The sequence below is a fragment of the Scatophagus argus genome, chromosome 20, assembly GCF_020382885.2.
Source record: "Scatophagus argus isolate fScaArg1 chromosome 20, fScaArg1.pri, whole genome shotgun sequence".
Lineage (NCBI taxonomy): Eukaryota > Metazoa > Chordata > Actinopteri > Scatophagidae > Scatophagus > Scatophagus argus.
The window spans coordinates 17436069-17580247 of record NC_058512.1 but is presented as its reverse complement, the minus strand read 5'-3'; the positions used below and the strand labels follow the sequence as shown (position 1 = coordinate 17580247).

Genomic DNA, 144179 nt, shown 5'->3' with positions numbered 1-144179 from the left:
ACAGAAACTAATGCGTGGCTGTATTGTATTGAATGTTGCTCTATATGGCAAAAAGGAGATTTAAGCTCCAAAGCCGGATTATAAGGAAACAGCTACGTGGCGAAAGGTATGGCACAGAGCTGCAACTTAATGTGTGGAGAGGGATTTAAGTCTACTACTTAGTGTTGTAGCAGCAGAATAGGTTGCTGGTACAGTAGCCTAATCTTCACCAATCCCATTAAAACTACCTGCTCCGGAAGAATTACCAGGTTTTAGCAGCTCAGACAGCTTTCAGCGTCTCAAGGACTCTTGGAAATGCTTTTGTTGAGGCCAGTTTGGAGAGTTTCGCCTTTGTGAAAGCATCAGCAGTGGTCTGCTTAGGGTTTTTTTTTCCTCAATCATATTAAGTCATCGGTTTCAAAAACAGCTAATTCAGATTTTTTGTGAATGATTTTTTCTTTCTTTTTTTTTTAAACTCTGGTCTGTGCCTGCATCTATGTGTCACAACAACAAAAACGTGTTTGTTTTTATTAACCTTTTAATAACCTAATGCATTCTTTCTTTTTTACTGTTTGGCAAAAAGAACATCATAGAGTTACCTGTGGTTTAATAGCTGACGTGGTAAAATAGGAAATCCACTTCCACAGCACCATCTCAATCAGTGCATCTACAGAGTTGTGTCATACACACTACTCGCATTCACTAATTAATTCTGACTGCTGACGTTATCCTCTACTACAGGTGAAATACTTTAAAAGCGTACTTGAAAATGGAGAGATTATGCTCTTTGAGCTGTAGAAAGGCTCAGTAAGTTTTGAGTTGGATTGGCAATATATTAACAGTGACTAAAAATAGCTTGAGTAGTAGCAACTGAGTTAATTAGTGAATGATGACAGTGTTTCTATCATAGAGAAACTCAAAGAAGCAGAATGGTGAGTTTTACTGCTGGAATTAGTGTTGTGTACAGTACATTGTACTGTATTAAGTACTGTGTGGAGTTAGTGTTGTGTTTACATGAACAGCAGACAGCATCAACAGTAAATGAAAACCAAAGCAGATCAGAAAATACAAATACTTACAAAAATGCGATAATGCTAACGTATAGGGTATATAGAAGGTCTGTCATGAATATAAGCCTGTTTTACAAGGGACTTTGAGGAAATGAAGACCTTTAAAAAAACTCTTTGTCCACCACGAAATACAAAAATCATGGCCTTCAACAAACTAATTAAGTAACTGAAACCATGAATCAATCATGTAATAACTGACTGAGTCATCAATCAGAAGCTTCACTGTGATTTATTCAGGGTTGAATTCAGGTGTTTCATCACCATCGTCACTTTCACTCCACATACTTTGCAAAGGTTTGAAGGTTCTTTTGATATTTAATTGTTCTCCTCACTTGTACTCAACAGCTACTGGAAAACCAAGCAGCTGTCGCCGAAGCGCCTGAGCACGGGCATCCTGATGTACACGCTGGCGTCCTCCATGTGTGACCAGATCCACCTGTATGGCTTCTGGCCCTTTGGCTGGGATCCAAATACGGGTAAGGAGTTGCCATACCACTACTATGACAAGAAGGGCACCAAGTTCACCACCAAGTGGCAGGAGTCCCATCAGCTGCCCGCCGAGTTCAAACTCCTATATAAGATGCATATGGAGGGACTGCTAAAGCTCACCCTTTCCCACTGTGCTTAGGCCTTAAACTGAAGCTGCTTCTTCAAACTCCTCTTCAATGCTTTCACAGTTCTGAGTTCTCAAGATGATGTGGCAGACAAGGGAAGGATTTATGTGGTTTTGCCAAAAACAAAATGTTGGTTCTCAGGAGTTGTTGCATCAAGTTCTCAGACTGTTTTCAGTCAAGATTCCTGAGCAAAAGCCCATAATGCCGTGCTCAAGATACACTAATCACAACAGCTCAAGAAACAAGGAGTCTATTCATTTCTTCAAGAATTTAAAGAGGAAGAGGACTGCAGCTTTTATTGGAAGAGGTAGCTGCATCTGGACTTGTAGGCAGCTTTGTTCTTCATGATAATATCAAAAAACCCTGAATTGCTTTATGGTGTTTTTATCAATCACCCCTCTTGGCACAACAGCTACAAATCAGCAGACTGACCTTTTAAAGCCAAGGCTGTGCTCAGAGTGACATCAACACTGCATTAGTACAGCAGATCCCTTGTTCATTTCCCTTGTTCAGTTTGGATCCCGATGCAGGGGACCGCAATAAAATAGTTGAAGCTGGCTTAACAAACAAACAAAACATAACAACACACACATACAGACACACACAACAACAACAACAACAAAAACATATGGCAAATGACCCCATAGAGCTCATTTGTTATAATCGTGCCAGTCTCTACAAGCCTGAGATTAAAAAAGCTTTTTTAAGCTGAAACCTTTATAATAGCCACAAAGCTAAAAGCATTAGCCCTCCCCCTTTATCTGAAGTTGGTGCAAAAGCTTGAATGTGAACACACTGCTAGACAAGGTGTGACACAAGATCCCAGGTACCAGGTAAACACTAAGGTATTTAGAGATTGTGAGTTCTTGTCGATTTCGTCTCGTGACCTTCCTTTAAGTTACATGCATAGTCTTTTGGTCACAATTATAGAATCTTGATTTGCAAACCACATTTCAGTGCATTTATTGATAGATCTGCATTCCTTGAATTTTTGGCCACTGGTCTCCTATTTACATTTAGATTCCTATTAAATCCAGAAAAGAGCAACATCATCATTTTTTGAGTTGTGTCCGTGTCCTCTTGATGAATATAAGACAAGATTTATACAGTGTATAGTTTGATACCTTTACAAGGCTGAGTGAGGTTATGTGTCCATGAGGCAATTTTAACAACCACAGAATATTGTCAGCTTGTTGGCTTGACACTCACTGACACATGTGGATGTCAATCCTGTAATATAGTTTAAAATTAGGTTATGTGGGTTGCATTCCAGTCATTGACATACATAAATTGAATGTTTCCATTTTCTCTTATTTTACAAAAATTAAGCCAACATATGCCAGGAACAAACGTGTTCTGGTGATCTGGTGGTGGAGCTGCAGTATCGCCTTTCCGCCTGACCCAGTCATGAGCAGCACTCAGCTTTCAGCCATAACATCAAACCCTTTTCATAGCATCAATGAATTAATTCAAACCAAACTTTTCAGAGAAAATCAGCTTTTGAGCATACATCAGCATGATGAGAACTACCTAAAAGGACAGAAACTTTGAGTTTTTAGCTTGGTCCATGTCCATGCTGATATAGAGAGGGAGGGTTTTTATGACCTTTACTGCAGCCTGTTTTGGCTGCACTTTTGGGGAGCTTTATGATCATTTTCATCATTCTTTATATACAGTTTATGGTTTGAATAAGGATGATTATAATAATTAATCAAGCAGTATGCTGCCATTTATTTCTTATATGTTTTGGTCATTTTATGCGTTTTGAAAAACGTCAGGGATCGAAAATTGGTAGCAACCAGGTAGCTCCAGTTTCACAGTTAATTTTATATGTTAGAGGCTTTTGCCAAAGGGTGAGTTAAAGAGGATTTCAAATGCTGGGAGGCAAATTGGTAATAACTGGAAAATAAATCCTAAAATTTGTCTTTCACGCTGAGGCTAGTCAGCAAAATAAAAATTAGAATCCTGATATTTTGATCTGTGTTATTGTTTGTGATTTAGAAGAAGGAATTTCTTTTGTCACGTTTCACATTTCATATCAGCATGTACTTTTAATCAAAAATTGTTTGGAAGGTCCAAGGATAAAGAGTGTAGATTCTTGCCGCTATTTTATGAATGTACAAGGAGGATATGATGTGCTATACCCCATCCACCCTGACCCTTACTTTCTGCCTTGCTTCATAAAGGACACTACTTCCTGCATTGGTACTGAATGTTGTCATTGGCCATAAATTGTACTTTGCAAATTTGTTCAACATGAACAGAATTCCTGGGGATGCCAGGATGGAATTTAAAACCCACAGAATCTTGGAGACTATAGTCTGCAACAGTAAGTCAAGTGATTTATATATGACTCTAATCACAAACATTTACCTGTAAACAAAAGAAGAAAAATGACAAATGTTTGTCACATACTGAAGCACACTACTTTTATGTTTAAGTAAGTAACCATATCTCTGCGAAAATGTGAGTATTAGATGTTTCATTTGTTAAGAAAGAAAATATCTTAAACTTGAGTTCCAATTCACACTTTGTTGGCGTGTTTATGCAATTTTATCCAATAGCAACAGCTCTATCATAACTGTACTGTTATTTTCAGCAAACAATGGAATGTAATTTTAGAGAGTTATAATTGTATTTAACTATTTTGGTCTGAGTAAGATTTGATCAGATTTTTATTGTTTTTTTAAAGGCAAAAACCCCCTGCTGAATTTGCATTTGTAAGTTTGGTGAGGGAAAATATTTGCCCTTCGTGGCATTTCATTTCATTTTGTATACTCAGGTTTTTGTGAATGAGTACACCTGTCCAAACTACATTCATGGTTGCTTTGGTCCGTGTGTGTTGAGGCATTTTTGTGTGTTTTGTGTTAAGTCCAACAAGTATGCGTCATCTGTAGTACTGCTGATTTGACATGCTCGGTGATCTTTGTTATATTTGCTGTGTGTGCTATATTTCTGTTTCGATCCTAACCTGTAGTGTCCAGATTCTTCCACACAATTTCACTCTAGCATATGCATCTGGACATTCTCCTCAAAGAAACATATACAGTATAAACTTTATGGTAGGTAAGGAGATTCTTCAATGAAGAATTGTTAAGAACAGTCTGTTAAATCCACCCCTCATAGACATATGGTTTTTAGACATGTCAGGTGTGAATTATCATACCATAAGGGTGTTTTTTTTCCATGTCTGTTCATTTTTGTGGCACAGTGTACAAAAATGAGTCAAACTGGGACTCTTTTCGTAAAATGCAGCTCAATTTATTCATTGATTTGCTTGTTGCATGTTTGCTTAATTTTTAGGCTTCTACACATCTATAGCAACTTGATATGTCTTCAACTGTGACATTTTCAGGACTTTGATGAAAAGATTGTTGGAGGGAAGTGGAAATGAAGGTTAAACTCATTATCCAATAATAGTATCAATAATGTTTGACTTGATTGTCATTTAATTTAGTTTTTCTTCTTTCGTCATGTCATAGTTTTTGTCATAATATCATAAAATATCAAATTTTTCTTGAATGTATTTTTTTGCCTTTTGAATGATGCTGGCTACATTCACATCAGTGTCACTGGAGATCACTCTATGAAGGGATATACACTAACACCACATGTAGATATCATACGCAATATGCTGTAGAATAACATGTTTTATTAATCCAATACTTGAAAGTAAATATCTACCCTGTATTTATTTAATTCGTCATTAAAATTAATGAAATTATCAGTTTGACAGATTCTTGTCTTCTTTTCAGTGTTGTCTGTTTTTTTAATTTATCAGTATGTCCTCACTTTACTAGAAAGTCTACAGTTAAATAAAATGTCCTCTCTTTGAAAAATGTCTTCATTTGTTAGGACACCCTCACTTTACTAAAATGCTTCACTAAAATCCTCACTTTTTAAAAATATACTTTACTGACAATGTCCTCAGTTTAGGACTCAAGGTCTAAGACTTAAACTGTGCCTGTGTGCATACAAACACATTTTCTGAAAAGCAGCCTACAGCTCCATACTGTGCTGCTGGTTTTTAGAGTGTGGTGAACCGCCCAGCCTCAGAACCACCGAGACCAAGAAGATTTGATCAGAAATGATGAAAAAATGTATTTTTGTTAAAAAGTAAAACGAGCATTAAAAAAATACGTTGACGAAAACTAAAAAATACAGTCTTTTTCATTGTCCTTATTATAAAGTTACAAACACATTATCAACACATCAGCAATAAATTTGGAGTTGCAGCAACACACAGTGAATAAGAACAAAAAGTTTTTCTTGTTATATAGTATTACAAGTTCCTGTCCTTTACAATGACCCTTACAGAAATGTAATGAAAATGAAAGCTTGTTTTGCTGAAAAAATGTTTATTATGATTTCACAAAATAGTATGTTTTCACGGATATCAAACTTGATATAACAAACAGTTCATTTTTTCATTAAGTTAATAAATATACGTACAAACTACTTTTTTTCCTCTTTTTTTCACAGAATAAATGAATACGAAATGTTCTTGTGATAATTGTTAGCAAATGTGAGGATGCATGATGCAATGGTATAAGTGATATAACACTACAACAGTTCATTTGAACTAAAGTCAAATATTAACTGAAACTGAGCAAAACCTCTCTTCTTTTAATAATTAAGTGTGTGTGTGTGTGTGTGTGTGTGTCTGCTGTTGCCAGATAAAAGCTATTTCCATTAGATGAATGATCAGTATATGTACGTATTTAATTATTTTTTCCAGCAGGTATACCTCATATTATAAATAATATTCATATTTTTAAAACATAAACCAAATAAAGTAGTCCACAACATAAAGATTAACAATTTGAATATATATAAAAATAAAACAAATATGTCCAGAAATACTTTTCTATACATTTTCTGATACACTGTATGTTTATTTTAAATTGCAGAAATGCCATAAACTGTTGTTCTTTTTAAGTGGGGCTATTTCAGGAACAAAAACACTAACAACTGTCACAAGAATGTAGGTCAGCGCGTATGGAAATGAGAGAGGTCAGATGGCGTGCGCCGGAGGTGGCTGAACTCTGACCTCTGACCCCTTTGGGCCCCACTGCTTCATGTCAGCAGCTGGTAACAAAAGAAAACCTGCAGGAGTCAACAGCTGGATAGACCCTGGTAATGTAACAAATTGAGATTATTTTTGATCTGAAGAAAACAATTTGTAAACCTTCAAATATACAGTTTTTAATAGATAAAATAATTAGCACATTACGCTGAAAAGATCTAAGTCAAATTCTTCACTGTAATTGTGTCATTTTTTAAAAAAATGTGTAATCAGTTTATATTGGAGTCTTATTAAAAAAAAGAATGCAAAAATAATATAACACAAGTGGCATATTAACTGGAAATAGAATCCTATTTAAGGTAAGATCAACTTTATTGATCCCACAGAGGGGAAATTCACTCGTCATGGCAGAACACAAAAACAGAATAGAGTGCAAAAAAGTGTGAGGAACAGTTTCCAACATATAAAGACAGTTTTAAAATAAACACTCAATTTAAAATAGACCTTGGTAATATCACAATGTTCAACATCGCATTGTTTTGATTGTTGGAGTTGAAAGCTAAAATGACAACCTATTGATTCCTGCAGTAAAAATAGACAACAGGGAAATAATTAACAGATAAACAATAAAAGATCGACGTGTGTAAAGCAAAGTAGAGAAACACTGAGTTTAAAATAAAAAGGCACAGAAATGTTGGTTCATTTAAAATTACAAATCAATATTTGCCTATTCATGTACTGCTAATCTGTTTTTACATGACTTGTTATCTTGTGGCAACTGAAGTGCTTTGGTGCTTCACTGCCTCCAGTCTCAAATGATCATCCACATGTGTATGTATGCATACAAGTGAATGAAATATAAATTCAGTATTAAAGGTCAAGCAAGTGTAAAATAGATTTTAGAAATGTATTCTTTACATAATGTGAAAAATAGAATTTTAAGACAATAAATGATAAGGGGAAGTTACAAGACAGAAAACTGTTTGGTTTATATATAATTAAGTCAAGAAGAAAATGTTTACAAAGGATAAAATAATACCTCCTGGTCATTATTACAGCAAATTAACTAAACTTAACTAAATTAACTGGACTCACAAAGACTTTTATCACATCCTAAAATTTTGAGGAAAGTTCTTTGACTGCGGGGAACTCCGTCAATCTGTTTTGACACAGAAAACAGCTCTGCTAATCTGCTGTCATCTCTAATTCAGCCATGTGGACATGTAAAATATTGATGGAACTCTTTTTCTTCTCCTTCTCCTCTTTGATCACGAGTGTGAAAACTCAGAAAGCCTTACTCTGCTGCTGTCCATCTGATCGTTGGCGCCGACTTCAGGCTGAGACGAAATCAATAAATCAAATGTTATGATTAAAAGAGCAACATGCCAGAGGACATTAAATAATCATGCAGGAGGAAGGAGGAGGAAGAGGAGGTGGAGAAAGACACCCCCTGCTTTAATCCTGTAGTTAACTGATGATTCTGTGCTGTGATTTGGGGCATGACTTTGTCACCAAGGAGGTTTATGATAAAACAGTGTTGTTTGTGGCTTTTTAATATATTTGATATATAAAATAATGTTCTAGAAAATGAATCGGGTCGACTGTGGAGAGCTCTGTTCAAAATTGCATATTAATGTGCTGTTCATACTAATCATGACATAAAACTGAGTATGTGGTTGTGGATTTTGTGCTCAGAGGTAGACTAGATTAACAAGAAGGCCTAACACATGGAGTGACTGTTACTAGACATGCCATCCCAAAATGCATTGCTTCTTTTCAGACAGCCCAATGAATGCCAGGCACTATATTGATTGTTAGGAGGCATATTTATATGTTGATAAAATAATTAATGTATAACGAATAATAATGAATAATGGCGAGTGAAGTAGGAGCTGCTCAGCATTTGGGCTGTAACAGTATGAAATTTTACGGTGCGATAGCAGTATCAGAAAATATTAGGGATTATTTATTAGGGTTACTTATTTTAATTCAACAAATTATTAAGTCCTGACAGACATCAAACTTGATATAAACTTGAATGTACATTGAGATATAGTTTAAAGCAAAAGCAATACTAAAACTATTTTATTGAGTTCAGTAAATTTAGTTAAAAATATTTTAATATTTTTAGTCATCTTATGCAAAAAGCACATATTGCTTGAGTATGCTTCAGCGCGAACAGTCTACTGGTAATGGCATACTTAACCATTCATTTATTAGGCAGTAAGGAGTACATGTTGATTGAGTACGCAGTACGTTAGTGTATGATTTCCAAACACAGCCAGTGTATGTTTTTATGCTGAGGTTGTCGTTTTGATGTTGTTCTTCGTGACAGTTGAGTTGGCAGCAAACTTATCTACCTGCCATGAATCGTTGAATTGAAATGGTTATTGTCATTTAGTCGGGCAAGTTTGTTTCATTCAGTCTTTTTGTTGTTAAAGGTGGTCTGGTGGTGTTGATGCAGTGATATTGAAAAAAGGACACAGAAATTATTGTGTAAATATTGTGTTATACCTGCAGCTTAAAGCTTTCAGTTTGAAGTTCAGACCTGTTTTTGACCATGTGTTTTTCTTAGAAAGGAAAACATGATTGAGTTCTGATCGAAATGTCAGAACATATCAAGGCCATTAAAAGACCACATTTCCTTAAACTACACAGTGAAACAGCTGCTTTCTTCAGTCTTTAAGGTGTCCACAACTTTCAGTCTCAGTCCACCTGTATCTACACATACGAGCTGTTATCATACTCCACTAACATATCTTAAAATTCTGAAAAAAGCACAACATCTTTCAACTTCAGCTCTTTAAACTCCATTTACTGTATAAGCCAAATGAAGCAGGGTGTCTTTAAAGCCCATCTCTGTAATTTAATAAATATTTATTTGTTTTCCCAAAAATGTATTCTATAATTTTTTTTTTATTTATTTAATTTCAGATTTGTAAATGGTAGCAATATTTATAGTCTTAGTTTAGTTGATGTGTTGTATAATTCGGTGTTAGTACAAAGCATCAAAGTATAATGATGGCTTGTATTCTGGCTGTCCAGACAGTCAGTATTAGACTTAGATTAGGGTGTTTTTATGTATTTCTAAAACAACGCAGGTTAAAGTTCACATGAAGACATACTAGATATAAAATAAATTTGTGATGGAAAAATGGAAAAGTATTGTATTTTGTCATCTAAGTATTTAGCTTGTTAGTATCTAATTTATTTTTGTATATATATGTGTGTGTGTGTGTGTGTGTGTGTGTTTGTACGTACTGTATTACACTCACACACAGTGTTTGGCAGTGTTGACCAATGTGAGATGAGGAGTAAAGCTGCCCTCAGATCACTGAGCTGCTTCCCTGAGAGGAAACTGAGCTCACATGGAAATTCATCACTAATATTGATCTGAATTAGCATGAGCTGCCTCTGCCTGTGGTCATGTTCTCTGATGTTTGCTAAAAAAAAATATACGTGTGTGTGTGTGTGTGAGAGAGAGAGAGTATGTGTGCGTTTTCTGTGTGTGTGTGTGTGTGCACTCAAATTGTCAGCTGCTGTGTGACTGAAGTGAGTTCATGAAGGAACACCATGGAGTCCTTTAATGATGTGAATCATAAAAAATATCCTAATTAAAAATATTATTTCAGTATATATTTTTTTCCACTCTGACTTTTATCTCGTCTAGTTCTTTTAAAAATTACCAAAACATCATGGTGGGTGTTCAGCGGAAATCGATTCATAATTATTTATACATATTATAATTAATTTTCCATTGTCTGCCGTGTTTATTTTAATTTCTGTGTCTCTTTCACAAAACTCTGTGACTGAGGTTTTAAAATGTGACATTAAAGGTTTGCTGTTTATCTGAGGTTTAAATACAGTAATGAAATTGTAAAATCCAAATTGTTTTGAATGACCTGCACTCATGTCATATCCTGTATCTTTTGGGGAAATTTGGGGATTATAGCAAAAAGGGGATTTACATTAAAAGTTTAAATTCCACAGTAATAACTTCTAAATGGTCAGTATATTATGGTCTCATAGTATTTTCAGAATCAATACATTTAATTTTGACTCCTTTAAAGCCAACAAATGATTTGTCAGGAATGAATTCCTTGTGTAGAATTTATAGAAAAATGGAACTGAAAAAAGGAAATATAATAATTTTTAAAAATTAAAACATTTTACCAATCTTAAACTGTATCTATGAACAATGTATTAAAATGAACCCTGTTGTATTTTTATATTTTTTACTATTTATGTCTTAGTGCTCTGCATTGTTAAAATGCTATAACAGCTATAACATGCTATAACATCTTTAGATGTGCATAGGCACTACATTATACTTGTTCCTATGACTTGTACTGAATAGTGGATATGGAACATTGTATTGTTGCATCAGTATTTTACTTCTTCCTGTCACTCTGCATAATGTACACACTGCGTCTGTTGATCTTGTTGCTTTTTTTGTCTTATCTTTGTATTCTTTACTTTAACTAACCACATGTTGACAAAGAACTGCAGCAGAAACAATGGCACATTTATAGAAATGTGCATCGTCCTAAGAAATAAGAAAATGGTGAAATATTGCATGTTCATTAACTCAGCATCATTCATTTTTGACGGCAGCATCAGTCACACATTGCAATTACTGTTCTTTCTTTCTTTTCAGGAATAGCTGAGGATAAATGTGTATACCTTTTAAAAGTCCTGCAACATAGCTGTAATTTCACCTGTAAAACTGTGAGGTGTTCTTGTTGTATTATATATGTGATTTAAGAATTTAATACTAAACCAATGTATTCAGTTATTTAAATATGTTCTGCTGCAATTGGCTGGAGTTTAGCAGCAGTTCATTACATATAGGTGATTCATAAAGGTGTGAGCTGAAAGACTGTTAAATTAGTGTTTATGTAGAGTTGGAAACGCAGTGATAATGGCGGGCAGTCGCATTTGAATACAGCGGGTCAGCTCTGCACGCGGCCATTGTGGTCCCATTAAAAGCCGATTTCACGGCCAACAGGACCGCAACAAAAGAGGCAGCAGGTCCGAAAAGTTTGAAAGGCCTTGAAGAGAATAAAGGAGGAAGAAAAAGAGAAGGAGGGAAGAATGAGAAGTAAAAGGGATGAGAAGACGACTAGAAGAAATAAGGAAGATAATGATAGTGTGTCTTACTTTTTCAGTCTCGGTCCAACTGTATCTACACATACGAGCTGTTATCATACTCCACAAACATATGTTAAAATTCTGAAAAAAGCACAACATCTTTCAACTTCAGCTCTTTAAACTCCATTTACTGTATAAGCCAAATGAAGCAGGGTGTCTTTAAAGCCCATCTCTGTAATTTAATAAATATTTATTTGTTTTCCCAAAAATGTATTCTACAAATAAATGAAAATATATTTTGCAATAATTTCAGAGTTGTAAATGGTAGCAATATTTATAGTCGTAGTTTAGTTGATGTGTTGTGTAATTTGGTGTTAGTTCAGAGACGACTAGAAGAATTAAGGAAGCTAACAGGAGTGTGTCTTACCTTTTTTAGGTTTTTCCCAAATGTGTTACAGTGCTATATTATTATATAACATTTACATGATATCTTTGTAAATCTTTATATCATGTGCATTATGTCACAATAGTAGCCTCTAAATACATAAATCTGTGTCCTATGTTTATATTAACATTGTATTTATAAAGCTCTTTTTTTATCTTATTATTATTATTATTTTATTATTATTTCTAAATCTATATATGATCTCTGTAATTTTATAAATGTTATATACATATCTCTCAATTAGAATCGTTATTACTCTGCATTATCACATTATCATATTATTATTAAAAATGATTACATGTATATGCATTTCTAAACTTCTAAATCTAAATCTAGATGCACAATTCTGTATATCATCTGCACATTTCTGTATAAAATTCACCGTAAGTATCTGCATTCACACTCATTAATTGTCAGTGTGCATCTCTCTCTCAGCTTATTAACATGCCATTTATATTTAACACCAAATATGGCTGCCCTGAAACAGCAAAACACACTGAATAGGACTCACCAGCAACCAACCACTGCAGGAGTAGGAGGAAGAGTTTATAGCCGGACAGATGGACCCTCATCCAAAAACTGCTGGGTCATTTAGACAGAGAGCGAGAGAGGGAGGGAGGATGACACTGGTTATATTGAGAGAAAAGAGAGAGAGAGAGAGAGAGAGAGAGAGAGAGTCAGTAGGACAGATGCGAGGCAAAGCGGAGCAGTGTTTGTCACTAACGCTATAGATTAGCATGTGGTCTCCAGCACAAAGCTGCAGATCAATACTGCTGCTCTGTACACAGCAGATGGCCCGGGACAGAGAGAGAGAGAGAGAGAGAGAGAGAGAGAGAGAGAGAGAGAGAGAGAGAGAGAGAGAGAGAAAAGAGGAAGCAGGAGGAGGAAACGTCCTGATCAACCTGCAGCTCTGCAGCTTTATTCACATTTAAAAAGCGGCCACTTGCTTCCATCCACAGAGAATACGACTTACTGGGAAACATAACAGAGGAACTTGCTCTCTGGCCTTTCCTTTTCTTTTCTTTTTTTACAAGCTGTGGCGTGTATTCTTGTGTTTAACAATTATTCATTACGTTTTGATCCACACAATGTAATTTATTATCTTGTCTGCATTGTTTTGTCACCTTGGTCTTTCATTTTACTCATTAATCATTAATTACAAACCCATCTGACCTGATGAAGACAGTTTTCGTTTACCAGGGTGTGAAAGTGAATGATGAGATCAGAAATAATGAAGACTTTACAATAACATTTAAAGGGTAATGCTGAAAAAAAAAAGCAAGTTGATGTTCACACAAATATGTAAATGAGTTTGCCTCAAAACAATAACAGGTAGCAAAATTTTAAAACCAATAGTTTAATGGTCAAGCCTTAAATGTTATATAAGAATATCTAAAAGCAAATTGGCAACAAAACAAAATAATAAAAAAATAATGCAGCTTAAAAGTAAATGTCCTTAAGTCATTTAGCAAATACACTTTATTCCTGACAGCTGTTTATAAAGCAGACTCAAAATGTATCTTAGACATTCAACTTAAACAGGAGCCAAGAAAGCATCCAGAAATGCAGCAAAAATAACCTGACAAACATATATGATGAGTGTAAATCAGTCAGAGGTGTGATTAGTGAAAATCACTAGCAGTGCCTGAAACGTAATAATTTACAGGGATTTGTGTTTGAAAGAGACTAGAGCCTCCCAATCAGAAACCAGCCCTGTGCAGACGTAAAGCTGCAGTGTGTGAAGTGAGTACACAAGGCCTTCTTCTTCCTCTCTCTCTCGTCAAAAACTACTGAAACCCATCACTGCTCACTGTGACATGTTCTCTCATTACCATGAACACACACACTGTAGTTTGTTTTGACTCACATGTGCACCACCCTGCTGCCTGAAGTGCTCACAGGAGCACCAAATATGGATTAATCCACCACCGAAAATAGTCCTCAACCGATTCGGTGTTCCCTCCTGTCTGAATAACATTTGATAAAAACAACAGTGACCACATGTCTGATTTTTTTTTTTTTTTTTAAATGAGCTTTATATTTGTGAGGTGTTTGAGGTGTGAAGATTTATGTCTTCACTAAAATGGAATGGGGTAAAGGCTGGGATCCACAGACAGGTTTCTTAGAGGCAGAATAACACATTTTAGGTTTTGGTCTTCACACGAGATTTATTAACAGTAAAGAAAACCGTAAAATTTAGGCTAACTATTACAGAGTATAAATATGTAATCATTTATGGTGGGTTTTTTTTCCAGTAAATTGAGATTTGGTACCAGTGTAATATTATTCCAGTTCCTATCTCTGTGAATGTGTGTTCATATACTCTGTGTGTGTGGTCTGTAAGACTCTCAGTATTTGCAGCTGTTTGACATTGGTGTTGATAGCAACGTAAGTAGCCACTGGATGCTAATGAAAATGACCTTGGATTTATCCTTGGTAAAAACCTTCTGTGAGGGGGCGGAGGTGTGGTCAGTGATGTCAGCTTTTTATTTACATCCCTATATTGACTCTAAACTCCATCACTTCCTCCTCTACTTCTTCTTCTTGCCCCTCCTCCAGCATGCAGCTGCTCCTTTACAGCCCCCTCCCCACCCCCGGCTTCCCAGACCTCCCTTTCCAAAATCCCTCCCTTCCACATCACTCATTTCAACCTTCATCCATTTCTCTACATTTCTCTCCTCCTCCTTCCAACTTTTCTTTCTTCATATCCTCTTTCCCCTCCAGTTCCTCGTCTTTCGTCATCTCTTCCTTCTCACCTTCTTCTTCTTCCTCCCTGCCTAGTTCCTGTCCTACTTTTGTTCTCCTTTTCCTTCTCTTCTTCCTCATCCTTCTTCACCTCCTCTTCTACACCCTGCCATACCGCCTACACCGCCTCTATATCACTTCTTTTTCTTCTTCTTCACTCCTCTCTTACCTCCCACCTCCTATTGCGCAATGTCAGGTGGAACATAAACCACCAACACCTTTGCAAATCAGTATCCTTCAGCAAGACAGCTTAAAGTTTTAGCAAGAAACAGACTGAATGACACACAGACAGACAGACAGATCAAGACCCCCTGCCATTCTCTCTGACAACTGATCAAAAGGAGAAAATGGGTCAGGCTTCTCTTCTTCTGTCCTTAATTACACAACAGTCTTTAAACAAAGCAACATCTGCCCAACTACCCATCCTGCTCCTCCTCTCTTCCTTTTCAATCTCGTCCACCTTCTTTTTTCCCTTTTTTACAACCCCTCACCCTCCCTCCCATCACCTCAGCTGAAACTGGAAATTTCCTTAAAAGAACTATAAAATGTGGTGCTAGTTACAGGAACAACATAGACAGTGTTAAACAGTTCAATTCCAATTATTTAATTATACGTTTTTGCTAGCCTTTAATCTGGCACTGAAACATTCACGGACAGATACCTCACTTGCTGCTGACTTTTTAGGACAAAGCAACACAAAATAAACTCTGCTCCCAGTCAGAAATAAGTCAATACACAGTGTCAGACTTAATGAATAATGTGATGTAAAATTATGTCTGGAGATCAGGTTATCAGTTGTGTAATGTTTGACTGCGTAACACAACTGAAGAAAATCTACTTGTATTGTCGTGTGGAATCAGAAAAGGATCTTTCACTTTAAATCAACCACTAATGGGATTGCTTTATTTGTTTGTTGTGTCCGTGCCATACTTTCCCATGATCAGTCATTTAATTCAAAATAAGATAATAAATAAGTTCTTTGTTGTCTTTACTCCTGTTATTTCATGATGATGGATCAGATTGAGAGAGGCAGACACAGTTATTTAGCAGCCATTTGTCCTTGGAAGTGTAATGAATTGTAAAGTGAACGGGCTACAGGCTATAATGCTCTTTCAGTGCAGCTCCCACGCTCATCACTCCACCCAGATACTGTCGATAACGTCCCAACACACACGACACATCATTTACACTGCAGCAGTCTGCACTCATCACTGTGAGCTGCACAGCTGCAAACATCTGTCCTGCACCGCACACCGCACAAAACTGTTCTCACTTTCTGATCTGTTGCTTACCTCATGTGATCTTAACACTATGATGCTTTGCGTTGTGTCATATCAGGTCATGCTACATAATCAGTCGTGACTTGTTACTTCATGTCAGTTCACAATATTGATGTTTTATGGTATGTCATACCATAACATTATGTAGTCTTATGTAACATATCATCTTGTGTCATTTTGTATCATATGTATTGTGTTCTATGGTAGTGTAATACCTTGTCAAATCATTTAATGTCATGTCATGTTTTGTTATGCCATGTTGTGTTACATCATGTCATATAATTATTAGATGATGTTTCGTCTCACAACAAATTATGAAACATTACTTCTCGTGCCATGAGTTATCATGTCACGTCAACCTGCTTTATGTCGTACTATATCTCATCACATTCTGAAATGCTGTCATGGCACTGCATACATATGACATTATAACGTAATATAATGTAAAGTAATATAATGTTGAGTCATGTAGTATCATCTCACAATGTCATGTCATGTCATGTCACTACATCTGAAGACGCCCAGTTGTGTTACACTGTGACACTCCACATAATTGTTGGATGGCAGTTCATTTAATGTCAGAAGTTGTGTCTTGTCTTGTCATTTAATACCACTGGTCATGTTATAGCCATACTATGACTATGTATTATCACATCAGATTTATTCACCATCCTCAGCCCCTGCCTCAGCCTCATCAATCCATTTGGCGTGAAGTGAGAAAAATTCCACCACTTAATCAGTTATTACATTCCAGGCAGCATGATCTTTAAAATAAACAGTGTTGTGCCATATGCATCCTTTTCTTTAAGACTGTTTTGTGATTTATATATTTTTTTTTGTTATTGGAAATTTGGCAGTCTGTTTCATTTTCTATCTTTCTAATTCTTTAACTCCAAGTTACATTTATCTGATGGGTGAAAATCACATTATCAGGATTTTCAAAATGAACCATTGTTGTGTTTGTGTCCTTAAAGACAAACAAACACCTTTGTGGAAATGGCCCCTTTGTAAAAAAAAAGAAAGAAAGAAAAGGAACATTTCTTCAGTGTTAGGGGAGGTCTCATTGTCTATCAAGTCACCGCTGGCTTTATCATGTGTTTATCATGTGTTATTTCCTGTCACCTTACTTTATCTCAAAAATCAGAGGCACCAGGTGATGAAAGCTGAGATGAAATCAAATTTTAATGACCCCTGTGGGCAAATTGCTTCTTTGCAGCAGCAGTAACAGCAGCAAAAGAGACAAACCAAGATCCTCAGCTTTTTACACAATTTCACAGGTTAAATCGTGTTGTGCAGAACAGCAAATGTGAATATCTGCAGGATGTAAAGGCATATTGCTGAGCTTCCACACAGTCACTGCTGGATACTTTCAGCCACATGGCCTTTCTGTACAAAACTAAATTTATTTTACACATTTATTTCCTCATGACCCCCTGGCAAGAATAGAAAATTGTCAAATGTCTTTTTGCTCAGCCTGACCATAACATATAGGCCTATGAAAAATTCCAACAGTGAGCTTATGGCCAAAATATGAGGATAGTGATTACTGTGAATTTCAGTGTGTGATTTCAATATAATGTTTACACTTGGTTTGAGTTTTTTATTGCCCCTCAATCAATAAAGAGCTCTATTCCATCTCTTAAAAACAACTGGGAAAACTCCATCTTGTGATGAAGATCACAGTATTGAAGGGAATATTCACATCAAGTAAAAGTGCTAATACCACATTGTGAAAATACTCTGTTACCAGTCATGTATTGAAAGTGTTAGTTAAGTGAAAGTATCAATTACATATTAGCTTAAAGTTAAATGCCCCTGTGACTGTTACTTTTATTATTAGATTATTGTTAACATAAGGAGTCCTAAGTGACACCTTCACGTTTTTTTTTTGCATGCAAACAGTCGCCAGTATTAAAATAGTTGTTGATTAATTTTCTATCAAATGACTAATCAGCTACTCAGGTTTAAGCTGCAAACCTACTTGTATATTATTTAATGTTTTGTGTGCAGAAATCTTAGTAAAGTAACTAGTAGATAACACTTCCAAATAGTTTTAGTGAATTATAAAGTGCATTATGTCCTGGAGTGGAGCAGAAGCGTGTTAATGAAATACTTCAAATTTATGTTTGGAACTTACATTTCGCACACACACACACACTTTAATGATTTTAGCCTTTTTTTTACATGTCTAATATCATGAGAATATTCAATCACGAGGAAAATAACACAGGAGAACAGGATGTCTTGCACTCACATTTAAATCCTACAGACGAGTCACTGTAGTAACCTAATATCATCATTTCTCAGGAATACTACACAGTAATGATTTTTCGCTCAAATCCTACTCAGAGCAGCTCTCCTCACCGCTGCATAGAGCAGGCACTCCGATTGGCCAGCCGGCCTCTGCGCCACGCCCCTTACATCCCTACCGCCCTCTCTGATTGATCCGCTACGCCGTCAGTCAGTCGGGTGACGCCCCTCTCTCTCGGCCCGCTTCTCCTCCGCCTCCCTCCCGAGCAGGTTGGGTTGAGCGGTCGGCTAGGGGACCGTGGACAGCTCCCGTCTGAAGAGCAGAGTAACGCAGGAGGAGGAGAGGGCTGGATATGGGGGAGCCACCGCACAGGCCCGTACGATCGAGATAGAAAAAAAAACAACACTTTTTAATGTGCACATTCCGGGGAAAACACAAAAAGACACCAAACTGGAGAGGCCTTAGGAGGAAGGGGAAAAATCCGAGGGAGTGAAGAAAAAAGGGGGAATACGGCTACTGACCCATCCCGGCGCATCAGGGGAGAAGCAGCGAGAAAAGGGGAGAAGAAGGAGAGATAATTCCGCTCGACCTGATGGACTGAGAGGACAGATGAATGAAGACTGCCTACACTAACGCCTATAGATGCCTGGCCAAGGACCTGGACGCTTACGCCATGAACACGGACATGACAATGGACGGCATTGGCAGCCTGCATGGCGGGGTGTCGGTGAGCTCCGTGGTCCCTGATGCGGAGCTGATCAGCGGCCACAGCCCGCACCACGGCCGCGGGAGCTCATCGGGGGGACACGGGGCGGCGGCGGCAGCGGCGGCCACCCTGCGGATACACCAGGACCTGGCCGCCGCCGCCGCGTCATCCCGCTCGGCCATGGTGACCGGCATGGCCACAATACTGGACGGCAGCGGGGAGTACCGGCCGGAGCTGTCCCTTCCGCTGCACCACGCCATGAGCGTGCCCTGCGACACGTCCTCTCCCGGGATGGGGATGAGCGGCACATACACCACCTTAACCCCGCTGCAGCCGCTGCCCCCCATCTCCACCGTGTCGGACAAGTTTCACCATCATCACCATCACCACCAGCGACTCTCCGGGAACGTGAGCGGGAGCTTCACCCTGATGCGGGACGAGCGGGGGCTACCGGGCATGAACAACCTGTACAGCCCCTACCACAAGGACCACATGTCCGGGATGGGTCAGAGTCTGTCCCCGGTGCTGGGCAACGGCCTGGGCTCCATACACAACACCCAGCAAGGTCTCCACAATTACGGCACCACGACGCACGGAGGCCACGACAAGATGCTGAACTTCGACGCACATCACACCGCCTCCATGCTGGCCAGAGGGGACCACCACCAGCACCGAGGCCTCGGTGGCCCGGCGGCCGGGATGATGCCGCACCTGAACGGGATGCATCACCCGGGACACCCGGCCGTGTCCTCGGCAGGCCACCACCCCCACTCCAACCCCCACCTCCAGTCTCCATCCCACGGGCCCGTGTTGGCTTCCACCAGGGAAAGACCGCCTTCCTCCTCGGGGGCACAGGGGGTGAACAGCTCGGGGCAGCTGGAGGAAATCAACACCAAGGAGGTTGCGCAGAGGATCACGGCGGAGCTGAAGAGGTACAGCATCCCCCAGGCCATCTTCGCCCAGAGGGTACTGTGTCGCTCCCAGGGGACCCTGTCGGACCTCCTGAGGAACCCCAAACCCTGGAGTAAACTAAAGTCAGGCCGGGAGACCTTCAGGAGGATGTGGAAGTGGTTGCAGGAGCCCGAGTTCCAGAGGATGTCGGCCCTCAGACTGGCAGGTAAGAGCAGGACAACAACAACAAACTGCGGCGCCACGCTGGTGTTTTGGTTTGCTTTGTGCGTCGGAAGAGCAATTGAAATCCTCCCCGTGAAACAAAACCAAAACGATTTCTTCACTGTCGCTGATGTTGTTTTGACTTTTTGATTTATTTTTTGCTGGCTTTGTTTTGGTTGTTTCCTCGTGTCTCATCTCCAGCGCAGCACTCCAGTGTAGATGAATGAATTTTATTTAGAATCACTACTGGCGTTGTGATTACCATTATTGATCAATAACAAAAAGGGATCGATGTGAAATGACAAGGTCACGGGATTTCCCTCCAACAGTCTCCTCTCTCCGCACTGTGCTCTAACCCAGATTTTACTTTCCTGTCCCTGCACGTTAAAAACTGCACTCTTACTAAATGTCAAACCAGCGTTCTGTTGTAAATTTTACGCATTTTTAGCTCTAAAAACAGAAACGCTCGTTAAGAAAAAATGGAAAACGAAACGGGCAGAATTCTTTGAAAAATATACAAAATATAGTAAAAATCTTAAAAGTGGACTTGTTTATTAAATCAAGGAGGTGAAAGGTTTGTTGGCAATGTTTTCCAGTGGCATCACGCTTTATTCATATTATTCAGCTTTGCTTGTTCCTGTCATTAATCTACAGGGTTATTGTGTTGTTAGGCCTGTGAGCAGGGCGGGAGGTGTGACAGTGAAGCGTTCAAAGCAGACACAGAGCGTCGGAAAACGATTTGTGTTTGATTGTGAGAAGCTTGAGGTGATCAGATGGCCGCGACATAAACATGAAGGTTTGCAGCATCGGTGGGTCTGGTGCCCCCTCTAGTGAGGAACCTGGTTTCTGTCCCTCTATTGTCTGCAGAGGACAGCAGCAGGGACAGGGCAAGGGAAAAGGATCAGGTGGCTTTTAGGGATCAGGTTCAGAGTGGATTATACCCAGTTTTTCAGAGTTTACTGTTGCTGCGGGGTTTTGTTTGTTTGTGGTTAGTTTCCAGTAAGATTTAATCATATATATTGTGTTTTTTGCTTCGTTTTTATGGCAATTGTGAAATGTGTAAGTTTAATATTGAATTAAGGGACAGAGTGTCCAAATTGCACACACAGTTTCACCACAGCAGCATGAAGTTAGTCTGTAAATAAATATGGAGATAAGGAGTTCACCTTAGTTTCACAATTTCACGTTTTTCAGTTAAAAACACCTAAAAGACCAGAAACCAAAAACAGAAAAATAGAAAGCAAATACAGTAACACAGATAAAAAATTAAAAGCTATTAAAGCCAGTGGACGTTCACAGGTGTCCTGTGAAGACAGGAATGTATGGGTTGTGAGTGGTTAAAGAAAGTAACGGATGTGGTAAAGGGTGTTGCTGCACAGGAGTCAAACTGTCAGCTGTTTATTTCCTGTGCAAATCATGTATTTCCAAAATCTTAACTTCCCAAGAGCCAAGAAAAATAGTTCAGATGTTTTTAAAAATCTGCCAGGTTTTTAGAAGCAGGGGAAGTTTCTCAACACATAAAGGAGCTCTTAACATTTGAATGTGCAGTATGTGGTTGAGTCGGGTTCCAAACATCAAACTGCAATACGCCTAAAGGTAACCAGCAGCAGGATTTGTAACAAATAGATTTCAGGCTTTCTGGCGTTACACCTAGCAGAGCTACACTGAGATACTTGGAAATCCCGGAATCAAAATTACTGTTCAGTTTTAAAGCAGCTTGGCCTCACTTCCCTATCAGCATGGTCAATTCGCTACAGTACATTTGACTGCTTCAAGACTTCAGTATTTAACGTTTTAGATTTTCACAACAGAGTTTAATTATGCAAAACTGTTTATTCTCCTTGTTTTGGTCCCAAAATCGCACGTGTCAAAATGGCAAAAATGGCAAAATGAAGTAAAACTGCATCAACAGTCATTTATTAAAGCATCACAACATTGTAGCTGTTTTTTTTTTTCAGAATTAACTTTATTTGACTGGTTGTTAGTGGAGCTCTCAAAATGCATATACAAATACAACCCAAGAGTCAACAAAGCTAAATAAATACAAGAACACACACTATCACACATCTCTGTACAGACCAAAGGTTTGAACGTAGATACATAGATGGCATATAAAAAACATACAGTAGGTTTGGAGGGATTCAGTTATTACTGAGTGTAGTGTCTATAGTATGCAGCTGTCATTTCAGCAAAGAATATATGAAGTGAACTTTGTTTCTATCCGGTGAAAATAAAATAGTGAATCTCTATATTTGGTCGTTTTGAAGCTTCCAGATGGAGGATTCATTGCTCCTTTATGGATTCATAAAATTCTTCTTTGTCTTTGGTTGAGCAAAATCCAATTATGAAATAATAAACCATAGTGAAACTTAAACCAATGCTGTTTTTCTAATTTCCTGAAAGGTTTACATTTCAAATTTTTGCTGGCCAGTGTTTTACTGTAAATATAGATAATGCAGTGTGGAGCTTGACCTCTCTTACTGTGACAGACTATTGAGAGCATTGTGGTATTTTTTAAATATTTTTTTAAGAGTCAGACACATTTTACAGCACTTGTGGGTTTATATTATCAGCATAAAAGTCTTTTGTCATCTCCAGTTGTTATTGATATGATCTATTTCCACTTCCTCCTGGAAGGCAGTCATGTGAATTATCCCAACGAAATGAAGTAAATTTTCCCGGGACACGACACGTTCTTTAAGTTTTTCACTTTTATCATATCTGTGTGTATTCTTTGGAATAAAACACAGTTGCGTTAGATTTTCAACTAAACATTCATTTCACAATGACAACATTTAGAAATGACAAACTGAACTGATATAAAAACATAATAAATATGTACTGTTAATTTACTGAACGCAGCCTGTGGGCAGTCTGCCGTGTACCATTTTTAAAATATTCCTAGACTTATTGTGCCTTATTTGTCTATATTACCAATTATTATTTTGTTGTAATAAGACAAAAATGTGTTGTGGAAAGTTCTTCTTCTTCTTTTAGTTTTATTTAACAAAGTTGTATTATGTATTCTAATAAGCTCTGAAAGCAAAATGTATTCCTAAGATATCTTTCTACAGGAACATTGAAAATATCATCCAAATGACTATTACTGTGAATATTATACACTTAATGAACTCCTAGTGTCTGTTTGTATTTAGTAAAATTATCAATAATTGTATTCTCTAAGATCATTTAATCCATAATGACATTTTAAATATATTATCTCTATATTCTTACATTCTAATTTTAAAGCCTCACTGTGTTGTGTGGTGTTTTAAAGCTGACTTCATGGAGATCGTATCATATTCTGAAGTCATATACCTGCCACGGTTTCATCTGACACATTGCGGTGTAGTTTCAGATATTCAGTGGCTGCATCATATTACAATGTTTGGTCATACTGGCTGTTCAGCATCCTTTAAATTTTGTTCTGAGGCCTTTTGTGGTTGTTTTTGCAACGAGGTGGACGTGGCATTACCGTTGTATCAATGCGACATGATTTGAAGTGGCTCAGCAATCTTTACTCGATAGACTCTTAACAACTGCAACTTTTGGTGTTTTCCTTTCTTTTTTGTCAGTCAGTGGTCGAAACATTCCAGCGTGGATAACTGATTCTCCAAAAGCTGATTTGATATTTGCATTTCAGCACTTGCTCTCATAGATGAGGATACATCTGCAGGACTTGACTGGTATTTCGTTAGTTTTTGATTTTCCCGGCTGCTATTTGACAGTATAGGTTAATGGGAAATGACATGAGTGATGGTGGATGAAGGGTGGAGCGGGACGAGAGCAGGGTGGTCATGTGGTCAGTGCCTCTGTGTATGCTGAATAGTGTTAGCGTGCAGATGCACACTGAACTGCTGTCTGATGGAGCTGCACTCACCTGCTTTCCCTCCAATAAAGAAAAACCTTTGGTGGCTGCATGGATGATAACATCCAGCATTTACACAGCAAACCTACAAACCTATGACCACAGGAAGATCTTAGAGGATTTGTTTTTTCTCTTTTGATGGAGCTAGGCTAGCAGTCAGCCTCAGCTTTTGGAGCTGGAGTTGAGTTATGGTGCCTCCATGTTAAAGATACAAGAACAGAACAGAAATATGAGTTGTTTTGTTTCTTCCAGTCAGGCTGTGGACCTATAATTGGCATCCTGTGGTTTCACAGAGAATGGGTCAATATTGTCCAGGTTTGTACGTCAGAAACATGCATACCCATGCTCATTTCATCGCTCTCTCTTCTCTCCGCTGTGACTTGAAAATGTCTGTGGAAACATAAGGAGCTTCAAATCCTGCATCAACAGCTCTTCATGCAACCAATAGAGCTGAGGTCAAAGGTCAGAGCTGCAACACTGAGACAATAGATGGAGCAAATATTCCCCTGACCCTGAGAGGAGCAGCATGCAAAGAAATGAGAGAGCTGGGAGTCTTGGGTTGCTTTTCATTTTTCTCTTGCTGTTACATTATCCACATTTATGTTCTGTACATTCTCAACAATGAAAATAATGATAACTAGAAAGACTCTCAGTTATGCAAATCTCTAAGGACAATCACTACATGTCAGAATATATTTCCAAGAGTATTAGAATTATGTCAAAACATGGTCTCGGTAATCACTTATATAGAGACATTTGCTGGTATCTGTTTGTGCCTGTATTTTTTCATTCTTAATTGTTATTATTTTGCTGTGTTGGGGACGGTTCTTGGTTTGTGGGCTTAAGGCCCCCTACTAATTAGAATGTGCAGCATGTGAGGTCGGACAATAGGCTAATAATGTTGCGACGAGGTTACATCGCCGTCCCTGCCTCTCTCCTCTGCTGTCTGTGATATGAAGGTTTAAAGAGCTGCAGGTCTGCATGGTCGCAGGTGTGTTTACTTGTGTTTTAGTACAACTATCACAAATCTAAACTTGCAACCAAATACTTTGTGTATCAGCCCTGTGATTGGGATCCAGGCCAAAATTTAAAGGGAAAATTGCGCCGGTTTTTCCCTACTCCTGCTGACCAAGAGACAAACATCACAAGAATACAATCTAAAGCATCCAATAGCACATCCACACAGTCCAACTGTCAGCCTCATATATTTGTTTTCTTGGTCTGCGGATGCTTTTAATGGTTTGAATTCGGGAGGAATGATGGCTCAGGTCCATAAAGAGTCCCAGTAACAGAGACAGTGAACCAGCATGCACAATAGCAAGACTTCCTATAAGTGAAATGCAGCAGTCAGTTGTCACCTGAGAGTTTTCTGCTATGATGTGAAAATGTCTTCTCTGTAGCTGACCCAAATTGGCTCTTCTCAGCTACAAAGACATCTGATTTGCAGCAATACCACCAAAATATAAGAATATACAAGACTAAACGATTCAGAATTTTTAAGATAAAGACAACAAATGGTATGCACATTACTAAATAATGTATTATCAGAGAAAAACAATTTTTTCTTTCCCCTCTGCTTCTACCTCATTTTTATCTTTTTCTTTCTCTTGCCATCTCCTCCCTTGGCCCTGCCTGTCTCTTTTGGGGGGAGGTATTATGTGATCGTCGGGGGAATTGAACACAGGAGCAGAGGCAGCAGCGGCCCGATGAATTATTGATGGGAATCTCGGCGTGACCCGCCTCGGTCTGCTCACTTCACTTCTTCTTCACCTCGCAGTCGGGTTAACCAGGCAAAATGGACGGGGAGAGAAAGAGAGAGAGAGAGAGAGAAAGAGGGAGAGAGAGGAGGAGGGGGAGGAAGAGGAGGAGGAGGAGCCCATTGTTTGGTTGGGGGCCAGCCTGTGACTCTAAGTGAATTATGGATGAAAAGACAACGATGCTCAAATCAGAGCTCGTATAAGAGATGGAGAACAAATAGGAGCTGTAGTCAGCACAAACAAATAAAGCCTTGCAAAAAAAAAAAAAAAAAAAACAGTTGAAGGGCGAAATTAGCTGCACATGGTTGGTTCAGTATAACACATATTTCCACATCATTTATTTCAGCAATAAAAAAGAACAGAGCCACATGATGTACTCAGTGTCTCTTTTTAACGCAAATTCTGTTCTCATTGAAACATTAATTCAGATTGCTTCTTTGGTTGCTGTTAAATTGCTGAAACACAACACTTCCTACAGATGCTTCACAACAAAAACCTACCAGAGAGGGATTATGCACTTGTAGCTGCTGTAACACTTGTCATGCTAATGAAGGGACATGGCTCAGTGATGTATTTTTAATAGTTTTTGTGTAATGAATGACTGAACCTAAATATTTTCCATTTTACTCATCCTGCTGCATGCAGACACAGTGCATTATTTATGAGCCGGACTCTGCTTTATGACATGGATTACCAGCAGTTACTGTGTGTGTGTGTGTGTGTGTGTGTGAGTGTGTGTGTGTGTGTGTGTGTGTGTGTGATCTTACTGTTTCAGAGAGCAGCAATGCAGTTTGTCTGTTTTCAGAGGTTCTGTTGTGGCCTCATGCGTAATTACAGACTGTGATCACTGACCAGTCCTGTTGATAGCAGCTTTGTAGGCTGGAAACCGAGATATGATGAAGTCTGTTTACGGGTTTTGTGGAGTGCTACTGCATTAGTGAAAAAAAACTTGTATAAAGCCTTGTGTGAAGTCTGATGAGTCGTGTGAAGCGATGTCACTTGAGTCAGTGTCAGTAGGGGCTCAAAATGAAATAAATCCAGGGGTGTGGCTTCGAGAAGTGAGCTTACAGGACCTCTGAAGCTTTTCATCTCAGCTTGAGGATACAATAGTCACAACTTTTTAAAAATGTGATTATTCGTTAACCTACTTACAGGTTAACTTATATCATCATTACGTGAACATAACCGCAATGACATGGTTCGGTTTTATGTACTGTTGTCCTTAAGTATTTTTCTAAGGATAGCTAAAGCAGATGTTAGACGCCTGGTTAAAATGTGTGAATCCAAAATGGTCAAAGCCGTAAACTGGCGTGTAACACTTGCTTGCTTGCTACAAAAAATCAGCTGAAATCTAATCTAATGGAACTATATCTATTGCCTCTACCACTTATACTGAAAACATTTTTACAATCATAAAAGATGCATTTTGGGGCTACAGCTCCATAAGCTCCCATTCATTTTGGAGTACCTTGTGAGTGCAACCTATATAACCAGAAGTTGGAGAGGGTGGGACTTCTTCCTATTAGAGTTTCTTTGTAACATTAGCCTAGTTAGCAAGGCTAACAAAAAGTAGCCTGCACTGCCCGGTGTAGTGGAGAGCACAGTGCAAACCAGAGTCGGTAGTTCCGAGGCTGTATTTCGCAACCTGTTTCAAAACACAAGCACTACACAAACTGAAAATTGATGCATCATACTACTGTGTGTTGTCCCACAGCTCATAGCAAGACCTGATCACATTGCAGGCATAATCAAGGTAAAAGGAACACTTTTGACTACCAGTTTTAAAGATGAATATGTAACCCCAGCAACATATCAGCATGTTTTTGCCTTTATGTGGCTCTGACTCTGCATCATATCCATTCAGCAAAGCACCGAGCTCTTTATCAAATCTGTAAACTCCCGACATCAGCCTTGTGTGTTCAGACCATCTACAACCTTCACTGTAGCTCCCAATAAGAAAATCAGAGCAATAGCATAGTGATTTTTTGTTAAAGCTGTCCACAACAATTATGGTGGCCTGCTGGTGTTGGAGCAGTAGAAGTGTTGCAGGGGCCAGCTGAGCGGTTGGGGTTCAGAGGAGAAAATGGTCCTGTCGCCGCTTTATTACGATGGTCAAATCAAACGTGACACCAGGACTCTGAGCTCATCGAGGCGGAGCGCTCAGAGAATACACACCGCACAATCATTCAGAGCTACTACACACACACACACGCACACACACACACACATAGGTGGTAAGCAGCAGGAGAACAAGCACACAACTCTGAATCACGCTTAAAGGTCTGAACGATTTTTTTTACACCATTTTGAAAGCAGTGCATTATTGGTAATATCATACAGTTGTTTTGTTTAAAATTCACACACTACCCATCAGCCCTGTTGTTTTGTGTGCCCCCTCCTTGAAGAGAAAAAATGTGATAGAAGAAAGTTTTCTTTCTTCTCTCCTTTCACCCTGAGCATCTACACACACTCTGAATGCTCTGGCTGCTGTTTTGTTATGTACAAACATTACATTATGACGTATATCTATCGACCAGGCCACAAGTTCACTTTACTCCTCATAGTTAGTGCCGCTCAGGCTGTGGAAACAGTTGCATATTTTCAGTGTCTGCAGAGGAGCTTTGTTAAATCTGACAAAGAAACCCCATTGATATCATAGTGATGTCATTAGATGTATCTCGTTTTTGGATTGCAGACCTTTTACAGAAAGGCTGCATTAATATGCCCTAAAATGTATATACATGTGTACAAATCAGTAATGACTGAAAGTCACTACATCTCAGTCTGGGTTGTTGAAATCTTGACCTTTCTTTTTGACATCTGAGTCCTTAGGAAAATGACATACTGGAATGTTTCTGCCCCATCCCCAACTTCAGTGTGTGTGTGGTAGCTGCACATGTAGAGCTCTGTAATCTGAAATCCAGGAGCCAACACGGGTGACAAACTGAAAATTGATGAATCATACTGCTGCGACATGCAATGTTTTTAAAGGCACAGACAGTGTCTGTCACAGAAAAGAGGCACATTATCTTGATTGGCTGACTAATGACTGGTTTTGGAATCCATCCATCCATTTTCTACAGCGCTTATCTGTCAGGGTCTGAGGGGGGCTGGAGCCTATCCCAGCTGACTACGGCCAAGAGATGGGTTATACTCTGGACTGGTCGCCAGGCAATCACAGGGGTGACACACAAAGAAAAATAACCATACACACACCTAGGGGCAACATAGAGTAGCCAATTAACCTAATGTGCATGTTTTTGGTATTGTGGGAGGAAGCCGGAGTACCCGGAGAAAACCCACGCAGGCACAGGGAGAACATGCAAACTCCACGCAGAAGGGCCCAGACCGGGATTCAAACCTGGGACCTTTTTGCGGTAAGGAAACAGTGCTAACCACTGCACCACCATGCCGCCACGTTTAAGCTTATGTTAGTCAACTAGTCAGAAAACACTCAGAAAACTGAGAGAAATGAGCAGAATTTAATCTATAAGGATAAATGACATGAAATGAAATAAATTTTTAACCTTTTTTCATGAAAAAATAATGTCTACATTACAAGAAACAGTTAATCCCATTCTTCAGCAGCAGTTAATCGGCTTTGTTTACATTAAACATGGATACTTATTTTTTAGAAAACCTGCAACCTCACTGCACATTATGTTAGCAAGAATCCATAAACATTGTCAATGAATCTCATACAACCAGGCATTTCACCAATATAGCAACACAGTGTTCACGTAGCATAGCACTTAAAAAAAGCTGTTCTATAAATTTAAAATACAACGATAATAATAAATTATTTAACCCAGTACTATTTCTGGTGCAGACTACTGTGGTGAGCCAAGGTCAAAATGACTAGTCGACTAATAGCGTACAACATTGCATAGCTTACATGATTAAAAAAGGAGCCTTTTTTTTTTTTTTTACCTCTGAAACCAAGTTGCTCTTGCTTCTAAAGCTTGTCTTATTTCTTGTTATTTTATTTTTTTATTTTTTTTGCAAACAAAGCATTTGAATTCACATGTGAATATAGGCACATATGGTTTACTGACACACACATTTCAGGAGCTGATTTTATGATGATGCCTGTCAGTGGGTTTATCTTTCAAAACAATTATATGTGTTCAAACCCGTAACGACTCAGTTTGTTTTTGCTCATGGCGTCAGAGTGTCAGGTCCAATCAATAGTGGGGATTCGAAGCAATTGAAGTCAGACCTGACCGAGAACTGGATGTTGGGGTCATGCTGGGTTGAGAGGCGATGTGTGGAACGGATGCTGATCATTGGTAAAGAATATGACTTCATACGGGATTAATATGTTATACACTGTTAATATGAGGCACAGTGAAATAGACTGAGGCAACCGAACACCACTCCCAAATACCATTAATTCTTCTCTGCTGGGTTGTTTTCTCCAGTTTTATGTCGTTTTCCTTTTGAATTCTCTTCCTCTTCCTCTTTATATCTTTGCTCTGCCGTTGTCCCTTCCTCCCTGAGGTTCATTAGTATAGGTGTCACAGCGCTGCTGAAATAACTCTGTCCAGAGGCGTAATGAACGACGACAGGCGGGACGGACCTGCCAGGCAGCGGGCAGAGTTTATGGCAAAAGATTAAAAAAAAAAAAAAAAAGAAAAACAAAAGAAAGGAAAATCAGCTGGTCTAGTTTGACCTTGTGTCCCACCAGAAACGTCTATTACCCTCAGAGGGTGACAAACAAACAAATATATAAATAAATACAAATAATTTCTAGTGTTGTGATTGTGATTATTAAAACACTAATGGTTATGTTAATGTTGTTATGACTACAGTGAGTGTTGATGCTTAAAAACAGCTATAATGACAATAATTTTATATAATTTATTACAAAATCTATCATCGATAAATAATCATTTATTGATCAATATTAGTTAAAAAAAAGAATATCCTACAAAGGTAAAAAAAAAAAAGAAACTGTAAATAAATAAATGGATGAATATTTTAATTCTCCGGTTTATTGACTATTATTGACGAAACAAATCAACAGTAATATCAGAAATAACAATTGTTATCCTTCTTCTTCTTCTTATTATTATTATTATTACTATTATCATTACAGTTTCACAAATGACATATCAGGACATCAAAACTTTTCTTATTTCTGTGTAGTGTGCGTGCTCACTCAGCTGACAGCTCTCTGTATGTAAATGTGCTGATGTGTATCTATAACCGATCAATACTGTGATGGTCAGATACTGAGAGTGAACACAAACAAGGAAGTGGACGCACATTCTGTTTGTTGTCCTTCCTGCTCCTGTCTCAAGTTGTTGTTTTCTGTTATTTTGGCTTCTCTCTCTGTCTGGGAGCCAGTGTGTCTTTTTTTTGTTTTTTAGAAATGTGTGTTTGTGTGTGTGTGCATGTGGGTGTGTGTGTGTGTGTGTGTGTGTGAAGCAGCAGTTTTTAGGCTCGGCCTTGCGTGCAGACGGATGATGTGGATCGATGGCTGTAATCCCGAGCAGATTAAAAGAGCATTAATACTGGCAACGATAACGTAAACGGTGCGGACCCAGATCTCCATTGATCTGCAGGAACCTGATCCAGACCAGTTCCTGGAAGAGATGAGGGAGGGGGTGGACGGAGAGAGGGGAAGAGCGAGCTGTCAGAGAGAGAGAGAGAGAAGCCGCATCTGAATGGCTCACAATAACAATAATAACGATAATAACAATAATAATAATGATGATGATAATAACATGAACACTTTAATGGCCAACACTGCATGCTAATTAATAATGTAGCAATTTAAAGGTAATAGAAAAGAATGTTAATATCGAGTCCCATTTCCCTCCACAGTATCTTCACATGATGGCTACTGTGTGGTTAAAGACATATTGTGATTACAGCAAATCTTAATTTAAATTGTGGCAAACCTCAGCATATCAACCACCAGTATACCAGTCAACTCTTGAACATCCAAGGCCATAAGACACATTATTGAAAATTGTTTAAAATTGTGTGACACCAACGGCTCCTTGTTTATTTTCTTCTTCAAGTGACATATGGGTGTCTTTATCTTAAATCACAATTTGTATTTCTTTTGTTGACATTTCGTCATTCAGTCATTCCATTCAACCATTCTGTGGTTTGTTCGGTTTGTAGCGATTAAATCCAAATCATGCCAAAAAAAAAAAAAGACCAAGAAAACAACGCACATTTCCAGGGTCAGACTCTTCTTTCTTCTCCCTCTGGCTCACCTCCTGCAGATCTGGCAGTAAAAGCATTAAAAAGCAGCCAGTTTGATGTGCATCAGAGAGATAAGTTTGAAGGGAATCCTCCTCTATTTGATTGTGCCGCGTAACTGGATTCATTAAGCTGAATCTGTCTGTTATTGGATTATGTTTCATATTGGATGGATGGGATCCAATTGTAGATATTAAGGCCTTTAATGTAGACAGGTTTAGCCGGACAGAGCAGGCAGACACATCAGGGGGAAAACTAAAGATAAAGGTGACAATTAAAAAGCTTAACAGTGCAACTGAGTAGGAAAAAGGGTAAGATAAAGAAAATATGTGGCCAAAGGTATGTGGTCACTCCTCAGTGATTCATCGCCGAGCTGCTTTTCATCTCTCAGGGCAGGAAACCTGATCAAGTCGTATCGCTTCCCGCTGATCGTTTAGAGGCAAACAGGGTGGTGAGCGGTTTGCCAGGATGTCCGTTTATAGCTGCCCAACCTCCTTTTGATCAGTCACCGATTACAATACAATCTATTGATCAGAGAAGATTATCTTTCTGTGTTTGTTCTCTGTTGGAGCTGTGTGCTGCCATACTGAGCAGTGATGGCTTCAGCCTGCCAAAAAAACTCAGAAGGAAAGGTACTCAGAGGCCTGTTAACTCATCATCCATTAATCTCTCTCAGTGTGTGTGTGTGTGTGTGTGTGTGTGTGTGTGTGTGTGATGTCCAAACAGAGCTTCCCCTCTGACTTATCCTCACTGTCAACATTTAGCAGGTTAAAGGTTAGTAAATGTTTTCCCTCAAGTTTTTTTAAACTTTCCCTCTAGACACTTTTATTTTATTTAAGCCCTTTTGGACAGCGTTTTTGCAAGCTCATATCACAGTCACTATATGTCTTACTGACCTTTTTAGCACTTAGAGACTATCGCACAGGAACGAGGCTTATTCCCTGGTTACTCTCTCGAAGCGCAGGTTTAGTTCATGAATTCCACAAAAGGTTCTTGATCCGTTGGGGCAGTGTAAACACCCTAAAACTATTTTCAAAAAATGTTAAAGAGAAATAACATGAGATGACATGTAAGTGGCTGCTGTATGTGTGATAAACACCCCAAACAAATCAAACGCCACTGCCTTCTTCTAATGCTGACAGTGCCTGACCTCACAAATCCAACGCTTGGATCACATTCAGAGACGCTGTTTTCTCTGAGTGAATGAAATACTACATTTTGGCTTCCGGACTCCACACAATATTATCCACTTCATTTTTGATTGCAGATATTATTTTTTCCACCTAATTGCAGAGAAGATCAAGTCTGTCCTGTAGTTTAATTAATATATTATTATACTTTCTCTTATTGTGATGGCCCACAGGCAGATGTAGTCATATTTCAAAATGGACACATTTCCTGGGCAAAATAACAAAACTACTTAGTCAGTAGTTAATGTTGCTTTACTTTGGTTAAGGAAAGATCATGATTTAAATGTTTGGACACATCTTTCCCCAGCCTTAGCCAAGTTCTGCCAGTGCCTAAACGTACCTGAATAACGTTTCTTGAGGAGGGAAGGCGAATGAGATACGCTGTCAGAGAATGTTTTGCTCATATGTTCTGTATCTGATGTTTTTTACTACTTGCCTCCTCATTATGTTAACAGAACATTTAATTCAGTCACCATGCACTGCTCAAGCACCACAGCTCCATTGCTTCCTCCCAGTCCAGTCCCTACAGTTTTTTTTTTTGTCAACTACTGATGTCATTAACATGTTTGTTTCACAGCAAAGAGAAACAGAGCTGAATGAGACAAAATTAAAATCAAGAGAGAGGAAGAGAGAGAGAGAGAGAGAGAGAGAGAGAGAGAAGGAGAAGGAGGGAGAGGTGGATGACATCAAATTCCTCTGAGGCCATTTCCTCATCAACTCAATGACATCACTGAACAGCCAGAAGCTGTGATTGGTCAGCCCCATTCTCCTGGTAAACAACTGAAGATACATTACATTGTGTGTGTGTGTGTGTGTGTGTGTGTGTGTGTAAGTGGGCAGTGAGACCTTTGTCCGGTGATGTCACCACAGACTGTGTGGACATACAGATTATACACTGATAAACCATCGCTCTGCGCGTATGCACACATACACGCACACACACACACACACACACACACTGATTCAGTGATTACACACTGTGAATACTCACTTTCTCTCTCCCTCTTTGTTCCTCAGTACAGTCATAGAAACAGATCTGTCCATTGGTCTGTATATGTGATGCAGTGCAAGATGGACAGAGTATCACTAGAAAACAAACCCTTACTTCAAAATGGCTCAGCCATTTCCCAAAACAGCTCAGTACTTTAATTTTGAGCAAATGCTACTCAAACATGAAGAAATTGTCCATTTGTTAGGAGCTTTTCATTAGCAGATTAATACTCATTTGGCATGCTAGTAAACTACAGTGGGTGTGTTCACGGCAACGATGGAACTTGTCACTCAGTGCAACAGTGTGACTCACTGATGTTTCTTTAACAATTTTTAGCTGCTTTTACGCTCTAAATCCAGACCAATACTGGGCTTGACAAAGAGAAAGAAAAAGAGCAATTGAAGATTGAAGTTCATTTGAAGGGTTTGTTTACACACTTACACAGATGATCATGGTGGATCATCAGTAATGACCTCAATAACAAGGCTACAGCAGAGCCATGGCAGCTGCCGTGTGAGGTGGGCCTACAGCGCAGCTTTGACAGGGCTAAATGCTATCTTCTTCAGTAGGATTCATGAATGTCAAAATCGTATGGCATACTAAAGTGTTGTTATTGAGATATTTCAGTCTGGAACTAAGTGGTAATGGTGGACTAATGGACTGACATGCTGACACGACAAGTTAAAGCTTGTCAAAATGCAGATATTCGGCTTTCTTTTCTGTGTCAACTGAATCTCCGCAGACCTAAGTTGTAAACAGGTGTAAACTGAAGCACTGTGGAAATGGCAGGAATTTTCCACTATTTTGGAAACATTTTAGAGGCTAAACCTAATTAATTGGCTAATTAGAAAAAGAAAAACCATCCACATGAAAATGATCATCGGTGCTGCCTTTTTTTTCTCAGCTGACAGACAGGGAAGTGCTGTGTTGTTAAAGGAGAAGTATTGTTTCAGATTCATTCATGCTGTCCGTATCTTCTGGATGTGTGTGTGTGTGTGTGTGTGTGTGAGAGAGAGAGAGAGAGAGAAACAGAGACAGAGAAGGCCTCCTTAGTCTGTTGTTCCATTTCCGGTTATCTTCTTAAAACGGAAGGAGGAAAGCATCATGGTGCATTAAGCACAACCACACACACACGCACAAAGCCTAGAGTGCTGACTGATACAGTGCTGTGTGTCTCTATGTGTGCATTAAGTGCAACGTGTGTGTGTGTGTGTGTTTGTGTCATGCCGATCTTCTGCATCTCATGAAGTGTGCAGACTGTAATATACTGCAACAATCCAACTACTTCATACTTTGGGCCATCAGTCCTCACTGCTACGATAACTTAGGAGTCACTCACCAGCATCACTGAAAGCACAATAGCCATTTTGACAGAAGTGGTCAGAAACGTCTGAAACGCGTCCGGTTTGTAGCTGTACAAAGTGCTGCGTGTCACCTTGTGAGCTGCAGCTGTTAGCATTCTCTAGAGAATCCAGGTTGATACAAGCACATGCATAACTTTTTACCCCCTTAAAGAGCAAACAGAACTTCTACTGTCAAAGCTGTTATAGAAATACAGTGCAGAAAGCGCAGAGGGAGAAGCTGTGGGGTGCAGCACTGTAGTGTGGACTGTGGTGAGCTGTCATCAGGAACACCAGTCAGGGAGCCTATGATGGCTGCTTTCTTAGAAGCTTTGGATCATTAAAATAGATTGAAATGTACGCATTCAAGCATGTGTGTTGTCTTGAGTGTGTGTGTGTGTTCTGTGTGTTTGGTGAAAGCCTAAATCTTGTTTTGATTCTTCTATCAGTCTTAATTTTTTACTTTTACTTTACTTCATTTTCTTAATTAAGGGCCTTTCAAACTGAAGAACTTTTGATGGGTTTTGGTTTTCACCTTTTCAAATTAGAGCCGTTTTTTTATTTATTCCCACAAGCTAACCATCACTGACTGAGCTGTGAAAAGTGTGAAGTTTGAAGTTAAAGTTTTAAAAAAGCACATGACTAAACATCTAATGGCAGCTGAAATGACATCTTTAAGACAGCTGGGTCTCACCAAACGGTGTATGAATAACACAGTAAAGTCTGAAGACATCTTGTGTGTTATCACAATATATTTTGTGCTTTTCTTGTGTATTTTAATGACATCCGCATAAAGCTTTTCATATGTCCTTTCAGGCATTAATGTCATACACGAAAACATCATTTCGTATAAAGAGAGAGAAAGTCACTCAGGAGACCAGTTAGTGTCCCATGTAAACGAAAAGTAAACATTCACCTGTTTAAGTTACATCTGCAAGTTACATATTGTACTTATTTTCCGTGATGTATGTCATGTAAGTCATGTCACACACCTAATGACCCAAACCATGAAGTTTTCCTCAACCAAACCAAGTAGTTTTGTTGCCCAGCCTTAAGTCATTTTTATGACTAAACCTAACCAAACCGTGACTATTGGTCTCACGACTCTGAGAAAGGTCACCTGACTAAAGTCCCTGAACTTCATGCTTTCCTGCACATCCACTCATAAAGTGCAGACCTGTTAAATTACCAGTAAAAAGCTAAAAAATGTGTGACATGCGAAATGTACTTGAGTGGAGAGCTTTTAATATGCCATCCTATGAGCTCATGTTGTGCTGCAATATAAAAAGGTCTGTTCAAAGCCTGAAACGGTAGGCAGAATTAAATGACAGTTAACAGTCATGATTATTTGGGGTGGGGGTGGGGAGGTCATCTTTGCCATCACAACATCACACACATTTAGAATGGAAGAATGCACAGCTAATTAACGATTTCATCAAAACATCACTCAGCCCCGCTGGCTCATGACGGAGTGTCGAAGCATCCAAATGTGGCGCCACACGCAAGCAGTGAAGTGTATGTTGAAGGGCGACTTTAGTACTTACCCTGCACTTATATGCCCTCTGTGTAATGGATACCAAGGCTTAAGTGGTAATGGTGCAATAAAAAAAGATACAGGGAGAGACGGAAGAGGAGAGACATGGAGAAAGGAGAAAGAGGGAGGGAAGAGAGAGACAGAAAGGTGGGAGGGGCAGGAAGATGAAAGAGAGGAAGGAGACACAGAGGCAAGGAGACAGGAAGGAAAAAAAGAGAAGGGGGAGAAAGGAGACTTACGGAAGAAGAGAGAAAAGGAAGAGAGTCAGAGAAGATGAAGAAGAAAGTCAAAGAGATAATGGAGACTAAAGAAAGGATGAGAAAATGAGGAAGATGCAAAAGATAGGTGAGAACAAGAACAAAAGACGAGGAGAGGAAGAAAAATTGGTAGGAGAGGAAAACAAAGGGATGGAGGAAATAGTGATGAAAGACAAAGGAAAAAGTAAGACGACAACAGAATAGTAAATTATGCACAAAGAAAGTCTGAGACACAAAGAGACAAAAGAGACAGAAGAGAGAGATGGAGCTCTTCAGTTGATGGCAGTCCTTTGTGATAGAAATTATTTTTTCTTACAGAATGAAGCCTGTCTGTCTGAGTCTGTAGAGTCCTTATATTCGGCAATATTGATCCCCAAAGTCCCTGCTCTCTGTCGCCTTTTAATCTCTTGCTGTGTCGCTCTGTCTTTATTTCTCAGCCCCTACCTGTTCACCTCAGTGTCCCTCCTTTACCTCTGTCTGTGTCTGGCCATCACAGACACAGACACAGACACTATGTCTCTGTGAAACTGCTAAAAGAAAAAAACAAAAATGTCCCAAGATGGAAACGTCCATCAGCTCAGAAAGCCTGCTTAGCTATTAGCATTTAATGATCTGGTCTGAACCATTTTAATAATGTGATGCATAGTTTTGTACACAACCTGATGAGAAAGAAACAATTATTTTGAAGTAAGACAGCTCACACTGTTGCATATTGATACTTTTAAGATGATGTTGGGATACAACGTTATTCATTTATCTTTTATGGTAACATTATTCATTGATCTTTTATGCTAACGTTATTCATTGATCTTTTATGCTAATGTTACTTGCGTGAGAGAAGCGTCTATGCTTTTAACCCGTGCTGCTTGTTGATGCCTTTGGACACGCGCGCTTCATTTCTCACTACTTTTAGAGCTAACTTTTGTCTGAGTTAGCACCATTGAGACTAAGTGCCTTTTCTTACTCCAAGTCCATGTGTCATGTTGACTTGTGAGAGCTGATGAATGTGTGTCTTGTGGAAAAAAATGTTTGTAAAAGAGAATTTGGCCTTGCACGTTGTACATTTTTTATTGTTTGTTGTTTTTAAGCTTACAGCAACAGTTTTGTGAGTAGCTCCTCCATTTCCGTTACATATTGCATCATGGGAAATAGTTTCTATCGGCAACGGGACACATGCACGGTACAGTGGAGTCTGAGGCAGTCATGGTAAAGCTTCCAGGCTGCGATCTGTCTTTGTGGTGAGGATGAAATCAGTCTCTAATGACTGCGCTGAGCTCCTCTTTCCCCTCTTACTCTCTGTCTGTAAAATGAAACCAAAGCTTGCTGGCTCACTCACTTCCTCTCTTTAAAATTTCACTTTTAATAAACTTCTTTCCTTTATCACACCCCATGAAACACGAAATGGTTTACATAAAAGTGAAAGATGTAATAAGATGTAAGAAAATGTAATAGCTGTGATATTTCCAATTAATTAAAGATTAATTAAAATATTTTTGGCTACATGGGCAATGTTGTTGTGTGAAGCACGTCTCCTAATATTTAATATGCATCTATTGTATTTAAGTGAACCAACAGCGTCTCTCTCCCTCTGAGACTTTTCCCCAATAAGATTTATAAATCTATCTTGAATTAGCTGTAAGAGGCTCTGCCCTCCCAAAGAATTGGGCCTAAGATAGAGCCACCTCATTTTAATTCATCTTATCTAAAGAGTTTTTGCCCATGGCCACAATGAACAGTGAACAAATTAAGAATATGGAGGAAGTACTTTTTACAACTAGTGCTGAAAGGAATATTGAATTCATTGATCAGTCGATTGTCAGATGATTTAACAAAGGAGAATTTTATGCAAAAGTTTATCAAACTATTTTAGTTACGTACACTTGTTTAAGTGTGATGCCATGGGAGGGAAGTTCTCATTCCCTCCCTGTTCTGATTTCTTCTGTTTTTCCATCATTGCTTATAGTGTTATTTTCACCTGGGTTTCCTTCCCTTGTCTCTTCGTCTCTCCTTCTCGCTCTGCATCATCTCCCCCTTCTCATCTCTCTTTCCAGATTTTCTTAATACCTAACATCTTTCTCATTTCTACACACCTCCTCATACTTCCTTTTTCTCGTTTTTCCTTTGCTCCTGTGCCATGCATCCTTTCTTTTCCTCCTTCCTAACTTCACTATCCTGTTTGTTCTCTCTGGTTCTCTGTATTCCCTTGAAATGGCTTCTACAATAAAGTATCACCTTGATGTTTCTATTGATGTTTAGCAGCCCTTGACTCTTAAAACCCCTGTTTAATACATTGATGTGTTGGCTGTGAGTGTTACCAGCTCTTGAGGCTCGGCACTTGACTCAGCCCCTATTCAAGTGAACCGACAAGAGACTTTAAGGTGAAATAATGCCTCTCAGCTTCCATATTGGAAGACTTGACCTCTTGGTCAACTGTTGGTATTGCCAGCTGATTGTGTTTTTAAAATGTAAGTCTCTTGTTTTTCAACAGATGTGAACTGATGTGTTTAATTTCTGTGTCTGACTTCCAGAGATTAATTTCCCCATTAATTTAATCAGGTTCCAGAGGCATGAACTGGAAACAGTAAGTCAGACTTTGTCAGCAATTTTAAAATGTCTGATGATCCTTGCAAATACTTGCAAAAGGCCGAATGCTGTGGTCATGTCATGTGGGAGATATCTTAATTACCAGTGACCCATGTATAATGCTATGTCATTCAAGCCTTCCATTCCCACTGGGCCCATAACGAAGTTTACTGTAAAAATTGTGGTAAATTTGCATCTCAGAATTATCTGGAAGCTTTGAAACAGACTTTTAAATAAATTTACAGGTACACAGGTACAAACAAATCTTCAACACCATATCTTCAAGCTGAAGTGATCACACTGAATCATTGTTCCTGACCGGTAATATCAGTAGGAGATACCTAAGTGATGACGTTTAAACTGTGATACACAACATGTTAGTTGTTGATCAAAGGCTTATCAAAAGATCATTATTATGATGTTGATGGGGGTGGTTGTGATGATGATGAGTGATGTGATGGTGAACACGATTACATTGCGATGAGGGTCGTAACGATCATGATCGTGGCGAGCATAATGACAGTGGTGATAATGGTAAAGAAGGTGATGAGATGACTGCGTACTGACGTATGGAGCATTACTGGTCAGGATGATGCTGTTGGATTACTGTGGTGATTAGAATAATGATTGTGATGAGAGTGATTAGCCTTGGTGTTTTAACTGGTGGATAATTGGGATGTTTAGAATGATAATTATGATGATGATGATGAGAGTGACTTTTGAGGATTTCTGTGATGCAGTGAGGATGATATTGAAGTTGATGATAATAATTGTGATGAGAATGATTGCACTGGTGATGATTTTGCTGCTTTTGGATTGGGTTTAGGAGCATGAATAAAATAAAATGCTGATAAAGATGTGAAAGAAATTCTTCACCATTTTAAGAACTATTCTTGTTGTTGAGAGAGATGAGAAGATTGACATCAAAGTCATGTTTGTGTGTTAAGTGCAGAAATGTAATCAGGACTTGGTTCAACAAGCTTAGCATAAAGACCGAAAGAAAGGGGGAAGCAAGGTTTGACAATATACCTTTCATTACCTCTAAAGCCCACAGATTAACACAGTGTCCTGTTTGTTTCATTTGTGTCCTGTTTGTTGTCAATTCTTTCTTGATTAAGAAGTGTATTCCATCTGCCCATCACTTCTGATTATGGTTTTGTTGTCTTTGCAAAGCTGGCTGTTTCCTCCTCCTGTCTTTATGCTAATTTAAACTAAACCACATCCTGAATCCAGCTGCATGCACAGGCATTACATTCATATCAGTCCTCTCATCTCACACTCAGAAAACAAATAAGCTTATGTCCTCAAATGCTGGGCTGTTTCTTTAAGATGATTATTAGAATTTTTTTTAAAAGTTTTAGCACCTGAATTTGAAAGTGAAACCAAACAATACTATTAGTCAAATAAAAACAAAACACAAATTTTATTTCAACTAAAAAAAGCTAAAGTTATTGAATGTTAAAAGTATAAAGCCAAAGCTCCAAACAGGAACTTTGACCTCTATGACAGAGTAGAAATTGGGCAAAATTATGATCTAAATCAGAAACTGTCTGACAAGAGAAGAAGTTAAAACAATCATGACTCAAAATGACCAAAAGAGTATTACGAATTGATACCAAGACATAATGAAGACACTGATGACGTGACAATAATGATTTCTAAAATCATGATAAATGTTGCGCTGCAGATGCTTAGACTTGTATGTGATTTGGATAATGGTCACACAGACAGTGATGTAACAAAGCTCTGCTCTAAGGGGAATTTCTATGAAAGTGTGTAAAAGAGACAAGTGAGCCTCTCTGTGACAGAACAACCTGACAGCTGACTCACACGGGGAAAAAGAATAGAAATAAAAAAAACGAGTGATTCTCCGTATTTTCTGCTGATCTCGTTTGCAGTTAGAGACGCATTTAGCAACACACTGATGTCTGTGAGAGAGAGCTGATGAAAGACAGAGGAACCCTGCTTTATTGATCCGATTGATTCAACCGTTACCTTTAAAGAAAAGCCACCCCTCCCCCCTCCTCACTCTAACCCCCCCTCCTCAAACCGGTAAACCCCTTTTGAATAATATAATTGTGTATTTCATCCTCACTGTAACCTCGACCAAAGGAAAAAAAAGCCTGATTGAATCACTCAAGCGTGCTGTTTCTCCATTGACGGCAGACTGCCCTGTGTGTGTGTGTGTGTGTGTGTGTGGGCGGATGATTTTGATTGCTCCTTTTTTTTTTTTTTTACACGTAAATGTCTGCTCTTTTTTTCCTGTCTGGGCTGAACTGCTGCTCTGCTGCTTTTCATCGAGCTCCAGTAAGCAGAAAGCAGGAGACTCGGGGACAGAGAAGGCTGAAATAGTGTTTCATTGTTTCAGAATGTAGTTTTTGACCTATTCGAAGCATTTTATAGAATGTGGCCGATGGTTAAAGACATTCTTCTTGTGTCAGATCAGTCTATATTTTTCTCCATGTCAGTGTCTAATCAGACAGGTACTGCCTCTCCGTATTTTAAATCTCCTTTATTCCTTCTGCGTGCATGAAATTACGAATATCCAGCAGAATGCTTTATATACAGGATGTGAACAACTGAATTAGTCTACATGTGAAAAAATGTTAACAGTTGTGGGTGAAAACACACTGCAGCTCACAGTCAGGTGTTTCATCACAAAGATCATCCTGTAAATAGTCAGGTCCAATGTCCAAGATTGAGTTTGGACTGAATAAACAAAAATGGATTTTTTTTTTAAACAAAGTGTGTTTGTGGGCTCAGTGTTCTTCATATTCAGAGATCAATAGTGCCACCTGTCAGCCACAGACTATATTACAATCTGTCCCCCTGGACTCCTGTCAGTGTAGAGGATTAACATTATTTCTTTATTCATTCATACCATTTCACGTAGTCCCACTGATTTACCCAGAGAATAGAAGAAGAAAAATCATCACCTGTATATAACGTCAGTAAAAAACAAACAAAGAAAAAACCATCATGCAGGTCATATATTTACACTGTAACCAGAATAAAACTCATTTATGTAAAAGTACTTTACATTTCAAAAGTCAGATCTGCCTCTTCACTCTCACATTGTGTTTTCGGAAGTCATTTTCATTCAAGTACACGCGAGCTTCTGTCAAGGCCACAGAACCTTCCAGATAAACCAGATATTTTAGGCTGAATATGAGGTCCAAAATCATGCACGGGAAAAGCAGGATATTTCCATTTGATAAAACGGTGCAGCCGTAAGAAAGATGTAGTCTCTAGTTTGAATGTTTCACTCAGGGTTTTTGCAATCAGTAAGCCTCTAAAGATAAAGAAACAACATAATAAACCAAATGCTGTCATCTTTCATTTACATTTGTCATCAGGTTGCTTAGACTAAAGAAAGTAGGAGGAATGTGTGTGTGTGTGTGTGTGTGTGTGTTTGTGTGTGTTTACAGCTAGGATAGTTTCGCCTTACAAAATAGTTTTGTGAGTGAACCGAGTCCTTAACCCGATTCGTACCGATCAGCCGGGCTCTGACTCATGCATACTTAATTCAGAGAGGTAATCAAATCGAACACACCCAGTCTACTTCCTCCTTCTCCTCCTCAGTGACTGACTGAGATACGACAGCAGACACATTAGAAGGTTATTTGTATTATTGTTGATGTTGTTGTTTGTACATTTGAATGTTTTCTTTGAATTTCATGTTTGTTTGTTTTTTTTTTTTTTACCAAAAGCACAGCTGAGATATCACAGTGAAGCTTTTCACCTCAGAAAAGGAGAAAGACTACAAATATGGCATACAGTATAAAGTCCTGAGAGAGAGGGAAGGGGGGGATGTGTTATTACACTCAGAGGGATTTTGTGTGATTAGAGACTGGATGCAGGTGTTATTGGTTGCAGATCATCAGAGCTATACAGACTCAAGGTGGAAAATCTAATTCTGTTGACTGACAGCAAGTCACTCCACTGAGTTTAGTTCTATTCTCTGGTATCATAAAGGGATCGCTAAGAAATAAGTGTTTATGAGTATTATCACAATTATATTAGTATATCATAAATAATGACAGTCTGGTAGAAACGGGATGAAAAAGAGGCATCTTGTTCTGCAATAATAATAGTTAATAGGGGATAGTTATTATGTGGCGGTGCACTCACATTTTTAACGAGGAACGGCTAATGGTAGAGAGATGGCTGGAGGAAAGAGAAATAGAGAAGGCCAATGGGGAAGGCCATGTCACAAAGGCTTTAAGGCCAAGTGCAAAACCACCGACGTTGCAGCTCTTAACCCTTAGACCACCAGGGCTTGCCTCTCTGTCCGTCTTTTGAATTCATGCCAAAAATCATCGGCTCAAATCTGAACCGTATTGGAACAGATGGACAGAAGGACAGACAGAAGGTAAACAGATAAAAAAATATACACAGGAAGATGAACATCTGTCAGAAAGATCTTCTGTTTGTGTTTCATTTGCCCAATCCTCTGCCAACATTGAACTGTTGTTCACATAGTACAAACACTAACACTTTTCCTCTTTTTTTCTTTATCTCCCCATCACCTCTTCTTCTCTGCTCTCCACACTCTTTTCCTTTCCTTTCTCCCTTGCCTCCTTGCAGCGTGTAAACGGAAGGAGCAGGACACAGCAAAGGAGCGCAACAATACGCCAAAGAAGTCTCGGCTGGTCTTCACTGACCTTCAGCGCCGCACCCTGCTGGCCATCTTCAAGGAAAACAAGCGACCATCTAAGGAGATGCAACTCACCATCTCACAGCAGCTGGGCCTCGAACTCACCACCGTCAGCAATTTCTTCATGAACGCCCGCCGCCGGAGCCTGGACAAATGGACAGATGATGGAGCCAGCCCCGGTGGCCAATCTTCGGCGTCCAGCACTTGTACCAAAGCGTGATGATAGATAGTGGGGGGGTTGGGTAGGGGTCTCGGAGGTGGGGGTGGTGGGTGATAGAGATGCGGGGAGGGATGCAGGGGTTGAGGGTGCGGGTCGCGGTTTCGTCCAGTTGAAGCGGGGAAGGAAAACCAAACTTTTTACATTTTTTTGTTTGTTTGTCTGTTTTTGTCAAGGGTGACAAACTGAGAGAGGGGCTGCTCACTGCGACGACTTGTTTATAGCCTAACCACCTTTCGCAAATTGATCGTAGATCCACAATGAAGCTGAAGGGTAAACTCACCTACAAAACACAAAAACCTCACTGGAGAAAAAAAAATACCAAAAAACATTTTTGAATCGTAGTTTCACTACTGATGTCTCCTTTAGGACAATAGGCTGATACACTAGCCCAAATACCAAAGACTAGAAGACTATGTATGTTTTCTATTATGCAATATAAGCTAGGAACCAACCAACCAAACAAGAACCAAATGAAAGCTTTATGACTGCAGACCCTCAAATGTCTCAAGATGTCAATGATATGTCTTTTTGGGGCAGAGTAAAAGTTTCGGAGATTGCACAGTCAGATTTAGGAAAATTTCATAGGTGAATTGTGATTTAAAACAAAGTTAGGTCAGTTTCGCAGCTGAGGACTGTATAATAAGTGTATTTTTTTTAACCAAAGAAACATAAAAAGGCATTTCTTGGTCAAAGGAAACCATACAACGAGCAAAGTTCTTGAGCAAATCTTATAAGGCCCACTTCTAATTCTGACATTCTCACTATGGGAAAATCTAGTGGACCTTAGTGAGATTTTTCATCAAACACACAATGATTCATCTAAACCGGTCAGTTTATAATCTGTTAGTTAATGGCTTGGTGATGGATGGTAGAGGGCTGTGCAGTCTCCGATTTTAACCATCACAAACACTATCAGAAAAACCAGTCTGTTTTCCCTTTACATAAGAATTGAAGAGTTAGCTTCCAAAATGTTCTATGTCCATTTTAAACAGGAATTATGTACCTGATGTTGATCTCTTGAAGTTATATGATCAAGATTATTATTTTTACAAGTAATGACAAAACCCAATCAGTTTTCTTCTGAAAAATGACAAGATTTATGTCAATTTGTTTTTGGATAAAACTCTTCAATTTTACCAAAAAAGAGCAACATGTAATGGTTTGACTCTTTAAAGGGGGATAGTGAGGATTCTTAAAGCTTGGAAATGGCTAAATATGCAAGCACAAACATACACACATACACAAACATTCGAGGCACACGTAGCTTTCCTCATAATTTGAGCCAACATGTAGAATTACAAGCTTTCTCAGCATACCTAGGAGTATTACTTTATTATATATGAATATATAATACAACATATGTGAGCACAATCTTGAAGCACATTTTTTTTGCAATAGAACCGGGGCTCTCTGCCAAGCCGAGTGGTCTTCACATCTTAGAAAACTCAGGATACCATTTTTTCTAAACAGTGGCTGAAATCCATTCGGCGTCTGTCATTACACACTGTAATGAACAAATTCATAAACACACAGACACACTCTGTTGGAGACAAGCAAATACATCTGCCTTACAGACACGCACATATATACACACACACTCACACACACACACACACACACACACACACACACACTTTAAATAGTCATTTCCCGAATGTTCCCCAGAATTCCCACCCTGACCAAAACAACTAAACCAAAGCTAAGCTCCACTTTCCCCTGGCTTCATCCACCCATCATCTGTGTTACCATGGTAACTCATCCATCAGGACAGTGGTTTCCACCTGGCATCTTAGCATTTGCACAATCTTTGTTTTCAATGAGAACAAAGCTGTTATTAACAACATTGAGAACTGAGAGCTGTAACCGAAAACTTTTATCATTCGATTCAAATCTGTGGTCCAAAATCTGGTGAAATTTGAGGTCTGAAATCATCATATTTAGTGCACACATACAAACAAGCATCTTTCCTACAGCTCTCTCAGAGACATCATGTCAAATTCAGCCTGGATTTACACAAAAACAAAAGGCCTCTATGCGTAGATGGGTACAAAATTTAAAAAAAACAAAACAAAAGATGTAAAAAAGTCGCTGTTTACATTTCATTGAAATTTGTTTTGGCACAGAGCAACCACAGCATCCAGAGAAAGTCAACAATACCTTATAGACCTTTAAGGTAATTAACAAAATCATGATTAATGAAACCTTCCAGAGCCCTTGTCAAGAGTTAATGCACATTTCACAAATTTTTGACTGTGTTGGTTTACAATAGAAGCTGTTGGTTGAAATGTGCTTAGAACCATATGAACTAGATTTTACCTTTTGGTGTAAATCCAGCTGTAGAGCTATGATGTTTTTGGAAATCCACAGCTTGCCATCACAAATACCATGAAAACACAAACAACAACCACACTGAGTAACAGACACAATAGGAGGACCAGTGAATTGTCTGAACCCGTGGAGGACAAACTGTCCAGGCGGATCAGGGCCTTTGTAATAGTCAAAGAGGACAATCTAAAGACGATGCCTGGCAGGTTTTGTCTTTTCCAGAGGGTCAGCAGGCTGGAAAGGTAGTAAGTATAGTATTAACACTGCAAACAGATCACTTTATTAAAGTCATATAATTAGACTCCAAATTGTTTCCTTTTTCACAGTTCAGAATCACTCAACCATTGTTCCTGACGAAGGAAAATCAACATAAAACGTGAGATGAATCTCAAGATAGGATTTGTTTGCAGTGAAGGAGCCTTGGATGCTTGATAAAAGGGTCTGCAGACAGACAGATGAATTGAGACACTACTTGTGTCTCTGACTGGTCAAGCATCCATCGCTACCAAACACCCATTACTGTCACACTGTATAGCCTTTACACATGATGTAAATACTAACACACCCAAAAAACCTCAACCGCCACCACCTCCTGCTCTGTGTTAACAGCCTTTACCATCCGCAATCACCTCATCAATCATCTCTCACTTAAGCTATTGAACCAAAAAAAGAAACAAAACCAAAGGAAAGGCGTCAGTCAGCAGCCCCTGCTCCACAGAAACCCCAGGCTGAGAACCGGCCTGGATAGAGGCAAGCCAAAGGCTTTAAGAACGATTTAAAATAAAAAATGGACACTTGAGACTTTTTCTATTTATTGACAAATCGAAACCAAAGAAAACCTTTTTCTGCACCTAACTGTTCCAACAAACGGAAAAACTAACTGAAAATGGAAGAGAATTATTACCAAAAAAAAGAAAAAAAAAAAGAGTGGTGGCGACGATGTCAAGGATGGAGGATGACGACAACGAGAAGGAGGGAGGATAGAAGGAAAGATGACATCATGGGATTGAAGAAGTAGCTTTGTTCTGCCTGATGTTGCATCAGGCCATCTTTAAGGGAAAGCAAGTTGGGGACTGAAAAAGGGTTAAAACCACATGGGAAGGAGGGAAGGAACCGACGGAGGATGCCGTTGACCATTTTCTTCCCTCCGACCCCCCAAAAAGGCAGAACATTAATGTGTCTCTCACGGTTGAAGAGTGTCTTTAACGTGTGCCTATGCAGTTTTTCAAATTAAAAAATGGTTAAAAGAACAACAGAAACCTCATCAGCTAACAAACCAAAGATTCACCGTTAACTACAGTAGCAGTTCTTCTCCCCCCGAAAAGGAAAATCTCAATTTTTGCTAACCAGCATGTACACACCTACAGCATGATGTGCTGTTGGTTTTTAATATTTCCCATAATCGTTATTCTATCACTTCTGTTGTATGCAAAACTTTCTGGATTAGCATGTGGGCTAATCAAGCTTGCTTGTCGTTTTACTTTCAGGCTAGTAGTTTTTCATCTGTCTCCCATTACTAAAAGTGACAAACTTCACAAGGATGTTAAATCAAAATTTCTTTTAGTATAGCCTAAATTCTGCATTTAAGATAGCAAATATCTAGCTTAATTTCCCCACAGCAGACACCCATATAGGTTCATACAGTATCTTTCAAAGGTAAATTGTATACATCTGGTATTTTGATGTTGGTCATTCCTCCAGCATGGCATCCACACATGCAGTAATAAATCCTTCGCACCGACAAACTTGACCATGGCCACGCTACATCTGATGCTCAAAAAGAAAAAACAAAAAAATGATTGAAAGTTTCTCTGTTTGTGGGCTGCTGTTTTTTCTCTGCACCTACAAGTGATTACCTGTTCCACAGGACAAAGTCTACCTCCAACAATCTCCAGCAGTAGCTGCCAGACAACAGCACAGGAACAGCTTATGTTTTTTCCCTGCTTAGATCCATACAGTATGACACATTTCAGCTGGAAGCAGCTTGGTGCATCAGCTTTGAGAAAAAATATCAACAAGTTGTTGACTGTTACTCAAATGTTTCCATCATCCATTTTTGCTTCAACCAAGGCTGGAGATTTAAACTAGCCATGTTTTCATTTTAATCTGTCGTTGTTAGGCTGTTGTCTCTGCACTTGCTACTGCGGCGAGAGTGACAAAGTAACGCTATGTGAAACGTACAGTGCATACCAAAGATTTTTTGCTGTACTTACAGTAGCACACTGACACATTTTCTTTTTTTCTATTTTTTCTTTATGACTCCAGGACAGATCCTGGAACTAGAGTGATTATTTTCTTTGACATTAAGTCATCCACAGTATTGCTTAACACGTTTTTAACAAGTTTTTCTTTTCAACCTAAAAATGGTTATCAAAGTATCAAATAGAAAACAAGCCTCCTCACTTTTAAACATGTCCAAGTGCAAGATGTAAGATTTTGAAACATGGAATTGACCCACAGGATTCAATTTCTAAAATTCTGTATTAGAGATGTGGACAAGACCAAAAAAATGAATGGACAGTTGCTATCCATGTTTAGTTGAGTTTTAGCTGACAAATAAAAGCACGACTAGCTTGGATGGCAAGAGATCAAATATTTCGAAGTATTCATAATTACACACGGTTTGTGATAGCTCGTATTGCCATGCTGGAGGAGGAGCCTCACAGAGAGAGCAATGACTGGACATGCTAACTGTCTGCAGCTAAGAAGCATATGTTAGCTTGCTCTTCAGGGGGGAGGAACTATGCTGCTGCTCCATATATAAAACAACAATAAAAGAAACAAAACCAAAAAACTACACCCGCTGAGAGAAACTGCTAAAATATCGGTCAAATAGCTTTATCCTTAGTTTTTTCTCTCTCTCTTTCTGTATGTAAAGCTTCTAGTCCAAAGATATCATCCGCCCACCTGACCCTTCATCCTGCTAACCACACCCAACGGAGGGGTGTGGTTCATGGCTCAGGGTTGGCGGCCATTTTCCATTCCCACATGCAGTTGTGTCTGGATGTAACACAGGCTAAACCTGCCAAACCAAAAAAAAAAAAAAAAAAAAAAAAAAAATGGGTATGAAACCAAAAACTGTCCCAGAGGTTTTCATTGCTTGTTTGTTTTTAAGTACTTAAAAATTATTTGCCAATACTTATGCGTCTACTATTATTACTATGTTCCTTCCTAGGTTTTTGCAATATGTGATTTTTTTATTTAATATAATTTATGTTTTCTTTTTAATTTTGAATTAATTTAAGCGAACAAATTTTGTTGCCAAATCTCCCTCTGAACCCTTTTACCCTGATGATGACTAGCTTTGCCAAAGTTTACATTGTATGTTTCCTTATCTTTCTGTTCAATGCTGTATTTATTTATGAGGTGTTTTAGGACACACTAGTTTTGTACTTAATAATAATTTAACGTTATTTAATTAGATGTAATTGTTTTTGATGAATATTTATGGGTATTTAAGAATGTTAGATGCATCAAAGATGCAGTGCTTATGCCAGGCCTGTTAATTTATTCTTAGTTAGCTTTACTTTAAAAGCAAATGAAATGTTTTATGAATGTTTAGACTTAATGACAGAACAATGTAGGAATGTCTGATTAGACTTGCGTACTTCTGAATGTGAACACTTGCTCTCACTCTTTAGCAAATCTAGTTTTTTGTCCTGGTAATGATTTTTCTTTTACAAAATATGAAAACAATCTCTTTATGACAAATAATAGCTTACTAAATAATGAGCACTGCATCTGTTTTTCTTTTCCTCCCTGTGATTCTTATGGCTAATTTATTGGTTGCTTTATTCTTAATTTGTTTGCATCCTGCTGACCATTGTTGAACAAGCAATGAATTTCAGACTGATGTTCTAGTGACACTTGATCAGGTGAAGTAGGGGCCACACGTTGATATAAACTGACTCACCAAAGATAACTGGAATCCTTGAGAGGCCAATAAACTGTGTGTGTTTACATCCACGCAGCTCATACCCTGGTTAAGATCTTATCTGTACATTTAATTTATGAAAATATAAACAGTGTGCACATGTTCAAAAGCACCATCTTCTACCATCAAAAAGAAAGGTCACTGGATCAGATCTATTGTAGTTGCATCTCATGTCTCATAGCAAAATTAAACAGCAAAGAGGCTCTTACATAGCCTTCTGAAATGTAAACAGTTCATAGGCAAAGAGAATTTTGATTAAAAACATTTTTGTGATTACAACCCTAAGGAAACCCAGGGGGACATGAGCATTTTTTTTTTCTGCAGCAGAACTTAAAAGAGTAACACTAAATCAACTTATTTGAGTTATTAAATTGCATGTATAGTCACTTTATTGTATTAACTATTGGGCCTGGTCCCATTTTATAGTGTCCATTGCATCAGAAGTTGTTTTTCTTTTTCTAAAAGAAATCCACTAAATCAATCAGGGTGTCAGGGAATGAATGCATTGTATGCATTTATGAATGGGGATGCATTCAAGCTAAAACAGTGTTAAGTTACTCTTTAAGTTTCTGGTGCTCAACCAAAACAGTTTTCTGCAGCAGTTTCCCATGTACACTTAGGAACTCAACAACCCAGCAAGTTGTCCTAAACATTTTGATTTTAATATTTGGTTATCTAAACAAAAGTTGCCCAGGTGAATAATCATTCTGTGGTCAAAACAAAACGTATTCGTAAGAATGTCCTCTTCAGCATTCAGTAGAAAAAGCTGCTCATTTCCAACTTTCTCAATGATTCTCTGTATAAGAACTTAGTCAAGTTATTGTAAACAGGATGTAATATTGACACACACCACCTCAACAGTAAAATACCTGCTATGTTTCCCATTTGTTACCAGGATATTGGTGTGTGTGTCTGCGTGAATGCAAACACACTGACTTGTGTAACACACTCACTCGTTGGGAAGGAAAACTGAGGAATCCCTTAAAGTTAGCTGCTTCCAAGACTGACTTTGTGTGTATGTAAAAAGAAAAAAAAAAACTTTCTATTTCAATAGTGAGAACCAGAGAGGCTACCTCACTGACTTTCCATTTGTCCTTTTAATCGTGTTGATGAAACCAAAGAAACCAAAGATTTTTGTCCTCTTCAGTACGGTCTGTGCTCAGCTCCATGCTTTTGTGCTCTCTCTTCTGAATGATAGTAACAAGTTTTGTCCTCATTTCTATTTTCCTTTTCTCTCCTTTCCTCTTTTTCAATTTTCCTTCCCTCTCTCTTGACCTTGCATAGTCTCTTTGCCCAATAAAGAATAAATGTGAAGGGGAAAGAGGTGGCGGTAGTGCAGGGCCAGCTTGGATGCTGGATATCAGGGAGCACAAGAAGAGCAAGCATTAGAACAGGTTTTAGTTTAGGATTCAGGATTATGACAAACAAAAAGGCTACATGAGACTAAGAAAAGGAATCCAAATTCATATGAAAAAAGAAATAATATTATTAATTTGAAAGATCATCTGTACTATAGTATCAGACATGGGCCCAGTGGGTTCTGCTTTGTTCTTTTTTTCTGTGGTTCCTCCACTGCTAAAGAGGCCGCCTTTAAGGCCTCAGAGTGCTTCAAACGAACTATGTGGCGCAATTAAGACAAAAGTGTTCATACCTGTTCCATAATGTCCACATTATGGCAAGACATGCTCTGCTTGACTGACATAGATGATCGTGGTGCCTAGTTCTGTTGGAGAGGGGCTTCATGATGTTACACCGTATGTAGCAAGTACTGTTTGAACCATAATAAGGCCGCTCAACTTTGATATGCAACAATTAAAACAAACAAAAAAGCTGTTTTACACCAAAAATGTTAGAATAGTAGCTGGTCCTGACACTAAAGAAACAGCTCTGGCTTTCAGATGATTAAATGAATCTGTGTTGGGCTTAGACACCTCCATCATGTTTCCTCATCCACAGCAAGTTTCCTCTGGTCTATTTTTATTTCCACCAACATCCTCCATTTTTTTTTTTTTTTTAACTTTACTCTGTCTTGCTAACAGTAATTAGATAGCTGATTGTTACCAACTTTGTGCTGCATAGCAACCACAATGATAGAATGCTGCTCTGACCCTTTGAGCTCATGGGTGAACTTTTCTCTTTGAGCAGCAGCAGGAAGCCTAATAAACTACTTGTTCAAAGAGGAACTGTTAATGTTTCCATCCCTACCAGAAACTGCTCTCCTTTTGCCATAATTGCTAATTTCAACATGCTAGCATGTCAACACCACAATGCCAGTGCTTCAGTGCTGATATTTAACGGTTAATGCTTACCATGTAAAGAATCTGATTTGCTCATTAGCACTAACCCCAACACAGTAGAAACCCTGAGACACACAAAACATTCAACAGGAAGTCACTCAGGACATCCCAAAAAGCTCACAACAATTCTCAGCTGTCAATAATCAGAATCACCTGAAATAATGAAACCCTCTAAAAATCAAATGTAAATTGTTTTAACTTGTTCAACTTGTGGGCCCTAGACTGCCTCCACGTGACTAAAAACACAACCCTGAGATGGATGATAATACTGAAATAGTCCATGGACCTTACACCGATCACACATGCCTGACTGGAAAAGCAAAGAATACTGACAGCATGTACTAGAGCAAATGATCACTGATGTTTTCAATAGCATGGAGAGTGAAGGCTACGCAGTCCCATCACATGCATACATACCCATGTTTCAGAGTTTAAAGAGTCACAACACTTAGAAGACCTGCATTTGTCTATGTAATCATTTGGTTCAATTAATAAGCAACATTGATTTTTCATGGAAGCAGCAATTTGCAAGCAGGATTAGATGCTTGGGATCTATACATCCAGCCGTGCCATTTTGCTTCTCTACTTACAAGCCTCTGGCTTAAAAATCAACCAGGGAAGTCAAATGGCAACAAATCAATGGCTTGTACCATTTAGAGTGTTGAGCCAGTCTTCAGAGTCCTGCTGTTGTACTGTGCTTTTCCAAACTGGGCCACTTCAAAAACCAAGATGTAGAGAGCGCTTTTGTTGCAAAGTATGAGATAACCTTGGATGAGTGCCTTGCTTGAACCAAAGCGAAGTCTAAATCTCTCTATTTGCTGTAAACTTTATATTCCTGTGAAAAATAAATACCTCAGCGCTGCCGCTCTGCTCAAGCGCCTGAGTTTTCTCTCTGATCTCTGGTACTTTGCAATGCAATCAACACAAAAGAAATCCAGAGCGAATACCAAAGGCTTCTTGTTCTGTTTGACTTCTTCTCTCTTTTTTTCTGAGCTGGGCTTCCATGTAGAAAGTCTGGTTTTTCAGCTCTTTGTAGCCCACATCTAATCATCTTCTCACAACTGTGGAGAAATCAAGGAGAAACCAAGTCAAATCTGATTTTCCTTGTTTATACACAGATCTGAGATGATAAAGGTGCAGCTACATTGACTGAAAAGTGTAGAATACCAGAAATTGAGTCACTAATATTTCAAACTACTCTTATGTTTGTTTCAAGTTGGTCTGAGCAGCAGATGAATTCAACGCAATTCAAACACAAAATTTCTTTGGCATTCTTTAGAAGTTGCAGTAGAAAATATTTATTTTCCTAATTCTCATTATTTATTATAAGAAATTAATTATTGTGGTGTCTTAACATACTGCACTGTCAAATCTGTTTTTTTGGGGTTTTTTTAATTGTTTCTGCTCGACTACTTAAACAAACACAAAGTATTTCATACAGATAAATATTTGAACCTGGCTTCGGTGGAACTGCAGCTCGTTCCCTTTCATTGTCCTCCTTCTTTCTCTTGAAATGGTTGCAAAGCTTTAAAATGATGAAAAATACCTGGAGACAAATTTGTGGGAGTTGTGCGCAGACCGTGCTCTCTTTACCAAACTGTTGCAGATATACCTCATAGACACTAGTGTTAGGATGATGTTATAATAGCGTATGTCATGAATTATTCACTTGCTCTTCTTCCTTTTTTGGTAACTGTAACTTTAAAATGAAACAAATGTGGGTAACAAAGCTTTACACATTTTTAAGTTGTGACTTTTTTTTTTTTTTGTAATAGTTAAAAAAAAAATGGTGCGCTAAAACCAAAATTGAAAAATGCTTGTCTTCTATGCTCTTTTTCTTGTTGATGTATTACTGTTTCCTCTCCATCCCACCTGACGAGGATTGAGAGATTTCCTGATTGAGAAATCTTATTTTATTTTTTTGGTCTCTGGTTCTTTTGTAGGGGTAATTTTCCCCTCATGCTGATAATTTTGGGATTGGGAACAATGTTGAAACGATGCCAGAATTTACTTGTTTCAGCCCAGAATAATACCGGCTTCTTTGCTCCACCAATTTCATTTTACATCCAGCCATGTTTCAGTTTATTTTTAATGCATTATTTTTTTAAATCTTTTTTGGTGTCCTTTTTTTTTCTGCTTTATAATTCTAGCGTCACAGTTACATTATCCATGCAGCAGTGCTATAGCTCAGATCTAATGCATGAGTATATTTATGATTAGGTAGCCCTGTAATGCATTGTGATTCTTATTATTAACCTTATTATTATTATCACCCGTTCATTTCATTTCCAATACTGTACTCTATACAGGCAGGACTTTGCACTGCATTTCACATTAGTATGGCCGTTTGACCTGCTGATATAACACTTGCCAACTTGTTTCAGAGGGTGAAACATCAGCATCATCACTGACAAGGGATTGTGAGGCTTTGGATGAGCTATAATAGTTTGTGGGTAAACTTGTTAGCCATTCTTGTGACGGTGACAGTTAAATGCAGTGTGATATATGAGACGCAGTTCTGGCTGAATTCAAAATGAGAAAGGAAAAGATCTGAATGACAGTAATTGCTGGTGGCCTTCAGCTGCATTTTGGCTCTGCTCTGGCATATATTAATTTATTTTTGTCTGTTCAAGTTTATCAAGGTTTCACATCTGTACATACCAGCTCCCAAAACTGAAATAACAACAGAAACGGTTTGGGGGATTTCATGTACAGAAATGTGCTGTTTTCTAGTTCCTTAGCAAACTGTTATTAATCGATTCAGTTGCCCAGTTAAAGCATACACTAAAACTTCCACTCTAAATCCAGGGAACCTTTAGGTGAATGAAGGGGCAGTTGTTTCCAGGTAGAATTTAGTTTTGACTGAACAGTATTTTCTGGGTTTAGTCAACAAACAAGTGAGAGAACAAATGGACCAAAGAACAAAATGAGAGTTAAGATTTCTCATCTGCATTTAAGTTACTTCAGTCAAGGCAAGATCTACAGAGGAAAAATAACTCAATTTACTGTACTTTACTCTACTAACTCACAGAATGAACTTCAAGATCAACAAGTGTTTTGTATTTGCGTTAATGATCATGCAGTGTTAAAGTGAACCCCAGTACATGTTAGAGCACTTCCAGCCTCAGTTGTCTTCCATAACTGGTTAGTTTCAGAAGTTGGGTTTTTTTTCTCTGATTGGGATATATTTTAAAAATTTAAAAAATGGGCATACAAATTACATCATTTTTCTTTAGGATGGTGAAGATTTCCAGCATCAGTTTTAGCACAAAGATTAATGCTCTAAATGCTGTGAAAAACTGCTTGCTGTAATCCAATACTGATAAGGATTCATCAACCTGTGAAGCGGTTGTTTTCTAAAACTGCTTCATTTAAAGACCTTTCTGTTATTTAATTATTGTAATTATTGTAGCTTGTCTAAATTGAATAATTATTATCTGTTGACATGAATAAACTTGCTTTTAAAGTTGCTTCAAGTCCCATGAGAAGATATTTTTTTAACCGTACACTCGAGATATTAAGTATATTTCAGAAAGTGGGAGACTCTGTACTCAACAAATCTGATTTTATATGTATATGCACATGCATTTTCCATGTAGACAGTTACAAATAGAAGACAACAAAAAATGAAAAAAAAAATTGAAAAATTGATTCTGACATCAGCAACCACCACTCTGAGGCGTCAAAGGTCAAAGAGGCAGATCCATACCATCAGTTTTTGAATCCAAGCAGTTTCCTCCCTAAACATCAAGTTTGACCAAATTGTCCAATCACATGCTCTGCTGCCAGAAGCTCATCAAACCCAAAACCAAATTTCATTCCTTTCTGTTTACTGACCCTTTTATCCTTTTCTTTCTTTTCTTTCCTCCTTTACCATTTCCATTCATGGCTGTCATACAGTAATCAAAATCGAATGATGCATTTTTATTTTCAACATTTGGTTGTAAGAGGAAAAGAGAAGTGACTGAAAACTTGTGGTGTGGAATAAACCGATGATCAAACATGAAGGAGATATTTGAAGAATTAATGTTGTTCCACTCTATGTATAAAAGAAGAAAAAAATCAATAAAGAAATCACAATGGTCTTATCCATGTACAAATTATCCTCCTGTTGCATTTTTTTCTGTTTTGGGTTCATAAATTCAGATTTCATACTTTGGGATTATAAGAGTTAAAAAGTAAGGGAAGAACTGTGAAGAACTATGAAATAACATACAACAAAAAACATTAAACCAAGGTACATGTACCTCCAAGTTGTACATACTGTAAGTATAGCACTTGAGTAAATATAATTAATAACATTCCAACACCACTCTCTTCCAAGCTCCTAAATGCAGAACATGAAAAGCTGCCTATGTTTTATAATGAGGTGGCATCTCGCCAACTGCGAGCACACGTCTGCAGCAAGTGAAAAGAAGATGCTAACATCCGTTTAATCTCATTCTGAAAGGATTCCTTCAGTACATAATCTTTAATTATTTTTTTTGTCCTGATCATTTTCAGACAGCTGTCCAAAGGACAATTAAGTCAAATGTGATTTTAAGGTGCTTATTAATTTTATTTGATTGTAGAGTATTTTCATAGCTTAGTATTAGTACTTTTACTTAAGTAAAGGATCTGGATACTTTCACCACTTAAATAAACGTAGTACACATGCAACATACAACCAGGCCCATAAACCAATGTATCCAGTAATTTATTTATCCTATCAGGGCTGCACATGCCAAGGCTGATTGTGAGCTTTATTACACAGCATCAGAGCTGACTGCCTTCCGGGACATCTTGAAATCAGCTTGTCACAACTTGGACAACTGGAAATGTCAAATCTGTTCAACTTTTAAACCTACTTCTAGAAATCACATTTATTCAAACCTCTTTGCTACAGCAAAAACGATCTGAGGAAAAATATTGACATGAGGAAATTTTAATGAATGTATCTGGCAAGCTGCAAAAACCTTGATACTGAACATATCAATGACATATTTATTGACAACATGTTTCTTCCAAAATATCTTCAACTCAATTTATTTATATAAAACACAACAAAAGTTATCTCATTCCATTTGCAAAATAGGGAAGTTTTTGCAATATAATACCTGCTTTTTGAGACTAAAGTATTATTCAACTTTTCATGGTTATGTTTAGGCACTGGCTGCACTTTTAAGTTAAGGGAAAGACCGTAGTTTGATAATGGCCATATAGTCTTGAGACACAGCATATTTATTAACATTTCAAACCGTGATCTTTTCATGCTTGCAGCAGGATCCAACTCTCTGCCAAGACCCTGTGCTTTGAGCGCCCACTATCCACTGCAACCACCTCCCCACAAATATAAATGTAGTGACTCACAGGCAAACAACACCGTCCGTGAACATAATCCGCAATTAAGTCTGATACCATGACACCACTGGAAAAACAAATAAGCTGTGTATAAAGATCATTTTAAGGTGAGAAGGTTGGAACGTCTCAACACCAGAACATTTGCACGGACTCTTCTTGTTAGCACCCTAAACATGACGGAAACGTCTTTGTTTATGCTTATATTTCTCTCGATTTGTTGTTGCCAACTAGTTTCTCCACAGAGATGTTTAAAGTTTCATCTGATCCAGTGTTTTCTGTTAAAAGTCATGTCAGTTCGTCTGCTCATCTTCCATCCCTTCTTTTTAACCACTCCATCCATTAAACCGTCCATTTTTTCTTTCTCTGTCTTTAATGACTCTGTCTCCTTCTGCATTGCTTGTAAATGCTTCCTTCATTCTTTTCTTGTCCCTTTGTCACTTTTCTCTCTCTGCTGTTTTCTCTCAGTGTAATCATCCCAGCAGCCATGTCCTCTCATCAATCCATCTCGTCACTTCTCCCCTTTAACCCCCCCTCCACACACACACACACACACCTTTTAATCACCCCATCCCATCCTGCTGCTCCTCTTCGTTGCCAGGGAAACAGCAGTCCACTCTGTAGCTGTTCATCTTTTGACATTGTCTTTCTATTACCCGCAGGTCAGATGCCTGATAAGGAGGACAAAGGGTGGGGAACCAAAGAGCGACTCACTTTAAACATTTGCAAAATGTTGGTCTTCATTAACACAAGAGAAGTCTGCAGTGACAGAACAGCCTGCAGGGGAAAATGGTTACTGTGGTAAACAAATATTATTGTCACCGCTCTGAGTGCACTCACACACATTCTGCAGGGATATATACAAGCCCTGAAATAAATCCTGTCTTTGTGAAGCTTATAATGGTCAATTTTCGTTGACACCATCTGACAAGAGTTGATTCTACCCTGTGGTCATTCGGGAGGCTGTTATTGTGAATCAGATTTTTTTTTCTATTAAATACACGGGAATACGCCACAACCACACATACTGATTCAAACGCTGAAAACATGGCAGGATACTATTCTTTGTGAGCTGAAAGAAAAAAAAACAAAAAACAAATGCTGGCTGGTTCTGTTCATTACCAGTTTCAAAAGTCATCCAGAGGCACAGTATGGAGATTCACACTCACGATTCCCCTGTGAAAGAGATGCACAGAGCTGAAATAATAATAATAAAAGAAATACACAAAGTTGAACAAAACAGAACATAATTGTATCAGGCAGCAGTTGCCCCGATTAAATACGGTGCCAAGGCTTGAATAAGAAAAACTATACATGGACGCATATCAATACTAACACATGGCAACCGTGGGAAAATATTTTGAGCCCAATAGTGTAACAATTAGTACACATGCCGTTGCATCACTTCACTTTGCAGTTATTTTCCCACTTACTGACATATACATGTAAGCAATTATTTATTTTAGTTTAATTTTAATTTATTTTATTTTAGTTTTGACTGATGATCAGGTAGGGCAGCACGGTGGTGCAGTGGTTAGCACTATCGCCTCATCCAGGTTTGAATCCCGGTCTGGGCCCTTCTATGTGGAGTTTGCATGTTCTCCCTGTGCCTGCGTGGGTTTTCTCCGGGTACTCCGGCTTCCTCCCACAATACCAAAAACATGCACATTAGGTTAATTGGCTACTCTAAATCGCCCCTAGGTGTGAGAGTGTGTGGTTGTCTGTCTTTGTGTGTTGGCCCTGCGATTGACTGGCGACCAGTCCAGGGTGAACCCCGCCTCTCACCCACAGTCAGCTGGGATAGGCTCCAGCTCCCCCGCGACCCTGACAGATAAGCGGTTTAGAAAATGGATGGATGGATGATGATCAGGTAAAACTGTATAGTATGACCAGATTCTAAAATATTACTTGCACTGCACTTGTTTACATTATGATTTACAAGTCAAAAGTTTGAGTACCTTTGCTTAATACCATTTATTTTCGTGATTAATGCTTAATTGTACGATATGTGTGCCAATCCAAGCTGATAATCATGCTTGCATTGCAATCATATTCAATTCAATCTCCCAAATTTATTTTAAAATTTCTATCTTATTTTATTCCTCCCTCTCTCTCTTGCTCTCCCTTCTTCTCTGTAGAAATCAATGGTCGTTCTCTCAATAGGAGGTCACAGGGGTTTCAGGCGCTGGCGTCCCCGCTTTTCAATTACTAGCAGCCTGCAGTCGTCACCACAACACACACACACCTTTCATCCCAAACACCCCTCCCCCCCCTGCTCTGACAAGCCAATCGACAGACGTAACAGAGTCTAAAGAAAAAAATTCAAAATTAAAGCCAACAGTTGGATGTTGAATAGAGAACGATAAAGAGGGACAGAAGTAGAATTAAGGGCAATGGGGAGGAATAAGAGAAGAGAAAATGACAAAAAGAAAGCAGAGGAAACAAGGCCAGAAGAGGAGGAGAATAAGAAAGGACAAGTGGGAGCTCAAGCACAGGAGGAAGGTTGTAATTGACCGGTGACACAGATGTCTCTGTAGCAGGACTGCCCCATTAACTTGTGTCAAGCCTCATTTTGTTGAATCATTGCACTTTTTTTCAGCCGTCTTGTTGTACACGAAGCAACGCCAGATAACTGCACGGCATGTTACAAACAGCAGCTCACTGCAGCTCAGAGCAGTCTTTTCTGCTCTGAGCTGCAGTGCTGAATGTTAGATGTGTCAGCTAAGCTACTTTTTAAACCTGGAGCAAATTCATCCACTGCTGGAATGCAGTGTGATCGGCAGTCCAGCAGACAGGCGCACCATGGTAGGACTTTATTACTCAGCTATGACAAGTGTGGGAAAACAGATGTTTTTACATCACAGATAATGAAAAGATTTCAAAACATGAGACTTGGCATGTTCGCTCAATGCCGTATCAGCCCAGCCTGTAAAATCATGCCAAAACTTATTTTACAGGATTTGTGCACATGGGCACAAATTGAACCGTTTTTTGTGAGCCAGCACGAGTTAAAGATGGAAAATTTGTGTCCGTGTACATAAACCCTAAAAATTAAAGGTTGCCGGAATTTCATAAACTGATTTTATTAACATATAAAAGAAATCATGATCTTTCCTTAAACTTAACCAAAGTGAATCCTAAAGATTAAATGTTGTGACTGTTTCATGAACTGAAGATATCTTTAACCAACATTAACCAAAGCTCTTTTGTTGCCTAAACCTAAACACAGATGAGATTTGAACCCTGGATTCTGGTGTAACAGGTCTGGGTGTACACCAAGCATCAAACCATCCACCCTAACCCTATAAATGCAGTGTTTCTTTCATGTACAAGGGTCTTCGATCAGATTTTGTGATTGAAGAAAATGTTGATTGGCTAGATTGTTAAAAGAGTTAAGTGTAGTATGACTGTTGAGCTCAAAAACAAACGGTGTGTGAGGAAAGGAGAGGTTAAAGAGAAGAAAAAGGAGGAGGAGGAGAGACAAGAGAAGGACTGGTGAAATGTGAAAGAAAAAAGGGAAAGATGTAAAAGGGACAGAAGAGAAAAGAGGAAGAGACAAGGGGGTGGTCACAGGAAGTGAGAGAAGAGAGGAAGGAAGGACAGAAGGGAAAAGGAAGCAAGGGGATAGTGAGAGAGGAGAAGAGGAAGCAGAAAATAGGAGGTGAGAAGAGCTGGAGGAGACATTAAAGGGGACAGATAAGAGAAGACAGAATATTTTGGTTAAAAAAAAAACCAAGAAGAGAAGAGCAAAACGATAAGTTGAGACAACATGGGGGAGAGGAGGCAAAGATACAAGAGCAAAGGGAAGAGATGAAAGGAGAAAAGGAGGTCAGGGAGGTGGACAGGAGGAAAGACAAGGTGAGCAGAAAAAAAGAAGAAAATAAAATGAAAGGAGAGAATGTAGCTGGCTCAGATGCAGGCGGGTGGAAGAGGGAGGGGCACCCAGCCCAGCGCCCTCCGGGGTTATTGGGTCGTGGACAGCCAATCTCTCTCAGCTTAATCAACAGCAGCAGAGGTGATTGCAACACCGCAGGGGACTGCTGGGAAAAAAGATGGAGGGAAGGGGGGGAGAGAGAGAAGCAGAGAGGAATGAATGGGAAGGTGAGGCGGGGAGGAGGGGAAAGAACTGGAAGATGAGGAAAAGATTGGAAAAGGAGGGAAAATGGGGGTGAGGAGGGAGAAGGTGCAAAGACATGCGAGAGGAAGGGGAGTACAGAAGATTGGAAAAGATAAGAGGGAGGAAAGGGAGAGGAGGTTGATGGGGGTAAAAGGAAGAGGTGGGAAAATTATGGGCTGGAATAAAGGAAGAAAATGGGTGAGGGAATAAAGAGGAAAGATATGAGGATTGCTCCCAAATTTCTTCAACATTTTGGTCTCCTCTGCTCAGTCATCAGTGAACGTATATCACAGATCGATCACTGACCACCATTTTGGATCGAAAGCCAAAGATTTTATCACATTTCTGTAACTATCATCACCTTTCATCCGAAAGCAGCCAACATGTGTGAGGAGTGTGAAGTCTTACATGGAGAAACCACACAAACACCTTACATCTTACACCAGTCAGTTATTATGTTCTTGTTTTATTTTGAAGGAAGACTTGTCATTTTGTGTAATCGCACTGTTAGTACAATGTCTCCCAAATATTAAAAAAAAAACAAAAAACAAACAAACAAAAAAATTCAAACTGCGGAGACAGATGGCCTGGAACACTTGGAGAAAACAAACAAACACACTAATAAATAAACCAAAAGAACAACAGATTAAGTATGCCGGAGCTGCAACGAAGCTTTAGCATCTTTGATATATGTACAATGCAACTCTGCGCAATGCATTTTCAGCTAAAAACACACGCATACACACACATACACAGCAAAATTCTTATGGACAGAGTTGTGAAAACTGACACAAAACAGATAATTAAAAATAAACCAGATGTATATGAGGAAAAACCCACCCGTCACACACATTAGCATGTCTTCCTGCTGTGATGTAAACAATCAGCCATTTTTTTACTGAAGGGACTTTTTCCCCAGTGATAATTTGGTTGTTAAGAGGAATTTTCCCCTTTGGCTTACTGATGCAGTTCGAAGGCATCCTATAGCAGTGAGATTAGCTTGACTTAACTTTGAAATGCTGAATGCGTGTGGGGACAACCAGCAGCCCTGCACACAAGAAGGAGGAATAATCCTTTAAACTTCCTTTACACAGAGTTGTCACTTGAAACCAATGACATCCAGTTATTGACCTAGGCTATGCTAATTTCACAATTTAACATACCTTCAGTCAAGCACAGAGAGACACAAGACCTCCCTGAGTTTGTCTAACTGCAGGTCAAGTATTGCTCAAAAACAACAATGTCCCTTTCAAAACTGTTTGTATTGAATGAGAATATGTGTTGTAAAGTTCATTATTAAATTACAACATACTTCCATGTTCAAATAGTGGAAGAAAAAGCTGGATTTTTTTTTTGGTGCTGGTAGCAGGTCCAATAATGCTGTTGGTAAGCAATGGCAACCGCACCCAAAAGCACCAATTTGTAGCTGTGGCTCTGGATGTGTATACTGTCTGTTCTAAGTGGGAAAAGCCTGAGCTGAGTTTGTGACAAGCTCTTCCCAAAGTGAAACACTTAAAGGCCTTAAATATCTTCAAGTAGCTCCACTGACAGCAGATAGCAGGAGATATTAGAAGTGTGCTTCTATGGTTTCAAACAACAACTGACAAACTAGTTCCTATCACCAACAAGATATTGTAGCTGTCAGAATTTGATATCTTTATTTCTCTTGCTTGTGGTATGTAGTGTGTCACAGTTTAAAGAAGAAAGCCATGCACACTAAGCAGCAGAAAAATAAGTGCTACTTAGTTTGCTAGCTTGCGCAATATGAGGTTAGCTTACTGTTAGCAGATTAGATCGCTAGCTTGGAGTTCATTAACAGCAGTTTTGAATATAAAACACCAAAGTGAGGCTCTTTTGTTCTAGAACTCAGCATGGTGGAGAGCTGTTGATGGCCCAGATCACAGCAGGCACATGGAAACTCAGATTTCAGGGTGGATTTTTCCTGTCAGCATTTTGGTAACGCACATGTAAAACTAACATAATGCACAAGTCGAGTATTTCTAGTTAGCCAGTGTAAAAGGCACATTGTCATGGCATAACAAGATAGAAAGAGTAGAGGAGGAACAGGGTTAGAGGTCAAAGGTCAAGTTACTACCCATATTGTGTGTATTTATTTGGACGCTTACACATTATTAGGGCGTCTCGTCTCGAGCGAGCGGTACAGAAAATGGGATCAAACCTGTGACCTTCAAGGGATTTTCTGGAGCTACAGCACCTAAGAGTGCAACAAGATAAAGCATTCTTTGATTCAACCTACTGACTAATTCAATTAGATTTCTCACATTTAGTTTACTGCATTGTGATCGGGGAGGCATGGGAAGACAAAAAACAGAACAAAAAAAAAAAATGCAATGAAGCTTAGACAGACAGAAATCAAAGTTAAATGACATTAAAGTGAAACTCTAATCCTACACTCAATATATGTAATTCTGACACATCTGTGCTACTTCTCCACACAGTATAATGAACACAAACTGCGTCTTTCCATTGAAGGACAATTCTAACATCACTGTAGTTAAATGCTCTTCAATGCTTTTCATGCCGTCCCACTAAAGACGCTTTATCTTCTGCGCTTCTCACACTTTCAAATGATGTGATTTTATATGAATTAAATGTAAAATGTTTGCATCTTATTGCCTCAAACTAAAACTGTTCAGTCTATGAGCTATTCTGATATTGATGAATGTATTAAATCAGTATTGGTAAGTAGTATCTGCACATAATTAGCTCAGAGGCTCAAAATGTTTTTTTTTTTTTTATTATTTTTAATAATAAGAGAGGCTTCAGATAGAAACTATAGACATCACTATGGGGCAGTTAGCCCCATAGTGACCCAATAGCATTCAGCATTTGGGAGGACCCATGATACTGTTTAGCTTGTACTCCACTCGCAAAGTAGAGAAACTAACAAGTTAGTAGCCTGGCTTGCTCTTATTTTTCCTTTGTATTATATTCAGATGTGGTGACGGCAAATTCCCATGTAATTGTTGTATATAGGGACTTATATAATTCATATACAAGGTCTTTCTCCTGAAGCTGCAATACAGTGGTACGTTTCTCAAGTGTAGTAACCTAATGGGGACCCTGTACTCCTTATACAAGTATTTGGAACAATCACCTCACAGGCTGCACAAGTAAAAAGGTTACGAGTTAAATTTTCCCTTTTCTGTTTTTAATTTGTTAGAAGTGGAGGTTGAGAGGTTAAAATTACAGCAGGAGAAAACCAAAAAAAAAAAAAAAAAGGTAACTACATAGTTCTACTAGCTTGTAAACCATCTCATGACACCCTAAATTATTTCCTGACACCCTGAGAAGTTCGGACCACATTTATTTATTTAAAATGGATTAAGCCTGCACTCTGGTTACATGAAGAGTTTACACCAATGTCTTTAAAGGTCTTTGTTATTTCTATGCAGCACCAACATGCACAGAAGCAGGATTAACAATTTTCTATTATTATTTTTTTTCTTTAATGTTGCCGTCATGATACAGCAAAAGCTAAACCACTTGACTCCAAATAGCTCTAAACAGCTCTTTTTTTTCTTTCTTAAGCTCACTGCTTTTCACCTCTGAGGCAGAAGCATTTTGAGGAGCACCAGTCCCTTCTACTCTCACTACAAGGGTTGCAGCAGGATGGGCGAAGTTACCGGCCGGTGGGCCAGTGGTGTGAAGTGACAGGTGAGAAGGTGAGAAGGGGGGAGAGAAACAACCAACCAATCCCAAAGATCCAGTGTGTGTGGTGTTGTCATCACAGCCGACTGCTATTTGTTTAGCACCAGCGAGAAGAGAAAGAAGGTGTGCAAGGGCTAAGTGAAAGGAATGTAAGCAAGCAAGGTGTACTTAAAAAAAAAAAAAAAAAAAAGCCCCCCACACAAAAAAAAAATAAATAAATAAAATAAAATAACAATAAAATAGTGCAAGGCTTTTTCCCTGTAGCTCTGGCGTGATGTGAGCAGTTGTTTCTGCAGAGTGTCAGTTCTTTTATCTGCACAGACTTTGACCAAATGGCATCCGCGAATCCTAACACAGACAATCCTGTGTTAACCTGTGTGACGTGCTGCTTCAGACATATTTACTGATTCAAGAATATCCAGGTGATCTCAGGTTAAGGGCAGGCATCAGTCCCAGCAGGTTCATTTTAAATGTCATCAGCATTTTGTTTTTTTTTAATTAATTTTAATTTTTCTCAACCACTCAAGCTTTGGAGTTGACTTAGCTATTTAAAAGATACATTTGTTTTTTTTTCCCTTTTCTCTACAAATTCCATGAAAAGACCAATGTTATCTGTGCATCCAAAACTGAATGTAACTTATTTCACTGATTATTAAATAATGTACAAACTGCAAAAGAGAGTGTGACCCACTTTTTTATCTCTAAGTTTATTTTTCCCATAAAAATGCAGCTAATCTCTTCTCGTCCAACACGCAGACGCAGTTTGTCAAAATGCGTGCGCAGAAACCATTTGGCCTGTTCTTCCATGTTACATTCTCTATATAACCGACACTCTTGCTTGAAAGATGCTGCGGATTTATGTCTTTTGTTTATGAAGTTTATGAAGAAGGCCTTAAGTTTCTACATGAGTAGCGCTGTTGCAGGAAGGGCACCAGAGTGTGTGTGTGTGTGTGTGTGTGTGTGTGTGTTTGCTTCTATGAGAGTGTCTGGCTGGCAAAGAAGGCCTTGGTCTCTCCACAGATGGGGTTGGTGCACAGCGGGCAGCGGAGGGTCAGCTGGCGGGAACAGGGCTGGTTGGACTTGAGGTGGGAGTGGACCAGGTCTGCCAGTGCCTGGACAGAACATACAACAAATACATTCATTATTATTATTACAACAGAGACACAGGGCATTTTACCAACCTTTAATTATGCCTTTTTTTTACCTAGAGATTACAAGAATGTCTAAATAAGGAGTGACATAAGTAAACTGACTGTACATCATGATGCAACAATTTGAAGAGGGGGGAGTGTATGAAAAGGTTAACACTAGCCAGACTCTGCCGTAAAGAAAAAAACCTGATCTGTATTTTCTAACGCCTGCCCTTTGCAGACGGCAGCAGACTGATTCAGCTCACCAAGAAACTAAACTACACCAAGGAAACCATCCTTCAGTAACTACCAACTAATCATCCTCTGGATATTGATTTATACACACAACACACACACACACACTCACTCAGAGACTTGCCAAGGGGTCTCTGAGTGAGGCAGGTTTGACCAGCCAGCCAGTCGGGCGGTTCAGTTCTACTGTAGTCAGCTCTAAAGGTTCCCATTGATCTGCCCCCTTCCTTTAATAAACCCTGCACACTCACACTCACACGCAGCTGTTACAGCTGCAGGAGTTGCCTGTTGTGAGAAAGGTTGCAGGGTTGAGGATGAAGGGAAGGAGGGAGGTGGGATGGAAGGAAGACAGGAGATGGGGGAGAGAAGGGAGTAAGGAAAGAAGGATGGAAGGAGGGAAGGAGTCTATTTATTGACCACTTGCTTCACAGAACCTTCTGCTGCTTTCTCCCTTTCTGTTATTAGAGCCATGCCTGCTTTCTTACAGTCTTTCCTCCTTTTATTTTCAGTAATTCCTTCCTTCAGGCCTTTATGTATTGCTGTGTCTTTTATATCCTCACCTTGTCTTCATCTTTCACCCTCTTTATCAGCACTTGTTTCAAATAGAAGTTAAAATTTGTTTCTCACTGTATATATCAGTCCAACTCAGTGCATACCTTCATAAAGAGAGGGTTTCCATTCAGAGACTCAGCTCTCCTGATGTTCTCCACGCCACACTGAAGACAAACAAGAAGAAACGCACGTTTTTCGACCGATCCCAACATGCAAACGCACCACAGACGATATGAACCAAATCAAGCAGGTTAGGAGTAAAGAAGCAACCCAGAGTCACTTTATATCCACACTGAAAGAACATAATTTAGTTCAACCTTCGAGACAATGATGAGGGAAAGCGTTTTCATTTTGTCATTCGAGGACTTCAAGAAATAAAATCGTTTTATTCGGGTTTATGAGATTGCAATTATCTTCAACAGGTTTTTAGAGTGAAACTCCTGTGACTGCGGACACACTGGAATGGTCCAGACAGAGTGTGTGTGTGAGTGTGTGGTACTTCCATCTATGTGAGGACGGGTATGAGGGTGAGAACATATTTGGAAAGCAAGGACATGTTTGGGTTCAGGTTAGGATTTGGGAATGAATTATGTCAGGGTTCTCACAAGTGTAGAGGTACAAACTGTGTGTGTGTGTGTCTTTGTGGCACCAGTCACATTGATTGGTGGTCACCTCACTGGTGCCTTTACAGATACAGGACCTAGGACAGACAGCTGCGGCTGACATATCTGACACACACAGACACACACACTTCCTAAGTTTTTAATGCAGTCCTCCCTCGTTTCCAAAAACTTCCAACTCACTTTATTCGCCAACAGAGTCACATCATACTTTAATTCTCCGACTTTCTCTTTCTAACAAAATGCTGTTAATCTGCTCTGCTCTGCTGGTTTTTTGATCACTCCTAGGCTGCTGTCAGTGGCAGCTCTAACTTCCTGCACGTATGTTTCACATGCACGTTTCCAGCAGTTTATTTGTCCCTGCGTGGCCACAGCTACCAGTTAAATAAGAGTTTTAACTAAAGAATTTCAGTTCTTATTAGTAATATTCTTTTCTTCTTCTTTAAGATTTACACAATGATGAACTGAAAACAGCAACCAGCTGGAAGAAAAGAATTCTAAAAGTCTGATGGAGGATTTGAAAAATGATGACATATAATCTAATAAACACAGCTCACCACCACCTTGATGTCCTCTCCTGACCTTGACACTGTCATTGGACACTTTGTACACTGAACGTTGCCAGACAGACAGACGTTTTTTTTTTTCCCCTCTTACCTCCTCCCCGAGCACCTGTCCATACTCGATGTCAAGCTCGTGTAAAGTTTCTATGTGGTCAGAAGTGAAGGCGATGGGCACCAGCAAGATGTTCTTCTTCCCTCGTTCACACAGACCTTTGATCACCTCGTCGGTCTGGGGGCCGAGCCACGGCATGGGCCCCACCTGTGAGTGACCAAACACGTGACATGACATCAGTTTAATTCCAATGAGGCGAGGCAGTTCATCTCAATGGTCCAACGCTTTGTTAGACGAAAATCTTAATAGCTACAAAAACGCAATCCCTTTAGGAGGTCCCTTTAGATGTGTATGACCTCATGACCTTCAGTCTACCACCATGTTCAGGACAAATTTAACAATTTTCAGCTCCATCACTGGTAAGGCTCTAAGAACAGCTAAATCATCAGTTTGCTCATTCTGTCTAATACTGTCATATTGTGGCTGTAATGAAGACTGGTGACCACAGGGGGCGCCAGATTACAATCCTTCTGTCTGTTTAAAGGTATTTTTGAAATCTAAACCTTAATTTAACATGACTGCCCCATAAATGCATTTCACTGGAATTGTTTAATGTTTCAACAAAACATATGCCTAAAATGCACACAAAAATTCTTCATGTGGGAATTCTTTCTTACGTATCTTATAGAGTATTTCCACACGTTTGGTGTACTTTCTGCTCTACAGGAAACCAACAACCCTTCCCAGTCCTCCTCTAAGGCGTATAGCTGAAAGACTGCCAGTACAATTTATGTGCTGTGTGAATTTTGTGACCTGTCACTGTGATCTGAGGGTGAAGAGATTTGAAGCTCCCTGCTCTAATGTGGCTGCAGTATTACAGACAAGTGGCTCCATCTGGTGGTGACCAAAATAACAAAACATTCTGTGATGCTGACTGACTGACCCGCACTCAGTTCATTCACTGTTGTAATTACGTAGTCATAATTGCTTGACACATTTTAGTAGTAACATGCAGAGGATTATTATTTGGAATCACCTTATGGAGTTTTCTAGTGAGTATCAGCACACTGTTCAGCTGCTACCATATAATAAAATTACACTGTAAATCGGACACTGTATTATAACGTATGACCAAATAATGTTCATGATGCAGAACTGTTGGGCCCGCACTAGAAGTTATTTTCATTATTGACTGATCTCCTGATTTTCAAGATCGATCAACAAAATGATGAAAAATGCTCATCAGAATTTCCCAGGCCAAGATGATATTTTCATATTGCTTCTTCTGTCCAACCAAAATCCAAAATGACAAAAGAAAATCAGCAAACTCTCCCATTTGAGAAGCTGGAATGATCAAATGTTTGACATTTTTACTTGAAAAGTGATTAAAAAGATTCACCGACTATCAAAATGGTTGGTGATTAATCTTCTTTTGATCTAATAATTGATGAATCACTAACTCAGACTGTTACTGTTACTGTCACTACCGTTCAGTTTCAGCAGAAGACCACCAGATGATGACACAGGTTTGTTCCTATCACTGACATGACATTTCAAAGTCGATCTTTGGAGTGTGTGTGTGTGTGTATGTACTCACCCTGGACTGCCACACAAGTCTGTAAGGGTTACAGTGTCCCAGTCTCTCCATGACTCTCTGAACTGTGGCTCCCACTTCTTGAGGATACGGGTCACCTCTGTTTACAACCTGCACACAGCAGCAGTAGGACTGTCAGTTACACTAATAGTACGAGTACTAATAGCTGTATCAGTAGCAGTTTAGCAAGTAGAAGAAACAGAAGGAATAGCAGTAGTAGTAACATTTGTCGTAGCAGTACCATTAGCAGTAGCAGGGTAAATGATGTTATTGAAACTAAAGTCCTAATGGCGTGTCAGCCGATCCCGATTTCCATCCAAATGCAACACAAACTTTATTCAGAGATGAAGAAAATGCAAGTTAATCCATCTTTACTTCCACTAAAGTTATGCATTTTGCTTTTAACCATAAACAAACTTTTCCAACTCTGCCAAGCGTAAAACCAGCTCTCCTCACAGGTGTTGTTTTTTAGCTGATCAGAAAAAAATGCAACTAAAAAGTAGCGAATGGAAACCCCACGTGTTATCATTCTGAGTAGTAGTATTAACAGTACTACAGTAGTGAAAGTAGCAGCGGTAACATTCACAGTAGTATGAGCAGTGGCGCAGTAGAAAGAAAGTGATGAAAGTGACATATTTTGTCATTGGAGGGAACTCACTCCAACAAAATTCGTGCTCTGCATTTAACCCACCCAAGTGACGTGCACACACATAGCAAACCCGGGGCAGTGGGCGACCGCGTGCAGCGCCCGGGGAGCAGTGGGGGTTAGGTACCTTGCTCAAGGGTACCTCAGCCATGGACACCGGTACGGGGAATCGAACCAGCGATCCACCGGTTACGGTTACAGGTGAACTCTGACCTGAAGGCTATCAGAGCCGGAAACTGAACCCACAAACTCATTCGTCAAGTAGTCACACGGGGTTAGTTCAAGTGAACGGAGAGGGATCGTTTTCAGAAGCTGGTGCAACTGCGCCTACTTGGATTAATAAAATGAGCAGCCTCCAGCAGTACCTTCAGAAGCAGCAGGCAGCAGTATTAGTATTGCTATCATAATAGTAGTACAGCAGTAGTATCAGCACTAGTACTTCACAGGACTTACAGCCATTGGAAGTGAGTGTGCTGAGAACAGAATGACAACGTCGTCTCTCTTCTCCTCTGGAAACTTCAGCAGCTCATTATTGACGTGTTCTGCAAAACACTACACACACACACACACACACACACACACACACACACACACAGGTACTGATGTATTTGATGCATTGCTTTCTGAACTTCCTGTTTTACTGAAATGCCTGAAAATGGAATGAAATGGCTGACCTCTGCAACATGCTGAAATCTAAAAATACACACCCGCTTGTTAGCAGTGCTATGATTACCAACCAGGGTGACTTTCAGCTCATTAGCTGCTATGACAACTTCTTGCCCTCGACAATTTAGGCTCCTATATTTTTTTTTTTGTTCTCACTGAGAGAAGGATGAGCGTGAAATGCACTTTGGTTAGCTGTGTGTGTGTGTGTGTGTGTGTGTGTGTGTGTGTATCTAACCTCCACCAGCAGAGGGTGTGTGGGCCAGCGGTCAATGACACTCCAGTTCATTTTTGGCCTTTCGCCTCTGTTGCTGTAGTAACGGTAGATGGCATTCAGACTGCTGCCTGTTTACATAACAAACAAATACATTAATATTACAAATAGGCTCCGTTGCACAGCAGCCACAGCCTTCTGTTGCCCCCTGAGCGGCTCCACTGGAGGGCTGAAGGTGCAATGATGAGCTGCAGAAGGTGCAGGAGCGCTGCCTCTGTTAGTGTTTCCTTTCCAAAGGTCGAAAAACAAATCAAACAGACCAAAAGGAGAAGTACATCAGATGTATTTCTGTCCTCTGGACCTGACTCTCAAGAGATTTCCTAACTGAAGTTTAGTGTTGTGAATTTAAAAGAAACTCTAAATAAAACCACATTGTGCTCACACTGTAAAACTGTGCCTTGCAAGTAACATGAAGTACCACATTTAGCTATGACTGCCGTGGTGTGTGCAGGCTGGCTAATAGAACACACACACACATTTTCCCACAACTTGAGTTTGCTTTCTGTATTGATTTAGCCTCCAAGGTGCCTGTTTATTTAGACCCTGAGAAACTCCCAAGTGTACTTACATGAAAAAGCACAAGTGTGCTCTATTTGATGTCATTAAAAAGGTGTGAGGTTCCCTTTTGTCAAACGCTGACGAAGGAGAAAAGATCTGATGCTTTCATTTCAATTCCATCTAAAATACAGCGCAGAGCAACTGGTCAACAGTGCTCTGCCATTTGCTAAGGCCGTATAATTATAATCGTGTGGCTGTTTCCATCTGTCTACCCTCCACAGAGGCCCACTTTGTCCCACTGTTGCATTGGTGTCACATCCCTGTCACTGCAAGGTTTGAAAGATCCAGACTAAACAACAACTTCTTATGTCAGCTCTTCTAACCAACTGGCTGAAAAAAAGAAATCTGTAGCTGCTGTATAACATAAAAGATTCTGAACAAAGTTTCTCAAGCTTGCCACAGCACTCTGGGTCGGACACCAGGTTGAAATATTTCTCTGAATGGTTGTGAAATTAATGCAAAAATGTGTGCAAGTTCTGCGGTTTCCTGTTTGATCATGGTTGATGTACACAGGAACTTCTTCCCCTGGAGTCCTTGTGCTTTCTCATCTCGGCTTCCATGGATCGTGGTCGGACTTCCTGCTGCGGTCCTGCTTGAAACCTACTGCGATCACTACTGTTTAATCATAATCTATTTTAATAGATTATGACCCTACCGGTCAAGGCAGATGGCCACCCACATTGAGCCGGGGTCTGCTCCGAGGTTTCTGCCTTCTAAAGGGCAATTGTTCCTCGCTACTGTCACCAAGTGCTTGCTCAAGGGGGAATGTTGGGCTCTCGGTATTACAGTTTAATTAAAGGGTTTGGTCTAGACCTGCTCTAATTGGAAAGTGTCATGAGATAACTTCTGTTGTGAATTGGCGCTATATAAATAAACTGAATTGAAAAGAGCACTAATTCAACAACTCTGTCGTGCTCATTTTTCTGTGGATAAGTGATTAGGCTGGCTATGTAGGAAGAATGACACTCCCTTTCTTCATCCAACCTTAAAAAAAAAAAAAAAAAAAAAGAAAAAGCCAGGGGAAATGGCTGAACAGTTGTTAATGAGCACGACATTCATATTGCAACCTTTGCTTATTTCTTGTTTTTGAGAACTTGCAGGTTCCATGGACTCCAGCTGTGAGTGGAGAGGTCGAAGAGACCTGCAGTCTCAGTAACTGATATTTAGCGACAACAGAGCGTTACGGGTAGATAGCAGTTAGGGTGTGGCGACAATAACGGCCACAAATGTCTTTCTTTCTTTTTTGTCTTTCCCTTTCAACTTTTTTTTCCAATGAATTCAATGCAGCGTTCACAAAATGAGCACATTGGCTGATGCAGAGCAGCTGTATTGAGGATATTTTAATTATCTTAGGTATTCATTTATTTTATTTCCCGTGTCTGAGAGTGTCACCTGTGGTGGAGCAGCTGTACTGAGGATACTGTGTGAAGGCCACCGCTCTCTCCACTCCGTCTTTCTCCATCTCCCCGATGGCGTCCTCCGTCAGCGGGTGAACGTACCGGAAACCGATGTAGAACTTGTGAGGAGCTGAAGAGAAGGAGTGTGTCACTAACTGACAACCACGTGAAACAAACTCACTGGTCACCAACAATATGACTGAATGCAGCTGGCTTTGAAAAACATGTCTGGCATTTACGTATTGATTGAAATATATGAAAGATTAAATTAACAGTCAGGAACAAAAGCGTGAAGTTATTATGGAGATTATTGTCAAAGATGTTACTGGCACTCTGAACCAGGTTTGTAGAAAACTCAGTATGAGGAGCTCAGACCGCAGCTTGTTATCAGTGAGGTGTGTGTAGGAGTGTGTACAGACACTCCTTCATGTCACTATCTACCCTTCACACACACACACTTTGCTGCTAACAAGTAAGTGCACCAGGAGGGAAACACAGCAGCACTTCAGGAAGCACTGTTAAAAGGACAGTTCTCCCCAAAATCAAAAATACATATTTTTCCTCTTACCTGTAGTGCTGTTTATCCATCAAGACTGTTTTGGTGCAGAGATATTTGCTCCAGAGATGTCTGCCTTCACCCTAATACAATGGAACGAGATGGCGCTTTGTTTATTGTGCTTAAAGCACCAAAAGATACATTTGAAAAACTCAGCAGCATTGTCTCAAATCATGACTTACTCAAAATCATCCACAGACCTTGTTATGAGCAGTTTCACGCAGGAACTATTTTCTTTGCAATGTCACCACACAGAAGGAGACGTGCATCTACTCAGGAACAAGAGACTGACTAACTAAGCTGACTGAGCTAGGTAAGCTGTGGAGGACACCATTAATGTTTACATCCCACCCTGTCATGAGCTCGAGCCTTCTGCGTGGTGATACGGTGCAGGTCACTACAAAGAAAATAGTTCTCAAACGAAACTGCTCACGACGAGGGCTGTGGGTTACACAGTTACAGCTACTGTGTTGAGTAACCGGGTCACGATTTCCGGAAAGAGACATTGCTGTTAAGTTTTTCAAATGTATCTTTTGGTGATTCAAACACAACAAACAAAGTGACATGTAGTTCCGTTATATCAGGATGAAAGCAGTGATCTCTGCAGCTGCTACTACTGCCAAACTCACCCAAAAGGATCTGGGAGGATAAACAGCACTACAGGTTAAGAGGAAAAATAGTGAACTGTCCCTTTAACATGCTGACATGTCTTGCCCCGATGTCTATAAAGAGGAGTACAAGCCTAAACCGGGACGTAAAGCCTACAAGACTCCCAAACCTTGCGCCTAAAAGTGAGTGATGTGAGGAGGAGCGAGGGACCTCCAGACGTGTCTCACCCGTGTCGGGGCTCATCTCGTCCAGCAGCTTCACCATGCCTTCTCCCTGCATGGAGGTCCAGTGTTTGATGGGCGAGCCCCCTCCGATCTTACTGTACTGCTCCTGGATCTTCGGCGTGCGGCGCTTGGCGATGAACGGGCCGAGCTTGCTGCAGAGCCGAGGACACATTGTAGAGTTACGCCTACAGCATTTCTAGTTGATATTACAGGGCAATATTAACACACAGCTGACATGTCAGGGCACTTTCTCTTAGAGTGGTGTCATTTTTAAAAAGTGAATGATGAGTCGCATCATTTGCCAAACTGAATTTGAGATGGAAAAGAAAAAAAAAAAAAGAAGAAGTCAGAGCAAGATTTTGATTAATTTGAAGGAGTCACAAGCCGAAAAGTGTTGAGAACAACTGCTTTACGAGGATCCTCACTGTTCTTGTTATAAGGCTGTTTTTGTTCTCAAACGCAACAAGAAACACTGTTGGTTATCCGTCAGTTGTTATGAAACACGTAGTGATGCAGCAGAGCACTTGAGCCAAAGCACTTCCCCATTTGTTCTCTGCTTTTACTCAGAAAATGACAATATATACATGAGTGTGACTCTGTGTGTGTGTGTGTGTGTGTGTCCACAGCCCGTACTGCTGCACAGGGAGCTTCATCAGGTCTGTATCCATGAAGAGCCGCAGAAGGAAGTCGTGGACGTCTTCTAGTTTCTCGGGTCCTCCCATGTTCAGCATCAAGATGCCTGTCTTAGGTTTCCTGCAGGCACAAAAGATTCATAATCAATAATTCATATCCAAAACTCCCTTGACTCCCCACAAAAATGTGCTGAGGCTATTGATTATTAACAGCGGTTAATTAATAGGTCTCTCTACAATGAAATCTCACAGTACATTGATTTTGATACATCTGATCATGTCTGCTAACGTGCACAGATTAATTTCAGATTACCGACTGGTGATTATTGATCGTTTTAAGTTTTGCTTAAAACATCTAAACACGGTCCTACTGGAAGCAGCTAAACTTATCTCGTCCTGTCAGCCTGTAAAATTAACATCAGCTAAAACAAATATGAACGTGAGAAGGGTCTATATGCAGTTTTGGTTGGTTTTTGCGTGTAGTACTGCGGACCCGCACACAGACCTGCCTGACTAATGCTTGCTTCTTCTATCAGGCTGTGATGCTGGCGCTAACTCAAGCACCAAACGTTAGCCTCGTGTGGCAGCTCGTATTAATTTGCTTCAGCTCTGTCAGCTAAATGCTACCTTTTTCTTGAAAATCCATCCATCCATTTTCTATACCGCTTATCCGTCAGGGTCGCGGGGGAGCTGGAGCCTATCCCAGCTGACTACGGGCGAGAGGCAGGGGTTCACCCTGGACTGGTCGCCAGTCAATCGCAGGGCCAACACACAAAGACAGACAACCACACTCTCTCACACTCACACCTAGGGACAATTTAGAGTAGCCAGTTATGTGCATGTGTTAGGTATTGTGGGAGGAAGCCAGAGAACCCCGAGAAAACCCACAGGGAGAACATGCAAACTCCACATAGAAGGGCCCAGACCGGGATTCGAACCTGGAACCCTCTCGCTTTTTTTTTCTTGAATATATTTAACTTTTTTTTTTTTTTTGGAAAGAAAAGCATACAGAGCAATGACAAACACAGTCAGCTGTGGGCCTGATTTGGTTTAAAACATTCTTTTCTTCCTTCACACAGTGAGGTGACAGATTGATGAAATAACATAACTTAGCATAAAGTCTAAAAACAGCAGCTGATGTTTGCTTGCCAGGTTTTCAAACCAACTGTGTCGCCACCAGCGAATATCAGCTCGTCGGTAACTTCTGATGGGCACACGGCTGTGCTCATAACGGCTGTGAGATTCACAGACGCTCAGCGCTGGCTTCTGCTTCTTCATACACTCTCTGAGTCTTGAATGGCCTCTGAAGAATCTGCTCTCTCATTCATAATTATTGTTTGGACAGATAAGAGCCACAAAAAAAAGCCACAAGGCCAGAAATGAGAAGGATGGTGTGTGAAAGGACACGAACAGAAGGCAGAAATCTCCCACAGGCGGCTGGCAAAGATCCACCGTTTGATTTCTAATGAAAACCAAACGGTTTACGGAGGACAAACTGGCGTCTGTCCGCCGACTGTTCTGCTGTGCGAGCTCCACTCCCAGTTTCTTCACACGATTAAACACCATGTCCACAATGTTTAGACCTGAAAGGTTTCTTAGTTCATTCCTTGAAAGCTTAACAATTTTGACAACTGACCGATAATCATCAAGAAACAAGATCACTGAGGATTTGCTGCTTCTTTCTGCCTCATAACGCTGTTCACCGAACCACTGACTTTTTTGAAAGTTGATACAGTTTGAGAACTCGGGTCTTCAAACTGTTAACGGACATTTGTTATCATTTTTACAATTTATAAACATAATGATCATTTATGCGTCGAAGAATAAGCGCTAGACAGTAATGGAATGGTAAAAGATGTACATGAAAGGCTTAACAAAATGATTTCCAGGACAGGAAACCAGAAAACCTGTTTTCTACAGCAGAGAGTCATCTGACTGGACATTCAAAAACATTCTGAGAAGAAGTTCAAAAGTCGGCAGTGTGTATTCTGATTCAAGACAGATCGCAGAAAGACAAATAAAACCATTCTCATAATGCTTTATGATAATATTGATGAGCTCTGCTTTATTTTTTTGTGTCTTTATTGGTTGATTTCTCCCTCTTCTTCACATTTAAAATCCTCTCTGTGTTTTCCACATTCCAATGCTATTAGAGTTCCTTTCATTCACCAATTCTTAGATTCGGCCTTACAGACCAACCACCTCCCTATCACCACCATCATATTCAGATTGTTCTGGAATGGCAAATTCAATAGCAAGATTCAATTATCTAACTGCTGGCTCCTATTTACTTCCTCCGTGGTTACATATCCACTACTTTCATCTCTTGCTCATCAAATGACAGCTCATTTTGCCTGACACAGTCAAATTTCTTAGATCTGAGAAGAAAAAAATCTACGCTCATGACCACCGCAACGTGTCTGCAAGTCCGAGCAGTTCATAGACGTGCCTTCTCCTCAGTGGGAGCTGTCCCGGACACCACCGTACTTTTAAAACACACTCGTACCCAGATGTGGATGTGCTTGTTGCCAGAGTATGTTGGAAAGAAGTCTGAGACAAGAAAAGAGCAGCATTCAATAACACTGGATGAGCTACATATATAGCACAAGCAGTGGAGTTTTTGACCTCTTCTAGTGCTATGGGGAGTGGGCCCCTCTTTGCCATGACCGTGCCGTCACATTCCTACCAATGGTCTGAGCTGGGATGATCTCCAGGAGGCAGTAACGTGCCAGGAAACAAAGCAACGCATCCACAAAGGGAAACATGGACGTAAAACAACGCTGGTTTCGAAACTTTAAGAAAATCGGTTTTGCGTGTATGCGCATGAGGAAGGAAATGTATTCAACGCATTAATTAGACTTTGGGTTTGTCATGAGAGTAATGCTACTCTGTGTGTGTGTGTGTGTGTCACCTGTTCTCCTGTGCTTCCGGACTTGCAGTCTGGGCTAAAGCAGCAGCAGTCGATCGTCTCCTCACACTCAGACTGACACTGCTCCTGGCAACTAAAGCAGAAGAAAAGTAACAGTTTTTCACTTAGGTAAGAAATATTACACTGTGTTCACTCGCATTAAATTCATACATCTCTTGTCTCCATAACTTTCAGCTTATAACCAAACAGGTTTTGTTTTTACTATTGCCTAGCAATAATGAGTAATTATTACAACTAATCATGTTTATGAACTACATCCTTTGTTTATACTACCACATTTTTTGCTTAAAGCACATCTGACTTTGTTGAACCTCTGGAACTCTTACCTTTTTCATGAAATTTTACTTGGTTTTAGGGAAATTAAATGCTCAGTCACAATCACATGCACTGCACACCGTGTATCATCACATTGTAGTATTCACCGAGGCTTTGTGACGTCTACGCAGAATGAAATACGCAAACCAAATATCTCAACAACTATTGGATAGATCATGAAATTCACTGCCCCACAGGATGCATTCTGCTTTACTTTTGTCAGTTTTCTTCTAGCATGAACTCAATATAAAGAAATTATCCTATCATATTATAACATATGAATCACTTTATTAAAAAAATTCAACCTGACACATTTTGTATCTTTGGAAATGTTGGGCTCCCACCCAGCTTCTTTCAGTTCCAACATTATTTGGCCAATAAATATGTGTTTCTGAAGAAGTAAAGTGAAATTGTGTGTTCCTGCCTCCATAATGGGTGAGGCACTGTTTACCTCACCCATTTGCACTATACTCCACCCTGCACTACCTCACTTTTGGACTACCTCCAGAAACATATTTATTTTACTTATCTTATTTTATTTTGTGTTAACTTATCCTATTTTATTTTTATTTTATTTTATTCTTGTATTATATGTTACTTGTTACGTTCTATGTACGCACCAATCACCAAGACAAATTCCTAGTAACGTGAAACCTCTTCACTTACAATGGCAATAAAGTCTTTTCTGATTGTGATTCTGATTTCTAATGACCTCTTCTAAGGTCAGCAACTGACCCTGAGCACACTTGAATTATTAGCACACCACTGCGATCATAAACAGTGTGTGAAATGACAAGCACACATGCTACAAGCTGCTGAGGACCCACATAAACCAAAATATTATTTATGTAAATCTAATAAATGAAGCACAGTTGACAGTTAGCTTCCCTTTCATAACCCGGGATGCAGTACCCCGAAGCGCCACCAGGAGGCCTACTCCGATTATGCAAGTTCACAACGCTGTAATTGTGTAACTACGTTTGAATGTTTAACGCTATTTGTCGCTTACTCGCTGTGGAAACATAGAACGTTAATCGGGACGTGCTTTATTTACGGATCCTTTGGCTGTTACTAAATGCAGCACAAGTAGGGGATAAGTCAATTATATAACGTTAACATTAAAACAGCAACCTACAGTACTGTCGGGCTGCGTCAAAACCACGGGAGTTAGCGAGAAGCTAGTTATAGAAACACCGCCAGTGGTATGTAAAATAAAAGTAAACCAACTGTCACCTTTCAGCAAATATTAGGATTTCGAATCTATCAAATGACAATAATAGATAGAGAACACAATGCCGCAGGTGTTACAGTAAAGATTAAGAGATTCTGATACTACAAAAGTCAATAACAAGAGGGATTACGAGTTAAATTTCCAGCGAGGTATATATTATGAAAGTCTTGATAGGAAGTTGGACTTCCGCCTCCTCGCTAACTTAACAACCGTTTACAAAATGATACCAATGTCAGCGGCGTGTTGACTTTTACACTGCGTTACACTAAATAACGCCGCTGCATCACTCCAAGTCACTTTAAACTGCATAAAAGAAACAAAATAGCACCGTTTGCTCTGTGACATTTAAGTCTGAAATATACCATGAAACTTGAAGGTTTCAGTGCACAGCTTACAGTAGGCTAACTTAGCTGCACAGTCACACTTACATTGGATCAAGCGACCAGCGCTCCCCAGGACTGCCATCATGATAATTAAAAGTTTTCACTGCCACTAAAAGTCTCCGTTCACGCTGAAACGAAGGCTTTATATTTGTGATCTCAGCTGGTGTGTCCAATAATATTTCCCCTCACTGAGCGACTGGTTGGCAGGTCCGATGTGTCAGCCAGATTCCTTCAGCTACCACGACCGGCTGGCTGCAGACACCTGTCAAGTTTGTCAATGATAGCTTTGATACGTCCGGTTTGTAAATTCAAAATAAAACTATTGAAGGCAAACATAGGATGACGCAACTTCTTGGATATTTTTGATTTATTGTAAACCCGAGAATTCATGACTTATTTTTCTTGATCTTTTGAACGTTATTTCTTGTTTTATTTTTCTATATTTTGGTTTTCGGTTCTAATAAATAAAATAAGGAAAAAAATGATTTCGACATATAGAGGAATTTCAAAAGTTAAAATAAAAAAAACTACAACGAGAAAAAAAAGAAAAATCTACAAATTTACAGTAAAAGACATCATGACAACTGTAAATTTTGAATCTATGAAGATCTTCGTAGCAAGCACTTATTTGCCTATTTACTTATTTTGCCATTTTGATGTCAGTCTCTCTTTTGACAATAGAAATCGTGTTTTCATTTTATTGTGAAGAGGATTTTTACACTGTTCCGGTCTGAAGCTTGTTTCTTCTGGTTCCTTGATACAGAGCAGTTATCTTAGTGTGGCGTCACAACTACGTTTGTCTAAATTACGGAGTAGCCCCGCCCCCGCTCGTGCCGGTACTACTTGGGTCACGCCCACACCAGAAACTCTGCGTGTGCGTGGTGTGCGCACGTGTATGCGTTCAGATATAGTTTAGACTTAGCCGTTGTAACCGTCACTGGCAAACCACGTTTGTGGTCTAGGAAATAAAGATGACCGGAGAGAAGGGCAGCAGGGAGGAGGAGCCATACTGATAGCTGCTGATGCTTCCTCTGATTACAGGACTTGTAAACACTTCTTGGAGGGGTGTTGTTTTGAAGAAGCTCAAATTCCTTTTAAATGAGACCTGTTTTTCTAGACCTGAGTTCTGAAGCCGTTTCCTTCTTCCTTTCAGAATGAGGCAGAAAGCCAAGAAGGAAACAGGAACTGTTGGTCATTTAAACAAACAGCAGAAGAAGGAAGTCCACACATCCATGTCTCCCTCTGTCTGTCTTCACCGCAAATAATATTGCCCCAATGTGTCCGCATGTTTCTTTTGCAGGGCTGCCCAAACTGGGGACCAGGGGCCAAAGTTGACCCACCATGAGGTTAAATTCTGCGCTCCAGATGTTTCTGGCAGGGAGAACAAAATTTGAAAAACATCAAATAAGATTTATGCCATTTCATTTTTGTGATGTAAAAATGCTTTTCGAATATGCAGGATGCCTAATTATTTATTCTTTTATCATAATCTGTGCATGATACACAGTGACACCGTGGACAGGGAATTTGGGATCCTATTAACCTGTATTTAAACAATACAATAGGTCCTTGCTTTTTGTCCCGTGGCTCTTGGTTCAGTTTCTATTGTGGCCCACCAAAGGGAGAAGTTTTCTATTCATACTGTATCATGCGAATTCAGTCAGTTTTCTTGAAGCAGCACCTAGTGGCCGTTGGAGGAATCGCAGTTAAACTCATTTCAACACTCAGCCAATGACTGGTCTCTGCTTGTGTAGTATTAGTAGTAGTAGTAGTAGTAGTGCAATAGTAGTGTTTTTACATTACAGCTAACTTACAACAGCCAACACTTTTATAAGGGACACGTGATGCCAATCAATTATGATGAACATAATTAACAAGATAACATTCTGAGAATTTACACTTCATTTAGACAACGCAGAGATGTCACTGAGAAACTGATGTTTCAAGAGGCTGTTTTGCATTGACTGGAATAGCTTACATGAGTGCAAAATCCAAAATATTGTCAAAAATTTGTTTCTTGAGATGCAATTCTGAAAATTTCCACACTGAAATACTCATCAAGTGATCCAAACAAGGATGTAACAAAGCTGAAGTAAAACCCTCATACGACCATCTGTTTTAATCCCATTTATTTAAGGTAAGTGCAGTGACTGAGCTGAATATTTTCACATGAAGATGCAGAGCAGGTGACAGGATGAGAACAGGAGGCACTGCTAAACCACGAATAACACGCATTGAATAAACATGCTGCTCCCTGCATTTCCCTCCTACATCTGACTTCCAGCTCGTTCAGGAAAGGAGTAAAATGTTCCCAAATGCACAAAAAGTGCACAAAATCTGTGCCGTTTTTGTGAAGTTTGAACCAACCACTGAAAGTATAATCATCACCGAACCACCAAGAATCAGGACGGTCTCGTGTGTGTGTGTGTGTGTGTGTGTGTGTGTGGCAGCGCTGCATTAACAACGATTATGATGTATTGTATATTTACTGTTTTTACATCACAATCCACATATAGAAATAAGTAGGATGCGACTTAATGGGCCAATCTTCTGAGTTTATTTTTTTCATTTTTTTGGATACCACAGGGATGCAATTATTATGCAACCTTCACTGACAGTGGCCCATTTTTCGACAGACGTTTACTCCATTCATCAAAGGAAGAAATTGGGGCCCTTATCTTGTAATTAAAAACGGATCCCCTACTTGCAAAAACACATAATGTTCCGTCGTTCTTGCTTCCATAGTTTACCCAAATCTTCAGGTGGAAGGATGCACTCATTTGTCCCGGTTTGTTCCAAGTGAATCCTGTTTTGTTCTTGGAGTTTGGAGTTTTTGGCATCAGACAGCCAAAAGACTTTTCATACAGATTTTGCTTAACTATTTAGTTATTGAAGCCAGTAACAATTATTTACAGATGTTTTAATGCTAATCACAATGGAAGAATGATTGAGTGACTGAAAAAGAGCTGCTAACATATTAGCATAGCTCGCGTGGCGGATGGCTACTATGAAATACTTACAATTACTTTCTTTTTTTTTTTTTTTAATTGACCATAGCAAATATTAGCTTCAAAATGTATGATTTCTAAACTACATTTGCATATATATATTTTTTTTACTAACTTGTTATTTAGCAGTATTCTAGATCACATTTGAGATATTTTACCTTCCTTTTTTTATTCCCAGGACTCACAGACACACAACTGCTTAAATAATCACTAACTAGAACAGAACAATCAGATTCAGGTTTCAAGTTGGAACAAACAAGGACAAGGCAGGAGGTCTTAAATCCTTTTGAATTGTGGTTGATTCAAAACGAAAAGAAAACTGCTGAAGGGACAGAATTGGGGATTCTTGCTTACTTGATTTCATATTGTAGTAACACATTTTATGGCTAAGAGAGCAGTGCACACAAGCCAAATGAGAATGATTGTGTGTGTGTGTTCAGGGTCGGCAGCGCTGGATGAATCGTGGGTACAGGCAGACGTCTCGGATGTGGTGTCTGTTCAGCAACCAGGTGAGGAAACGCTCCAGACCCAGACCATAACCGCCGTGGGGACATGTGCCATACTTCCTCTGAAATACACACACACACAGAGCAGACTGTTAATACACAAGGGGCCCGACTACATTAACAAGCATGTTCTAGAGACGTATTTGTAGAATCTACGGTTACGGTTACGGTAAATACGGTCCACATCTTTGGCAAACAATATTTTTATGTCAACACCTCACTGGCTGCGAGTTTATTTGGTTTGACCTTAAAAAGGGAAAACAAACCAAAAAAATGCTCAAATAATAAGTCAATTAAGAAAATCAGCGCTAAGACAGCTGATTAAAATGTTCCTGCTTTCGGTGCAGGCACTGACTGTTCTGTTACCTACCTGGTCAGTGTACCAGTAGTAGGGGGTTGGGTCAATTCCCTCCCTCTTGTATCCCTCCAGCAGCTCCTCAGAGTCCCAGATACGCATCGAGCCTCCGACGATCTCGCCCACATTTGGCATCAGCACGTCGACCTGCAGCGTGCAAACACGCACAGACAGGAGGACAAGAGGTTCATACGCCTGATCAGTCATAAAATAACTTCAAGGCTTCCTGCACAGCTTTAATGTGACTGCTGAAATGCGTCTTCGGGTAAGGCCTCACTCTGAGGTCCCAGTTTCTTGGTTTCCATCTTGGGTTTCACGTCAGCTCTAAGGGTTACACTTTCACTTAGGTTACAGTGCTATCCAGTACACCAGGCATGTCAAACTGGTCCACAGGAGGGCCGGTGTGGCTGCAGGTTTTCTTTCCAACCAAGTAGCAGCACACCAGACTTGACTCATTTAATCAACTGATCTCCGTCTTCAGACAGTTGATTGGTCAAACGGTGTGCTCTTGGTTGGTTGGCACAAAAATCTGCAGCCACACCGGCCCTCCTGTGGACCAGTTTGACATGCCTGCAGTACACTAAAACCAACAGAAATGGGTCAAGTGTAAGAGATATTGCTGTACAGTTTATATCTCTGGTGGTGTTAGATAATTGTGGGAAATGTTATGTAATTGCTTCTGACAGATTAAACATGATGGAGTGTCCTCTGCGATGCCCCTTCAGAGACTATTAGCACAATAGTTGGCCTCCATGTGCCTCTAAATGGTTAAATAGTTAATAGTCGCCTGTTTGGTTTCATTAGGGGTGTAGTGCTAAATACACCCGAGTCACAAAATAATATCTCAGTTTTAACCACGGTTTGTAACTGGTTCACCATAAATACATCACAACTATGAACTGATGCCCTGCTGCATATAGGTGGTGTCCTTTCAATGTATTTATTTGTTTCTTTTATTGACAATGTCCCTCAGCCAATGTCAGTCGTGCTCTGGATGGGCGAACTTTTGGTGACTTTTCTTTTTTGGAGCAGCGTGATTTACAAAATGGTTATTTGAGATGCAAAGTCACTTTGGCAAACATGAAAAAACATCCGTACCTTAATAGAATCTTCAGAAAATGTAATGGAGGATATACTGTCTACTTATATTGTAATATAAAATGGCATATACAGTTATAAAACAAATTCATATATACAGTTCAGGCTTTTCAAAATAAAAGCAACACAGTTGTATTGCATACACGGCATAAATACTTAAAACACACGGGCCGGACAGGGATGCCCAAATGGCTGTATGTGGCCCACGGGTCGTGAAAAGTCTGATCTAGATTCTAGTCTGAGCCCTAAGGTTCCTACCGACTCAGTTAGGCGTCTGTCCTCGGTGCAGCGCTGCATGTAGAAGGATTTGATCTCAGCGGGGAAACGACAGAGCAGGATGGTCTCGTTGATGGTGTCTGTCATCAGCCTCTCTGGAGCCTCAGGGATGTCCTGACAGTTAGACAGACAAACAGAACAATAAGTCCAAACTGAGTCACAATTTCATCAATAAGGTTACTGCATAGAAAACGTCACAGAGAGGATTTTTTTTTCCAACGCTGTCTAATAATTCCAAAGACACCACTTCATTTAATTTTGCATGTGAAAAACAGAGAAAATGTGTGCTGTAATGAATGTGGTGAGAACCATCTTGAGCTCTGAGTACACAGACCAAAGTGTTGGTCACATGTTTCTGACACACAGTTTGTCAGAACTCCAGTCAACAGTAAGGACAGCACTGCCCTCTACAGGTCAGTCTGAAAACTGCAGGAGAGCTGAGCTCTCAATTACTGACTGGAACTGATGAGCTGCAGGCTCCACAGATGGTGACTTTGAGACTGACAACATCACAAACTCAGACTCATGAGTTCACACGTCACGCTCAGTTAGGCATCATGAAAAGCACTAAACTCAGTCCACGATAACAGTTTCATAAAGTCTTCTGTGGCTCTGAACGAGCTTTGTCAAAATCATGTCATAGCCATGGCATAAGGTGTCATCAGAGTTAGCACTAGCCACAACAAAATAATGTCAGAACGCTAGTATTACAAACTGGAGCAGGGAAGTGTGTATAGAGAGGAATTATGGGAAATGTAGGATCCATGTTTGAAACCTAAAGTGAGAATATCTCAGCACTTAACACTTTGATTTAAAAATCTGTCTCTTGCAAGTCCACCAACTTTATGGAAGTATAACAACTGTAGTCACCATCTAAATTTTCTCTTATACCTCACATTACTTCATGCAAGTATGTGTAATCTAACAAAATACTCTTACATGAGTATTTTATACTCTGAAGACTGCTGACATCAGGTAAAAGTGGATTCTGGGCTACTGATAAAGAAGTGTGCCGTGGTGAGATCGCTCTGACAAGCGCCTCCCTGGATGAAGATGCGTGGGTTAATTATTCTGACAGGTGTGTGTGTGTGTGTGTGTGTGTGTGTGTGTGTGTGTGTGTGTGTGTGTGTGTGTGTGTGTGTGTGATGTTCAGTCATCACCTCTCCAAACTCGTAGTAGGAGCCGTCGTCCTTCTTGACATCGTGCTCTCGGAGCCACTCAATGGCCTCACTGTAGTTCATCCTCTTGAACGGCCTCTTGGGGGGTTTGAAGTTCTGGAAATAAAACAACATCAAACAAATATGAACTCCATCTGAAGATCACATGATCGAATGTGAAGTCGGATCCTTAGTGTTTATCAATCATCAAAATGTATTGAATAACCTTTCATCAAGCATCACTTTGTTTTAGGAGTAATTAACTGTTTAATTTAGGGTGCAAACTGTGTCAAAACACGGTTTGAACACAAAACACACATGCACCAAAAAAAACAAAAAAAAAACATGACGTACGGGGTTGATGTCGTAGAGCAGCTGTCCAGCGGGGGATTTGAGCACTCGGTCGACCACGTCACACACCAGATCCTCCAGTCTGTTCAGCAGATCCTCGAATGTTATGAAGGGACACTCTGCCTCGATGTGAGTGTACCTGAACACACAAATCACAAGTCAGGAGGCGTTCAAGCTCAAATAAAGCGCTTTCATCAATGCAGCCAGATGAGACAAGGTAAAAGCTACACTTAATTACTCTTGTGTATTAAATACTCCTTTATGTGTGTATTGTGTGGTGAGAGCTGAACTCGCGCTGCTCCCTGCAATGTGATCTCAGTAGACGGTGCTCAGCTTACACTCAGGTCAAGCTACTATCGCAGAGTGGCTGAAGCCTAGAAGGCTCGGGATGGGTTGTTACGCTGCCTTCAGAGACTATCGCACCACAGGACTTGGACTCACCGTGGACGGTTTGAAAAACGGATCAAAATCAATGCAGCAAAACCAGAGATATCGGCTATTTTTATTCCGTGCGCTGTTCTTCCTTTTCAAAATCACATGCTTATGTTACCCACAATGCAACTCGGCCTCCAACTGTTCAGTTGTAAGTCACAACACGACATAGTCTCATTCATATCATAGCATAAAATGACACGTGAAAATGAAATGCGCGTGTTTTCAGGCAATTTTTGTCCACAGTGAAACACAGTGAAAACCTCTGCTCACTAATTACTTACTAGGGTGCTAAGTGAGTTAGACTCTGTCACCTGATAGCATGTTTACTGGTTGTACCAGTTTATCCACAACGTGTCTGTCCTGACTGACAGCTAATCTTCTCTTTAAGTGATGTAAGAAGCTGGACCAGGTGGAGCACAATACATGTCGAAGAACAGCGATGGTGGGATTGTAGCGTTACAGGCAGGTGCTAGAAGCTATGTGTGTGTCAGGAACATTTCTGGGAATTCCAACAGTTTGAAATGTGAACTTGTGTATGGAGACAGTACTTTGCCCGAAAGAGAGGATATTTCACAAGACCACAAGTGCATCAACAACACATATGACAAAAGACCATGAGTTAATGCTTTTGTTTTTTTTTGTCGCTTGCTACACTGTACTACTCGAGCAAAGGACACCACACTCACTCAGACAGGTGCCTGCGGGTGCGGGACTGCTCGGCCCGGTAAGACTGGGCGATACAGAAGGTGTCACCCAGGGCAGGTATGCAGGTCTCCAGGTAGAGCTGGGAGGACTGCGTCAGGTAGGCCTGCTCGCCGAAGTAGTTGAGGTTAAACAGAGTGGAGCCGCCCTCCACCTGAGTCTGCACCAGGGTGGGAGGAGTGATCTACAGCCAAAAAAAAAACCAAACCAACAGCTGTCAGAGAGGTCTGAAAACAGAATGTGTGTGCATCTTCTGTCAGAGGAGTGTGTTCACCAACGCTTGGCCCTGGGCTTGGATAATCACATTTGTTAAGCTCTCAAGGATCCCAGTCTCTCCTCCAGACTTGCACAGACCAACATGCAGATCATTCACGCAGCAGGACACTCGTTTTTAGTTGAGAAGCTTTCAGCACACCTTATCAGCTGTAGATAATAAATGTTCTGGGTCTGCCGCAGCATGGAATCAGATCACAATTCTAAATGACTGATCGCTAAATTAAAACGAGTGGTTGCTTGGTTGCACTGTAAAAAGAGGCACCAGCTGCTTGTCGCACGTATTTAGAGTAGCTGCTCAATGCGAGTTCACCGCAAGACTAAACCACCTTGCATCTGCAAATCTACCAGGACAGAAATCCTTAGGGTTAAGATAACTCTACACTCTTGTCAATAAGGGATCTGAAAGGCACTGATAAATGGATTTGGTACTGCATTCATATTTGATAAAAAGCTATTAAAGCCAAATCCTGTTCACTCAGACAAAGATACGAGATAAGACAATCACCTAAAGACTACAAATCTAAGCTACATGCAGACATTTACAGATTAAATGCGTTGCCAACTCAAACTAAGCAGCTGAACCAGAGAAAAAGAAAAAAAAAGGAAAAAAAAGCCATTTAGCCAGCTGTCTCACTCTGCTAAAACTGCACTGCTGCAATAATTTTAAACTTCAAATTACGCGATAGGCTGAATATCTTTTTAAGGTGTGGGGTTTCAGTGGCTCAGAACCCAAAAAGCAAAGAGTGCTGCTTAACTTTCAGCAACGTGGCACCTTTTTTAAAAAAAATTCCAATTATGACTTTAAATTGATAGTCTTGAAACTTAAGTAAAACGTTAAAAACTTAGTAATAACAAATCTGAAAAGGACTTGACAGCAAAAATGTTGGCGTGCTTCACCTCGTAGTATCCGCGGCTGAAGAAGTGGTCCCTGAAGCACTGCGTGACAGAGGACCGGACCCTGAGGATCTTGGAAACGTTCTCTCCTCTTATCAGCATGTGTCGGTTGTTCAGCTGGACGTCAACATCCGACTCTTCATTCAGCAGGTTGTCGGCCCCGCCTGCTGGAGCTAAGCCAATCAGCTCCCAGAAGTCGCAGTGAAGCTCGTGGCCTCCTGGCGCCTGTGAGAGGAGAGCAAGAACCCAGTGAAGACCCTCATCATGTATCGTACTGCTCCCGTTCTGCAGCATCACTGCATGTCTGCCCTTGTCAGTGTCGCAAAATTCCAAAACAAAAAAGGTCTTAACTGAAACACATCTGAGTTCATCACTTCTGCTACAATGTCCAAACTGATTATTTTCACAATCAATTTATCTTTTTTTAACACTGAATTATTTACTTGTCTTATCTGTTCTCTATTGTTTTACCACATTATTTACTCCCATTTTTACATAAGTCTCAAAACAGCCAAAGGATTTCGCAGGGTTCAAGGTGATGCCTTCAGTTCAGCCCCTACAGATCACTTTGCACAGCTGAGCGTTTGTCTGTTGTCGTGTGCTGAGTCATAGCCTGTGCCACTAAAATACACACTGTTCCCAAACAGGGTCAGGTAAGTATTTACAAACATCACATCACCAAACCTGCTGCAGGTATATGAGGATCTTAAAGCGACCGGGTTACTACAGCAGCTGTAAACGTGTTATTCCTCAGTAAGCCGGTCTCGTGTGTTTACCTGTTTCCCCTCAGGAACTGGAGTGATTGTTCCATACAGAGCTACAGTACTCTCTGTAGACAACACCAAACCGTTGTAGCACTGGCACTGAAGACAAGAAGGAGAAAACAAGACAGTGTTAGTTAGCATCAAAGATTATAGAAGTGTTTGTTACTGAATCAGACCGCAAGTGCGGCAGTGACTTTTTATGTATCTTCATGTTAAACTCAGTTTCTTTTTTGGTTGGATTTTATCGTCTGTTAGACATCCTTTGTAGCTTTGTTATGTCTTTTCTTTCTTTTTTTTTTTATTGAAAATTGAAGAAGCATTTCACTACTGGAAAGAGGATTGTTTCATCAAATTGTGTTCTATCCAGCAGAGGATGCAAATATTAGATACTTATAGACAAATATATTGAATCTCTGTAATTGATGCTACATGACCATCATGAATCACATAAAGGAGCTGTGGTTTAAAAAACAAATGAACAAACAAATAAAAACCAACAGCCACAATGTACTGCGTCATATTGGACAAATAAACACTCCAGCTGCTGGGTAACATACTTGATTGGTTTTGGCACAAAATGGCGGCCTGGTCACAAACATTTGCATTAGCATGACAGCCACTGACAGTATATTCACATGGATGACATGACATGATTGGGTAAGGGGGATACAGAGACATGGAGGGAAGTCTAACATTGTTCATTTGCTTACATGACCGACATTACAGTCATACAAAGCTGAATTACTGACAAAGTTTCCTTTTAAAAACATTTTGCCCCTCCATGCACATAAATGTTTTTAGAAGAAGTGAAATGTGTCTTAGCTTGAAATGTTATTAGGCTATACCAGTTTATCAGACAGGACACACTGGAGGAAACCAGTTCCATCTCTCAGCACAATGAACATCAGGTTCTTCCCTGCAGGAGACAAAAAGACATGTCCAAAACAAGAGACATTTTGAATTTTAACATCATCTTTTCTGCGCTGAAACCAGAAACAAATACCATACAAGAAACATCTTCAACCTCAGTTATGGGATTCATTTTAAGAAACTGTCAGACTTTTATGAACAGCTACAAGTACAACACATGGACTTTTTATTTTCATGAGTCGGACTCCTCACCTTGTCTCCTGAGGCGATGAACCCATCCAAACACTTTGACTCTCTGACCTCTCTTGGCTTCTAGTTGATGAATTTTCACCTGCAAAACACAGTCAGAGCTCCTCTTTAGGTCATTTGCACAATAAGGAACAGTTGTATTTCAGAGATGGCTGCTTTTTTGGTGAGGATGAAATTGTCACACAGAGAATCAACTGGCACTGACTTTCTGGTTAGATCTGTTCTCAGACAATTCCTGATTTAGAACAAAGTTTCTCAAATTTTAGACACACATATAAATATATATAAAATCTCGAACCAAACAACTCGACAGCAACCAATCAATTAAATGCTCTTGCCAAAAAAGAAAGGTGGCTGTGAGTGCTAATCACTCCATCCATTTATCCAACCTGCATCTCTGCCTACACCATATAGACAAATGTATTGGCACACCTGACCATTACATCAACAGGGACTTTAATGACATTGCATTCTAAATAAACAGACAGCCTTGCAGCTATAACAGCTTCCACTCTTCTAGGAAGGCTTTCCACAAGATTTTGGAGTGTTTCTGTGGGAATTTTCCACCTCTTGAACTTGTTGTAGTAGATTATTAAGAAACACACTATATCACTACTATACAACAAGGACCACTATGTTGCTATGAGATAAAATATACCAGAATGTATTTAGAAATTACATTCTATATTATATAATATCCCAAAATGTACTGAGTAGAATGGAATGGAGTCTTGAAGAGAGAAACTGCTAGATGAAAAGATTAGAGGGCTGCCAGAGTAGGTTAGGTCCTGGCAGAGGTCTAGTGGGCTCTCAGCCAAGGACCGAGGGGTAGCTGAATGTGCTTCAGCCCTCATTATGGATGACAACACCCAGTGAGTGCACTAGGATTAATTTAATAGTAGAAACAGTAAAAAATGTGAAAGACTGACGGCTTCAGGTTCAGGCAGACTGGGGTCTTTCTCAATGATGATCTTCTTGGCATCTTCCAGGTTCTTCTCTCTTCTCTCGTTGTCCTCTGCCTGCACAACAAACATGAAAGCAAACACACTACATCAGCTTCTTGGCATACACACATGTGGACTATATGAAGTAAAATAACACCGCAAAACCGCACAGAGAGGAAAAAAACAACACACATGACATTGCCCACTTGCCCAGCTGTCTTACGTTATCCTAAACGGGCGGATGTGAAGCGAATGGTACAATACACACCTCTTTCTTCTCTTTGGCATCGTTCTTTATCTGCTCGCGGTTAAAGGCCTTCTTTGCGTTCTTCATCTGCGTCTTAGAGATCACTGCCCACTGCTGAGGAAGAGACAGACAAGAAACACCCTAAGGAAGAGCTGGTGAATTATTGTTAAATAAGAGCAACATACCAACAGTATCAGTTTAGATAGATAAATAGATAGATAGATAGATAGATAGATATACTTTATTGATCCCAGGAAATTGCAGAATTTGGTAGAAATAGAATTTTTTATTTCTTTCCTTTGAAATTTCTTGAGGTCTAATCCCAGTGATGTATTGTTTATGTAGTGTATAATGACCTGATCATACAGGGTTTTTTTTGTTTTACTGCAGTCAAACACTGCAGCAGCTGACCACTGTCCTTTTGTAGGACAGTGGGCTTAATAACAAGTGAAAACAGATGCTGCAGTTCTGTTCTATGTTGAAAACGGTTAAGAGAGGATTTATTTTTCAGCTAAAACAAGATGGAGTCATTTCTTGCATATGGAGAAGAGAGATATGTTAAAGTGAAAAATGAGAAATTATAAAAAGACATCTCAAACCAACCTCTCCCTCTATCTGCGATTCCACGTAGATGGTTGGAAATGGCTCCTTCCCAGCAAACATGAGAGCCTGTGAGGATTTGATCATAAACACAATGAGATGCTGACATACATGAGTGCAGTTGGATCAACCAGTGGAGCAAATATCAATAATATATTTCTGCTTCTACTATTTACGGCCAACAATAAAAATCTTGGCGCAAAATACATTTTAAACAACACATGTGTTGTACTTTAAGTTACTTGATTGTTTACCTTGAGAGGAGTCTTAAAGGGTTTTTGCTCTGAGCCGTCCCCATCCTGATCACTGCCACATTTGTCCGACACATAAAGCTCACCTGTGAAACAGTCAGAGAAGAGACTTTGTTCTGGTAACATGAACCGCCTGTGGGAAACCTGGATTTTTAACATTTAGTCCTGTTTAAGGAACATTTGCTAAAACCTATTGTTTCCATCTGTTTTAGGAAATAAGATGAGATAATCCTTTATTAGTCCCATAACTGGGAAATTACAATATTACAGCAGCAAACAGGATAAAGAGGGTGCAAAGCATGCAAGGATAAGGGAAGGATGTATATTTAAAAAGAATAAATACACAGGAAACAAGTACCTGCATTCAAAAAGAATAAGAATAAGTGTGCATTCAGAAAGAATAAATACACAGTGCTTACAAATGCTTACAGATTTACGTCTTCGGTAGGAAACACTGAGTTTGAGGTTAAATGTCACCGGAAGTTAGTCAGTAAAAGGAGACTGACTAATACAGTGATGGTTCTTCCATTTCATGGCATATGTTAACAATTGCCAAAGATATAGAATATCACCACTTTTAGTGATCTGCAGATTTATGTTGGACAGAGACAGACATTAGACAACACAGATGTAGTTTCATAAACTGCTGGAGGCAAAACTTTTGTCAAGTGACAACAGACATTATATGGCCCAAAGTATGCAGACAATGTGAACAGTCCACCCAAATGTGATCTCTAAATATGTCATCCCAAAACAATACACAACAATGTGCTGCTATATCTTCCTTACAGGCTCATCAGACCTTTTGTTTTATTTTTAACCTGATATCAAACAGCGGATTCCATCTTCGAAAGTATTTTTTGTGACTTATCAGACATCTACACTAAATAAATGTTGGTTTTGATAAGAACTGAAGCTCATCACTCAGATTTTTCAAACAGGAGTGTCTCTGGGTGGATCAAGACTTATCTTGACCCCCATATGGTGTGATGTGCAAATGAAAGTGAAAGGATCACAGATTGGTAAAATATCTTGCAGGGCGTGACTCTGTTGGCTATTTTAAAAAGGCTGTTGACAAACGACGGTTTAGTCAACAGCAAAGCGAGGTCAGCTTCATACACTAGGCTAACTAACTGTCTCAGCGTCGTATCTGGTGCATTGCAAACTGACAGCTGTCATGGCTAAATATTACAGACCATAGTTTCCGGTGTGTTGTCTCAGTTTTAGTCTATAACCGTCATTTATCCTATAGCCGCACATCAGTGATTGTGTAAACTTGCTCCGTACGAACTGATACTGATCCACTGACCTACAGAAACAGGTATCAGCGTTAGCTAGCGTGCTAACTGCTTCAATCACAGCAACTGATGCAATATGCAAGACACACATGTCTTTGGTGACTAGCTCACTAGCCGCCTAGCTTTGGCTTAGCTAATTTCTTCCTTACCGACTGAGACTTGTTCCACACCTTTCATTATCTCCGTCGCCATGTTAGCCCACGTGCCACGAAGATGGGAAACGAAATGATTTTCAATCAAAAAATGGAAATTAGACACAAAAAAACGACTGCCGGTAGCTTCAAGTCAGCTGCTTACATCAGCCCATCCACAGTTCTCTATCGACAGAGGAAGTGGCTCGACTGGTTTTTCCTTTCGGTACAGTTCACCTGCGCTGATTGGCAAGTGTGGAAACGTCACTTCCACAACAGCAATCCGATTGGTGGGTTTCCTTGTCAGTTAACTGATTGGTCTTTTTTTTTGGAAAAAGCAAAAAACAAAAAAACAAACCAACATAGTCACCCAGACAAATCTAGTTTTGCAATTATTACCATACAACTTTAAAATAAGAAATATCCCCAAATAATTAATTTCTATTGCTTTCATTATCCCCGATAAAAGTTTCAGCTTACCTATTTCCAGGCTATTTTTATTGTCTTGCTTTTCTTTTTTTTAGAATCAGAATCACGTTGATTGTAGCATGTTCTCTCAGTATGTTCTCTCATATAGTTAATTTGTTGCCAGCTGTTATCTACCACACTTGAGTAGTACAATCAGTATAGACAAAACAGACAACGGTAGATTATAAACACGTCACACTCACTTATGCTACTTTACAGAATATATACCGACATAATATACATAAATGAGACATTTTACAAGGAATGCAGACGGTATGTGCATAAAGCATGAAGGGATTACAACTTTCACTTCTCTGTAGATAAAACGGATTTGTTTTTATTTTGTAAGTTTGAGTTTGGACAGTAAATAGGTTGTACATGTACACATTATGTTTGCCCTGCCTCATGTCTCTGCAGCCTGAGTAGACTGAGTTTCTGCTGGTAAGACTACCAGTCAAGGAGCTGTAATCACATTACTTTCACTACTGACACCACCGCTCTTGTCACTTATGTTAGTACTAACGTCCATACTGCATCCACCCCTGCCAACATCAGTATCGCAATACTACAACTGTTACCAGTGCCATACGCACATGAGGACGGTCAATCCCACAGAAACAGACGTGACCCACATGCCTTTGAAAAAGGATTGTGTTTTATTTACAGTGATTTTCATCAGAATTACAATACAAATGATTCATAGACCGACTCTCCACAGATGGAGAATTCATTCAGGGCTTTGACGAGTCATTTGGAGGCTGTGTGTGTGTGTGTGTGTGTGTGGCAGCTTTGGCAGAGTGAAAGTCCTTTGATGTATCTGGAGCCTCGTCTTTCTCTTCTTCTCATCCTCTCCTTTGTTCTCCTGCTCAGTGACTCTCTCCTTTCTTTCCAACGACCTACACGACAACGACATCAAATGATCAACCATCAGTAGAACACACTTAGAAACAAACCTGAACGTAAATGAATCAAGGCTGTTGCGACTGGTCCATACCCTTCTGAAGTCGTTCATGTTGGTGGCCTGTACTGGAGTGCCTATGAATGTCAAGTAGTTGATTTTTGTCGTCTCCTCGTCTCCCTGGTTTGACTTGACAAACAACTGGCGAGAAAAAAGACAAACAGCATCAATAAACATGCAAACCAATTAAATAACAAACAACAATTTTTTTGCTGGCACCATTAGCACAACATGCAGTGGATGATTGAGGCTCATTTTAGAACTCCTTGTAGGAACTGTGGTTTAGGTTCACCTATGACTAAAAAGACCCCTGGTATTCAAGTACTATACATGTCTATACATATCTCTGCTCAAACAGATTTCTGTGAATATCTCCTGACATGTCCTAACAGGCTGAGACACCTCTGGAGCTCAGCTAATTATCACCAGAGACAGGAGACATTTTCTGCATTTGTTCTAAAAGTAGGACCAAAAATGTTAATAAATACAGGTTCCTGTGTCCACCAAATCGGAAATTATTCCAAAGTCTGCAAAATAGTGGCTTCAAATATTGTTTGCACGAAGTCAGATGCGAAGCTGCTTTAGTTTTAGGTTATAAAGATACACTACAAAGTTAGAAACAAAAACTCATACTCACTCATATAATTTTTAGAGGCAATAAACCCGGCAGCAGGTGCATGTTTTATTTGCATTACATTTTGAAAAAATGCCTCTGCTGCATTAGCCAGCGTTTTTCAATCCATTTCTTATTTAATACAACAGTTTGACTCGAGTCTGTCCATGGCTATGTTTCAGCAGTAACGCTGGTAACCTGGTCCGTACCGTAACACTCTGTACGTTCTGAAACTTGACGTAGCGCAGAGGAATCAAACCGTCATCTTTGTAGTCTTCCTCCGACAGCTCCAGAACCTGAGTAGCTTCGCTCCGCTCTGCGTCATCAAAACCCATCGACCGAGGGAGGTTGATGAACACCTTCAGCACCTTTGGGGCTTGAGCTGAGACAGAGAAGGAGAGCAGGGGAGGAACTGTTAGGGAACTTTCAACTATTTTTATGACATTTCACCATAAGCACAGATGAGAGATTCGGATTAATCACTGCTGTGTAGATCGGCATTAAAAAAAAAAAAAAAAAAAAGGAAAAACTCACCAAACTCCGAGGACTGCAGTTTCATAGAAAAGAGTTTCACAGGCTGGTTGAAGGCGATAGTGATCAGCAACTAGGGCAGCAACACATTGGACAAATTACCATCAAAATCATTTAATCTAACAGGTAAAATGAGAGAATATAATCAACTACAATGAGGCTGGAATGTAAAGTTTGTCCTGAGGTGAAAATGACATCCTCCTGATGTAAGGATGGATATAAAACATACCAAGTGGTGAAAGTTATTACTGACTTGTGGACCTGTTTACATTCCTTAAAGCAAGGTAACAACAAAGCTCTTTTAGTGGATGTTACTCTGACAGTAAGTGTGTGCAGGGATTACACAGCAGCCCATTTAATGGCTGCTGGCTGCAATGGTCTCATTCCTTATTGGACTGAGCGGACTTAGACAGTGAAACATGAGAAAATAGGATTCGGGTTTAGTTACCCTTTAATGATAATGCTAAGACTAACTAGCTCTGGACTGCAATACAAAAACAAAGCTGCTTCTGTGTGCACATCTTTCATATGAGTATTCAATTTCTGACGAGGCTGAGTTTTGCTGATTTTTAATATCAAACATTTAGCCATCAAATGAATATTAAACACTCTTATTTTAAAATGAGTTGGCTGGAAATGTGCCGAGCTTCAGTGCAGGTCATAAATCACATCCCCTTGACGCTAACAGAGGGGACACGGACCAAACTAAAAACTCAAAGTACAAGTCTAACAAATTTTTTCCCAAAGATGGTTTCTGTCATTTTAGGTTGTTCTTATCACACTGAGGCATGCTTGAGGGTTTATATTTGGTTTTAATTAGATATCTGACATTATAAAAAGGGGGTGATGTCATGGTGGATGTATGGGTGGGAACTTGATGGGGCAGCTCCACCGGGATCAGTGTTCATACCTGTTCATCACAATCAGACTCCAGGTAAGAGGAGTCTTTGATTAAGCAGTTATCGAAGCCACAGTCGTCGCTCTCATTGAGGCACTCGCAGCCGGCTTTGTTGACAAAAGGCATGAGGTCCATCTGAAATCAAAGCAAACAAGACAACATCAATTTATTGCTCTATTTCAAGTCTTCATTTAACGTTCATACATATCTACTGCACAACTGCCCAATTTACATTGTCTCTACATTGAACTGAAATCCATCAACGGTGAGGAGTCCACTCACATATCCCTTTGGAATGTCCGAGTCCTCGCTGTTTCCTGGGTCGTTCTCTGTGTGCTGTTTGATCTTCTCCTCCAGACCGGCAGCGTCCGCCCCTTGATACTGATCCACCCGAACCCGGTTCCTGAAGAACAAGAATGTTGGTGTGGCTGAGATGTTGTTGGCTGCCGCTGTCGCCTGAGAAAAAGAGAAATGTTTTTGTAAATATTGACACATTTGGTGGTAAGTGAATTTCTACACTGTTTTGTGTCAACAAAAGACATAAAACGGCAACATCATTAAAATTTCTGTGAATGGTTATGCTGTTTTCCAGATCATCTATTGGTCAGGAGACAGTGCTGTTATACATATTTCTCAGATATCTCTGTAACAGACGTCATAACTCTAAGTTAACCCCGAAGTTACTTTACTAAACACAAATCCTGCTTAATAGTACAGGCCTCCGGTGCTTACAGAGAAAAACGATTCAACAGTAATTGTTATGTTGATTCTTTTTTCCAGTTGTGCTGAGGCTCTGTTGGATGAAAACCATGTGGTGGATGTGGCAGATTAGACTCACCTGACACACATGAACGTCTACTTCAAGGAAGACGACCTGTGGATACTTGTTACTCAATGTGTTGAAAGCTGGAGCTATTCTGACACAGGGCCGACATCTGAGGAGGCGGAGGAGATTGCGTCAGTGATCTGCTCTGGGCTCTCAAAAAAAACGATTAGCCAATTAATCAACAAGTCAATACACTTGAGAATCTGACAATAACTGAATTGTTTCAGTTATTTATTAAACAAAAAAATTAAACTTTAGTAAATTTCAGCTTCTCAACTGTGCCAATTTTCTGCTTGTCTCTGTTTTACATCATCCTGCTGGTATTGTATATCAATAAAATAAGAAACTAAACTAATATTCTGACAATGAAAATACTGTCATCTCATCTCAGCTATTAATATCTAACAATCTCCAATACTAATAATAATTTTGACACAATTAAGTTACTGGGTATAGTCTAACTTATAAGGCATAGCTGCTATCTGTTATCAGCAAATAGTCATATTCAAATTAACACAGAACACACAATTTGATAAAGATCCCCTGATTTTTTTTTTCATGCTGTTGAAAATAAACTTAACAGTGCTATCTGGTGCACAAGCGTTCTACAGCTAACATCGACCCAGAAAACATATTAGTTAAAACTGTTATTGATGCTTCATACTTCAAAAACACCCAAGCTGTGGCATCTCCTCCATTGCTCTAAATCTTTTTAATAAACATTACAGAATAGCTCCTCCTGATATCCCTGAAGGTTTTCCTAGTTTTAATTGGTTGATTGAACCTACTGGGTTAATTTTTTTCTGATTAATACCTATCACCCCTTACCAGAGTTCAAACACATGTCCTGACATTGCTTGAGAAAGTGTCAGAAATGAAAGGTATTTATTTACATAAAACCAATGAAATCCAACACAGCTGTGAGGTCTTGTATTTTCACACGGATCAACTCCCACTCAGCTGTCTCTGGTTTGCTGTCATTTCATCCAAATAAACAGCCATACAGACACAGATTATAACCTCGTAACATGTACAATCAAAGAATAAAGACACGTTACAAGGACTGGATACAGAGGCGACTGAAATCGATTTTGTGTCTAATATTTAAAGCCATATTAATGTTAATGCTGCTGCTTTTCTCTAATGATGAGCATCATAGATTAGAGGTTATGTTCCACTCTCAATGTAATTAACCAACACACCATTCGATCTAACGACCCCTCAGCAGTCAAGTTACTGTAATAGTGCTATGTCATTGTAAGCAACACAGCTAGCTAGCCAACGCCTGCTAACGATAGCAAGCTAGCCTAGCTTTCCTAGCAATGAAATCTACTTCTGAGACAACGTAATCCAGCTCGTGTCAACTCCCAAAACCAGCTAAACGAATAGTTCTGAATGTTTTCAGTCTTGTGCCGAGAAGAGACAGTAAACATGCTAAACCCAGCTAGCCGCGCAGCCTCGAAGCCGGTTTGGTAAGCTTACCCAGCCATTGTGAACTTCACCACGGCGAGCCTGGAGCCGGCGGCCGCTAGTTCCGGCTGGAAGTCCGGGTCGCTCCCGATCACTTTAACACCGACCATGGTACAGTTTGCAGCTATAGTGCGAGCTGGTTACCCTGTTGATGTTCAGGATAAGAAAACTGAATAGCCCCACAAAGTTAAAGTGTTGTGTTTTTAGCTTTCTGTCAGTGTATTAGCTAGTTAGCGGTCCCGTTTCTGAGCCGCACGACAGGTACAGTGAGCTGTTTCGGGATGTTGACTCCTGATTGGTCAATAGACAAAAGGAAAGGCGGGGTTTTCTGTTATTCTTCTGTGATTTTCTTTCAGTTTAGACGCAGCTACGAGTTTTGCTGCCCCCCACAGGATTAGAACAAACAAACAAACCCCTAAATCAGTAGCCTCGTGTTGATCACCAGTTGATTTCTGTTTTTTATAATTCAAATGATTATTTTTGGGAAACAAGTATAGAACAGATATAATGGAAAAATGGAAATGAGCAATGTTAACTGTATCAAGCCTTAGTCTAATGTTACTAACAGGTACACCACAGGGTTAATAAATACCTTGAAGAGAAAAAAGAAGGAAAGCAATTAAAGCTTCAAAGATGGTTGTATGGCTCTTTATTCTTTATTTGTACAGCCAGTAAATGTACTGTTTGATTATTTTATTAGCAAATCTATCTTTGTGAATGTAGAATTTAGTTAGTATAATCAGTAGATTAAATACATAAAACTCCGAAGACAGCCTACCATCATATGTAAATCCAAACAGCACATTTTTCCTTAAATGTGAGAAGCCAGGATAGATATGATCAGCAACGAAACATGACAGTTTACTCCAAATTAGTGTGATATGTGGCCAAGACCAAAGTATTGGCACCAGTGTTTGTTTAATCAGTCCACAAAAGGTACAGTTTTCATCAATTTCCTTTTTTGTCTCTGGACAGAATCTGTGAAGCATTTTGAAGGAGATCTCTCTGACTTCGTGTAATATAAGAGCATCTTGATTGCTTTAGAAGTCGACTCAACAGTGTGATGTTTTATAGCCTACATGCTTTTTCATGATTTTGAATTTTTATTCTGTGAACAGAATACATGTTGGGTGGCTCATGGTGACATTTAATCCGCAGTCGTAGAGAGAATAAATACATTCATATTATAATCTACATACAATATATCATGGTTGTACACACAGGCCTGTACTAACATTGGACTGGTTCGATGCTGAAGGGTTTGCAAACAGAGAAACTAGTGGTTAGTGGGGTGTGAGGATTAACATCTGTGCAAGACAACAGTTTCATTATTGATCTGTCAAGTCTTTTGAGTGCTTTTGAATTGATTATGTAAATTAAGAAGGTCTGCTCAGCTAGATTACATACAGCAGTCATCTGATATGATTCTGATTCACATACGTTTGTGTAAAATATAGTTTAACCATGAACTTTAATGTCACAGATTGCTCATATAGTATTTCAGTATAGGCTAGGGACTGCGCACAAACTGGTATAACATTATAATAGATCAGAATCAGCTCTAACAGGATGTGAATGCATCTGTGACTTCCTGTGTACACTGAAGGCTGCTGGAACCCGCCTGACTTGACCGGACTTTGTCTCCGCCCTGCTGCTGCCACCTCCTCTTTTCTGCTTTCAAGGCGAGGCACAGTTTAACTTGAACGAGTTAACTACAAACCTTTGAGTTCAGGCAGCCCACGTGCATTACACGCCTTTCAACCAGAGCTTGAATACACTTGCTTTTTCTTCTTTTTCCTTCTTTTTCTTTTGCCACTCCCTCCCAGTGCCTCCAAGTCAAGCCAAGCCAAGATTCTGCTTTTAAATTCAAAATCACAAAGAGCAACATGAATATCTATTATTCTTTTCTTTGAAATTGATTTTGCAATCATCTTGGTTTCACATTTCCCTGGACCTGAGCCACCACACCCAGGAAGCCAGGATAAAACACACCATTTACACACCATCTGCCCCACTTTTGACAAAACATTGAACATCTCATTAAAACAGTCGAGCTGTGCTCCTTTATATTCATTTTTTTCTCTTCATTTCCTTCACCTTTTTTTAAATTCTGGTTACTGTAGAAATGAGAAAATAAAATTAAAGGCCTACTCCAGTGATTTAGCATTGCACTTCCAGTTGAGAGATTCACAAATGACAGAAAGAATGGTCAAAACTGAAACGAGGCCCAAAAATCCTGACTTTTAGTGCCTAGTATGGGTGTCAAGCTTCAAAAGCCTAGTGCTTTTGAAGCTTGACACCCATCCTATGTTTCCCATCATGCAAATTGATAACATCTCTCAGTAGTCCCTCCCAGTCTGGTAAATGCTCATGTTGTGTAAACTCCACACCTTTAATTTGAAATAGAGACATCAGGGTATGACTTGAGGTCTCTCCTGAGCCACAGAAGACTTCATATATCACAGGCAGAGAAGTACTTCCTATGACAGATAAACTGAACTTTATGTGTAAACTCAGTGTAGGGTCCCTTTAATTTTAATTTCTTTAATTATTTTTATTCATGGTTCAAGGTTTTGGATAAAATAAATAAACACAAAATTATATGTGTTTTTGTAAAAAACAAAAAATAATACCAATATATGGTCATGTTGTAATTGACAAACTAATGACTCTAACCATGACATCATTTGACAATAATAATATATAATAATAACAACAGGATCTACTGGATTTTGGAGGAGCTGACATTCACTTACTTCACGTGCTTAAATTGTTTTCATATTTTAAATAATTATTCTGAAAGTTTCCCATTACAATTAAAAACAAAGTACTAAAAAGGTCCAAATATTCACTTAGAAATTCACATTTTGGACCTCAACAACTGACGAGCAGGCAGCATTAACCCTTTAAAGGAGCACCTGGTTTAATTAAGAATTCAATTACACACCTTTACCTGTGCCACACGTGACCAGAACACCGACGCGCTTCCCACTTCCGCAGCCTCCTCTAATACCATGGGTTGTTTTTAACGAGCTGCTGTTTGTTGTTTCGAGCGCTTGACGTGTAGGACCGGTCCGGCAGGTTTGTGCGGGACCGAGCAGGTGAGGCAGCAGGGGAACAAGGGCGGGGGAGCCGCCGCAGGAGCTCTCTACAAGCAGGAAGAAGAGGAAAACATGGTGACAAAACGCCCGGACATCGACTGAAACCAGGATTCACCATATTCTGCCAATCTGCAAAGGACACGGAGTAAGTTCACTTAAACATATAAATGTACCTGTGCGTGTGTGTGTGTGTTTTTTATTTGAGTTTTCAAGGTTCAATAGTGTTTGAAATACGCCGAGAGCAGATGAGCGCTCACCTGGGCGACTGCTTGTTCAGCTCACCTTTCCTCTCTAAAGACAATCCGCGGGTACGAGTTTGTAACATATGAGCTTTTGCTTGTGGCAGTTTAACACCAGTATCCTGCTCGACTATTCCCTTTAGTTAACAGTAAATTTAATTTAAAAAAAGCTGTTTGAGGATTTCCAGGTGTTCCAATAACACATCCCTTCAAATGGCTTTTGAATTCCTGTCACATCTGTAGAATGGTCACTTTGGTCACTGTTGGGGGTTACAAATATTTAGTTTGATAAGAGTTTCAGCCTGTGAATATTCTCATTCATCCAGGTCATGGTTATCTCAAGGAAATTCAATCGAATGCAACTGGACTTAGTTATTTGTCTTTGAAGACGTTTCACCTCTCATCCTAGTCAAGCGAGCATGAACTGATGAAGCAACTGGACTTAGTTATTTGTCTTCAAAGACAAATAACTAAGTCCAGTTGCATTCGATTGAATTTCCTTGAGATGATAAGTGTTTCCAAACTTATTCAAGTCATTTTCTTGTATTTTGTACACCCCTTTTACATCAAGAAAACCTTTTTTGTTACTGCAATTCCAAACTGACTATACCAACACCCCTAAAAGACAAACAACAAACACCAAACATTTTAACCCCCATGAAAGGAGGACTTACTTTGCTTTTGTATTAGAATGCATTATTTTAAGCTTGGTGGGCCTGATACATTAGCAGCTGTTTATGTAGAAAGGAATGCAGTAGTGATATATGCCAATGACACTGGTGACTGTTGTTTTTCTCCTCCTCTCCATTTCTCAATCTCCACACACACATCTCATATTCCTTAACACTGTTTGAGTCTTTCTCTTACATAAGTTACCATGATGACTAAGGAAAAAAATCCAACGTATCAAAAAATAATTCGAAGCATCTGTGTTGTGTGCGTTGTTATTTGAATGGGAGGACAGCATTGTGTTCAGACGCTGGCTTACCATTTTTAACCTCTTCCTTCAGTTCTTACTGTAACATCTGTTAGATGGATGTATGTACGGAAGCTCAGAAGAGAACATGTTTTAAATGAGAAGATAAATATTTTAAATCGCTTTCTCTCATGAAACCTTTGCACTGGCTCACATAAGTTTTGTATTATCCCGATTTTTTTTTTTCTTCTGCAATAAAAGCTTCATCCTTATGAAATTTAGGATAAGAAAGTAGAAAAATATGTTTCTGCAGCCTCTTCAGAACTTAAGACAATTTAAATTTAACAGCCCTTCTTAAACTGGTAACAACTCATAGACATATACTGTACATGAGCTTAATACATGAGGTTGATCATTCCTGAAAATATATTGTGAATAATCACTCCATGATGTGAGGTTCATTATACATGAAAATAATTGTTAGTGGCAGCTGTATTGTCCACTGGTCTTTTATGATTATATATGTAAAAGTACTGTTAACACTGCCCTTCTGGTGTTTTGTCATCCCCCTTCTGGAAGCTAAACCCCGCCCCCTCCCATATATAAGAAACCGGGTGGTTGGTGAAGTTTCTGTTGATGTCCCACATTTGCTTCTACTCTGAAAACTTGTCACCATCAGTCTAATCAGCTGACCATGGCAAGCAAATGAGATATTTAACAGCCTCTTGATGGTCTAATGGAGGTAAATCTTTGCTAGAGAAAAGAGGCTGTGGGTGCATTATCACTTTAATTAGTAATAACATTAAAGGTTGTGAAACACACCCACACACTCAGTCGCAGCTAGTGTTGTCTGAACACATTGACAGCTGCTGGATGCATGTGTCCAACCAGAATGAATGTTTTTCCATAAACAAGCAATGGAGCTCTTCTTTTGCAGAAGTAGTTTGACTCCTTTGATTAGGGAAATGCTTGTCTCCTTATGGAAATGTCTGACCTTTTTAAAAGCAAGGACTGAGAATTTGAATTGTGACTTGAGAGGCAAATGTATTTAAGGTTTAGTTGAGGTGAGGGGACAATGGCAGCTGTTTGAAATCATCTGTAAATATTGCCTGAAACAAAAAACATTACACCTAATCTTTGCTAAATGGCTGATTATCATGTCACTGGCCAATTTGAAGTGAAGGCCTATGTTTATCCTAAAATGTCCTTGGTAGCTTCAGTGATCAATACATATAAAGGAGAAAGGCTACGATAGGCTAACAATTAATTTAGATTTAATCTTTATAAATAATGCAGTCTCATTGTGGAAATTTGTTGTCTGCAGTTGACAGGAGTGTGTCCGTTTTCCCTGCTGAGTATGATGTGTATATGTAGCTACATAGAACATGGGGTTAATTGATTAAGTGCTTTAAAGGGTCTGGTTTTCATCTTTCAAATGAACTGACAGACTCTGGAATTTCTCCCCAGATTCAGGTTTTGGTATGGTTTTATCAAATAAGGATGAATCTGTCTTTCTTTCTTTCTTAGTAGAGCACAAGACAGCCAATTTTCTAGATATTGATCCATAGCATCACTGGTGGTAACTCTCAAGTCATATTTTAACCTGAGGCTTGAGCTGGCTGAGGCCTCAGTCATTGCTCGAAACATAAGAGCAACATAGGAAAATTAGGAGTCAAATACAATTAGAATGCATAGGAGATGGTGTTTGTTGTTGGGAGAGAACTTGATTTCTGCTGAGGTGGCATATAATGGCCATGGCTACAGACACGAGAAGTCATAAATAAAAGCAAAGAAAAATCCCCATCAACCACAGAGGAGTTGAACTCTGGCAATATTAGTGCCTTGCTCAGGCTCTCTGGTAGTGTGGCTTCAGCTGCTGTCTCTGTGAACTGTTTATGAACTCAATGTCTGGACTTCAGCTGTGAGTAAAATCTCCATGAATCTCTGTTAAGAACAGTGGACTCAGTGGTTTATATTTTCTAGTTCTGAAACCAATAGTGTATTGATTAGCTGAATGGAATTATTTTATTTATCAAGCAGACATCCAGCCTTCTTATTTTCCATGCAGTGATTTTCAGACTTCAAAGATTTAACCTTCATTAGTGACACAGACTCTGACCGGTGATGCTGTGCACTTCTGCTGTCCAATGGTATGTCTTGTGCAGCTTTAACGGTAGCAGTTTAACTACACTTTTTAGTGTTTATCTTGAAAAGAATATAATTGTTAAAGTGTTTAGTCTTTACACAAAACAAAACATAACAATATTTATAAAGACAGAATGACTCTGAGCTAGTACAACGATTTTCAAAGTGGGCTTGGGGGACCCCCAGGGGCCTTTGAGGGGTTTCCACTGTCCCGCAAAATGTGAAATATTTTATGTCACTATAATTCCATCTATAATTACTGCAGTGACAACATTTACATAACTATGTCAATCCTCAGTTATGTCTATAAATGATGATGTTGACTAATGTGCTGCTTTTAAGGTAAACTGAGACTGAAAAAAAATACCCTGTCTTTAAAATACTCAAGGGGTTATGTTGTTGCTGGTGTGTGTTTTCAGGTACAGGTGAGAAGCTGAAATATAATCCAAGGAGTACAGTTTGAGTAATACATCCAGAGTCAGTTTAAGGTTTAACAGACACCGAAATACTACACAGCATATGAGACAGGATTGTACAACCTTGGAAAGTCATCTCTCACAATTACTTCATCCATCTCAGAAACTGTTATGTAAACAGTTATTGATATGGTGTTCTTAACAGCTAATGAGATTTTTTTCAAAAATAGCAGTATATCAAAGGACAGTGTTTTTAAAAAAATGTGACAATAGTGAAGGGGTTTCTGGTAGTGATGAACCCATGAAAAAAAATCATCCCCTGAATTCTAAAATCCAGACATATACAGACATATTTGGTGACTACCTGCTGGTGACAATTAGAGCATTTAGCTAGTTAAAGAGCCAGAGATTTCCCTTAGGAGATGGTAGAGACCCAAAATGGAGCTAAAAGAGGTTGGAGATATGTGTACACACTACAGGGACCAAATTGCAATGCTATTTGTGAACCAGGTTAAACCTTTTCACCTGGACAGCCTGTTTAGTTTTGTTTTTTTTCTTTGCCAGAGCATGGATATCTGTTGTGCAAAAGCAGTGGTCTCATTTACATGAATGAAAAACCCTCCCTTCTTGATCAAACTGCACACAGCCTTACACTGGTGATTTTACACTAAAAGTGAGCTTTTCCAAAAGAAAATCCACAGAATAGCAGCAGCAGTAGTAGGAGGATGAGGAGACATAGATAAAAGCAGGGAATATTTGTTTGTGGCTGGTGTTGATCTGCATGTAGAGTCCATCAGAGAACAGGCAGTGATTGTTTTCTATGTGTTTGTCACAGACAGACAGGTAAAGCAGATCGCCCTCAGGTGCTGCAGAAAAGAGACTCTGCATCTGATAACATCTGTTCTCACCTGGCTGGGATGCCGAGTAATGGGCACAAATGCTTGACATTCCCCACAGCTGTCACAACAGGAGCTTCTCCTGCAAAGTAATAAATAATAAAATATCTGCCCCTTTCCTTAAATGTGCTGATCTTTGCTTGACTACTTAAGGAAGTCCATTTGTCTCACAGATTTAAATGAAATTTGGTTCAAAGTTCAGCAGGAGTCCGACTGACATCTGGCTTTTTTGTAAAACTGGTTGTGTTTTTGATTTTTCATTGCTTTGATTGTCATTAGCAGAAAAAATCTTCTTGTCCTGGACTGGTTCAGCACTATACTGTGTGCGTGTACTGTGTGTTTTCTTTTCTGACATTCCAGCATATTTTTATTTCTTGTAATCCTTTTTCTAATTCTTCTCCTTCATCTTCTTCTTTTCTTCTTTTTCTTTTTTTTTTTTCATATGCAAGTATAATCTGATCTTAACCAAATTTGGTAGATTTGAGTGTTATTCACATTATTGTTATTATTGTTATCACACAAATATTAGAGAGCAGTTCTCTATATACATATTTTTAATGAATTGTTGACCTAAAAAGATGATTGTATGGCAAGTAAGTTGGCACATGAAGGATTTCTGCCAGATCACAAGACAGGTGAAATTCAGAAGGTGTGATCACAAACTAAAAATATTATTTCAATAATTTAGAGACAATGGACTGATTTTCTAAACAGGATTCAGAGCATTAGAGCTGGACACATAGAGGACAGAGGAACAGATCTAAGTGGCCACAAGTAGAGAGACAAAGCCTTTTGTTGAAGATGTTGCAGTTGACTTCATTTGTCTGAAGCTTCCTCCTCACCTCAGAACTGAACCTCCTCAGTCCTCTCAGGTTTCACTGTCGTCACTCAGGTATGTTCTCCTCTGTCCCACTCCGGGAACCCTTCCCCTCCTCCCACCTGGCATTTTTTTTGTTGTTGTTGCCATAGTGACGCCTTGGGCCAGACACCAAAACTGGTTTTCTGAGATGTGCCATCCTTGCAGCCCTGCCGCTGCTACCGAACCTCTGATTGTCTTTTTTGTTTTTTTGTGAGGTGGGTGGAGCATTGAGTATTGAACTCTCAGAGGGAAAACGGATGAATTTGTGTTTTTTGAATGAGGCTTTTTTGAGGCTTGGTAGTTAATTAGTGAGCTTTAGACATGCTGGTGGGCTGATTCCCAGGCTCAGTGTCTTTGCATCTCTGTTAACAACATCAGAACAAACTTGAGACAAAATTAGTCGAATTTAACAAACTAAAGTATTAATATTTTTACACACTTTGCTCGTTCCTCTTCATATTTTGGATTTGACTGAAAGGCGTGCTTTCTGTTTCTCTTCCATTTCTCCATCTTGTTCTCCACTTGTCAACTTGCTGTGTGAATGTTTCATGCAAACCTGAATCTTGATACCCCCCCAGCAGCAGAGCACTCTTGTTTATTGTTCCCACACGAATCAGTCCCCCCCGGTCATGCACCCTACCCCCTTGGCCATGCACCCTACCCCCCTTTAGACACACCCCTGCAAATGATCTCTGTCCTCTGGGCAGGGTGGGGTGGTGTTGGAGTAGTCCAATACCTTATATCTGATAGATCCCCTTTAGCTTCTGCTAATGTACTTACTAGTCTCTCTTAAAGGTGGGGTGAGCAATTCTGGAGAAGATGTAGTAGTTGACTTTTGAGTCTCACTCCCCAGGTAGTCAGTATTTAGAGACCTGGAAATGAATCAGTAATCAACTATCATTCTCTGGAATTGCTCATCCCACCTTTTAATATATGCAAGTACCACAGAACAAAACTCTGGACATGAACAGATCCTATATACAAATGAACTTGAGCAATAGAGGCGTAAAAGGTAAAGCTGCCTTGTGCTCAAATCCATTATATGAATTTACCACAGAAAAGCAATCACTTTAGGTATGTCTAAAACTAATCTGACAGCCAAACTGTCCAAGCTGTAGGTGGAGCAAAAAGTTGGTTGCTAAATGTTACTTGACTTAACACTTTTTGTCAGTTTCACAGTAAAATCTTGTTCAATGGGCTGCAGTTGGGAAGATTTTAATCATCAATAAGCATCATTACACTACACACCAAACATTTAACATATGTTATATAAAACAGGTACAACAGTTTTTAATCTTATTCAGATGTCTGCACTATGAGCCATGTCATTGCTTTTAAAGTTCCTTATTTATGTTTCACAATCAAGGAAATCTTTATTTGTAATAGCACGCATGCCTTCAGTGATGACAAATTTCTAAAAGAGTTTGTGGCTGGATAAAGGTATGACGCAGGGCTTTAGTTCAGGTTTAGTTCAGGTGATGGCATGTTGTTGGACAGGATGTTAATGACAGTATGAAAAAAAAACTTTGAAGTAAGACTGATCTTCAGATGATGATGTCTGATGTTGAGGTGTTTCCTTATAGTCCATCTCTGACAGAATGCTGAAATCACAAAACTTGTCTGGACCACTGACCACTAATCTTGAAGTTTGGCTATATTCTTCCTCTGGGATGAGTGATTTGTTTCATTTTTGGCTCATCAGTGAATCGAAAACCTGTCCTGACATTGTAGCACTGATTATTTAAAATATTTGGCTGAGCTGTCATTTTATTTCCTCTGCGCTTCAGGTTGCCCTCCTCTCATCATATATATACTTCTTTATTTTCCTCCTTTTTCATGCGCAGACTTCTGTGACCCACCAGAGCTCATTTAGTCAAACTGCATTTTCTTCAGTGAGGACATTGCTTTAAAATGTCATGAGCCACAGTTGCAGGACTGTCCTCTGGTGTGGTTTCATTAATTATTCTGCACACATTTATTTGATTTTAACTTGGAGACACCGGCTGCAGTGCTCAGTTAGAGCAGAGACGGCTGGTTCCTGACCTCTTGTTAATGTTTTGTCACCCCTCTTGTCTGGAGTTATTTTACAGTATTTGGGAGAGCTGACGCCAATATACTTGTGTCTTTGACTGTCAAATTATCAAGTGGGAGAGCCTCTTTGAAAGCGTTGTTGCCAGTTATTCTCCCAGTTGTTGTCCGCCCACACTGCCACACAACCCTGCCCTTCATAGTTCCTGGAACCAAATCATGTCCCTGATCAGCAGGTGATAATAATTGCAAGTTCCAAGCATTCTCAGAGGTGTCTGGCACATGCTGTCAATCACAAGTAATCGAACAAATCTGTTGCCTCGTTAAACACAACATCTGGCAGAAATGGAAATGTGACACACCTCCAAACAGTTCAGGGAAAATTTTAAATTTTAAAAGATGTAAGGAGTTTATTAAAAATAAAAATCATATAATCAACAACATAATCATGCTTTATTTTTAAAGGATGATTATGTGCAGTAGAGAAACTCAAGAACTCTGAAATGCCTCTAGTCCTAATGCAATGTAATGTCCAGTAGTGAATCCTGCCTTCATGAAGGTTGTGATCTTCAGTTCATGCTGGAGCTGTTTCAGCTGTTGATTCAACATCATTTTGGAGGATGTTCTTTGTCCTGCTGTTGAACAGTATTGCTTTATAAAGAGAAGTGTTTCATTTTTTCCAGCCATTGATAGTAATATAAACATGGTATTAAAGTACCTGATGTATGTGAAGAGTCTGTAAATATCTGCTTGTCATGCTCCTGTATAAAGGTAATGGCATTTTACTCTGAAAACTGACAGATGATAAGTTTAAATCCTTTCAACCAATATACAGTAGATTCAAAACATAGAATTAAATGTCTGCACTGTAAACTATGACTTCTTTGCTTTTAACTCACAAGTTTGAGTCCTGTCATAGTCTCTGTCTAACCAGCAAACACTTTTTGGGTGTGTTTGTTTTTTTAAAAACCGGACTAATGAAGTCTATCAGCCGTGCTAATGGACTCTTCCACATCATTAAACATTAAGCTGATGGGAAGTGCCAACTCAAATGTGGTACCTGCTAACCGTGAGCTGTTATGCAAATGTTTCAGGGATTTCTATTGAGACAGCAAATTACATTGTCAGACTGTAGGATGATCATTTTTGACTGCCCTAACAGTCATTTTTATTTGCAAAATAGACAGTATTTTAAAGACCTTGATCTCCTTTTTCCTCCCTCTCCTGTTTTTCCAGAAAGTGAGCAAAATAATGTGAATAGCCAGTAGAAATATCTCTTCTCTTCTCAGCTGCCTTATCTGTGTTCATTAGTCTTGGGTCAGTTGAAAAACATATTGCTAAATGAAACTTTGAATTCTGCACTGCTGCAGTTTTCTTCATCATTGGAGAAAAAGAGAGACTGAACAAAATGTATCTGTGTCGATGTGTTCTTTTTGTATCCTACAGAATTTTATCCTGTAGACTAATTTGCTTAAACAGAAAACTGTAGGTGGGTAGGAAACTGTAGGTGTTATCAAACATTATCAAACATTAAACAGGCAGAAATTGGTCTGTTGCCCCTGTGAGTATCTCTGGGAACAGGAGGAAGTATGTGGGATTGATGAACTGCAGTATATGTGTGTTTGTTCATGGTGATATACTGTATTAAACTAGATTAGATTAGATTCAACTTTATTGTCATTACACATGTACAGGTACAGGGCAGCGAAATGCAGTTTAGCATCTAACCAGAAGTACAAAAAGCAGTGCAAATATAATGAATAGATAAATATACATTGACACTAGACCCAAAGTTGACACTTATTCAAGATGAGAATTGCTCGCCAGGAGCATACATATTTGCATAGTTTTTGTAGCTTGTAGGTTAATTTCCTGGTGCCCTACTGAGTATGTGCAGTAGTGTTTAGCGTTTATTGTTTATCCCTCTGGCCTCGCCTTTGTGTCCTCACTTGGCCCATAGAATGTGGAAAAACCGACAGAATGCCTTTGCCATCCCTAGAACCAGGCTGGCTGATTGTCAGATTATTGACCTCAGAAAGTCAAATAGCTGTTTATTGTTATTGGTTGCATCCCCTCCATTCTCTCATTGCTGCTATATAATGTAAAATAAAATGTGTGCTGTAAAAATATGAATTGCTACCTGTTCCATTAATTATAGTAACAACTGAAACTCTTCTTACTTCAGAGATACCTGAGGTGTTAAGATGAATCGGAGGCGCGTAGACTCCCAGGGTTCCCTGGAGCCTGATGATGAGGTCATGCCATATAGTGACGATGAGACAGATGATGAATTAGATGCAAGCACTGATGGGGAACCAGAAGGGGAACCAGAAGAGCCACCGGGAGCCCCACATCCCCCTGTGGAAGCTAGACCCATTGGTGAGTCATTAAAGATGTACTAATCATTTCTTTAAGTTCTATATGAAATATTTTGAGAAATGAGAAATTCTATTTGTAGAGAGATGGGCGCAGAATATGTTCTGGAAACAGGTGGAAACTGCTAGCTTAGCACCATTAAGATCTCATTATATTACAAATCCTTATATATTCTATGGTTTACATACTGTATTTATGTTAAGGAAACCATTTTTAATAATGTTTTCTTTCCAGAGATGGGATGGAAGGTGAAAGCCAATGACCGACCTTATCACCATCTGCCAGAGTTTCAGAAAAAAGTTTTCCTGTGTATAAAGAAGAGCCGATACTCTGTAAGTGCAGCTGTTTACATAAAACTGCTAGGCCTTTTACTTTTTAATATACTTGACTGAAGGTGCCTCTTTGTTTGTCCTGGTAGAAATAAATTTATAAAGCTGAGCATGGCTGACACACCCCGGACAAAGAGCAGGATGTTTTGCGTGTTTTAAATAAGCTATTCACTCTGCAGATTACTTTTTGGGTTGTCCAACAGTCATTTGTCATTGGTTTATTTCTATACCAATCAACCTGCAGAGAATTAAAACCTACTGTAGAGAGAGAATCCATCACAGCCAACACTTCCTGGTAGTTTTTGTCTATGTTACTCTGTCATTGTGGGTAATGCAGTTGCATTAAATCATAAAGTTACATGTCAATATCTAAAATGTGCTAACATTAGCAGCAAAGAGCAGCTAACACCAAAGAGAAAGCCTGTTATGTTTATCTGAGAATTTTCCTTGTGACTACTTGTTTCTGCTTGTGTCTGTGTTTTTGCTGAGTCATTTCTGAAACCATCAGGGCTCCCTGAGCTGCTTAAAGGTCATGTTTGAAAATGGTATCTATGCTTTGGCAGTACTACAGTACTCGTTTGTACACTGCCTGTTTTGAATGAGGTGAAAGCATATGATTTAATGACAGCTGGCTGTTGAACTTGGCTTTTCTTGATTTCTATACGTTTTTTTATTTATCACTCAGCTCTGCTCAGTTAGTCTGTCCTACACTTGGGGAAAAAATATATACTTTGAAGTACTTCTTATTTCTGTTACTTCATCATTTAAAACCTTAGCTGATTGGTCAAATGTTGAGACTTCCTGTTGTGACAGCCAGTGAACCGCGCAATGTTTCTGTGTGTCAAGCTTTGTGTCGGCGGTCTTTATGGAGGCTGACACCTGATCGTTCAGCTGGGCCGAGCTGCCTGTGAATACCACATGACACAGTGAGAGTCAGTGTGACTGAAGCAGGAACGCATTTGAAACAACTTAAACAGTAATCTTATGGACACCAGAGCCCTACAGTGGTGGTGGAGAGAAGGTTTAATCATCATGATCACCTTTATTTGTCCTGCAGAATCCAGCCTACATCTGGTCAGAGGTCAGATGGTTATCTATAATGAAAAGCAGCTCTTTCATTACTGACAGCCACAAATTGGGCAATTGCCTGCACAGTGGACCAGGACGCTGACTTCGAAGTTAGAAACCAGTTATTTTCAATAGTTCTTTGGTTGTAGAAAAGTAATGTCAGTAAACAATACTCTAACCCTGACCCCTGTCTACATTTCTATGGACTGGGCTTGTTTCTTTAGATTTCAGCTAGTCTGCTTTAGTTCCAGTGAAGGAAAATATTAATGCTACCATGCATATAATACATCCAGTGATATATTAGTCAATTGTGTACAATAGTGTGTTCAGACATAAATAGTATTTAGAAATACAATAGTGTGAATTCGACTTGTGTCAGCAGTTTGCGTTACCCTTTCCTGTTTCAGCATGAGAGTGCCCCATGTATGAGGTCATGTCAGTAACAGAAAGAATCCAGTTTGGTTTAAAAGAAGTTGACTGTGCAGCACAGAGCCCTGATCTGAACCTCCTTGAACATCTTTGGGATTAAGTGTTGCGCTGATTGACCTCCAGATAGCACAATTGAAGTTTTTCTCAATTGTACAAGTGCACATATTCTTCCAAAGTTTGTCTTTTTAGAGCAAAACCTTTGCGCTTTGTGCATATACAATAGTTACAAATGCTCAAAGATACTGTGACAGTGTAGGACTCTCCACTGAGTGGAAGCCAGTCTGTAACAGAGTTCAGATGGCTATCCCCTGCTGAAACACAACACTGCCTCAGTACTGACACCACAATAGCTGGAATGGAAAATGGCAGACACACATTGGACTGCCATGTTATTTCAGACATTACCATGGCTGCAGTGTACCTGGGGTGCTGAGAGTCATTTCTATCACTTTCTAAGCATTTGTTTTAAAAGTATTCAAGTTATATATCAGCGAGAACCCATGTATCCAAACCTTCAGTCCTCCTGTTTGTAAAGCAGACTTTGTTACACATTTGAGATCTTCGAGCTCAGGTTGAGATAACCCAGATGACATCACTTTGACATGATCAGGTTATTTTCTCAGAAGCTCCTCCAGAGCCACAGGTGACATTATGCAACTGTTTTCAAGCTTAGAAGTACTTCTAATGATCGGTAAACTGAGGTTTGAGTGTAAAAACAGTGGAATGGCCCTTTCAGATGCATATTTCCTACAGTTTAACAGCACAGGCACAATTTTGATTTGTTCTCCTCTGCAGGGAAACGCCATCAAGACATACAAGTACAACGTCCTCACCTTCCTCCCCCTGAACCTGTATGAGCAGTTGAAGAGAGCTGCCAACCTTTATTTCCTGGCTCTGCTCATTCTACAGGTACACCAATAAACAAATAAATAATTACCTGTCTTCTGATTTAAAGTGATCCAAAAACAAGGACCATTAAGTACCATCAAATATTTGTTTGTTTGTTTGTTAGATTATTCCAACCATTTCCACTCTGCCCTGGTACACCACACTGATCCCTCTGGTTGTGGTGCTGGGAGTCACTGCCATCAAAGACCTGGTGGATGACCTGGTAAGACAAAGACACATACTTCTTATCCTCATTGACATAATGCATTTCCCTATTCTATTTCTCCCCCCATTGTCAAACTACTTCAAACTCAGATTTTAGCTACATGTATTTCCTGCAATCAATCATCCATGAAGCTTTGGGAGAACAGTGGTATTGCTGGGTTCAGAGAAGTTAAGTGAATCTTTTACTAGACGGTTTTTAACAAATGTTTGAAAGATTTTTAATTGTTGCTCTAAAGAATAAACATAAAATTACAGCTGTTGAGTGTGACAATGCAGTGAGTGACAATGGTCCATCAGCAGAACAGTCTGGGCCATAATCATTTAAATCTTATTAAATTAAAAATGTCCTCAAAAATCACATGTCTCTCATCCAGTGTTTCTCAGTCCATGTCCTGGCAACCCCTGCTCTGCTAGTTTTTAAGGCACATTTCAAAATAATGTTAAAATTCATTTATCAAGACATAATTCAGAGAATTTGTGTACTTCATCTAAGCAGTATAGATATGTCTGTAATTTATTTCTTAAAGACTGATCACTCCATATGTGAGGAACTGACATTTAAAGATGCTCTGTGCCCAACTGGCTGCAAATAGTTTACATTAGGTTAGAATTTCAAATATTGTCAAAAAACACTTTTTATACATTACATTTTCCACACTTCATCTACCAAAATAGCATGAAGCATGAAGATGCAGTGTAGTGACTTTGGTGTCAAGATTTATGAGATTTAATTAGTTTTACAGTTTCTGAGAAAAAGAGCGCCAGGCATCTGAACATTTCTGCTCGGTTGGACTTTCATTTTGGTGGGGAAATAAATAAATAAGCAATGATGGCACTTCAAAGAAGGCTGAGTTGCAACATTGCACAGTCCTAAAACACATTTCAAACAACAATCCATAAATTATTTGACTCTTCACCAGGCTTGAAGTACACCAACAGGTGATTGTCTATTAAATATTAAATGATCTGTTCTGCCCGCACCTCTTCCTAATTTGCTTCCAGGCACGTCACAGGATGGACAAGGAGATCAACAACAGGAAGTGTGATGTGCTGTTAGATGGCAGGTCAGTACAAATTTACTATTAGTTTTGATTCACAAAACAAGTCATGCACGGTCTTTAAAAGCTGACACAATTTTTGAGAAATGCAACTTTGTTGAACATGTTTATCATGAAACGGAGATAACGACTGGAATGTATGAAAAACTGACAGATCCTATCTGCTGCAGGTTTCAAGAGTCAAAGTGGAGGAACATTGAAGTTGGAGATGTGGTTCGTCTGAAGAAGAACGACTTCATTCCGGTGCGTCGATTTTGCCTGCATGACCTTTGTATGACAGTTACTTAGTTGACTGAATCGCTGGTGCACATACAGTTTGTTTCTTTGTCTTCTTTGTCTCTTTGAAGCTGGCTTAATGGTGCAGTTTGAAAGTCTTGAGCCTCTGCTAAATGCAGAGAGAACAGCAACTAGCTGCTGTAGATGTTGTTTAGGTTCACGGTCATTAGGCTAACTGAAGGCATTATAATAGCAATATAATATATTTCTCTTCAGGCTGACCTCCTGCTGTTATCCAGCTCTAACCCAAACAGTCTGTGCTATGTGGAAACAGCAGAGCTTGACGGGTAAGACTCTTCACCTTTTTAAATTACCTTTCTGCCACCAAAGAAAACTTAATCATAATTGTGTTATGCCCATTTAGTTTTAAGCTGTAATAGGTTCATTCTTATACTCTGTAATGGACAGTATTTTGTATAGAGGAACTCCCTGAGCAGGTTTCTTTGCTCAAAGTTTTTTTTTGATCTGTCGTTTTCTCAAGAGCTCAGTCAACAGATTACTCACTGATAAGGGGAGACTAAATGTGTAAAGAGCTTTTGTCAAGAGCTAAACAACCTCTGTGACCAGTGGGAATGTATATTCTGTGATTAATTGAGAAACGCCTTTAAATCAAACAAGCAGCCCTGCACTGGTAAATGTCAGCTAAAGCACCAGAATGCATTTTGAGTGAAATAAGCTTAATTAATTCAATCTGTTCAAGGCATCCATAACAACAGACAGAGAAATCCCCTGTTTTTATTTTTCGTTTAATCATTCTTCCTGACTGTTTCCATCTTAATTCAAGTTCCATCAACTTGAATTTGTTTACATGAGATTCTGCTTTCCTCTGGGCATGGTTTTCAGTTCCGTTGTGTGTGATTTTTCTGCCTCTGTAGAGAGACCAACCTGAAGTTTAAGATGGGGCTTAGAGTGACTGATGAAAGACTGCAGGGAGAACGTCAGCTGGCTGATTTCGATGGTGAGTGTGGTTCTCAACTACAAGCCAAGCCTGTTTGCATGAACCTCAATCTCTTTAAATCACTTAAATGGAGACAAGCTTAAGAACAAAACATAGCTTTTCATTTTTACAATGAAAATAGAGATATATAAATATAGAATAATGTTGACGGTGACGGAAGGGCGTCTTGAAACAAGTCTGTCGCATGTTTGTTAGGTGTCAATGGAAAAAATGCTCACATGCTTACTCTGATAACATCAGGATTCCCAGATAAGAATCATAAGGAAGTGTGTTTGGTATTTTAAGCAACGTACTCTAAAAGAATAATGACGTTTTTGTAAGCTTGATACTTGAAATTTCGGTCAACTTATGTTTTGTAATTATTAAAAAAAAAAATGTTTTAAAAAATTCAAAATTATTTCAGATAGCTATGCTTTTCATTTGCATTACAGATGTTTAGCATAGGTAGATTCCAGTAAATTAGAACTTAACATAATTTACCCTGTTACTGCTCCTCATGCCCTTAAACAAATAGGAAACATGTTAAAATGTGACATTGTTGAGGTATAAACCCCTGTAGCTGATGGGACTGTGGTGGTCAGTGAAAGTCAGAGAGTCCTTTAGGTTACTTTGGACACCTTTTGTGTTTAGTCCTGAGCAGAATACTTTGACAACTGCTGCTGAGCTTATTCAAGCTGCCTAGAGATGAATTTGAATAGTCTTTACCTTTGACTGGACTTAAAGCCCTTTGGTCTGTTTTTTTTTAGCTCTAATCGAGTGTGAAGAACCGAACAACCGACTGGACAAGTTCACAGGGACGATGCTGTGGAAGAATGACCGCTACCCTCTGGACCTGGACAACATGCTGCTCCGAGGCTGCAAGATCAGGAACACAGAGGAGTGCCATGGGCTGGTCATCTTTGCAGGTGTGAAACCTGTAGCGCATTACTGCATACTGTGCTGATGTATAGATGTGGATAAACAACATAATTGTCATTATGTTGATACACAGCTTTGACTGCACTATACCGATTTAAAAACTACACTAACTCAAATTTTCAAAGCTTAATTAAAGTTGGTGTTTATGTAATAGGGTAAAAAAAATTGTCTTTTTATAAATCTTATTTTATTTTATTTTGCATATGAATCAGCTGTCATGAATAGAATTCACCATTTTGATGTATGCTGTAGGAGCCGACACCAAAATCATGAGGAACGGCGGGAAGACGCGGTTCAAACGGACCAAAATCGACGAGCTGATGAACTACATGGTTTACACAGTGAGTCTGAGTCTCATACATGTTTTACAAGTGAATATATATCGTGCCATTGTCTCATCCTGTAGATGTATCGGGGTGGTTAACAGTCACTCAGTGTCTAACTGTTTTGGATCTCACTGCCATGTAGATCTTTGTGGTGCTGATCCTGATAGCAGCAGGACTGGCCATTGGTCATGGTTTCTGGTATCAGCAAATCGGCTCTCAGGCCTGGTATCTGTATGACGGCCTGGATCAGAATGCCTCCTACAGAGGCTTCCTTAGCTTCTGGGGATACATCATTGTCCTCAACACCATGGTGCCCATTTCACTATATGTCAGGTCGGTAAAACCATTCCCACATATTTATGTCAGCCTAATGCTGCTGTTCTTGTTTTGTATCTCATGTTTCTTGTTCATTTAAAATGGTTTAGGAAAAAAAACAAAAACCCAAAGCATTATGTTCTTTGAGAGCTGTTGGATGTTAAGGGTAAAATGACATCAACATGGATTAGAGAATGTAACATTGCTTTCTATAAGGATTTTGTATGGTGTAACTAATAAACTAACCGACTCAAACACAGCGCAGCATTACCTGTATGTGTCATCTCCTGTGTGTCTGTTTTGCGTTCAGTGTGGAAGTGATTCGTGTGGGCCAGAGTAAGTTCATCAACTGGGACCTGCAGATGTACTTCTCAGAAAAAGACACACCAGCTGTGGTACATTACAACTGTTTTTATTTTATCATTCTTTTTAGTTTTCTGACTTTATTCCAAATGTGATTCACATCACATCCTTTATTACTTTTTTTTTTCCAGGAAAGAGAAAGCACCAAAGAATCTTTCTTAACAAAATCTTTCAACCTTCATCATGAAAATTGTTTATGTAAAAATCAAAACTGAGTACACATGACCATGTATGGAGTTTTTTCCCACCTAAGTGACACCAAAAAATAGATGAATACATACCATAACACAATAATGCCTTATTGCAGATGTATTTCTACATCAGAGGCCTTATGTTACATTTTCTTTTTTTTAAAATACTATGAAAAGTATTTCAGTTTTCATCAAATCAGTTGTTGCCCCTGTGCAGGCTCGAACCACCACCCTGAACGAGCAGCTTGGTCAGATTGAGTACATCTTCTCCGACAAGACGGGAACTCTGACACAGAACATCATGCAGTTCAAGAAGTGCACCATTGCTGGACATACCTATGGTACTGAGCTATTTTATTTCACTTAAACATAAAACTTCTGTTTTGCCTTTTAGTGGTTGTGTTCAGAAAGGAGAACATGGGCCAATGAGAACTGAGCCATTGGCAACGTCAGTGTCTTAGTGCCTATGGCAGTGAGAAAAAGTGAGATAGTGACACCTACTGCCTTTTTATTGCAATGACAACTTTTAACTGTAATAAAACCTCTAAGGCATTCCTGGATATGCACGATTCTTACATGAAATGGATGATCTACACTTACAAGCAGTGTCTATAGGAGCTAAAGGGTTTGTATTGTATCTCTGACTTTATCTGCTAACAGGGTTGTGTTATCAGAAAGATGAGAAATGGGCCTTTAGTGATTGAGAACCTGGTTTACAACAGGAAGAAGTGGAATTTAGATAAGAGCAAACATACAACAACAGATTGAAAGTTTGCAGATGGCTTCACTGTTATGCAAAACAAAGTCTTTTACAGAGAAAAGGGCAAAAAATCAAATTCAGAAGTTATCGAAAAAATACACCAAAATATTCAGCACTTAACTTCACAAAATACTTTCCCCCACTGTCCATTCATATGTGTATTTATATACTGTTAAATTTTCACAGGTGATCCAACCACTGCTGAGGGAGTGACACTGGACCGGGGAAGGGTAAAATGTCAAATACACTTACCTTAGAAGAAATTTACATGTAGAATGTGACACACTATTAGCCTTATCCATGAGGACATAATAATTACTAATTATTTCCGCTGAGGGTCTTTAATGTCATTTTCCTGTTTTCCCATCAGCCAGTGGACTGGAGCTGGAACAGACAAGCTGACAGAAAGTTCCCGTTCATGGATCATTTCCTGGTTGCCTGCATTCGATCGCAGAAGGACAAGGATGTTACAGAGTTCTTCAAACTGCTCTCCCTCTGCCATACCGTCATGGTGGAGAACAAAGATGGTAATCCTAAAGTCTTAGTTTGGGCAAAGGGGAAGAAGCCTGAGTGGATCTAAGTTGTGATGAGTAAACGACTTCTAGCACCATGGCTAACTAACAGGCTACAATACCTGTCAATCAACCCTGACATAGCCAAAGAGGGCTTGTCTATAAAGCTGCATTAAGTGATATTTTTATATCGTCAAATGAGTCTGTGCAATGAAGCAACTCAGGAATTGCATTTGACATGACCTCCTCACGGGTTCATACCTTTCTCTCAGGTGAACTGGTGTACCAGGCGGCTTCTCCCGATGAGGGTGCACTGGTGACAGCAGCTAGGAACTTTGGCTACGTATTTCTGTCTCGTACGCAGGACACCATCACCATCATGGAGATGGATCAGGAGAAAACCTACGAAATGTTGGCACTGCTCGACTTCAACTCTGACCGCAAGCGCATGTCCATCATCTGTATGAGTGCACACACACACACACACACACACACACTCATACATACATACGTAAACGTGCATGTCATTTCTAGTTATGTTGTTGCTCAGTGGTTATAATAGCTGTCAAGTCACACAAAATAATCAGTTTAAATGTTTCATGAAAACCAAATTAAAAACCACATTTGAATAAAATACAGAGTTAGTGGTTCAAGTAAAAGACTGGCAGATATTCATCATATAAAATATCAAAACCAACAATTAAGTGTTCATGCAGTACTAACACTGTGTATGGTATATCTTAATTTATCAAGGCCACATCAATGAGCCATACTTGCTTGTTTGAATGATCCACCAGCAATAAGGTTGATCAGTCAAGAAGATTAGCTTAGGAGCTGGTTATGCTCTGGTAATTAACATTAAAACACATGTTTGGCCATGTGCGCCAGCAGACAGTCAAATAATGACTTGATTAGAAACTGAAACACAAATTTGAGAACTGTTTTGACTGGGGTGTTCACTGAAGAATTCTTAGTCAAGGTTATAATCCTTATTGTCTCTTCTTTGTTCTTCCAGTGAAGTTCCCCGATGGTCGTATTCGTCTATACTGTAAAGGGGCTGACACTGTCATCTATGAGCGACTTTCTCCCAACTCCAAACACAAAGAATCCACTCAGACAGCTCTGGACGTAAGCTTGCGTGGCTTTATTCTCTATTATTATTTGCCCTGGTGTATTTCATTGCTATATATAATGTATGTAGCCATCAGCCTTAGTTCTGTGGAAGGAAACGTGTTATGTGTTTTGTGCTTCAGGAATTTGCCAATGCGACCTTGCGGACACTGTGCTTGTGTTACAAAGACATCAGCGCAGACGAGTACGCAGCCTGGTCCAGAAAACACAAAGATGCCCAGCTGGTCCTGGTCAACAGAGATGCTGCCCTCGACCGTGTGTATGAGCAGATTGAGAACAACCTGATGGTGGGTTTAAAAACTGCTCTCTCATGCTTAACATGACTATCCATTAGGAAACTGCTACATTGCTGTACTTGCATATACATGATTAAATAATAAAACAAGAGCAACAAAGGTAGAACCACAAATCTCATCTCTAGAAATGACTACTCACAACTTTAGACACTGTAAAATCAACCACAACTTTTTAAATAATCCAATTGACAAAGAGTTTGTTGCCCTTCACTCTCAGTTTTGCTGACTTTCATTGAAAGTCTGAGCTTTTTAAAAGCGGTGACCCTCAGCGATATCTAAACAGCTGTATCCCTCTGTCCAGCTGATTGGAGCAACGGCTATTGAAGACAAACTACAGGACGGAGTGCCAGAAACCATCGCGACACTGGCCAAGGCCGACATCAAGATCTGGGTCCTGACTGGAGATAAGAAAGGTACCATCGCCTACAGAGAGGAGTCGTGCTGTTAGTCGACCTGTACTAATGTACTAATGAGTCAATATGATAGACACAAATATAAAAACACCAGTGGTAAAGCATAATTTGTGTTCATGAATGAACATGACATGAATGACAACAACTATCTAAAATTAAACAATAATAAATAATAAGTTTAAAATGTTTAATGTTTAATTATCTGAAAATGAAGTCACGGTTTAGCTGCTTCTTATCTAATTTGGTACAAAGGAAGTGAACAATACTATTTAAAAGTTACTGATCATATCTTATCTCTCACTCAGTCAACAGAATCATCTGATCAGAACACCGGCCAGCTGCTACAGCTATAATTTATGATTAAATACTAAAAAGTGCTTTGTTTTGTTTATTACCCAGAAACGGCAGAGAACATTGGATATTCTTGTTCACTTTTGACAGACGACATGCAGATCCACTACGGAGAAGACGTCAAGTAAGTTGATTAAATGTCACAGCGTACAACACTTATTTGGCTTTTCTTTTTTTAAACAATGTTTTGATCCAGCACTGACATGCTATATGTACAGTATGTTAGATGCTAAGAGTTCTGGGTGGCTGTAATCACCGCGTAGATTTACTGCCACTGTTTTGTCCGGGTAACATTCCTATATAGTACTGAGGTATGGGACTACCACAACAAGTCCATCTGCCACGGATCAGCAACTGCTTGTGCATGTCACTAAAATCGACTCCAGTGCTGTTCAATACCACTTGAACTACAAATGGATGGAAATGGAAACCAGAATGGTTCCAACATCAAAGTCTTGTCCCTTGCATGGATATTCATTAATCGTTATTGATTAGTCACGGGTCAAATCACTCTACCTCTCTCTCCCTAACTTGTATATCAGTCTCTTGCTGTTTTACATCTTACCTCAGCATTGTGGTTTCAACAGCGCATGAGGACCTACGTCTGTCTCAATATGTTGTCAGAGTTTGTTTATTGTTTCCATGTCTACAGTGAGAAACTGAGGATTCGTCAGGCCACCAGGCGAAATGAGCCACCAGCTTCTCTGCTCAAAAAGAGACCTGTGGAGCCTTTCTTCACTGAGCCAGGCAAAAACGCTCTCATCATCACCGGAGGATGGCTAGTGGGTTTCACTCAAGATTAACACTGGTTTAAAACAATGACACATTTTTCCATTTAGAAATGTAGTCACGGAAATAAATGTGTGTTCTGTTTTTATTTTTTTTACTCAGAACGAGATTCTGTATGAAAAGAAGAAGAAACGTCGACGTCTGCGTCTTCGCCGTCTGGGAAAGCGACCGCCTCTCACCAACCCTCAGGACGGCCAGCCCATGAATGACTTGGAGAAAGAGATGAGACAGGTACGGTGGATTAAATGAAAGATTTCAGAAAAGCATAAAAGTGAGATACTGATGCATCACAGGGTGGTTTAAATAACAAACATGGTGAAATGCCTTTACAGATTGACTTTGTGGACATGGCCTGTGAGTGCGAGGCAGTTATCTGCTGTCGTGTCACACCCAAGCAGAAGGCTAACGTTGTGAGTTTGGTTAAGAAGTACAAGAAAGCAGTGACACTTTCCATCGGAGATGGAGCCAACGACGTCAACATGATCAAGAGTAAGGACACCTCTGCTGACGTTAAAGGAAAGATTTCGTTTCGAATGTGATGTGCATTCCTGTGACCTGCTCTTACCTTCGTCCCTGTCCTCTCTGCCTCCAGCTGCAGACATCGGTGTTGGTATCAGTGGTCAGGAGGGCATGCAGGCAGTCATGTCCAGCGACTATGCTTTTGCTCAGTTTCGTTATCTAGAGCGCCTCCTGCTGGTGCATGGACGTTGGTCATACATCCGAATGTGCAAGTTCCTACGTTTCTTCTTCTTCAAGAACTTCGCCTTCACACTGGTCCACTTCTGGTACTCCTTCTTCAGCGGATACTCCTCACAGGTTAGTAGCATTTGTCCTGATCAAGTGTATGTGACTAATGATTCAAGTCGTGATCTCAGGCCTATTTAGTCCAGATATTTAGATTTTTCTAAAGTGTCCCCCCCATACACACATTTAATGTGCACCTGTAAGTGCATATTAAATGTGTGTATGGAGGGGACACTAAAATCAGTAGAATTCATCCTTGAGAACCTAATTTCATGGCAATCTGGACTTCAAGATAATAAAATTTTGCAAAATAATCTTAAAGATCCACTTACCGTATTTTCCGCACTATAAGGCGCACCTAAAAGCCTTAAATTTTCTCAAAAGCCGACAGTGCGCCTTATAATCCGATGCGCCTTATCTATGGATCAATATTGGTCAATCGTGGCTACCGTAGTCAGGGGGCGTGGCCGAAGTAACAGATTTAAGCGCACTGTGGATAAAACGAGAGCACATACGGTGAATGTTCGCACCACAGGGAATGAGAAGTCGTCCTTCACTGTAGTTCTCGCTTGCCAGGCTAATGGCCAGAAACTACCACCCATGGTTATTTTCAAGAGGAAGACCTTGCCAAAAGACTTTCCAGCCGGCGTCATTATCAAGGCTAACTCGAAGGGATGGATGGACGAAGAAGAGATGAGTGAGTGGCTGAGAGAAATTTACGACGTTAACGAGCCGGGCATGTTGGATGCCGTATTCGCCCAGCTGTTCAATTCGGACACTGAAGAAGAAGAATTCGAGGGATTCGTGGATGAGGAATGAACTGATAAAGTGAGCTTTACGTGTTTCTTTTGTGTGTTCACAACTGAACAAGGTTGGTCATATTGTGAATATGGACAGTAACGTTTGAGCAACATTGAGTTATTGTTAAATGGTTATTGCTTTGCACTATTTCGAGAGTTACTGTATTGTTATTGCACTTACGTCTGAGTTACCGTAACGGTATCAGACTCTTTTACGTGTTTACTGAATCGAGGAAAAATTCCCGTCCACTACGTGATAAAAATGTTGCACTACCTGTTATACCGTGCTGTTGTTAAAAGATAAACTGTGTTGCGAAAATACTACACCGCTGACATTACCTCGGGAAAAATAACACAGCTGTTTATTCATTTTGATAGTGAACGGGGTTGTTATATTGTTATTACTTTGCACTATATAGAGAGTTACTATATTGTTATTGCACTTACGTTTGAGTTACCGTAACGGTATCGGACTGTTTCTTTTACGTGTTTATTGAATCGAGGAAAAGTTCCCGTCCACTACGTGATAAAAATGTTGCACTACCTGTTATACCGTGCTGTTGTTAAAAGATAAACTGTGTCGCGAAAATACTACGTCGCTGACATTACATCGGGAAAAATAATAACACAGCTGTTTATTCATTTTGGGAGTGAACGAAGTTGTCAGAACGCTGGTTTGTATTCTATTAATAAAGTTTGACTGACTTATCTGACTGTTTTGTTGACATTCCCTTTAGCGCAGCTCCATCTAGTGGACGCAAAACGCAACCCGAACCACTGCTGTAGCTTCTATCCTATGCGCCTTATAATGCGGTGCGCCTTATATATGAAAACAGTTTTAAAATAGGCCATTCATTGAAGGTGCGCCTTATAATCCGGTGCGCCTTATAGTGCGGAAAATACGGGTACTTGCTTTTTCTGGAGTTTTCATCTGCATCTCATGGTCTCCAAATTTTTTTGTTAAATTGCCTCAGTTGAGATTATTTTAAGATTATGCTGAGCTATTTCATACTACTCATCATGAATACAAAAATCATCTTTCAATTTCCAATCTCAAAAACATTTTTAAATTAAAAAAAAAAAAAGGTTTTACACCAAATAAAATACATAATGTAAAATCAAGGGAGAAAACTGTTTCATGATCACTTAAGTAACATTTAAGTCACAGCTGTCATTACAAAACACTTGAAGTCTGCTTTTGACATGGTTTACTGTCAATGTAGACTAGACATTGTATTGTTCATTGTGCCACGTTAGGTTATCATCATCATAAATTCTTGCAGTGATTTAGCTGTGAGGTGTGATGCACCCCATCCATTCATAGCTGGCTGTATTTCATGACATACATGCAAAAGTACTGGAACATGCCTTTTTGCTTTTGAACTCAGGCGCAGTATGGGGCTGTTTTTCAGGGTTTGGGCTCAGCCTCTGACTTCCAGTGAAGGGAAATCTTAATGTCTCAGCATACCAAGACATTTTGGACAATGCTATGCTTCCAGCTTGGTGGCAACAGTTTGTTGAAGGCCCTTTTCTATTCCAGCATGACTGTGACCCAATGCACAAAGCAAAGTCCATAAAGACATGTTGGATGAGTTGGTTTGGATGAATTTGACTGGCCCACATAGAGCCCTGACCTCAACTCCATCCAACCTTTGGAGTAAATTGGAATGGAAATGTGCTTCTATTCGTTACCATCACCGAACAGTTGAAGAAGTTTTCAAATAATGACAATATTTTGTTCCCAATGCCCCACATCTGTCACTTTCACCCTTATTGGGCAAATATGCAGCCTCATCCCATTGTACATCAGTTTACTCTTACCACCAGACACTGTATAATTGTTTTCCTGTCTCCAGGTCGCCTATGAAGACTGGTTCATCACACTCTACAATCTCTGTTACAGCAGCTTACCTGTTCTACTAGTTGGACTTCTTGACCAGGTAAAAACAGGGTTTGTCTTAAACGCAAAGAATGATTCTGTATTCTTCTGCTCAGTATGAGAAAGACAAAAGTCCTCCAGAGCTTCACTGATCCCTCCACCTTCTCCTACCCCTCCTCCTTTCCCCCGACTCGCTTCAGGACGTTAACGACAAACTGAGCGTGAAATTTCCCAAGCTCTACCTCCCCGGCCAGAAGGGAACACTGTTCAACTACAGGAACTTTTTCGTTAGCTTGTTCCACGGCATCTTCGTCTCGCTCATCATCTTCTTTATCCCTTACGGAGCCTTTCTTCAGACCATGGGGCAGGATGGAGAAGCCCCCTCAGACTACCAGTCATTTGCCGTCGTCACTGCCTCGTCGCTCATTTTCACTGTCAACCTGCAGGTTAGTCACACATTCAGTCATATTAAAAACTGTTAGATGATAACATGCTGTTATACTAACATTAATGTGCGCAGTTACAATTTAAGATGAGGTTGACTAAGATTTGACATTTTCCTTGGTCATGAATGAAAGTGTATTCAATTTTTTGTGTATTAAATTTTCTTTCTTAAAGTAATTAAATAAAGAAAAAATAGAATACATATCAGTATATGTTCTAAATTCCTGTTTGAGGCACTGGATCAGAAATCTAGAATACATATGATATTGTTGTTGTTTTTTCTAACTTACTAGGTTTAGAAGGTGTGCATGTAATGAATTTGTTTTTTGTCAGTCATGCTGACTTCTGACTTCTCCACCTCTTGTTTGTCAGATTTCTCTGGATACCTCCTACTGGACCTTCGTGAACTGTTTTGCTGTTTTGGGCAGCATAGCCATCTACTTTGGCATCATGTTTGATATCCACAGCGCTGGGATCCACGTCATCTTCCCCTCACAGTTCACCTTTACCGGTCAGTCACCACAGCATAAAATCGTTAGCTGTCTGTATAGCCTCCACTTTGATGCAATCTTTAAAAGCTGCAGATTGTAACATTGATACTGCATGTGTCCTTCAGAGTTTCCTGGGGAACTTACAGCAGTGTCTTTTGTTTTTTAGTCTTTCCAAAACCAAAAAGAAAGTGGAGAAATGCACTTCTGGCATTTTTATCAGCTTATACCTGTTGGGATTTAAAAAGGCCCTGTTCAGATCTGACAAATAAACTGTGAGGGGATGCAACTAGTTTAGGTGATGTTAGCAGTTCCCTTGTTCTCTTAATTGGTTTTGGGAAAATTTAGTAAGCCCAGTCAAACTCAATACCTGAGATTAATGTTTATTTTCAGGAGTTATTTATTAATCCATCTGTATAATATCTGGGACTAGAAACTACATCTTGTTATACAACCCTGTGGTAAAATGATAAAATAAATTAATCTTGAATCCTAAGTATATTTTATGCTTGTAGGCGTTGCATCAAATGCTCTGCGTCAGCCGTACCTGTGGTTAACCATCATCCTGACTGTGGGCATCAGCCTGCTGCCTGTCATCTGCATTCAGTTTCTCCATAAAACCATCTGGCCATCCGTGGGAGACAAGGTGAGGTGAACAATGCTTTAACAGCAGCGTACAGACTTGCTGTTGGGCCTGGCAAATAATGACCAATAAGGACCAATGTGAAAATTATCATTAAAATTATCAATAAGAAAGTATGTACTGTATCTGTAAAACAAACAAACAAACAAAAAACAAGGTAGATGGTTATGGTGGTAGTAACAGCAGTACCTGATACACACATCCACAATCTAAGCTTTTTTTTTAATAATAAAAAATTTATAGTGTCTTATAAGGCATTCATAATTCTTTATGACTACACTCATAAGCACACATAATCCTTTCTGATTCACATCAACAGTCATGAAATATTGTTGATTTAAAATGAATTATAAGAACAAAGGGGATATGAGATGTTTTTTTTTTTCTATTGGGTGGAAGTTCTATCTGGCTTACCAGCAATTACCAAATCCAACAACATTTTAAGACTGGGCGCTTCCTGTGTCTCAAGATGCATTACATTTATACTTTTGATAATTTGTGCTTATATTGTTGAAATGGAATATAAGAAACTTTAAAAAAGTCCACAGTATGTACACAGTACATGTGGGAGGAATATCACTCACCATTTTCCATCATCCATTATGGTTAAAATTCCCAAATAATTACATTGTCAAAACCAGACATGGCTGAAAGCTGTCAAAAAAGTTCTTTTGTGACTTCTTGTGTAACTGTATGCTTTACAGTTTCTCAAATTAGAAGCATCAGATCAAGTCGTGGACAGGATTAGAATACAAGTCTAATAGTTTAATTCGACTTCAATTTAATTGAGTTATACAACTTTGTAATGAAATTGTCATGAAATATAATTAGCTATAATAGAATTAACTGTGTATCTCATTCACCAGGTCCAGAGAAACAGGAAGAAGTATGAGTTGGAAATGCAAGAAGAGGAGAAGAAAAAGCCGTCCGCCTTCCAGCGTGGCAGGCGTTCCCGCCGCTCCGCCTACGCCTTCTCTCACTCTCGTGGCTATGCTGACCTCATTGCATCTGGACGGAGCATTCGGCGGCGCCCAGCAGGCCGTGGCACACCACAGGAAAGCATCAGGGAGGTACCTCACAGAGAGGCTGAAAATGTGTGATTGGAGCTGAGCAGGAGCTTGAGCAGAACCGTAGTCAGATGGGGTGTAAATATTTGGGAAAGTGCAAGGAGCACTTAGTTTATCTTCCTTGTCATCTATGGAGTCGCTGCTAAAATGGTCAAGATCAGGAACTCTGCACAGAAGCAGCAGCCCGGTTGGAGTTTAGGTGGATCTCTTCCTTTGGAGTTCTGAAGTGCCTGAAAAGGTACTGAAGTGCCTGAAAAAGCAGGCGCTCCTAAAGTCACTCATGTTTTACAAGTGAAATGAGTGGCTTGGTTTACCACCAGCATTAACCTGATCTGCTGAAATGAAGTGCCACTGAATGTGTTTGTGCTCCAGTCTGTCTGGTCCTGACTCCACTGCCTTTAGTTCCTCTTCTATGCACAGACTCTTTGATGAAAATAAAGCAGAAAAAAAAGCTCACCGAAGACACAACCGCCGTTACTGGGGTTTGAGGTCATACAGTGACTGTGTGACTGACAATGTTGTTTAACTCAGGATTTTAAAAATGAAAGTCTTATTTTTTTAGTTGGTTTGTCCCTGCTCACTGCTGCTGTGGGTGAATATGAAGCCATAATGTTGTTTAACATGATGCTTTTTGACATCCACAGTTTTATCCCCACATCTACAGAGCACTTGATATGTTTAGTGTTTAATTAAAATGATAAAATGCATATTTGGCCAATTTGTCCGTTAGATACTTGAAATCAGGCTGCAACTACTGTTTTTATTTCTGTCTGTTGAGATGAAATTACAGACATTCTCCTTCATATTAAAAAAGGGACTAAAACTAAACATGTCAAGGGTATCCTCTTTTAATGTTTTATTATGAATAATGCTAGGATGTTACTATGCCACAGTATGCAAAGTGGTCAGATGTTATAAAGTGTGTCTTAATTTAAAAATAAGTTGTGAATAAGTGCTGTATCAAGTGTCCTTACTGATGGGTGTTGTAGTCAGAGATTTGAGAGACTATGACTTGTTTTCAGCCTTCAGATCTTTTTAAAACCCTCTTTCAAAGCTGGATCCTAATATTTGTCCTCTTACTTTTGTCCGTTTTTTTAAAATATATTTCTAAGGTGCTGTAAACACTTTTGCCGTCTTACTTTCTTTCTAACAGCAGTGTCACAATTTCTTTTCTAGTTAAGGAATGATATTAAAGTGCTCCATACTTCTAATGGGTAAAGAAACACAGCTAGGAGGTCTTGGTTTATCTTCATTTGATGATGTCTTTGTAGTTTGTTCTTCTGTTAATTTTTGTGACTTCTTCTAAATCACACGTTCATTAAGTGGTGAAAAAAATCTTGAGGATTTTCTATGTGTATCACTGGTTGTTTACAACAAACCCAAAGATATTTGTGTTTCTCCAGTACTTTAATCACATTTAGGATATACGCTAAACAGTGCTAAGCCAAAACTGACCTATTTCTGTTCTGTCACTGTATTCCCTTCATGTTAGTGTTACTGTATGCACATAATGTCTTATTATTGAATGAGTGGAGGCAGTAGATGAGGACTGCTGTTGATTGTACCAGCAACAGTTTGATCTCTGTCATCTGATGGTATTTTATCAAGTGGTTGTTAATTAAAGCCAAGGGCACATTTAGCAATCTGAAATGAGTGTTGATTTTATTGTGGACATCTGTGTTGGAAGCTACTTACTAGTGGAGTTTTATAACATGTACATAAGTATTCACACCCTGTGATCAAGAAATGATGTTGAAGCCCCTTTGGCAGCAATTACAGCCTCAAGTCTTTTTGAGTATGATCCTATAAACTTGGCACACTTATTTTTGTGCAGTTTCTCCCACTCTTCAATGCAGAACCTCTCAAGCTCCATCAGGTTGGATGGGGAGTGTTGGTGCATAGCCATTTTCAGATCTCTCCAGAGAAGCTCAATAGGGTTCAAGTCTGGGCTCTGGCTGGGCCACTCAACATTCACAGAGTTGTCCTGAAGCCACTCCTTTGTGATGTTGGCTGTATGCTTAAGGTCATTATCCCATTGGAAGATAAACCTTCACCCCAGTCTGAGGTCCATCATACTTCCAAACTTGTCCCACCTATGGATTATGGAGGCTGCTTTGCTCTTTGGGACCTTTGATGCAGCAGAAATCTGTCTGTGCCTCAACAATCCTGTCTCAGAGTTCTACAGACAACTCCTCTGACTTCATGGCTTGGCTTGTGCTCTGACATGCATTGTCAACTGTGAGGGCTTATATAGACTGGGGTGTGCCTTTCCAAATCATGTCCAATCAGCTGAACTTACCACAGGTGGACTCAACTCAAGTTGTAGAAACCTCTGAAGGATGATCAGTGGAAACAGGAGGCACCTGAGCTCAATTCTGAGTGCCATGGCAAAGGGTGTGAATACTTATTGTTTTTCATTTTTAATACATTTGCAAAAAATTCAAGCAAACTTGTTTCACTTTGTCATTATGAGGTATTTTGTGTAGAATTTTGAGGGATAAATTTAATTTCATCTATTTTGGAATGAGACTGTAACATAACAAAATGTGGAAAAAGCGATGCGGTGTGAATGCTTTCCAGATGCACTGTAACTGTAGAAACAGCTGTAGGTCCCATTGACCTTCACCAATTAACTTCATGGATTTCTTTATCTAAACCAAGAACAGGTCTCTTAAAACCCATCCTAATGAAGCGATTGTTGAGTGATTGTTCAATGTACAACTTCAATAGAAAGAAATCCCAAGAATGTGGTGCATGGGCTTCAATTTATTTTGTAACTTCTGAAATCAAGTAGGGTCAAAGATAAACATACACCCACATTGATTATTAATTCTGTGATGCTTTAGCACAGCTAATATTTAGTTAAAACTCCCTTGGTAATCTTTACCTTCACCAGATGCGTTTGGTGGCCATCAACAAGTTTCTGGTAATAATTGCAGTTGCATATTTGACCACTCTTCTTGACAGAATTAGTAAAGATCGGTCAAATTATCTGGTTTCCTGGCCTGGCACAAAATTTCAATAAGGTTTAGCTCAGGACTTTGAGAAAGTCAGTCCAAAACTTTAATGTAATGTAATAGTTTCTTGACAGCGGATAGTGACACACTTCCATCAGCTTCGTGGCATGCATGTGCCTTAGTGGTTCTTGAGTTCTTCATGACCATTTGAAATAATTTCCTCTGAGCTGAGGGTGACAGTTTGGGATTTATTCCAGATGTTGACAAAGTGGCTTCTCTATGCCTTGTACTTACATACAATGTTTGAACTGTTGATCTTGGAACCTGTAGTTGTTTAGAAATAGCTCCAAGAGACATTCCTGACTTTTGTAAATATTATTTCTTAGATCTGCACTGATCTCTTTGGATGTCCTGAATGTGCTGTGTGTATGTCAGTGAACGCTGACTAACTTTTATTGTGACACACGGGTGTAGTCAGTGATTGTTAACAGAAAGTTTAAAGTTAAGAGGCCTTGGCAAGTTAAAAGACATTTTGAAACTTTGAGCACCACAGAGTTAATAACCAGTGTGGGTGTACGTATAATTTTGATCCTATGTTGAAATCTGGGAGAAAGCTGAAAGCTGTCAAGTCCTGTCTACAGTGTCTGGTTTCTTATTGTGACCAACACCTTCAGCCTCACTATGAATCCCCTGCCTTTGAAAAACACAAGCTGGTCAACCCCTCCAAGAGGCTTCAGGAAAATATCTGCTCTCATCATGGTAAAATGATGAAGATTTTCTGTCACACTGATCAGCAATGTATCTGTTATCTCTGCTCCATGGATGAGCATAAAGACCACCACACAGTCTTAGCATCAGCAGAAAGGAGTGAGAGGCAGCGAGAGCTCGGGATAAATCGCCAAAACATCCAGCAGAAAATCCAGGACAGAGAGAAAGAAGTGAAGCTGCTTCAGCGGGAGGTGGAGGCCATCAATAGCTCTGCTGATAAAGCAGTGAAGGACAATGAGAAGATCTTTACTGAACAAGTTCTTCTCATCAAGACAAGAAGCTCTGATGTGAGATTAGATCCCAGCAGGAAACTAAAGTGAGTAAAGTCAAGGAACTTCAGGAGAAGTTGGAGCAGGAGATCACTAATCTGAGCCAGAAAGACACTGATCTTAAGAAAGTCTCACACACAGATGACCACATCCAGTTTCTACACAATTACCCCTTTCCGTCAAATCACACCGACTCTGAATCTCCAGCATCGATATCCGCCCTCTGCAGTACTTTCAGGATGTGACTGCAGCTGTGTCAGAAGCCAGAGGTAAACTACAGGACGTTCTTGGTGATTTATGGACAAAGATCTCACAGACAGGGACTGGAGTGAATGTTTTACTTCAACAAGCTACTGGGAGGGAGAGTGGAGTAGAGTCGTTTCAATAGCTGTTGTGTACAAGGATCTTTGTATCCAAGGTATTCAAAGCAGATTTGGAAATGACAAGTGACAAGTCCTGGGCTCTAGAGTGTTTCAACAACACTTGTGAATTCAGACATAACAGTATTAGCACTGTTATCTCAGGCCCTCAGTCCTCCAGAGTAGGAGTGTACCTGGATCACAGTGCAGGCATTCTGTCCTTCTACAGCATCTCTGAGACCATGACTCTGTTACACAAGGTCCAGACCACATTCACTCAGCCGCTCTTTGCTGAGCTTGGAGTTTATAATCGATCCAGAACTGAGTTGTGTGAGTTAAGGTAGACAGGAATTACTGCAGTTTTTTTCTATTGTTCTCTTTGCTATGGCACTGTTGTCTTTGCTCAACTATTTATTTAGATATGCACTTTATTCACACAAAATTCAAACAAACATGAGAATACACAATACATATGCGACATCATAAGACAAGACGGTTACACTTTCCATGAAGACCACATCTGTAGGAGCAGTTATAGTGTATTATGATGAATCATAATTGTGACTTATGATGAATCATAATTTCAAGTGTCTTGCAAACTCTTTTGACTTCATCTAAACTATGAGTTGATATAGGGGGCTTATAATTCATTATGACTACGCTCACCTATATACACTTTTACAATCAGCTGTACTAAGGACTCATTGTATCCTCTAATACACACAGTATCACAAGTTATCACTGTATGTGTTAATTAAAGTCAAGTACATATTGATGCATCTGTAATAATGCAGCTCCATCATAAAGTTTTATTGTTGGTGGTCAGTAAAGTGTTTTCATGCATTTAAAATAGTCTGTGCTGCTTCACAGGTGATTGTTATCATACCGAACCTTACCTTACTTTCTTTAGTTGCATTCATTTCTTTTAAAAATGAATGTGATAGAAATATAGATTTCATTATGTGCTACACATAATAAACAAAAGTATACACACTGAATTTTTGGATTTGATTTGAATTATATAGGCAAAACTATAAAAGTACAGCATCAGAAATTGGGCGATAATTCAATAAAAATGTTGGATTTGCCCGCCAATGGAATAAAATTAGTCATTCATTTTTCATTTTTCTCTATTCGAACAAAGATGGTAACCAGAAGTGGTATATCAGAGTACTCATTCAAATATTTTATTATGACATGAATACATCAATACTTTTTCATTATGAGATTATGAGGACATAGAAGCACAGAAGTCGTTTTTAAGGATCATAATATAGAAGTGTCTCTTATTGCAAGGCACTAATTCAGAATACATGTAAATCATGTTTGTGTCCTTAGACTGTAAACACTGAACATTCAGTGTATTCTAGAGACCTGCAGTAGTGTATATTTTTGAGAAAGCAGTATTGTTTGGAGCCTCTGGGTGTCAGTGTAGGACTGTCTCTCTCTCTCTCTCTCTCTGTGCTCTGATTAATTTCTGACTTAGTGTGTAGTTCAGCTGCGATAACAGGGGGTGACAGCTCTCATGGAACCGAAACATCTGAACAGGGTTCACCACTCATATTTTTTCATTTATTCCTGCATGATCATCAGCAGTTTAAGGATTGTTCAGCACTTAGCTGGAAAAAACTGGAGAAAACCCAAGCATGCACAGGGAGAACATGCAGACTGGGATTCGAAGCTGGAACCCTCTTGCCGTGAGGCCACAGCGCTAACCACTGAACCCCCATGCAGCCAACTCCATAAATTACCTCTATGTAACCTACTTAAGTCATGTACATTATATAGACTAAAGTATTCGGGGTTAGTCTGTCAGGAGTTGTGCTCAGCCCCTTACTTACAGTGAAGGGAAATCTTAATGCTATGTTTTCAACTTTGTGGCAACAGTTTGTAGAAGACCCTTTTCTATTCTACCAGCATGACTGTGTCCCAGTGCACAAAGCAAAGTCCATAAAGACATGGCTGGATGAGTTTGATGTGGAAGAACTTGACTGGCCTGCACAGAGTCCTGAGCTCAACCCCACTGAACACCTTTGGGATGACCTGGAGCGGAGATTGCAAGCCAGGCCTTTTCATTCAACATCAGTGTCTGACCTCACAAATGCTCTACTGCATAAATGGTCAAAAATTCCCACAGAATCACTCCAAAATCTTGTGGAAAGCCTTCCCAGAAGAGTGGAAGCTGTTACAGCTGCAAAGGCGGGCTCATAATGTCTATGTATTTAGAACATGGTGTAATGATCAGACGTCCCAATTCAGCTTTAGATTCAGCAAATTTTATTTTTTCCACAAGTTTGACAGTTCCCAGTCCTATAACATTTAATCCAAACATAATAAATAACTTATATAAATAACTGAAATATTAATTTATACTTTCTGCATTAACAGCCTAATAGATGAGGGAATAAAATAATTTAAGTTGTCTTCCTCAGATGTGCATAATAGCACCAGCCTGAGGGCATAAAAATAAATTCCCTGACAAAAACATGGTCAGGGCAGCACTTTTGTCTATATAGCACATGTAACGTAATGACATTTACGTAGCATAGGTATATAACTTAGGTGCATAAAGTAGCACACTCATTTCAACCCAAACCATGACCTTTTGTGAAGTCAAAATAATTGTGGTGCCTGAACTTAACGAAACTCTGACCGTAACAGTAACTATGTAAAATATTTAAGTGTATGCAATCATGTATGTATCTCACTATCACATATGTAATGTAACATCATATAAGTAATGCATGTACGTAACTTATTATTCCTAAGATGGTGACTGTATCTTCTGATCAAGACAAAACCCTTAAAGCCCACCTCAACCCTTATCCTGAACCTAAAATTCTTGGGTTTTGTCTGTTCACTGCGATTGTATAAATATGCCATTATTTTCTGTAACCATTCAAGAAAAAAACAATTTCATTTTTAGGAATAGTCGTTCGTGTTGTTTTGGGATTCGCTGGCATTGCTTGTTTAAGTATGTGGTTCAATTAAATTGGAGTTCAAATATGTTACTTAATGTTATACCTTAAAAGCCACTTAAAGGTATTTATAGTAACATTTGATTGTGTCTATCCCTAAAAGCAATCCTGCAAGAATGACATCAGACTCCATCACGGTTTTAAAAGTTGAAATTTGATTAAAGTCATCCTTACAACCATTAAAACTACTGCTGTAACACTGCTAACTGCATGTTAAATCACCTATTTTTTGGCCACTATCTCTCAGTCTCTCTGTCAAATCTGCATCAGTTCCACATCAGAGGCCCCCAGGCAGACTTAGATAATGCTCTCCATATTTACAGTGGCAGGAGGATTGGGAGGTTTTTGACTAGATCCCATTTGTGTGAACCTATTAGTACTGCGCTCTGAGCTCCCTCTGATACGCCTCTGAGATTAGGCAATGGTATTACTGTAAGAGGATCGACTTGCCTCGAGGTGAGGGCCGAATATACGGAGAGAGAGAGGGGGAGAGAGAGGGAGAGAGAGGGAGAGAGGGGAACACACACAAAGACAGGAACATGCTCACACAGATAGGACCACACACTCCCCACAAAAAAGAAAAAAAGAAGGACCTGGCAATGAGAGCGAGGAAAGAGATAAGAACACACACACGCACACACACACACACAGACTCACACACTTGAAAATGAAGAGCTGCAACCAACCTGCAATAGAAAGTATAGTAATGGGAGGAAATTTGTGTGTCTATGTTCCTATGCGAGAGAAAGAAACTTTGAAATTCAAATGATCTGATTTACTCAGCATTTCATCCGTTATTTGAAGAAGAGGATAAAAAACCTTAACTCACAATAATGTACATAAAATTAATTTTAAAAGAAAAGAGGCCTGATCCAAAACTGTCCCTTCACTAAAAGGAAAAGTGCTGCAAAAATGCATGTAATTTTTTCTAGACCTCACAATTCTGACTTTTCTAATCTAGTGATACATAATCAGACCTGATAGACCAAATATGTGACCATAAAAACCATATACATTTTTATAAGACTCTGCATATAACTTTACATCAAATACACTAAAGCACACAAAAATACACAAAAGCAAGTTGTTTGCTTGAAGCTAAAGATAGAAGCAGAGTGTTTTTGAGTAGAGTAGACTAGTTTTGTCCTTAACTCGCATCAGTTCCAACAACACTGCTCTCAGCAAATTAGCTGAAGCTAGATCTGAAAAGAGTGACATCACTAAAAAGACGTGTACATCAAGAAACAGTTTAACAACTGGAGGTTAAAGCAGGAAGTCAGTCTGTAAACTGTGATGGGTGTTTTTAATTTGTTTATAATAATTTTACATCGAATATAATATTATGTCTCAGTCAGTGCTTTGCTCCTTAAATTTAGCTGTGTGTGTGTGTGTGTGTGTGTGTGTGTGTGTGTGTGTGTGTGAGAGAGAGAGAGAACCTCAGTCAGGAAGAGGAAGGCTGACAAGGAAGAAGTCTCACGCCCCCCTCGAGCAGCGGGAGAGAGAGCACAGTGTCATAATTTATGCCTTAAAAAGCATGAATTTTTCAGCGCACAGTGGCAGGGATGGCACTTCATGTTTACGACAATCATTTCCTTAGTGAATGATTCATGTGGATGTGGAGCTTATGAATCTTTCAGGGAACAAACAGAAACACTGATGCTCAGAGCTTTAAGCTCGTTCGCTGGTTGCTGCTTCAACATCTAAACTGAGTGTCTGAGAACGGAACAAACAGTCAGGTGAGCGTGGGAATAATCACCCTCGCTGTCTCATCCTCACTTTATCTCTCTGTTTTGTTTTATAAGCACTTCTGAGCATCACAGTAATACAGTTTGACAGATTTTGGCAATTGGATATTTTTTCTCACAAGTAGATTTCTGGACAGCCCAATGGCTACAAGGGTCTTTTCCTTAATAAATGTAAATAAAACTGCACGAACAATGCAGATCTATCAGTTTTTCAAAGCTGAAGTCTCATTTAGCAGCCTCATGGCCTGGTTAAACCAACATTTAAAATAGCGGAATTTTGACTTACAAATTTGCATCACTGACCAATAGCAAGCCATCTCGATAGCGTTGACGTTTGAGGGGATACACAGCCAAGGAGTTCAAGTCACATCATGCACTTTAGTGTAGCTAACATCTGTCAGAGTATAAACTGTTCCACAAAAGCAATCTGGGTTCAGATAGTCAAGGGACAGGAGCTGAAATCCATCTTATGAATAAACTCTGTGATATTGTCCTGTTAGCAACCAAGCTAAGCTAACGAGCTAATGAGTTTGCTAACTAACAAACTATTTCTTATGTAAAGATAGATGTTACTAAATATTTATACCTAAAACTACCATCTTTTTTTTTGGTTGTGTAGCTGACAGAACCAACTGACAAAACAAACTAAAGTGAGTAAATGAGGTTATATGGAATATGGTTGACAGATCTGGCCCAACACTTTCCACTGCTCACCACTAGTCACAAAATCAGTTAATGCATGTTTATGTATTAAAACAATGCTAGCCTTTCTGACTAGATAATTGATTGTTGCTGAATACCAATGCTTCGATTTGGTGGCTCGTGCTCAGTTGTGCCCCAATAGCCACATTTGTATTGCGGTTAAAAAATGTATTATAATACATTAAATTATTATTTAGAAGGGAGAGGGGCTAAATGTGTTGTAAAATTCATCTAACTTTGCACACGCCTCACAAGTGGTGAAGATTTATATGTTTTCTGGGCGTTGTCAACTGAAATTTCAACGAATTAGCCCCGGGGGTGTATTTCACCTGCACACACAAAATTCGACTGGCAAACAAAACAGCCATAGACGGTAAAAAAAAACAAAAGCCTCTTCGAAACAGATAGCAAAACCAAACAGGAAGTTGGCCATTTTTAATTTAGTGTGCAGTTTTTGTGGAGCTTTTGTTATTTGCTGGCATTGTACTTTGAAGAACCTTGAAGAGTGTTTGTCATATTGATGTCGATGTTTTTGCATTGGAAGTAAGTTAAAGCCCAGTGTGTCTCATCCGGATGCAAAAGGTATCCTGAGCTTGAACATTGAGAGCTTTGACGACTGGTCAGTGTCAAATAGTGAGGCTGCAGCTGCCTGTATAGCCCAACGCATTCAGGGTGTGATCCTGTAATCTGCAGTTCCTCTAATGGCTGCTAAATGATTGGGAAAATGGTGTTGAAAGGACTGAATAAATTGGTGTGGTTAAGATCAAGCTTGTAAGATAATATCAGTCCTGTGCTGTTACTCTTTTGGAAAAATTGGCATTCTTAGCTGCCATAGTAATCACTGCACCAGTTGGACTGTTGGCAAGAGCTTTACTATATTTTGAGGGCTGCTGCCAGTCAATCTGTATGATTGTATTTGAAATTTTTGAGATTTGATCAGATAAGAAGCATTTAAGTATGTCAATAAATTTGGCTAATATGGAGCATTGCTATTATTGGATCATATAAAAACACTGAACAGGCCACTGTCACCCTGATATTGACTGTTGCTCCTCTGCTCAGTGGAAGCATGTCCTCCTTTAAAAATCGCATTTATCTGTTGCCTGGATGCTGCAGTCGCCTGGTGGAAATCTTTCATCTTGTCTGTGTAGTGCCCTTCAGAGGGCCCTGCCGGCTGTTTGGATTTTAGCCAAGGTTACTATAGAAACACACAGAGGGAGAAGTGCAGGAAAAAGGAATGGCTTGCTCATGCTAATGAAAAGCATGCGCATTGGTTCCCATTGAAAAAAGCACATTTGAAATTGTGAATAAAATAAAAAAAAACTTCAAAGATTAGTTGTGATTGATAAATTCCTAAAAACAACATAAGATCAGCTCATGACACCAAGAGTCTCTCATCCACAGATGATGTTCGCACCAAAGCTGAATCCATTTAAAGACTGTTCTGCAAATGTATTCTTTACAGCAGAAGCACTCTTCTTCTCTTGATGTGCAATTTCATGTCTCCATTGGGATTAATAATGAATTCCCCCTCTGCTAACAATAAAAATAAAACTTTAAAAATATATTTATATTTAAATTTGTGACATCAAATTAGTGACATGTGTGATCAAGTGACTCTATCCAATCACAGGCTGAGACGGGGAGTGTGTGTGTGTGTGTATTTCTAGTCCTGTAGTTGTGGGGACAAAATTCTGTTTTCACAGTCACATTGTGAGGACCCACCTTACTTATGGAGACCAAATGCATGTCTCCACAAGGTAAATCATTAAATATCAGAGTGAGGGCTTGCT

General features: G+C 39.5%; 7 protein-coding genes and 1 long non-coding RNA gene across 13 annotated transcripts in view; 4 read left to right on the top strand and 4 right to left on the bottom strand.

Annotated features, from left to right (window-relative positions):
• Positions 1-1708, top strand: part of st8sia3 (ST8 alpha-N-acetyl-neuraminide alpha-2,8-sialyltransferase 3) — a 13049-nt gene extending 11341 nt beyond the window's left edge. For both annotated transcript variants that reach the window (XM_046375974.1, XM_046375973.1), the window contains one exon: positions 1395-1708. In XM_046375974.1, coding sequence (XP_046231930.1) covers positions 1395-1677 — 283 coding nt within the window. In that variant the 3' untranslated portion in view covers positions 1678-1708. The remainder of the gene's footprint in view (positions 1-1394) is intronic.
• A 6227-nt stretch (positions 1709-7935) lies between these two features.
• LOC124051749 lies at positions 7936-11924 on the bottom strand. Its single transcript, XR_006841870.1, has 2 exons — positions 11850-11924; positions 7936-8026 (listed from the first exon to the last, which is right to left on the bottom strand). It is a non-coding gene; the product is annotated as an uncharacterized LOC124051749 (long non-coding RNA).
• Positions 11925-18795: 6871 nt separating this feature from the next.
• On the top strand, positions 18796-44942 carry onecut2 (one cut homeobox 2). Of its 2 annotated transcripts, none has more exons than XM_046375353.1 (2): positions 18796-20324; positions 25840-26594. In XM_046375353.1, exons 1-2 carry the CDS (start codon positions 19115-19117, stop codon positions 25848-25850), a joined length of 1221 nt encoding a protein of 406 aa, XP_046231309.1. In that variant the 5' UTR covers positions 18796-19114; the 3' UTR covers positions 25851-26594. The 2 variants fall into 2 exon arrangements, with proteins under 2 accessions (XP_046231309.1, XP_046231308.1); XM_046375352.1 differs by lacking the exon at positions 25840-26594 and adding an exon at positions 44644-44942 and having other exon boundaries at positions 18798-20324.
• A 19665-nt stretch (positions 44943-64607) lies between these two features.
• On the bottom strand, positions 64608-82073 carry fech (ferrochelatase). The gene is made up of 11 exons (XM_046375426.1): positions 81841-82073; positions 79849-79939; positions 76939-77058; positions 76309-76457; positions 74912-75046; positions 72926-73032; positions 72478-72576; positions 71382-71489; positions 69827-69991; positions 68654-68713; positions 64608-67727 (listed from the first exon to the last, which is right to left on the bottom strand). The coding sequence occupies exons 1-11, from the start codon at positions 81878-81880 to the stop codon at positions 67590-67592; spliced, it is 1212 nt and encodes a 403-aa protein (XP_046231382.1). The 5' UTR covers positions 81881-82073; the 3' UTR covers positions 64608-67589.
• A 1836-nt stretch (positions 82074-83909) lies between these two features.
• nars1 (asparaginyl-tRNA synthetase 1) lies at positions 83910-96423 on the bottom strand. 3 transcript variants are annotated; one of them, XM_046374576.1, is made up of 16 exons: positions 96226-96423; positions 94782-94864; positions 94531-94596; positions 93949-94041; positions 93666-93755; positions 92740-92818; positions 92463-92533; positions 91630-91716; positions 90857-91078; positions 89668-89867; positions 88550-88685; positions 88199-88312; positions 87021-87152; positions 85680-85811; positions 85227-85371; positions 83910-84241 (listed from the first exon to the last, which is right to left on the bottom strand). In XM_046374576.1, the coding sequence occupies exons 1-15, from the start codon at positions 96266-96268 to the stop codon at positions 85240-85242; spliced, it is 1680 nt and encodes a 559-aa protein (XP_046230532.1). In that variant the 5' UTR covers positions 96269-96423; the 3' UTR covers positions 83910-84241; positions 85227-85239. The 3 variants fall into 3 exon arrangements, with proteins under 3 accessions (XP_046230532.1, XP_046230531.1, XP_046230533.1); XM_046374575.1 differs by having other exon boundaries at positions 83910-85371; XM_046374577.1 differs by having other exon boundaries at positions 83910-85371; positions 96247-96423.
• txnl1 (thioredoxin-like 1) lies at positions 88164-102286 on the bottom strand. Of its 2 annotated transcripts, XR_006841806.1 has the most exons (9): positions 101984-102286; positions 100514-100610; positions 99958-100131; positions 99688-99810; positions 98781-98850; positions 98456-98628; positions 97670-97774; positions 97435-97571; positions 88164-88183 (listed from the first exon to the last, which is right to left on the bottom strand). XR_006841806.1 is itself a non-coding variant. In XM_046374578.1 (8 exons), exons 1-8 carry the CDS (start codon positions 102079-102081, stop codon positions 97542-97544), a joined length of 870 nt encoding a protein of 289 aa, XP_046230534.1. In that variant the 5' UTR covers positions 102082-102286; the 3' UTR covers positions 97310-97541. The 2 variants fall into 2 exon arrangements, 1 of the variants encoding a protein (XP_046230534.1); XM_046374578.1 differs by lacking the exon at positions 88164-88183 and having other exon boundaries at positions 97310-97571.
• Positions 102287-104921: 2635 nt separating this feature from the next.
• Positions 104922-134258, top strand: atp8b1 (ATPase phospholipid transporting 8B1). The gene is made up of 30 exons (XM_046374574.1): positions 104922-105217; positions 114757-114950; positions 115182-115279; positions 117569-117682; positions 117786-117884; positions 118889-118950; positions 119115-119187; positions 119437-119507; positions 120096-120178; positions 120925-121083; positions 121349-121437; positions 121565-121755; positions 122048-122132; positions 122509-122632; positions 123238-123281; positions 123422-123578; positions 123836-124024; positions 124579-124691; positions 124817-124981; positions 125292-125403; positions 125803-125878; positions 126407-126536; positions 126646-126774; positions 126876-127032; positions 127136-127359; positions 129944-130027; positions 130167-130412; positions 130783-130921; positions 131414-131544; positions 132408-134258. The coding sequence occupies exons 2-30, from the start codon at positions 114776-114778 to the stop codon at positions 132639-132641; spliced, it is 3753 nt and encodes a 1250-aa protein (XP_046230530.1). The 5' UTR covers positions 104922-105217; positions 114757-114775; the 3' UTR covers positions 132642-134258.
• A 1437-nt stretch (positions 134259-135695) lies between these two features.
• LOC124051759 (tripartite motif-containing protein 29-like) lies at positions 135696-137005 on the top strand. The gene is given in 3 exon segments (XM_046375412.1): positions 135696-136621; positions 136624-136797; positions 136800-137005. Coding segments are annotated over 3 exon segments (828 nt in total). The 5' UTR covers positions 135696-136158; the 3' UTR covers positions 136991-137005.
• Positions 137006-144179: the final 7174 nt, after the last annotated feature.

Excerpts from the sequence above, each read along its gene's own strand:
- nars1 (XM_046374575.1), bottom strand. The coding sequence starts at position 96,268 with ATGGCGACGGAGATAATGAAAGGTGTGGAACAAGTCTCAGTCG. Across the intron at positions 91,717-92,462 it reads GTGTCCTGTCTGATAAACTG|TGCCAGTGCTACAACGGTTT; the intron begins GTATAGCCTAAT and ends TCTTGTCTTCAG. Across the intron at positions 88,686-89,667 it reads ACCCGCAGGCACCTGTCTGA|GTACACTCACATCGAGGCAG; the intron begins GTGAGTGTGGTG and ends TTGTGTGTTCAG.
- fech (XM_046375426.1), bottom strand. The coding sequence starts at position 81,880 with ATGATGGCAGTCCTGGGGAGCGCTGGTCGCTTGATCCAAT. Across the intron at positions 69,992-71,381 it reads GACTTGTGTGGCAGTCCAGG|GTGGGGCCCATGCCGTGGCT; the intron begins GTGAGTACATAC and ends GGTCACTCACAG. Across the intron at positions 68,714-69,826 it reads GACAGGTGCTCGGGGAGGAG|TGTGGCGTGGAGAACATCAG; the intron begins GTAAGAGGGGAA and ends GTTTGTCTTCAG.
- onecut2 (XM_046375352.1), top strand. The coding sequence starts at position 19,115 with ATGAAGACTGCCTACACTAACGCCTATAGATGCCTGGCCAAGGACCTG. Across the intron at positions 20,325-44,643 it reads GTCGGCCCTCAGACTGGCAG|CGTGTAAACGGAAGGAGCAG; the intron begins GTAAGAGCAGGA and ends GCCTCCTTGCAG.
- txnl1 (XM_046374578.1), bottom strand. The coding sequence starts at position 102,081 with ATGGTCGGTGTTAAAGTGATCGGGAGCGACCCGGACTTCCAGCCGGAA. Across the intron at positions 98,629-98,780 it reads ACTGCAGTCCTCGGAGTTTG|CTCAAGCCCCAAAGGTGCTG; the intron begins GTGAGTTTTTCC and ends TCTCTGTCTCAG. Across the intron at positions 97,572-97,669 it reads ACATGAACGACTTCAGAAGG|GTCGTTGGAAAGAAAGGAGA; the intron begins GTATGGACCAGT and ends GTTGTCGTGTAG.
- atp8b1 (XM_046374574.1), top strand. The coding sequence starts at position 114,776 with ATGAATCGGAGGCGCGTAGACTCCCAGGGTTCCCTGGAGCCTGATGAT. Across the intron at positions 123,282-123,421 it reads TGACACTGGACCGGGGAAGG|CCAGTGGACTGGAGCTGGAA; the intron begins GTAAAATGTCAA and ends TTTTCCCATCAG. Across the intron at positions 124,982-125,291 it reads AGATTGAGAACAACCTGATG|CTGATTGGAGCAACGGCTAT; the intron begins GTGGGTTTAAAA and ends CCCTCTGTCCAG.